Source organism: Cajanus cajan, chromosome 7 (genome assembly GCF_000230855.2).
Source record: "Cajanus cajan strain Asha chromosome 7, NIPB_CcT2T_4, whole genome shotgun sequence".
Lineage (NCBI taxonomy): Eukaryota > Viridiplantae > Streptophyta > Magnoliopsida > Fabales > Fabaceae > Cajanus > Cajanus cajan.
Window position 1 is genome coordinate 4,093,213 of NC_138523.1, and position 144,179 is coordinate 4,237,391.

General features: G+C 32.9%; 6 protein-coding genes across 7 annotated transcripts; 2 read left to right on the forward strand and 4 right to left on the reverse strand.

The window, feature by feature from the left end:
• Window positions 1-34,122: 34,122 nt before the first annotated feature.
• NSN1 (GTP-binding family protein) lies at window positions 34,123-39,862 on the reverse strand. Its single transcript, XM_020367274.3, has 9 exons — window positions 39,702-39,862; window positions 39,381-39,625; window positions 38,374-38,482; window positions 38,100-38,273; window positions 37,784-38,007; window positions 36,267-36,531; window positions 35,109-35,294; window positions 34,796-35,004; window positions 34,123-34,679 (listed from the first exon to the last, which is right to left on the reverse strand). The coding sequence occupies exons 1-9, from the start codon at window positions 39,718-39,720 to the stop codon at window positions 34,311-34,313; spliced, it is 1,800 nt and encodes a 599-aa protein (XP_020222863.1). The 5' UTR covers window positions 39,721-39,862; the 3' UTR covers window positions 34,123-34,310.
• Window positions 39,863-49,327: 9,465 nt separating this feature from the next.
• On the reverse strand, window positions 49,328-62,554 carry LOC109804838 (pentatricopeptide (PPR) repeat-containing protein). Its single transcript, XM_020366717.3, has 10 exons — window positions 61,653-62,554; window positions 60,091-60,218; window positions 59,619-59,759; window positions 57,063-57,149; window positions 56,478-56,631; window positions 55,538-55,597; window positions 52,837-53,265; window positions 50,907-51,202; window positions 50,365-50,494; window positions 49,328-50,023 (listed from the first exon to the last, which is right to left on the reverse strand). Exons 1-10 carry the CDS (start codon window positions 62,451-62,453, stop codon window positions 49,463-49,465), a joined length of 2,787 nt encoding a protein of 928 aa, XP_020222306.1. The 5' UTR covers window positions 62,454-62,554; the 3' UTR covers window positions 49,328-49,462.
• A 3,550-nt stretch (window positions 62,555-66,104) lies between these two features.
• MSH1 (MUTL protein homolog 1) lies at window positions 66,105-96,951 on the forward strand. Of its 2 annotated transcripts, XM_083060415.1 has the most exons (22): window positions 66,105-66,425; window positions 68,155-68,296; window positions 68,436-68,533; window positions 68,940-69,015; window positions 69,220-69,339; window positions 69,532-69,579; window positions 69,825-69,889; window positions 73,264-73,349; window positions 74,146-74,310; window positions 74,703-74,812; window positions 74,924-75,029; window positions 75,111-75,186; window positions 80,707-80,765; window positions 80,925-80,992; window positions 82,491-82,664; window positions 83,667-83,873; window positions 83,976-84,232; window positions 84,348-84,491; window positions 92,423-92,480; window positions 94,035-94,331; window positions 94,873-95,580; window positions 96,357-96,951. In XM_083060415.1, exons 1-22 carry the CDS (start codon window positions 66,307-66,309, stop codon window positions 96,564-96,566), a joined length of 3,393 nt encoding a protein of 1,130 aa, XP_082916541.1. In that variant the 5' UTR covers window positions 66,105-66,306; the 3' UTR covers window positions 96,567-96,951. The 2 variants fall into 2 exon arrangements, with proteins under 2 accessions (XP_082916541.1, XP_082916542.1); XM_083060416.1 differs by lacking the exons at window positions 66,105-66,425; window positions 68,155-68,296; window positions 68,436-68,533; ... (2 more) ...; window positions 69,532-69,579; window positions 69,825-69,889 and adding an exon at window positions 70,593-70,661.
• A 5,066-nt stretch (window positions 96,952-102,017) lies between these two features.
• Window positions 102,018-102,956, reverse strand: LOC145949628 (uncharacterized). The gene is made up of 2 exons (XM_083060198.1): window positions 102,821-102,956; window positions 102,018-102,532 (listed from the first exon to the last, which is right to left on the reverse strand). Exons 1-2 carry the CDS (start codon window positions 102,954-102,956, stop codon window positions 102,018-102,020), a joined length of 651 nt encoding a protein of 216 aa, XP_082916324.1.
• Window positions 102,957-102,971: 15 nt separating this feature from the next.
• Window positions 102,972-103,844, reverse strand: LOC145949629 (uncharacterized). The gene has a single exon (XM_083060202.1). The coding sequence runs from the start codon at window positions 103,842-103,844 to the stop codon at window positions 102,972-102,974; it is 873 nt and encodes a 290-aa protein (XP_082916328.1).
• A 26,488-nt stretch (window positions 103,845-130,332) lies between these two features.
• LOC109789624 (protein SMAX1-LIKE 3) lies at window positions 130,333-133,807 on the forward strand. The gene is made up of 3 exons (XM_020348631.3): window positions 130,333-131,934; window positions 132,041-132,269; window positions 132,379-133,807. The coding sequence occupies exons 1-3, from the start codon at window positions 130,730-130,732 to the stop codon at window positions 133,540-133,542; spliced, it is 2,598 nt and encodes an 865-aa protein (XP_020204220.2). The 5' UTR covers window positions 130,333-130,729; the 3' UTR covers window positions 133,543-133,807.
• The last annotated feature ends 10,372 nt before the right edge of the window (window positions 133,808-144,179 follow it).

Below are 144,179 nucleotides of genomic sequence, written 5' to 3' on the forward strand. Positions count from 1 at the left end.
CAGCGTTACGCCAAGTTACCTAAGTATGAATTTCTATTGTATGAGGTGAACTTTCTAGGTCTTGTAATTTCTAGTGGAGATATAATGTAGATCTATCTGTGGTAGAAGTTGTGTTTAAGTGGGAGATACTAAAGTTAGTTAGTGTGGATATGAATTTTCTTGAATTAATTTATTATTATAGGAGATTTATTGAGGAAATTTCTTAGATAACCTTACCTTAGACTAGATTGATCAGGAAAAGATAGTTGCCTTTAAGGAATAGTAAGTGTGAAATTATTTTCTAAACTCTTAGAAAAATTGACTAGTGTTAACATTACCGGACTCTAGTAAGTCTTATATGGTATGTAGTAATGGCTTTGAAGACAGGTTTGGGTGGATTATTGATGCAAAGGTAGTAACTTGTGTTTTTAAGTATCTAGGTAATGGAAAATTCATGAGAAAAATTATCTTACCCATGACCTAGAAGTAGAGGTTGTAATAGTTACGCTTGAGATTTTGGAGACATTACTGGTATAATTTTAAGCTTGAGATATTTAGTGATCATAAGGATCTTAAATTTATGTTTGATCCGAAGGAGTTGAATATGAGATAGAAGAGATAGTTGAAAATTGTAAGGATTAGGATTTTAATCTTAGTTGTTATCTGGGTAAATCTAAAGTAGTGGTCGATGCTTTGAGTAGGAAACATCTATATTTATCTTTCTTTATGGTTAAAGAGATGTATCTTTTGGCGCAAATTAGGAATTTAAGTTTGACTTGTGAAATTACTCCTAGTAGTAGGAAACTAGGTATGACTCGAGTAACGAGTAGATTGTTGAAGAATATTGGATAAACATAATTAGTTGATTCATTTCGTGGCAAGGTATGAGGCTATAGGACAAGCTAGTAAATAAGAGTTTGCCTGGGGTATTAATGAAGTGGTAAGACTTGAAGACCGAGTATGGGTACATAGTGAACTTACACTTAGGCTTCTAATCCTTGGAGAGGGTTATAAAAGTAAAACTAATATAGTGACAAATGCCCTGAGTAGGATGAGCATTCATCTATCATTTTGATGATATAAAGGTTGGATTCGATTGAGGATGTTAGAAACTTAAGCGTGATGTGTGAGCTCACCCTTAAGAACATTGAATTGAATATGTTTAAAGGACTAATAGATTAATGAATGAGATTAGAAGACCCAGGAGTTAGATCCTTTCTTAGTAACCCAAGTGAAAAAGATTGGTAGGGATATAAGTGGCCCTTTTACGAGTGGAAGTTGATGGTGTTTTGGGGTTCAAGGATAAAATCTATGTGCTTAGTAAACCCAAATTAAGGAAGATGATCTTAGAAAAAATACATAAGAGTACTTTTTACATTCATTTAGGAGTTACTAAAATGTATCAGAGTGGCGCAGCGAGAATGTGATGGTCTAAGGTGAAAAAAGAAGTAGAGGAGATGGTTAGAATTTCTTAAAGATTATGATTTCCAATTGAATTATCACCTCGGTAAGGCTAATGTTGTAGCTAACCCTTTAAGTAGAAAATCTTTGAGGGTGTTTTCTTTGATGATTAGGGAATTGCATATGATTGAGGAGTTTAGGGATATGAACTTAGGGTGTAAGTTGACTTCTAAGAGTATTAAGTTGGAAGCTTTGAGAGTGACTAATAACTTGATAGATGAGATTAAAGAAGGACAGAAAGTAGAACCTCTCTTATTGAGTCAAGTAAAGAAGTTGAATCAAGGTGTGGAGAGTGAGTTTAGACTTGAAGTGGATGGAGTGTTGAGATCTAAGAATAGGTTGTACATTCCTAGTGTGCCAAAGCTTAAGAGAGTAATCCTAGAAGAAGGTCATATGAGTATCCTTAGTATCCATCCAGGAGCCACTAAGATGTACCAAGACCTTAAGAAGATGTTTTGATGGCCTAAGATGAAGAAGGAAGTGGAGGAATTTGTGTATCCTTGCTTAGTATGTCAGAAAATTAAGGCAGAACAACAAAAACTTTCAGATTTATTGCAACTTTTAAACGTCCTAATTTGAAAATAAGATTCTGTATTTACGGACTTAGTTGTATTTATGTATGATATTCTTAAGAAATTTGATCTTATGGATAGGCTTACCGAGTTTGCTCACCTTGTACTTATGAACATTAGACATTTCTTGGAGAGATTGATAGAGTTGTACATCAATAAGGTAGTGAGTGCTACATGGGAATTAGAAAGCAAGATGCGAGAAACTTATCTATTTCTGTTTTCAGGTAAATTTCGGGGACGAAATTTCAAAAAGGAGGGGAGAATTGTAACACCCCGGAATTTCTACTATAGCAATATAAATTATTGTCTATTTTTATATATTTATGAAGATTATTTTTATAAGTTATTTTGGTTAATTAAAAGGGGTTTTTATAAAATATTTGTAAAGGTTTTTGATAATTTAAAATTATTTGTGAAAGTTTTATAAAATTCTTTTTTTTACGCCGGAACGGGCTGCTCCAAATGTGGAACGAGTCGTTCCAAACAATGGAAATAAACTATTTTTGAGGAAGCAGAACGGGCCGTTCCAAAAGTGGAACGGGCCGTTCCAAATGTGCAAAATGGCCTATTTGGGTTTTTCCGGAACGGGCCGTTCCTAAAGTGAAACGAGCCGTTCCAGAGTAATAAAAATGCCTAAAAATTTAAGTTGGAAACGGGTCGTTCTCATTATGGTCAATATGTGTAAAAATGAACTCTAGAACGGACCATTCTGATTTCAGAACGGGTCGTTCTGCTTTTTGAAAATGGGCCGTTCCGATTTTGGAACGGGCCGTTCCAGTTGAAAAATTTTCATATATTCGAAGGATTCGGAACGGGCCATTCCGAAATCAGTACAGGCCGTTCCGGGTGCGCCAGGATGCCTATAAATAGGGGCAAGGGGGGTGAAAATTTTATACTGAGTGAGAAGGTGAAATCTTAGAGAGAGAAAGATGAGAGAGAGAGAGAGAGAAAGAAAGAAAGAAAGAAAGGGAAGGAAAGAGGGAATCCAGAGGAGGAGGCCCTGCCCAAGTTTCAACTCCGCTTGTCTAGGTAAGGGGGGGAGTAAGAAACCTCGCTCGGGGTGTGGGGATAATTGTTGGATAGTTTATTTATCGGATTGGCCCTCAATCCCTTGTCGTTGTTCTGTCTTATTTTCTGTTTGCTCTACTTTATTTCTTGTTGGAAATAATAAATGATTATGTAATCTCAATCCCTTGCCGTTGTTCTGTCTGATTTTCTATTTGCTCTACTTTATTCCTTGTTTGAAATAATAAATGATTATGTCATTAACGTTAAAAATGAATAAGTTTTAATATGAATAAGAATGCCCTTTGTGAATTCCTATGCGAACCGTATGAGGAGTATTTATGACATGACCATGGACAAATGACATGAGACCAAAGAATGGACTATTGAGACAAGTTATGATTGTGAGAACATGAAAAATGATGACATGATATACTTAATGAAATTCTGTAATAAGTTAAATGTTGAGTTAATGAATATAATGAATGATGGAAATCTAATCCCGAAGGATCCCTTTGGAAGAGGTAAGACCAAGAAGGGTGAAGGTTGATCCAAGGAGGCTCACACTTGAAGACCATTGTGCCTTTAACTAGGTCCATGGTTAGGAGGCTAGAGGAGGCTTCTAGAGAGGAGGTGCTTCTTAGATCTATGCTCAATATGAGTATTGAGTATGATTCCTCTTTTTAGTCTCGTAGTCTCTATTATACATACATTGTATAGTTTGATTTTTTCTACCTTGTATATAGTAGATACTTGTATAGGTGTATTTTTGCCTTTGTATTTGTGAGGCACTTTATTTCCTTTTATTAGCTATTGTATATTGTTTCTATGGTAGGTTACTTGGACACTTTGGCCCCATTTAACCTAATCTAGAAATACACTCTTTTCTTAGTTTTCTAGTAGTAGGATTGGGAGTAGCATTAGCAAGCTAGAGAGTGTTACTAGCAATTGGACCTAGAGATGGGTCTAGGCAAAATTTTACATATTAGACTCATTTTACTCCTAATTTTTCATAGATTTGATTTAGCTAGGTTTCATTCACATTGGATGAACCTAACTAAACCAAATCAACATTTTTTCAAAACCGGTTGGAGTAAAATAAAGTCCATGAGCCGCCCACCTTGATTTGTGTTCACATTGCTTGTTCACACTCAAGCTTAGAAGCTTGAAGCACAAGCTTCTCCTTAGCTTGCTTACCAAGCAAGCTAAGTGAGTAGCTTGCTCTCCAAGCCTCTAGACCATGGATGGTTAGCTAGACCTTACCATGGTTCTTAGTGAACCATGGTTAAGGCTAGCTTGCTCTCCAAGCTTCCTACTCCTATATTTTCGTTTTTCCTTCATTGTAAAACACTTTTGGATGATATTTTTGAGTGAGATCAGAATTTGCATGAAAATTCTCTCTTCCAAAAGTCTTTAACCTCTTTGATATTCATCCAATTCTCTTATCCCTTCCATCGAAGAGTGTGGTGAGAATCGAAGAGACTTATCTCTTCACCAAGGAGTGGCGTCTCTTGAGAGAGTTCCCCACCAAACCGTGGTGGTTCTAAGGTCTCTTCCTCCATTGGAGACCTTAGAGAAGCTTAAGAAGAATCAAGGAGTCAAAGGTCTAGGGAGGAACTTGAAGAGGATTCACATCAATCCGGATTCTCCAAACAAGTTTTCATCAATGAATGTGTGACATGCATCATATGCATATGTTACTCCAGGTGTGTCGTTGAGGCCGCATACCAGTGATGCTAACAAGGTGTACCTTAGGGTCACCGACAGTTGTGATATGCTAACACGGTGTACCTTAGGGTCACCGACAGTTGTGATATGCTAATAAGGTGTACCTTAGGGTCACCGACAATTGTGATATGCTAATAAGGTGTACCTTAGGGTCACTGACAGTTGTAACATGCTAACAAGGTGTACCTTAGGGTCACCGATAGTTGTAACCAGGTGTGCCTTAGGGTCACCAGTGATGAATTGTGAAACTTCCTTATGGCGCCACATGCATGCATTTATGAGTCGAGTCCATGACATCATAGCATGATAAATGAATATATATGTGATATTGATTATTTATGTGTATTGTTTACATGTGACTTATATATGTTGTGTGTGTGTGTGCTATCTAACCTTTATTTCTTCACCTAAAACTGAGTGAGAAGTTTCTCACTCCCTTGTTATTTTTTTGTATATGTTTAAATTATGTTACAGGTGAACAACATCATGAAGATGTTGGTGATGAGGCTTAAGGCTTCAGTGGGACATGCTCTGATAGGATGTGACATCAGGCATAGCTAGGCTTATTTTTGGGATGTTATTGTTTTAAAAGCTTTAATTTTCTCCTCTTTTGTAATTTTGAACGTTCTTGAGAAAAGACCAAAATGTACATCTTTGTCATATTATTTTATTACATTATTTGAAAGTTATAAATTAATTCCTAACTAGGAGGCACTGCCACCTTTACTGGAATTAATATATATTTTTCTTTATATAATTTCTTGAATTTTGATACTTACATGTTGGTTTTTTTTTAAAATGATTTATGAGTTACGAATGTGAATCTTCTACCTAATGATATTTGAGACAATTGTTTTATACATGAAAGATGGTACCAAACTATGAAAGGTTTTATTTACTCAAAAGGAAAAAGAAACAATATTTTGTTTACATTTATTGTGTATTAATGTTGGGGTAGAGGGTGTCACATATATTATGTCGACTAAAATTATAATTTCTTTAATTTTTTAATTTGATGCACTATATTCTTTTCAAAATTGTCATTTTTAATTACCTAATGATAGTCAATTTACATTATATGTTTTTTAAAACATTTTTTGTTATCAGATATAGAGGAATGACTAAACAATGAATGAATCACATCTAAAATAAGGGGGGGAAATAAGATAAGAATAATAAGATAAATTGTAATCCTATGTTTCTTGAAAAAGGAAATCCTAAAAAATAGGTTTTTATATGCAAATCAATAAATGCAATAATTTGTTTTTCTTTTTTCATAAAATAATTTTGAAGTTTTATATTATATTACTTTTAATTTTTACTCTACAATTAATGTGTATTAGTTGTAAATCTGTAAAATAAGCTAAGAATTGAGGTCCGGTTAATATAGTCACAATATGATAAGATAGGATATGATAATTATTCTAACCTATTATAATCTTTTGTTTATTACACAAATAGAATATGATAGTCTCATCGTGTCTTTTGTCTTATCCTATTGGTCTAGTATATTATTTATCTTAAAATAATAGTTGAGTTAGAAAATAACATAATAAAATAAACTCTCATCTCATATTTCATCTCTCTATGCAATAATTATATATTTTATTATATTATAAATATCATTAATATTATTATTCTTATTAAAAAATATATTTAACATATACTATTAAATATTAATTTGTAAAATATATAACAATATATATTATATAGAATTTATTTATATAATACTATATATTATAATTTATATATTAATTTATATAATATATATATACATATTATAAAATTTGCATTTGAATTTTATTTTATATATAATTTTTTAGGGTTGAAAATTTCTACTAATATAATTATTTAATTATTATTTATTTTTTATATTTATTTAGTTATTTTCTTATAATTATTTTAATTAATTAAATGAGTTTTACAAAATATTTTAGAAACTCTTAGTAATTATGAGTGTTTTTTATTAATAAAGAAAATGAACTTTTAATTTAATTAGTTGAACTAATCATCTCTCAAACTTTGATTATAAGATGATAATAAACAAACATGTGACCATCTTGTTAATGCATCAATTAAAACTATAAAATATTTAAATGGTCCACATGGGGTGCATTGGTCAACAAATATCTCTCTATATTCGTTTTAAAAATAAGATAAATTCGTTTCCAATTTTTACTAGTGATGGTCTAATTATTAACTTCCCTTGGAAACAATAGGTACATGACAAAATAATATTTCATTGAAGAATATCCTAGCTCTTCAATAAATGTCAAGATGAATTTTTAATTATTTTTTACATTATGATAGATCCAAGATGACCCACCGGTCATGCCAAACCTCAAATTTTTTTTATATATAATAGTATGTATTTCTGTTGTATTAACATATTTGCAATACAAATCATGGGAGAAAACAAGTAGTTTTTCCAATACTTATTTTTTATTCAAGTAAAGTTTTCTACTATAAAGATATTATACATTTCCTCCATTATTTGTTTCAATATGGCACCCATTTAAACCAATATCCTTGAATCTTAATAAATTTTTATAAAACATAGAAGAATATAATGCATTTTAATATGCAACTTTGTTTGTTCCCCCCAATAACAATATAATAGCCTTTCCAGAGCCTTCGATTATATTTTGTAGTATCATATAACATTAATTTTTCAAATTATTTAATATTAGAAGAAAAAAATTAATACATTGTTACATTCACTTTGGGGAATGAAACATTGCTAGTTGAATTGGTCTCATGCATAAAAAAAGTCTCAATATTTTGTTTAGTCTTCCAGAGATTATAAACCAACTTAGGATATTTCTTAACCTTTTTTTTTAATATTGCTACTTCAAGAGCAAAATAGATGTATTAAAAATATAGTATATTTTTTAACATATTTTTCAAATTGAGAAATTATTGTAAAAGTAACATTTTTCTTTATGTATCTTCAAACATCAATTTAATCTCAAAATCTATAATGATTTTTATACTACAATGTGTATAATCTAAAAATAATTCTTTTATAAAAAAAATCATTTAGAAGACATATTTTGATAACTTCATAATTTTTAGGAAATGAATGACACAATAAAAATAAAAACATTAAAATTAATTACTAGCAATCATGCAACATAATCATATATTCTTTTGAAAAAAATCATCTCTTTAGTGTTTACGTATAAATAAATCAAGTTAATTTTAGAAAATAAATAATTTGGTATATAAACTCATAATAAAACAAATTAACATATAAAAAAAGTGAATCTTTCTCGTTATAATGATTATAATAAAATAATCTAAAATATTATTTAATAAAAATATATTTATATCATTGTTTAACTAACTTTAAGGAAAATAAATACTGCTATAAATTAGGAGAATTATTCTCCCTATAAATATTGTATCATAAAAATTAAGAAAATAAATTATGGTATTATCATTAAATTCTATTATTCATGTACAAATCATAATCAAATTATAATTGGATGATTATGAGTGATATGGTTAAACATATAAGAAACATATAAGAAAACACATAACACTAATTCTATTAATAGGATTTAAAATCAAAACCTTTAAGGTTTAATAGCACAACATGGAGATTTAATCACATAGCATGTCAATTATTTTAATCAATTCAATTAGGAACAATATCAAATTACAAATTATGTGACTCATAACCCTTCAAGAAATCATACAAAAACCTAAAAAGGTTTAAGAATAGTTTCACTATCCATAATTCTTATAATTATCTCAAATATCATTTAACATGATTTTCACCCTTTGAGGTGCCTCCAACGTAGCGAGGAGATTAGTCACTGCTGTCGACGATGGATACTCCAGGGACGAACCAAAAAAAAATTCATTTCTGGTGGTGTTCTTATTTATATTAAAGGATCGAACATAATATTTATACCATATTTACTACTTTATTTATCATTTTCTTCTTCACTTTTCAAACAATTTTTTTTCTCACTTCTAGTGAAAATTATTTTTTTCACTTTTTGGAAAAAAATTTCCACTTTGGGTGTGAATTAATTTACTTTTCACTTTTTGTATGCTTTCTCACTTTTAATGATAAAATTATTCTATCATTTTCATTTTTATGCCATTTTTCCACTTTTAGTAAGGAAATATATTATTCAAAAATTTCTATTTGACAATAACTTCTAGACCACTATAAAAATATTATAATTTATTTTTTAATTTTGTTTTCAAAATTATTTGTATTTAAATAAATTTTACAATTATATAAATAATACAAATATTTTATCAAATACATAATATGAGGAATATGATTAAAGATAAAATAATATGAATAATGGCTAAATATATATATATATATATATATATATATATATACATATATATATATTTCTGTCTTCAAATTACTTCGATTCATAATAATGTAAATAAAACAAATATTTGATAAACAAAGCTAACCTTGAAATAGTTATCTTATAGATTGCAACACCAAGGAAAAAGAGAACAAACAAGATAATATAAGATGAAGTAAAGAATCTTGACTAATTAACCTTTTATAAGTAGATATTGCAGTTGAACAATTACGTAAAAGAGAAATAATACATAACATAAATATAAATAGTAATAATATATATTAGATATATGAACATTCACTAATTAAACCTTGTCACTAATTATTATTTATGATAATAATTTTTAGGGAACATAATTCAGATTTAAATTTATTTTACTTCCATCAATAAAATAAGTATTGAAAAAAATTAATTAAATAATAAAATAATAATAGTTAAGGATATTATAGAAAATAAATATTTAATATTATGTTGATATTATAAATAAAAAAAAGTTAAAACAAATAAAATCTATCAAAACGTAAAATAAAATGACGTGGAGGTAATGCATTTAATGTACTCTATGATGTATTTAATTTTCAAAAATCAATGCATTGCCATAAATAAATTTCCATGCATCTCGGAAATAAATGCATTAAATCTGCTCCCAAAATTAATTTCACTAAATGCATTAAATACGTTTCAAAAAATAAGTTTATATATAGTACCTTCTTCCTCTGTTATAATCTTTTAATGTTATTTTACACAAATTATAAAATATAATAAATTTTTTTATTTTTTATAGATTAAATTTAATATTTTTATTATAAATTTTTTCACTTCTACTTCATAATAAATTTGTCATATATATAAATAAATTATATAAAAGTTAGATAAAATATAATGTATATTATAATTGATAACATGATAAATAATATGATCTTGAAATTTAAAAATGGCAAGTAAATAAGACACAAAATTTTACTCCCTTTGCATCAATATTCTTTATGTTTAAGGTTTTTGCATATCCTTAAAGAATATTCTCTCTGTCGTATAATGATTGTAATTTAAAATTTCTATGTATAAATTATAAATAATAATAAATATATTACTTTTATACAATTTTACTAGAATAACTTCATCTCCTAATAAAGACATTTATTTTTAATAGTAGCCATTGAATAATTAAAAAAGGATAAATTATAAAAATAATAATAATTAATATTACAAGAAGAGTGAGAACATCTAAAATTACAATTAATTTCGGACAAAAGGGGTATCTAGTACTAGTATATTAAATCTAAATTATCTTTATTGAATGTATTAGAATTTATAAAATAAGAATAATTATGATTAAGAAATATAATTATTAATTTTTAAATAAATATATATAAAAAAAATAAAATTATTGAAATGTGAAAAGGATAAAATAAAATTAGGAAAAAAAATTTAAAATATAAAAAATTATGGTCATACAGAAGATACTTTTTTTATTTAGAGCATCTGCAATGGGAATTGCTTATAAGCAACCCTCTGTGCCACATCACTGCCACATCAACTCTGGCCCACTTTATGGGTTGCTTAAATTTTAGCAGAATTGCTTGTAGAAGCAACTCTGCTAAAATTTAAGCAACCCATAAAGTGAGCCAGAGCTAATTTGGCAGTGATGTGCCACAGGGGTTGCTTATAAGCATTGCAGATGCTCTAACGTACAAAAAATATGTATCTCCATGAATTGCTTTTATAAATAATGTATACAGAAGATACTTTTTTTATAATCAATTTTGGTTTTTACCTTCAGTTGGATCCATATATCCTTTAATTTATGAGAAAAAATAAGAAAATCAAGAGTTTTTTCTCACAGTAAATTTTCTCAATCTTTCAAAAAAATATCTACTTCCCTATAATCTATCAATAACAACTCACTTCATTATTTATTTTTATTTTATTTTAATTTTTAAAAAATTAATATATACGAAGTATCGTTTCCCTACTAGTAAATAATAAGAAAATTATATGATAATTGATGATTATTAAAAATATGGGGGTAATTACTTATGAAGTGAGAGAAGTTTAAAAAATGAAATTTGTGAATAGGTAATAAGTGATTATAAAAAAAATGATCAAAAATTGTGTGCACGAAAAAGGTTTATCACTTTGTTTATTGTTAATATTAATATATATATAGAGAGATTAGGAAAAAGACTTGCCTCCGTGCATGGTTAAATAAAAACACCAACGTCAACGAAGATTATGGTTAGAATATGGTAATTAGCCTAAAATCTGGCCGGGACAACCTTTCCTTGTTTATGATGGATATATAATATAAGAAGAATTGATATTATGGAAGAGTTAATTATATTATGTCGACTAAACTTATAATTTATTTAATTTTTTAATTTGATGCATTATATTCTTTTCAAAATTATCATTGTTAATTACCTAATGATAGTCAATTTAGATTATATTTTTTAAAACATTTTTTGTTATCAGATATAGAGGAATGATTAAACAAACGAAAGAATCACATCTAAAATAAGGGGGCGGGGCGGAGAAATAAGATAAGAATAATAAGATAAATTGTAATCCTATGTTTCTTGAATAAGGAAATCCTAAAAAATAGGTTTTTATACGCAAATCAATAAATGCAATAATTTGTTTTTCTTTTTTCATAAAATAATTTTGAAGTTTTTTATTATATTACTTTTAATTTTTACTCTACAATTAATGTATATTAGTTGTAAATTTATAAAATAAGGTAAAAATTAAGGTTTGTTTTATAGTCACGATATGGTAAGATAGGATATAATAATTATTTTAACATATTAGAGCATCTGCAATGGGGGTTGCTTATAAACAACCACTATTGGAGATGCTCTTATAATCTTAAATTTATTACACCAATAGAATATGATAGTCTCATCGCATACTTTATCTTATTCTATTGATCTAGTGTATTATTTATCTTAAAATGATAGTTAGAGTTAGAAAACAACATTATAAAAAAAGCTCTCATCTCATATTTTATCTCTCTACGCAATAATTATATACTTTATTATATTATAAATATCGTTAATATTATTATTCTTATTAAAAAAATAAGTAACATATACTATTACTACAATAAAATTGTCATATAATGACACACACCCTATAGTGACACTATACATGTCACTAAAAATTACTTTTAATTTACCCACACAATAACTATAATATATGTTGGTATATTATTAAAAAGTGTGGGTATAGGTTATAGTGACACACAAAATATGTTGTTAAATCTCATTCAAAATCAACACTAAAATTGTGTGTAACTATATGTCAAATAGACATATACTTACATATATTGTACCTATAATGACACTTTTTGTATGTCATTATATGTAACATTTCTTGTATAACAATATATATTATATAGCATTAATTTATATAATACTGTCCACTGTAATTTATATATTAATTTATATAATATATATATACACACACATACATATTATAAAAATTTCATTTGAATTTTATTTTATATAATTGTTTAGGGTTGAAAATTTCTACTAATATAATTATTTAATTATTATTTATGTTTATATTTATTTAGTTATTTTCTTATAATTATTTTAATTAATTAAATAATTTTTACAAAATATTTTAGAAACTCTTAGTAATTATGAGTGTTTTTTATTAATAAAAAATATTAATGAAGTTATTTTGTTATAGATAGTATTTGGAGAAAATATGTTTTAATTATTTATGTAATTAAATATATTTTTAGAAACATGTGTTTTATGGTATTTTAAAATATATATATATATATATATATATATATATTTTTAATTATTATTGTATTTTGTTATAATTATTTGGTATGACTTTAATAATTGATTTAATTGTTTTATATTTTTATGGATTTATTAAAAGGTTTTATAATTAAATTATTTGTTTTTTCTTAAGTGAAGAAGGATTTTGTAATTGGAATTAAAATATTTTAACTGTTGGGTTAAGATGGGGTTAAATTTTTTAAAAAGGGAGTTATTTGATCGGTTTTTATTCTAAGCTTATTTCTTTTCCTCTATGCATGTTTGTTTCAAGGCTTGAGATAACCAAATATTGTAGGAGAACACTTCAGAGATCCACATTCATCTTCTAGCATTCATCGAAGTAAAGGGGAGTAAGTAGTCTCACTTTGGGCACGAGATGTGTCTTGGATAGTGGATTTGATCTTTAATCACTTCTCTATTGCTTGTATTGTATGAAGGAGTTTTCCCAATTGATTGCATTAGGTGTTTTTGGCCTTCCATATGATTCTTTATTATTTTATTTCATGTTGTGTAGTTGTATATGTCTTTTATTTCGTGATTGAACTAGTAATTTTGAAGAGTGAATTGCTTGTGGGTTCCTGTGGGAATCCAAAATGGTTATTGTGTGACTAGTCAATAGGGGTATATAATTAGAATGAAAAATTGGAGTTAGATTTGAGTAATTGATTATATAATAGGATAATATTAAGTTTTAATCATGATTTTTACCGATTGGATTAGAGTTTTGGAATTTGGAGTTCATAATGTGCAATTTTCACACATCCTACAAGTCTTTCACAAATTAATATCACGCCAGGCGTCAAATGGGATGTGTTGGGAGCCATTTTACATTATTCCTACAAGTTTTCACACCAAGAGTGGCTTCAATCATGCCAAGTGTAGGTGCAATAGGGAAGGTGTTTTCCTTTCTATGTTGAGCGTAATAAACGTCACATGGAGCATGATACTATTAGAATCATGTTTTATGATCTTTGTAATAGATGTTAGCTTTCAAATGTCGTTGGAATCACCTAAAAAGAAAATCTAGAACTCAAGTTATGATAAATTAGTGAGCAAATGTCAAACTATCAAATTTAGGTTGAAAAGTTGTGGTTTTGTATCTTTTAAAAATATTAGATGGCATTCTCATCACCAATTCAATTCCTTCCAAAGATAAAGTCACCAGCATAAAGATACCAAAAGCAAGACATGGAGGACAAAGGGGAATGAGAACATGTCACTCCAGCTACAAGTGTAGAAAATGGTCAGGTAGCCATACACATACAAAATATATAGAATGATATATATACAATCCACAAATATAATATATCCATAATAATGTAGCAATAAAACAATGGACACTAACTCATATCTTATCACACTTCATGTCATCACATATCAACAACGCAGTTCAATACGCAAAGGTATGTTATGCTCATACAAGAACAAGACTCTCCTAACTACATGCATGTGACACCAATAAAACACTTTATCATCTCCCGAAGAATGAGTAGTCTAGGAGTACATAATGAATCAAACCATTACAACACTCTACACTAGAAGAAAGTACACTAATGGCACATTGGAACAACTACATCGCGCAAGTTTCATCCCTTGCACACAAGCAAGCAAGACTGAGGCTCCTAAACCTAGTTGTCTCCAAGGTCATTAATCCTCAAGCTTTTACACAAGGGGAACTCCTTAACAACTTATTTCACATCATAACCATCACAAAAACATATAATGTTCATGATGTATGTCACACAGACTCTATGCATGGTCATACTAATCACATTCACCATTCACATTTATATGGTTTCACATCACATTAATCACATCCCTAATAGGTCAACTGTCCAATGTTATACACTACTAAGTTATGCTTAGGCTTTAGTCGCACAATCACTTCACACATTATCATGTTTCACATACCTCAAGGGTTCACATTAACATCACATTTTTCCTTATTACATACATAATTCAATTATCTCAATTAATCATCTCACATATTTTATCACAAGTTCCTCACATAGATCACATCTCACTTGATTCCAAAACACATATGTACTATCCTTTAATACACACAGTTTACTCATAGTCTATGGTTATAATGACAAATACAAGGTGTTCCTACCGTAAGTCCACAGTCATCATTAGGGTCACCGCATCAAAGGTATTGTCCGCTTTGGCCTTGTTGGGCCATCAAAGTTTTGTCCTTTAAAAGGCGCATCGGTGGGTTAAGGAGGGAGAGTATTTATAAACTACCCTAGCCTCGACTCCTAAGTAATGTGGGACTTTTAGACATACCGGAACAAGCCCCCTAGTTGACGCTAAAGGGCAAGAGTGGCCTAGGCCCTCCTTCTAGCACCAAATGTTCCTACCGTAAGTCAGTTGTCATCGTTAGGGTCACCGTATCTGAGGTATTATCCGCTTTGGCCTCATTGGACCGTCACGATGTTTTCCTTTAAAATGCGCCTCAGTGGGTTAAGGAGGGAGGGTGTTTATAAACTACTCTTAGCCTTGAATCGTAAGCGATGTGGGACTTTTAGGCATACCGGAACAAGCCCTTAGTTGATGCTAAGGGACAAGAGTGGCCTAGGCCCTCTTTCTAGCGTCAAATGTTCCTATCGTAAGTTCACGGTCATCGTTAGGGTCACGGCATCCAAGGTATTATCTGTTTTGGCCTCGTTGGACCGTCACGGTTTTGTCTTTTAAAAGAAGCATCGGTCGATTAAGGAGGGAGGATGTTTATAAACTACCCTTAGCCTCGACTCCTAAGTAATGTGGGACTTTTAGGCAATACCGGAACAAGCCCCCCAGTCGATGCTAAGGGGAAAGAGTGGCCTAGGCCCTCCTTCTAGCGCCAAATGTTCCTACCGTAAGTCGGCTGTCATCATTAGGGTCACCGCATCCGAGGTATTGTCCGCTTTGGCCTCGTTGGACCGTCACGGTTTTTTCCTTTAAAAGGCGCCTCGGTGGGTTAAGGAGGGAGGGTGTTTGTAAACTACTCTTAGCCTCGACTCCCACGCGATGTGGGACTTTTAGGCATACCGAAACAAGCCCCCCAGTTGATGCTAAGGGACAAGAGTGGCCTAGGCCCTCCTTCTAGTGCCAAATGTTCCTATCGTAAGTCCACGGTCATCGTTAGGGTCATCGCATTCAAGGTATTGTTTGTTTTGGCCTCGTTAGACCGTCACGGTTTTGTCCTTTAAAAGACGCTTCGGTGGGTTAAGGAGGGAGGATGTTTATAAACTACTCTTAACCTCGACTCCTAAGCTATGTGAGACTTTTAAGCATACCGGAAGACAGGGTATAAATTAAAAAAAAATAAACTAACATAGATAAATAAATTAAAAGGTAAATGTGTGCAAGAAAAGTGAAACCAAAATGTAATATTTTTTTATATATTATATATATGTATAAATGATGGAAATAAAAAAGAAATCATATAAAAAAATTAATAAATATGATAAATGATATAATAAAAAAATATAAAAATTAAATAAAATTAAATCTAATTGTATAATAATAACAACAGAATTTTATTAGCTAGCGAATGTGAGATACTGTATAAAAAGAAAAGAGAAAAGGTTGTACACAATTTTACATAATCATTCAATCACAAAATATTAAGAAGGTTGTACACAATTTTACATAATCATTCAATCACAAAATATTAAGAATGACTAGTTTGTTGACGTTTACAATAACTATCATAAAGTTATATAAATATTAATTTGTGATTTATTTATAGTGTAAAATCTTACATCAACATTGAATGGTTATTAAACTCTAAAAAGAAATGTGTCACACTCATATATTTGAATTATTTAAGTATATTTTATTTTTTTAATTGCTCGCACTTTTCTTTAGGTGACAATTTTTCTAAGATTATGGTGGCAATTAAAAAAGGTTATTCATTATTTATCCACATATGAAACTTAATAGTGTTGGACATGAAGGAGTGTATTGGAAAAAATTCAAGTTTCACATCAACTAAAGATGAGATAATTAAAGAATGTATAAGTGGGAGGGCAACTCTCATCTTACAAAATTGGCTTGTAAGATAAGGATTGTTCCTCACTTTATATAATATTATAGCCTTGTTCTTAGACGATGCAAGATCTCCAATATACACCCCTCACACCGAGGATTAAACATTTTGAGCATGAAATTTGTAGGACTAGACATATGAGAGTAGTTCGTTAATGGCCCAATAGTAGATGGTTTGATAAGTCCAACAACACTAATAAGTTTTTATATGCTTTGTACCATCTTAAAAAATTGAGTTAAGAGTCTAACTCAACTTTACAAAATTGATTTATAAAGTGAGGATTATTCTCTACTTATATACACTTTTATTGGACTTATTTCTAGTCGATGTGAGATCTCTAACACACACCCTTCATGCAAGGGCTAGACATCTCGAGCGTAAAGTTTGTAAAATTCGACATCTGCAAGTAATCTAATAACGGTTCGATAACAGATAGTTTGATAAGTCCAACAATATTCATTAAGATAGATTTTGGTATCTTCTTAAAAAAGTAGATTGAAACCCAATTTAACCTTATAAAACCGACTTATAAGATGATGATTGTTCTGTATTTATATATTTTTTAATTATCGTATCTTCGATCAATGTAAAACTTGGATTTTTTTTCAATAATCATTAATTTATTATGAATATATGGAATGTTATTAATAACGTAAATGTGTACGGTATGCCATGTTACTTAAAAAGTTCATAGATTACGGGTTATTTTTTCAACGAAAACATTCCGGCTACTTTTACGCATTGTCGGTGAATGTTGAGGAAAATTTAGGAAGAGAGAATCAAGAAGAAAGAAATTGTTATCACGTGAAATAATTTATATTTGAATGGTTTGGCTAAGTCTTATTCCAATATAAACTCAAAATAATCAGATGTTTCTAATGATATATATAAATTTAAATGTTAAATTAATTAAATATAATATTTTTATAATTATTTATTTAACTGATGAAATGAATGAATAGTAAATTATAAAATATGATTATCAATTCAAATAAAAAAAATTCTTATTAAAATTGTTTGATAGTGTTATAAGTTTTTACATTGAGAAAACTGCAATTAATTTGGTAGGAAAACTTGATAAAATATTTAATTATGTTTTATTTATTTATTCATTTTAATTTTATGTTTATCAAATACATATATTTGGTTTAATGAGTTACTACACATATAATCAATATATTTGATACTATTATTTTTTATTTCTTAATTTCATTTCTTACTTTATTTCTGTCCAAATAAGCAAGGATATAAAATTTAATTTATATAAACTAGCAACCAAAAATGTACTACGTGTTTTCATTAAAAAAACTGAGTATGTGATAAATAAATAAATAAACAATGAGTAGTTATTTTTAACAAAGTAGACAGTTTTTTTTTAAAGAAATTATTAATGTAAAATTGAAATATAGATGTCTTAAAAAAAATAGACACCAAATAAGTATATTGCTATATATAATATTATAGATAGATTATGTGTGCAAAAATCACATTAGTAATTAAAAAACATTAAAGATATAATTTTTATAATAATTATTAAAAATGAATAATCTTGTATGACATAATACGAAATCTTTACAATGCGAGACTGTTTAAATTAAATCCATCTCGGTATCCCCTCGTATACTCAAATAAAAGAAACATTCACTCATATATAATAAAGAAAAAGAAACATTTATTTATTGTGATGTAAGATTAAGTTTCATGGGAGAAACAGAAACCTACGAATGGGGAGAAGAGCACATGGGTGTTGAAGACCCACTTCGATTAAAGAGTGATAAATCCGATTATAAAATGACTATATGAGACGACGTCGTCCTTTTCAAAGAAATCTAAATCATGCTAAATAATTACGATAAGTCTGGTGAAAATGAAATGAAATTTAATTTGCTCGTCATTGTAGCCGTGAATGGAGGTTATTTGCCGTCCATGTTTATCCAACGTTTCACAAGAGTGTACGTATAGGATAGCAAATTAAGTCATATATTGGGTAATGTCTCAACTTACTAATCACATCTTATTTATTATATAGGATACGAAAATGGATAAATATACATTTATCTATCTTGATTTTGTTTCTATTTTAAATTTTTAAAAATTTAATTTATATTTTTTAAAATTTACTTGAGATTTATGTAATTCTTACACTTTTAAATTTATGTTAGATAATAAGACTTAATTAATATAATTTTGTAATTATTACTCTTTGTTCGAATTCTTGTTTTTTATATTTTAAAAAAATATTTAATTAATTTATAAGTAAGTATGAGTATACTTGAAACATGTAGACACCCAATTTCGTCCGGGGCATACAAACAAGGGAATGGACCTCTGTTACGAAGGGAAGGAGCTCCCGAAGCATGCAAACGATAAGATAGGACTTTAGAAGGCCCATTAAGCTAATTTTAAAAGACTGGAACGGGCTGTTCCGAAAATCGGAACGGGCTATTCCGAAAACCGGAACGGGCCATTCCCAATTTCGAACGGGCCGTTCCAAGTTTTTAAAAGAGTCATCAACCCTAATTTGGAACGGGCCGTTCCAAGATTGGAACGGGCCGTTCCAAGCTCTTCAAAAGAGGGCTAAACCTATAACTGGAACGGGCCGTTCCTAAACTGGAACGGGCCGTTCCAAGTTATAAAACAAGCCTAAAGAACCTTGTCCGGAACGCCCATTCCAGCACAGCCAAGTATGTGTTAATTATGTCTCTGGAACGGGCCGTTCCAGTTACAAATTTAACCCACAACGGCCATACCGTTCTGGACCCTTTCTGAAGTCTATAAATAGACAGTTGGGGCTCATTTCTCAAGGACCTCCAAAATTTCGTTCAAAGCTCCATAGAGCTCGAAATTTCTCCCTTTTTTCTCTCTCTCCCCTATTGTACTTCTTGAGTTTTGTGAGGCTTATTGTAGTGTGAAAGGTTGCCACAAAGCACCTAAAACCTCCATAGTTGAAGATCCAATAAAGCTTGTTACGAGGTATTACTCATCAATCTCTTGTTTTATCTTTCTCTTCATTTTATTTTACATATTACTATAATAAACGTAATTATGTAGATATTTTAGGGGTTTATCGTGTAATTTAATTTTCATGTAAATAATTATTAATAAAGGGGATTAAATATTTAAACTATTAATTCTTATTACGTTATCTTCATCATAGGGTACCGATTTAGGGCGTTGCAGGGGTGTCTAATACCTTCCCTACACGAAACCGACCCCCGAACCCAATTCTGGTTATCAAGGCCATTATTGGATTTTTAAAAATCTTTTCTTTTTCCAATGTTTTAAGTAAAATATTGGTGGCGACTCCATGAACTCATTTTTCAAAACCATCAATTAAGGATTGTCGCAACCCGAAAATTTCCGATCTCGCGACGTATGGTTTAAACATCCTTTTAAAAGTCTCATTAATTAAGGAATGCACGGACACCAGACTAATCCTTAATTAATGGTTTTTGAAAATAGGTTCATGGAGTCGCCACCAATATTTTACTCAAAACATTGGAAAAAGAAAAGGTTTTTTTAAAGATCCAACTATGGCCTTGATAACCAGAATTGGGTTCGGGGGTCGGTTACGTGTACGGAAGGTATTAAGCACCCCTACAGTGCCTTCAATTGGTACCCTATGATGAAGTTAACATTATAAGAATTAATAAATTAAATATTAAATCCCCTTTATTAATATTTATTTACATGCTTAAAATATAAATCATGCTTAAAATATAAATTAAGCGATTAACCCTAAAATATCTACATTATGACGTTTATTATAACAAAAAAAAGAGATAAAGATAAGAAATAAAAGGAAGAGAATAAGATTAGCTGAAATACCTCTTGAACAAGCTTTATTGAATCTTCAAATATGGAAAAGGTGCTTTTTGGCGACCTTTCACACTAAAGTATGCCTTACAAATCTCAAGAAATACAATAGGAGGGAGAGAGAATATAGAGATGCGACACAAATCTCAAAAAATATAATAGAAGGGAGAGAGATAGAGAATTTTCGTGCTCAAATGAGTCTTATTCGAAATTTCTCTGGCCGCCTAGAGAACTGTGCCCAAGGCTTCAATTTATAGGGATCAGCAGTGGGCCAGAACGGCCTGTTTCGGTTTCGGAACGGCCCGTTCTGGCCCAATTATTATGTGTAAATTCGTACTCTGGAACGGCCCGTTCTGGAAACAGAACGGCCCGTTCCAGAGTAAAAAGTAACACAAATTTCCTTTTCCAGAACGGCCCGTTCCAGATTTGCCTTGTTTGGAACGGGCCGTTCTGGTATTGGAACGGCCCGTTCCACCCAAAATGTTAAGCTGATTTCAGTTATGTTGGAACGGCCCGTTCTGAGTTTTGGAACGGCCCGTTCCGATTTTGGAACGGTCCGTTCCGGGCTACTGAAACCACCTTATTTGGCCTTTAGGCCTTCTGATGTCTTGTCTTGTTGTTTTCCTACTTCAGAAGCCCCTTCCCTTCGTAATGGAGGTCCATTTCTTTGTTTGTGTGCCCCCCGGACGAAATTGGGTGTCCACAGCTGCCCCTCTTTACTTGTCCTTTGGAGTAGCTATGTATTGTTTTTCCAAAGGCAAGTAAAGACGTAGACATTTCGTCCGGGTCTCCTCCTCGTCTCTTTGGTGTTGGCACTTCTACGTTCCTTCTCTTGGATAGGTGTATTTGCCCGTGTCCTCGCCCTTTAGAGTAGTTGAGTGTTGGTTGCATACTCTATTGGGTAACAAGGCTAACAAATTGTACACCTGATCTTCGATCTTCAAGTAGATGCTCCATTGTGTCTCTTGTGATAGTGCGTTCTTTTATTTGTAGCTTGTTGAAGAGGGAGTGTTTTCGTAGCTCAGCTTCCCTCACGGCTTTGTCGTATACCGGATTGGGAGATGACTACAGTCTCTCCAGACCTTTCCCTCACGGCTTTGTCGTATACCAAATTGGGATGCGAGTATAGTCTTTCCAGACCTTTCCCTCACGGCTTTGTCGTATACCGGATTGGGATGCGAGTACAATCTCTCCAGACCTTTCCCTCACGGCTTTGTCATATACCGCATTGGGATGCGAGTACAGTCTCTCTAGACATTTCCCTCACGGCTTTGTCGTATATCGGATTGGGATGTGAGTACAGTCTCTCCAGACCTTTCCTTCACGGCTTTGTCGTATACCGGATTGGGATGCGAGTACAGTCTCTCCAGACCTTTCCTTCACGGCTTTGTCGTATACCAGATTGGGATGTGAGTACAGTCTCTCTAGACCTTTCCCTCACGACTTTGTCGTATACTGGATTGGGATGTGTGTACAGTCTCTCCAGACCTTTCCTTCACAGCTTTGTCGTATACTGGATTAGGATGTGAGTACAGTCTCTCCAGACCTTTCCCTCACGGTTTTGTCGTATACCGGATTGGGATGCGAGTACAGTCTCTCCAGACCTTTCCCTCACGGCTTTGTTGTATACCGGATTGGGATGCGAGTACAGTCTCTCCAGACCTTTGTTGTATTTTGAGGAAACTGTCGGTGCCCTCATTGGTTTGCTTGAATTGTGGTAGATATTGTCCCAAGGATGTTGGGCAAGAGGTGTGTTGTGATGCCTCTAATTTAGGCTGCTTTTGTCTTTTGTTCAGATGCTATCAATTGGAATTTGTGCTTGGCTTTTCTTGTTGGGATGCAGAAATGTTGAATGCTTATTTATGCAAGATTTATTTATTTATTTTTGAATAATCCCCCATGGATAAAGAAAGCTTTCTAAGTGTGTGAAATGTTTTTGGATGCATGCAATGCATGTTGATTTTAGTTTTTAGAAGGTGGCTTCCCCTTTCTCCTTCTCACGAATAAATTACTTTGCTTGATGCACAACATTTAGTTGTATTGGCCGTTTGATGTGTTGAACCGTCTTGGGGCTCTCTCTTTTCTTCTTTTTGTTTAGACACCCTAACTTTTGCCTAGGATGTATCCTAGTGGGTTATTTTTGCTCTCCTTTTTTTTTTCACCCTAATTTTTGCCTAGGATGCCCTTTGCGGGTTTTCATCCCAGCGGGTCATTTTCATTTTTTTGGACATGTTCAAATTTTGACAACCATCAACAATATATGTCATTAGGATGAGATAAGACAGAAAGGAAAAACGGATGATTTAGAATGGATATGTGGTTGAGGTAAGTCAGTGTTTAAGTTTTTAAACAAACATTTCTTTGGATAATTATTATAATCATTCTTCTAATTGTCTTGGACTACATATCTGAGTCTGGGGCAGAGTCTTCAAAATGTTTTGGCCTTTTACAGGAGTATTCAAGCCGCCTTTTGGTTTTCAACTTGAAAAATCGTCACTTGCTATTTTTAATCTTTTTAGATCCCTAATTTTTGCCTAGGACATATCCTAGCGGGAACTTTTGATCTTTTTTTTTTTTTTTTTGCCTAGGACGCCCTTTGCGGTTTTTCATCCCAGTGGTATTTTGCAAGTGACTTTTTTGCTTTGACAAAACCTCCTACCGTCTGCATTTGGGAGGACTAGTGCCTTTGGTGATTAACACTGCCCCCGTCCGTACACCAAGGAGAAAGATGTTGCCCTGGCCTACAGGTGTTGAGAGTTCCTTCATGGACCGAGATTTGTGCTTCCTCTGTCAACCAAATTGAGTCGATGTTTTTGTAAGACTCTTCTTGTGCAATAAGAATCTCATGATTTTGCATTTTATCATTTTCTTATCCTTTTATGCTTCGAGGAAGTGATCTCCATAGACTCAGATGATGTGTCGTAGATGTTCAAAGCTTTGATTAATTTTATTATCCTTAGTCATGTCTGTTTTTTTTTTTTTTTTGGTATTTGGGCACTATGATTGTTTTAGATTTTAGTGATAAAAGGGAAAAGGGAATGAAACAGAGATTTGTAGGAATGACATATCTTATTGATAAATGTAAAAACTTATACAAGCCCTTATTTTGAACTCGTGACCATGGGCGAAGGTCATGAGTTTTGAGCATGAATTTAAATTTATTTATTTATTTATTATTTTTTTTGAAAAAAAGAGAGTCCCCTACTCTAGTAATTTCTCAATCTTATATTCCAAGGTCATTCCTCGTCATGCTTGTGCAGTAGGTGCTTGTCGATGTTAGGTGTGTTGGTATCAAATTTCAACCACCCAGCGTCTATAAGTCCTTGCACGCGGAATTGTAGGGCCTTGCATCGCTCCAGGGAGTACCCCGAAGAGTTAGAGTGATAGTCACACCTTTCCTCAGGTTTGTACCACGGCGGGTAAGGGGGGTCCATCTTCTTCGTTGGAGGAAGTCGGACTATCATTGAAGCCTCTAGGAGTTGGGGTAGTAGCTCTGTGTATGTGATGGGGATTTTGTCTACTACCTTGTCGTCTCTAGGCTTTGCCTGTGGTGTGACTTGACTTTTTGGAGTAAAGATGACGGCGTGGACCCCTTCTTCCCTCTTCTTTTCATAGATCTTCCTAGGGTCATAACTCGTCGGAGCCTTCCCTATCTTCCCGCTTTTTAAGCCTTGCTCAACCCTTTCACCTATAGTGACTATGTCGGAAAAAAGGGTCGACGTGTTCCCTATCATCTTGTCATAATAGGGTCCACTTAAAGAGTTGATGAACATTGTCACCATCTCCTTGTCATATAATGAAGGCTCTATTTGCGCAGCCAATTCTCTCCATCTCTGTGCATAGGTTTTGAAGGACTCATCGCCCTTCTTGCTCAAGCTTTGTAAATCAGACCTATCAGGAATTAGGTCGATGTTATACTTGTATCGACGAAGAAAAGCATCAGCTAACTGTTTCCATGTTTGGGTCCTCCCTCCATCCAGCTGCATGTACCAGTTGAGAGCGACATCTGAAAGGCTTTCCTAAAAACAATGTATCAGGAGCTTTTCATTATCCACGTAGGCTGCCATCTTCCTACAGTACATTGTTAGATGTCCTTTTGGACAACTGGCTCCAGTGTACTTTTGGAAGTCAGGGATTTTGAACTTGGCGGGGAATTGGATGTCTTGCACCAAGCACATGTCTGCAGCCTCTTGAACATCAAAACTGTGGCCTTCCACAACTCTCAGTCTTTCTTCCAAGTCGTTTAGATGATCTTTGGAAGCGTTACCAACATTGCTAGTACTATTGTCGTGTTGCAATTTGTTCATGGCCTCAAGCATTCTAGCCATTTGTTCCTTGAGCTGTCCGAGCTCCTCATTGAGGGCACGATTTCTCTCCTCTAGGTCTTCCACAGGCCGTTCCAAACTCTTCAAAAGAGGACTAAACCTATAACTGGAACGGGTCGTTCCTAAGCTGGAACGGGCAGTTCCAAGTTATAAAACAAGCCTAAAGAACCTTGTCCGGAACGCCCATTCCAGCACAGCCAAGTATGTGTTAATTATGTCTCTGGAACGGGCCGTTCCAGTTACAAATTTAACCCACAACGGCCATATCCAGAACGGGCCGTTCCGATTTTGGTATGGGCCGTTCTGGACCCTTTCTGAAGTCTATAAATAGACAGTTGGGGCTCATTTCTCAAGGACCTCCAAAATTTCGTCCAAAGCTCCATAGAGCTCGAAATTTCTCCCTTTTTTCTCTCTCTCTCTCCTATTGTACTTCTTGAGTTTTGTGAGGCTTATTGTAGTGTGAAAGGTTGCCACAAGGCACCTAAAACCTCCATAGTTGAAGATCCAATAAAGCTTGTTACAAGGTATTATTCATCAATCTCTTGTTTTATCTTTCTCTTCATTTTATTTTACATATTACTATAATAAACGCAATTATGTAGATATTTTAGGGGTTTACGTGTAATTTAATTTTCATGTAAATAATTATTAATAAAGGGGATTAAATATTTAAACTATTAATTCTTATTACGTTATCTTCATCATAGGGTACCGATTTAGGACGTTGCAGGGGTGTCTAATACCTTCCCTACACGTAACCGACCCCCGAACCCAATTCTGGTTATCAAGGCCATTATTGGATTTTTAAAAATCTTTTCTTTTTCCAATGTTTTAAGTAAAATATTGGTGGCGATTCCATGAACTCATTTTTCAAAACCATCAATTAAGGATTAGTCTGGTGTCCGGGCATTCCTTAATTGATGAGGATGTCTAAACCATTAGTCGCGAGATCGGAAATTTTCGGGTTGCGACAATACACAATAAAAAATTTTCAAAAATAGAACACAAATTTCATACCTAAGGACAATAATAAATATAAAATAAGAACTCAGCACGGATGAGGACAGGATATTAAAACTCGCACTCACTCTATTCGATTGGCATCATTACACGGGTCCTTGCATCATATTATATTGACTTACCAAATATTTGCCAATTAGTTTATTGATTTGTTAACCCAAAATCCAAAATTAAAATATATATACATAAAATATTATCGATTGTGAGTATTCTGAGGAGGAAATAAAGAATTGTTGCACTTATTACAAGTATTTTAGGAAATTCATATTAATAATATGGAGAACTGAAATTAGAGAAAACTCTTCTCAATCACAATTAACTCTTTAGTATGTACAAATCATCTAATGGAGTAATGATTAAGTAGTAGATCATAATAGGACAAGCTGTTAGAATATAAACATTAAGTGACTCAAAATCAGAAATGATATAACCGTTATAAGTTTTAAATATTTTTTCATTATTGACTTTTAATGGAGGAAGCAAATTAAAAGGGTAGTTACATTTTTTATTTTATATGAAGGGTCTCTGTCATTATTTATATAAAGCCTGTAATGCTTCATTGATTCATACATTCAGAAAAGGCAAAGACTAAAAGACTTCTTTATTCTCTCTGAATTTTCTTTCGCTAATATATGTGTGAGTTTCTTTGTGATAATAATGACTGTAAGTGGATATATGTTTTCACATTATACTATATTCTTTGTTCTTATTTTGTAACATATATCAAGGACCAATAAATATTTTATTATATTTATCGTAGAGGTCCAACAATTAGTATTAGAGTTAAACTTGCAATCATTTTATTTATATATATATATATATATATATATATATATATATATATAATTATGTTATTTTTGTTGCATATCATATATAATTGTAAGGATCATTTATTATTTATTTTACGTCTATGGATTAATCATAAAAAGAAAATATTTATTTATAAATAAATATGTGAATGTATATATGAATTAAAATTATATCAAGATCCTTACAAATAATTTCCTATGATTATTTGTTTGATTTATTTAAATCCATATTTATTTATTTGTTGATTTATTGAAATTCAATTAATATTAATGCGAGATCTTAATATCCGCATTAATATCATGATGGGGATTACGTGATTTAACATATGACTATTGTAATGTATTCTAAAATTATTAATTTAATTTTTATATTAATTAAATTTGTCATTAAGATGATCCTTTAATTTTAATTATCCCATTAATTTCTTTCATCGATAAATATTAAAACTATAGAGAATTAAAACTGGAATTATATTAATTTTACTGTGTGAAGTTGTTTTTGTTTATGGGGACTTAATGATAATGGAAAAATCTGATAAATTAGATCATAATTAAGGTTTAATTATATTAATTTTGGATCATATTTATTTAAAAAACAATAATTTTGTGTATATAGTTGTTATATTTATATTAATTTAGTTGTTATATGTTATACACTTTGGCTTATTACGTTATTAAGATTAATGTGATAAATAATTAAATTAAATATTTTAACGTATATAAGGAGAAATGATTTATGATTATATGTTTTGGAGTAGTCATCTTAACAATAAGATAAAGGAGTTATTATTTGGCCCCACAAGAGAGTAATAATTAATCAAAATTAAATATCATGATATTTCTATACTCATAGCCATGATTTATTATGATGTTTTGTATATAAAGTTTATAAATTCTATGCATGTCATGCAATTTTGTCTATAGGAAGGTTAGAATTTATTTGTTAAATTTTATTTGTAGCATTGATATATATTTTTATATATAACAGTTGTGCCTAATAATTTCCTTGAGTCTAGAATTCCATTGTTAATTGGTGATAATTATGTCGATTGGAAAGAACATATTCTTTTAACATTAGGTGTATGGAATTAGATCTAGCACTTCGTGTGGATGAATCACTTATCTCTAGCGCCGGGTGGAAATTCATCCTCACCAAACACAACTCGTTCAGAGAACACTCATAGCTCTCAGGATGACTCAGGCTCAGTGTGACCTATGTCATGCTAGATAAGATAGCAATGGGGACCCCCCTCAAACCCCATGCTCAGTGAGCCTTAACCCACATACGATGTGAGTATCATAGAGACTTGTGACCTCAATAGCACTCACTGAGGCATGTCCTATGCTGACAGAACAGGGAGTGAACATTGTTCTCAGGCACCCCAGCACCTAGCGAGACTCAAGTGGCACCTAGCGTCATATCAAAACAACCAAAACCTACAAAATTTTGAACCAACACCACAACTTGCAAAAGATGATTCAATCGGTAAAACACCTCCAATTTATTCATACAACACATCTATAAGGCATGAATCTCATACAATTACACAACTTTATTAATCACTCACACAATAACCATTCAACGCATGCCTTAAGGTTTCCAAAGGAACTCATAGGCAACTCAATTCTTACTTAAAGGGCTCAATGCATGAAATTAATTATATATAAGCACAATTTATAACAAATTCAAGAGTAATATAATCATGTGGAAGACAATCAACAAGAGTAGAAAACAATTGGGATTTCTTTTTCATACAACACAAGCAAAAAGAGGTTGGGGACCAACCTCACTACTCATTAATTATCCACGTCCTAGAGCGAGAATTCTCACTCCCCCCCCCCTCATGGGTCTCCGGGATGATCTCCTCTTATATCCTTTCTTCATGATTCTTCAAAGTGTAAAAGAAAAGTGAGGGCGTGAATAGAAAATTTGAATTTAAACCTAACTCATCATCCCTTTAACCCATCTTCAGTTACTTATCTATAATTGTGGTTACCTATTCCTTCCCCTTACTTTATAATAATAATAACAACAACAACAACAAAAATAATAAAATATTATAATAAAGTATAACCCTCATATAATTTACTCAAAACAAATATATAAAATACAATTTTAACCTTAAAAGCGCTCTAACATTAACTCTTTAAATTTTATAATAAAATATATATTATTAGACTAATTACAAAAACGTGTGGTGTTACAAGTTGTATAAATGTGTACTTACTTTAAAAAGTAAGGGGACTAAGTAAACTTGTTTATTTGACTCATACGTACATCCAATTTTGGATGTGCATTTCGGTTCTTATTGCCTTGTTCCCACTTCTCAAGATGGATTTAGACTCCAAGAATCCATATGTGTCATGATTCCCCTTATCCACACACAAATTATGGAGAAACTTACGATGTTAGAAAAAAATTTAGAAGAGAAATCTTTAAATTTAATTAAAAAAAATTAAGTGCTTACATCAGCATAAGTTGTAGAATTGAGATGTTCAACATAGTGTGTCCATTACTAATCTTTGACAAGTCACTCTAGCTTATGTACAAATGAACTCTACTAGGTGTATCGAACACTACAAGGGCCAAGGGACATGTTTGGGTCAATTGTCATTCATATTTGTAGCTATTCTCTATAAAAAATTTGTATTAGAGTTAAATTTTCAGTAGGGGAAATCACAACCATCCCCTTTACCCTCAGGTCAACAAATAATATCCTATTCAAAAAAATGGAAATTAATTTTACAATACATTTTAATTAAAAAAACAGTTGAATTCAAATATGGTTAATTAAATAAGATACATGCATAGATATAACCTTCATCGATCTAAGGAGAAACAAAAGGAAGGTATTCAAGACTTTTTGTAACACCCAAATTTTTATTATTATTATTTTAATGGCATTTTCGTAATTTTAATAAAGTTATAGGGGTATTTTGGGTTCCAGAACGGGCCGTTCCAAAAGTGAAACGGGCCGTTCCAAATGTTGAAAATGTGAGGTTTTTGTAGTCCCAGAACGGGCCTGGAACGGGCCGTTCTGGTATGGAGAACGGGCCGTTCCGGAGGGAGAACGAGCCGTTCTGCTGAGATTGAGAACGGGCCGTTCTGGTTTTAGAACGGGCCGTTCTGCTTTTTGGGAACGGCCCGTTCCGATTTTGGAACGGGCCGTTCCAGTTGAGAAATTTGCACAAATTCGAAGGATCCGGAACGGGCCGTTCCGAATTCAATACGGGCCGTTCCGGGTACACCAGTTTGCCTATAAATAGGGCCAAGGGGGGGTGAAAATTTTATACCGAGCAAGAAGTGATAATCTTAGAGAGAGAAAGAGGAGAGAGAGAGAGAGAGAGAGAGAGAGAGAGAGAGAGAGAGAAAGAAAGAGAGAAAGAGAGGGAAGAAAGAGAGAATCCAGAGGAGGCCCTGCCCAAGTTCCAGCTCCTGCTTATCCAGGTAAGGGGGGAGTGAGAACCTCGCTCAGGGGTGTGGGGATAATTGTTGGATAGTTGTTTGTCGGATTGGCCCCCAATCCCTTGCCGTTGTTCTGTCTAAATTTCTATTTACTCTACTTTGCTTTTTGTTGAAGGTGCCGTTGTTCTGTATAAATTTCTATTTACTCTACTTTGCTTTTTGTTGAAGGTGCCGTTGTTCTGTCTGATTTTCTATTTATTCTACTTTGTTTTTGTTGAAAGTGTCGTTGTTCTATCTGATTTTCTATTTACTCTACCTTTTTCTTTGTTGAAGTAATAAATGAATATGAAATTAATGTTAATAATACATGAGTTTTAATATGAATAAGAATGCTCTCTGAATCTCTGTGAATACCTATGCGGACCTTATGAGGAGTATTGATGACATGACCATGTGAAATATGGACAAATGACATGAGACCTAAGAATTGACTATTGAGACAAACTATGATTATGAGACTATGACAAATGAGGACATGATGTACTAAATGAAATTCTGTAATAAGTTAAATGTTGAGTTCATGAAATAATAAATGTATGACATGCATCATACGCATATATTATTCCAGGTGTGCCGCTGAGGCCGCATACCAGTGATGTAACTTGCTAACGAGGTGTACCTTGGGGTCACCAGTGATGTAGCTTGCTAACGAGGTGTACCTTTGGGTCACCAGCGATGTAACTTGCTAACCAGGTGTACCTTCGGGTCACCAGTGATGTAACCAGGTGTACCTTTGGGTCACCAGTGATGTAACCAGGTGTACCTTTGGGTCACCAGTGATGTAACCAGGTGTGCCTTAGGGTCACCAGTGATGATATGTGAAACTTCCTTATGGCGCCACATGCATGCATTTATAAGTCAAGATCATGACATCATTGCATGATAAATGAATATATATGTGATATTGATGATGTATGTGTATTATTTATAAGTGACTTATATTTGTTGTGTGTGTGGGTGCTATCTAGCCTTTATTTCTGCACCTGAAACTGAGTGAGATGTTTCTCACTCCCTTGTTGTTTTTGTATATGTTTTAAATTATGTTGCAGATGATCAGCATCATGAGGATGTTGGTGATGAGGCTTAAAGGCTTCAATTGGGCATGCTCTGATAGGATGTGACATCGGGGCATAGTTATTTTTAGTTTAATATGTTATTGTTTTAATAACTTTAGTTTCTCTTCTTTGTAATTTCTAACGAAGAGATAACGTAGATAAAGTTTATAATTCAAGGAAAATGTATGTTAAGAATTGTAATTTGAACGTTCTTGATAAAAGACCAGAATGAATATCTTTGTTATATTTTATTACATGATTTGGAAAATATAAATTGATTCCTAACCAGGAGGCACTGCCACCTTTACTGGAGTTAATTTATATTTCCTTTATTATTATTTGTATATATATGATTTCTTGTTTTCACTAAATTGTATTGAAAATCTTAACTTCTTTTCTTTTATAATTTTTTTTACACTGTAGTTATGATTTATGAGTTACGAATGTGAATCTTCTACCTTGTGATATCTGAAATATTTGTCAACTATGAAAAATTTTATTTACCCAATAAGAAGAAAAGAAATATTTTATTGTTACATTTGTTGTATATTAATAATGGGGTAGAGGGTGTCCCACTTTTCTCATAGTTTGAACCTCTTGTGTGGACACAAAAATTATAGCTTATGCATGTCTTACCTAAAGCACCAAAGCCCTAACCATATCATATCTTGAGGGATGATGGTGTATGTGACACCCTTCTACCCCAAATTAATAAATAATGAATTTAATTAAATAATAAAATTTAAATCCAACAAACTTATATAATAATAAACTTCTTAAACATCACTACTTAGTAAAAGAGTTCACAACTCTTTTTCAACAGATTTATTAAATAAAGTAGAACATTACAAAATAATGTATAAAATTAAAACAAGAAACAAAATACCTAATCAAACAAAACTTCAATAATTGCACAACACTTAAATAATTTTAATAAAATATTAAAATTATAATCTGTCCTTATATCACTAATGAGAAATCCCAAAAAAGTGAAGTTATAAGTCTCTCCATCATCAAATACATTTTTCTATAGCTGATTTTAATAAAACTTAACAATATATATTAAATTTTTATATTTATAGCATAAAATTTTCAAATTAATATAATATAAAATATAAAATATAAAATATCATGATATAAAAATTATAAATTAATATAAATAACTAAATTATATCTTTATCAAAAATAAATAACTAAATCACATAAACTTTTCTAATTTATATTTTTTATTAAATATATATATATATTAAAAATATTTTTTAAAAATTAAAAAAAAAATCTTTTAAAAAGACTTGTTCAACTCGATTTTTTTTATCGATTCTTGATTGATTTTTATCATTTTTGAGCCAGTTTATTCGATTTTTGACTGATTCTTTTACACATCGATTTCTATCAAACCAATGAATAGACCGACTATTTGACTAGTCAAACTAGTCATCTAGTATAGTTTTGACAACACAATTTTTTACATTTATAAACTTGAAGGCATCTACCATATGAACATAAAACAAACAACATTACAAAAAAAAATTAACAATAAAGATTAAAAAATTATAAAATTACAAATGTAACAACTTAAATATTTATCTTAAATTATAAGGACTAAAAAGATTAAAAAAGATAAATATAGAGACTAAAAAAAATTATTTTAAACTATAAAAATTAAGGTAAAGTAAGTAAAATTATAAGGACAAAAATATATTTTAACCTTAATAATAAAAAAAAAAAGAGTTAAGAATTCAAAGACGACCTTCAAAAAATAAAACTGAAAATCGTGTTTGACTTTCCATTAGAAAGTCGTGTTTCAAAAAATAAAACACAACTTACTTTGATTTGAAAAATTTTTAAAATAAAATAAAATAAATAACTCAGAAATTGCCTACCGTCTAAAAATTTCATTCCTTACCAACTTAATCTCATTCATTCTCATTACTTGTTTTTTATTTAGCTTTTGCTATGCTTCTCAACACCATTTATGTCAAGAATAAGTATCTTAAGAGTTTATCTTTAAGGTATATAACATCACCATACTATATTTAAAATTGGATACTTCTATTTGTCCACTTTTAAAACAAACTCAGATTTTAAAAAATTTATGGAAGGAAGCTAACGTGTTCTAGTGCTTCACATGGTTCACGGCGGGCAAATGAATCATAACCATTATATTCAATAATTTAATAATGAATGGTCCAGATATAAAACCGTTCACAGTAACTAAATAACAGGTTCACAATAATTAAATAACAGACTGAATAGCTATGGTAGCCTAGTGTTATGTGTTGATTCGAAAAATAATAAATAAATAAATAAACTCGATGGAAATATTAGGTCTTTCTTAAAAGGCTATTTTAGGGATTTTAATATGCATAATTGAAATCTATAGATATAATAATAGTGAAATTTATAGCTAGGTTTGCTTATAGTAAATGAGCAAATTTAACCCAAGTTCAGGCCTAAGCATCCTTGCAATTTAACTGAACGGCTAAACAGATCAGTCCATCATTATCCAAGAGAATACGCAAGAAGCAACTAAACGAAATCAAACCTAGCTAAAATCTAAACATTGTTTATAGAAACAATTCTGAATTTTTCATGTGGATACGTAAGTTGTTTTATAACTTTGCACTAATAAGCAAACGTGATTCATCTAACGAAATTTTCTGAACAATAAATTAAAGATGTCATCGCAAGAAGTTTATCGAATAATTGGAGACGGGGGTAAAAATCCGGAAACAAAAATGCATAATCCTTACACCTCAATTGGACAAAAATGTTGACCTATCCAAAATTTTGTTCGTGCCATCACAAAATAATATATACACAATGGATCAACAGCAACAATTTAAAACTTTCGAAACTAAAATTGAATTTAAAAGGCAAAACCTTATAATATGACTATTTCCTCTATCATTCATCAACTTCAACACCAGACATAGGCACCTCAGAGTTGACTTGATCATCATCTTCCTCACTCTTGCTGTTTTCATCATCCATTGTGGCTCCCTTTTGGAAGTAATCAACTTTGAAATCATAATCACCATCCATGGGATCCGATGAGCCTAAGGCTTTCTTGGCCTTTTTCCTTTTCTTCTTCTCTGCAAGCCTCTTTTTTGTATTAAGCATACCATCTGCGGCATACAATTTTTCATTTTGCCTACTAGCTGCACTGGTCCCCTTGTTCTTGGCACCATCATCATCTTCTTCCATAGATTCATCAACCTCAGCCATGTTTCCAGGACCTTCACCTTGTTCAGCTTGTTTGATTTGGGTATCATCCTATAAAATCATAGTTTGTAAGAGAAGTTTTCATTTAGTATTGTATATCATTGAGTTCAATAATAGGAAATTCCCTAGTCATTTTCTCCTACTTTAAATGTCATAAAGAAACAGACCTCTAACATCGTCTCATCAAGATTGAGGGGGCAACTTGAAGGAACTTCAACAGCATTGATGTCATCAGCAGATTTAAGGCTCCCAATATATGAAGATTCACTATTGTAGACTTCATCAATGTTAAATTCCTTTGAAAAATCAGAAACTATCTTAGCCTCAGATTCCCCTTGATCCCTGACTGGGGGCATGGTAAAATATGGAATTTTACCTGAAACACAAGTGGACATTTCTTTTAATTTGGTATCCTCATTTTTAACTTAGAAAAACCTAGTTTCAGTTTCTCTCTGTTTTATGATTTAACAGACTACATACCCTGGTTCCAATCATGAAGAACGATCCTTGCAGCAGCTTCAACGTCAACTACGCCACCCTTCTTAAGCTTGCCCCTAACTGTAGCTACTGTCCGTAGGAAGTCATCAACATCATCTCTTTTGAAACTTGGAATACTGTAAAGAATTTCCAGCCGCTGAGGCTGGCAGAGCTTGAGAATTTCCTTCACTGCATTGTCCAATTCAAAAGAAAAAGAATAAGACTTTCAATTGAATCAAGGTAACAAGAGTCGATATAGCGAGAAAATTGGGATTAAACATAAAGATTTTCCATAAATAAAAATAACTGTTTGCTGCTTTCATCACCAACATTCCTACCCTAGCAGGACAAACCAAACATCACAATATACAAAGTACAGACCCTGTGCTGCATTGACTAACCAACCTCATCCTCACCATCTTTTATTAACAGAAAATAAATGAAGTTGGAATGATTGAGCAAGTTTGAAAATACTGCAAATAATTGAATCCTAGGGATGATATAACAAAGAATGATGAAAGATAGAAGAAATTAAAAGACACAAACAGGGTGGACGAGTAAAATAACATTTTTGCATGTTTATTCTCCCTCCGAGAAGAATCATCTGCTCTAGAAAATGACTAGAATGTACCATAAGCAAAAGGAATTTGATACAGGTGCAATTTTCAAGTAAAGATAGTAGGAAATTCAAGAGGATCCTGGAAATTTGACATCAATCACTTGGGTTACATAAAAAGTAACCTTTATCAGGATTCAAGGTTCTAGAGGAACGGCATAAGTTGTTGAAACTTGAATTTATAAATGAAAAAGTAATTCTATATCATAGAATGAAGGAATATGAGAGGATAAGATATTCACTAAAACAGATATTAAATCATCTCACAACAGGACCAATGAGCAAAACAATAAAAATAGCAACATAATCATATCACATAACAAGTTTAAGGACACAGTAACATCTTTAGATATGCAGCAAAGAATAGCAAGAACTGCAAACTGCTGTAAAAATGAAGTGTTTCTTCAATATCCCAAGCTCATTTTCTTTACTTATTTTTTCACGTTATATTCTTATGAAGCTCCCACCATCAATTTTGAATTGCATTACTACAAAATAAAGACATAAATAACCAGATAATAACGGAAAGAACTGCTTTCATATACCTGGGCTAATTGGATCATCTAACTTCTCAATTCTCTTGCAATTTTTTAAAGCGACAGAAGCATCATTTTCTGTAGACTTCAGCATAACAACACCAGGGCAATCCAGCAGCTTAACGTTTTTGTCCAATTGAACCTCTTGCATTGATCTTGTTAACCCAGGAGTAGCACCAACATTGGCAACATGGCACCTCTTTAAGCTATTAATAAGACTACTCTTCCCAACATTGGGCAAGCCAATCAAACCCACAGTGATTGACTTCTTGATCTGTCAAGACAAGGAAGCAAAATAAATGAAGACTGACAATGAATGTTCTAAAATCAAATAGACAAATAGAGAAATAACAAACAAATGAAAATATATTGGATAACAAATAACTTCCAGCAGATTAAAGGAGACCAAAATCACCATGGTAAGAGAAAATCAAGAAAACATCTCTAACTTAATAATTCTCTTACACCACATAAGCTGATGATTCAGAAAAAGGCATATGCTATATAGAGCACATGAATGCCAATAACCCTCAAGTGCCAAGTAGTGGAGATATCATGTTAGCCGCATGAACCACATACATAGTTTTGGTAATAATTTAATTTACAAGTGAAAGAAATAATGTGTGATATCTACCACTTCTATTTTTCCTTTTTAGCCAGGTGCACAATACACATCCGTCTACCAACATTTCTTCAAATTAACCCAACAGGGAAGCCACAAAACAAAAATAAAAACCAATCTGCCTAGGTCCTCCACTCCTCCCTGATTTTATATACTATAATAACAAAGAACAATCTCCTAAGAAGTTGAATGCCCTTTAACTCTTATATGAGCAATAATTGGATTGTAATAATAACTATAACTGTGCAGTTTTTTTTACAAAAGCTTCTGATTTTATATTTGGTTTGAAGCATGAGTATCATGTCAAATTGTCATTTTGTTAATTTACTTTTCCAGCATACCTAAAGAAAAATGGGTAGAATAAACTAGCATGACATGAAAATGATACAAGAAAGGCTAAGAATAGTAAAACGATGGACTTTAAATATCCCAAGCTAGAATACATGTCAACACATACACAACCATACTCGTACAAACCAGAAAAACAACAAAGAATACATATCTCGGATAATGACTCCATGGAGGTAGCAATAAGAAGCATGCTACAGAACCATAATTACAACTTTATACAACATCACGTGGCAATTTTACTTCACATGAACTTAATTCAGTACAAAACTTTCGGTATGACATGGTAATTTACAAACACCTATCACCACGAACCACAAAAAGAAAATGTGGTGCAATTGAACCACATTCAAAATCATTCACATACTATCATAAGCAAACTACAAATTTAGTTGAGATAAATAATATATCAATATAGACAGAACTCATAAACATGTATACAGAAAATAGAATGAATCATGAATGGGCAACAAAGGCTTGAAGAAAAGAATCATATGATCTAGAGGGGAAAAATGGGAAATATCTATGTTGAGTATGTTCCAAACAATTCTGTTACCTCATGACTTCTTGAGTAATTCTTCAACAATTTCAGGAGAGTATCAGCCCCAAGACAATCACTTAATTGCAAAATATCACTAGGTTTGGCTGCCTTGGCTGCCTTAGAAGATCTCCACCCTAAGTTTGATCTTTGTTGCTGTGTGCTGCACTTGAAGGCAACAGTCGGTAATTCTTCTCTAAGATACTTGAGCCACTTTTCTACAGATTCTTGAGGCACAAGATCTATTTTAAGAGCCAAATGATCAGCCAGTGCACAAAAAAATATATTCCCAGAATGAAAAAGGAGGCAGAAAAAGATGTGTTTAGTAAGCTACCAATTTTATTTAAAAGCAAGACGAGACGTTTCTCAGGTCCTGCTTTCATCACCATCTTTTCTATATCAACACAGCGAGTACCCAATGGATCCCTGGCATCAAGGACCTCCAGTAAGACATCAGAGGCTTCGATGACCTTAACCAAATCCTTGTAAAAGGCCCTATCAGAGTTATCTATGGGATAAAAAGGCCAAAAAAAATAACAAATATAAGAACAGGCAAATAAGCACTTAACATAAACCAAATTTTCAGCCAATTACAAATAAATTAACACCTCTAGTCTTCCCAACAGTAGCAAATTTAACACTATCCTTGAGAGAATCCATTTCACTCGACTTGGAGTTATCTTCATCCTCTAGCAAGCCCAATTTTCTTTTCCGAGCCTGAAACAAGCTAATCATAATAAATTTCTAACTACAGGAAAAACAGAAATCATAACAACTAAAGCATAACACATAAGCATCCTGAGTTCCCCTTAAACATGCCAAAACCATAAAAAGAAATAGCATCCTTTTGTATGCGTAACCACACTATAAATCATAGTAAAATAATAAATTAATAAAATACATCTGCACCAACACAACTTGCAAAGAAACACAAAGGGTTCCTATAATATAAGAATAACGACTATCAAATTTCTACTATTACTTTTCATTTATCTTTGCTTATTTTACCTTGAAACACAACAAAACACAATCAATCATATTATATATAGATGTAGATATAGATATAAGGAATTTACTAAGTTACACCCACTTATATTTTAGAAAAAGTATGCTAGCTAGTATTAACGATGATCATCTTAAAATACATATACAAATCCTTAAAACAAGTGAATATAAATTAACAAAACCTTCCTGCATTATATAAAGAGTACTTTAGGAAGTGATAGTCACGATTTTCTCAAAATACACATAACTTAGAGCAAATCCTGATGGGTTGTTTAATAGGGATATATATTTCAAGAAGGGCGTTATATCTTGTTGTTCACCGAATATTCACACCCATCTCCACATTGGTCCATATTAGTACAATATTGTCCACTTTGAGCCTAATTCCTTGGATTTGCTTAAGATCATCAACCAAAAGCCATCATACAAATGGAAAATATGTGCTTTATAAACCCATACTTCTCCTCCTGATCAAATGAGGTGGGATTTTATTTGTATCCCAAGAAATACACCTAAGACCTAACTTATTCCTTCAAATATACACACAAAGGGTTTTCTTAAAGTAAACCCACTTGGTTTTTAGGAGTTTAATGAAGGAAATAAGAATTACCCTCTCCTTGCGTTCGGCTTTCTTTTGCTCCAATTCCTCAATAGCCTTGGCTCTACGAGCTTCGAGGGCTTTGAGTTCCTGCTCCTTGAAGGGCCAATCGTTGGGAATACCAGGGTCCTTCTCAACCTTCTTCTTTCCGCTCAAACGAAGCTTCTTCGCTTCCTTCGCCTTCTTCCTGTTGTGCTCCTTCACCTTCCTTATCACCTTGTACTTCTTCTTCAACGAAACCCTCTTACTCTTGCTCTCTGCAACGCAGCAATTTCGTCAAAAAAAGATAAATAAAGGTATTGTAGGGTGATTGAGGGGAAGGGGATTGCTTACTCTTGCTCTTCTTCACCATTGTGTGCTACTCTTGACGTCGGAGAGAGAGAGAAATTGGAGAGGCGGTGGAGAGAAGAGTGTTGTGAGCTGAGGATACAAGTTTGTGAGGCGGGTGAGTCGTCTATTGCGTATTTAGGGTTTTTGAGTAGTGTGGTTCTAACCAAGGGGTTTATTCATATTAGTTATTTAAAATTTTAAATATTAATTAATTGACATTTACGTAATTTAATTTTTTAAAAAAATCATGATTTAAAGATAAAAATATATGTCGATTAAAAAAGATAAAAATATATATATATATAGGCTTCAGGATAAAAAAGAATGAAAAAAAAAAACAATGCACATATTATTAATTTAAAGGAGTATTTTGTTTTCAGTTTAATAAATATATATTATTAATATAAAATATTGTATATTATCGGTCAGCCAAAAAATACTTATAATATGATTTTTAAGAGTTGGTGTAAGTATTAACAAATTTATTATGTATGATGATTTATGATTAAATGATTGTGTAAAATTATTTTATTATATTTTAAATATTTATTTATTTTCATTTTGTAAAAATATTTAAATGATTACAATTTTTTTTAAGAAGAATAAGAAAAGTTTAGAAGGATTTTTTATTCTTCACATATGTGGAATAAAAATACAGTAAAGAGAATTTTATTAGTAATGATAAATATTTGTTTTATTATAAAAGAGTAAATTAAACTAATGAGATTTTTATGAGAGTAACAATATTTAAAAATTAGAATTATAAAAATATAATGTGTAAATCTGAACAATATTTGTGTATATTGATATGATTTGATTTTAGTCTTTATAAAATTAGAAAGTTCTAATTATAGTCTTTGTAATTTTTTTTCTTGATTTTTTATCCATCTTAAAGTAAGAATTGTTTTTTTGTTCATGTTTATTATGTAAGTATTTTTTATTATTTAATTATTTATTAAAAGGTCAAGTTAACCAAATTAAGTGTTTTTTTTTAAGATAAGAAAGAATACAAAGATGGTCGTAACGAGGATTGAATCTAGGTCTTCATGCTTCTAACTACATCAACCCCTCCCTACTCAACTAGTAGGCTAATCCTAGTGGTTAAGTGTTATTTACAACTGTTTAATAATTTTATATTAATTGTAACATCTCTAATTTTTTTCTATAGGTTGTTAAAATAAATGTTATTTTATCTGTCTTAAAATCATTTAGAGACTAAAAATAGTAGTTTTTAGATTTTAAAAAGATGAAAATCAAAGAAAAATATTATATAAGAACCAAAACTAAAATTTACTCATTTTATAAAGACCAAAAATATTTTATACGAACAAAAAATAATGTCTACAAATTTTAATATCACCTAAGTTTATATATATGGGCTACTATGTCTTAGAAAATATCAATATTTACAATCACTGAATAGGCTTTTCTATAGGAGGTTCCATATTGGAATAAGACAAATAAAAAATAGAAAATTTTTTATAAGGACTAAAATTAAAATTCACTCATTTTATACGGATTAAAAATAATTGAAATTAAACATGTGTACGGATTAAAAATAATTGAAATTAAACATGTGTAGTTGATTTACAATTAGATGATGTGAGTGATTTTGAGTATTTATTAAGAAGGTGTGAAAAGTTTAAAAATCAAATTTACAAAAAAAATAATAACTAAATAAAAAAAAGTATGGGAACAATGAATGTTTCGAAAGGCAAGGGGCAAAATAATTAATAAAATGTGTCCACTAGAAAGGCACATGCTTTATTACTAGTATAGATAACTAAATAAAAGAGTATGGGAGGAAATGAATGTTTTGAAAGTTAAGGTACAAAATAAAAATGTGTACAACAAAAAGGCTCATCGCATTTATTAATAGTATAAATAAATTTGAATATTTATTTTGTGTAAGAATATTTTTACGGGTTCCTCTTTAACAAAAATGATTTTTGGAACTTCACTTTAAGGATAACATTTTTATGGATTCTTTTAATTTCTTTCATTTATTTCAATTTTTATTTAACATATTTATTTTTTATCAATAATTAAAAAATCTTGTTTCAAAATATAAATTATTTATCATAATTATTTTATAGACTAAAAAATATCTATTTATACAAATTTTGAATAAAATTTAACATTATTTATATATAGAATTTATTATAAATTTCAATTATGTGTAATAAATATTTAATTTGTGTAATGCATAAATTAAAATATTTATTATTACTAAATATAATACACAAGTTTATTAATTAAAAATAATAAATAATAAAATTTTGTCCAAAAAAGGTAAATATTGTGATGAAACATAACATATGTTTACATGACAAAATCCTGTTTAAAGTAAAAAATAGTTGAGGGGTCCATTTGATTTACTTAAAATTATAGTACTAGAGAGGATAAATATAATTATTTTACATTTGATTTACAAAATGGTCACGAGACAAAACAAAAAGGATGGAGAAAGGCAAGACAAAAGTTATATTTTTTGTTACTTAATAAATCATGAGATAACTTTTCTTCCAAGTACAAAAATATTCACTATCATAGTGTTGTACTAACACTATCCCGACCTTCACCACCATTATCCAACACCAGCATTATCGTTGTTTACCATCATTATTGTTGACCAATACCACCGCTACAATCCAACGTCATTGTTGCTATCACTCACCACCACCACCACCATGTTCTTGTTAAATCCCAAAAGTCATTAGGAACATGGGGTTTAATTGGTGTTAAAAAATCTTTAAGAAAATTTAACTTGCACAACAAAATGGTTTCAACCTTTATTTATGAATTCTAAAATTACTCTTGAAAACCTAGTTCTTGAAAATTTAGTTGTTTGGTCTTCAAAAAATTTACTTTACAAGCAATCACAAAGATCAAATCCGTTGATTTTAGACAAATAAGAACATACACTTTTTTATTTCAAGAATGCATAAAAAGATTCACTATGAAAATAAGATAATGAGTATAAAGAAAGATTTACACAAAAATCTATACTAGTTTACTTTTCACAAAAAAACTACATCCAATCTTGTATGATCAACCATTGATCATAGGTCATCCACTATAAGGCAAAGTATGATTACAAACGAATTTAGATGATCAACAATAAATCCTATTATAACCCCTACAAGAACCATTTTCCAAAACCCTAACTAAGGAACCCCACTCTATCATGTTAACTGTTAGTCAAGTAGCCTCGTGTAACTTAAGAGGGGGGGTGAATTAAGTTATCTAATTTTTCTTCTCTTTATTAGTTTTTCTAACTTCTTTCTTATAAAATCAATATCATAAACAATTTGTACGTAATGATGCAAAAACTTCACAACAAAATTAAAAGTATAGGGATAGAGAATTGCAAACTTGATTTTATACTGGTTCGGTCAACCTTGCCTACATCCAGTTCTCAAGTCACCCACTTGAGATTTTTCACTATGCTTGTAACCTTTACAAGACTCAAATTCTCCAACACCTAGAAATTCTCTTTCCTCGTGTTGAGAATCACAGACCACCAAGGAGAACAACACTTTCTCCTTTACAGATCAATAGATGAAACTAATGAAGTAGAACAACTCTCTTTGAAGAGTGGATTTTACACTTTGTTGACCTAGTAGAACTCTTTAGATAATATTTGCAAATGATTTTTGGCCAAGTGATTGTAAAGATAATTTTTCACAATTGAGTTCGTAACCTTTTTCTGAAAAATTATTGGCATTTATAGATGTTTGTTTCATAGGTCATGACTTTTCATGAAGAGTTGTGACTTTCTAAAATTTTTCAGAAAATAGGCTTTGGTAATCGATTACAAGACTTGGTAATAGATTACAACGGTTAAAGTTCAAAATGATTGAAACGTTATAAAATTTAAATTCAAATTTTGAAGTTTATATCTTCTGGTAATCGATTACAGGCAATGGGTAATCGATTACCAGAGAACCTTTTAATAAGAAAATTTCAAACATATGATTTTCATTGTCTGGTAATCGATTACACCAGACTCTTAAAACAATAATTTCCTCATTAAAACTTAAGATACACAAAGCTTATATTTTCAAAACCTTATTTATATATATAAAAAATTATATTTAGGTTTTCTTTGAAATTCTTTATTTTAAATGGCCAAGAATCTTATGCCAAGAATCTTATGCAATATTTCTAAAGATTTCTTTTTACATATAAAGCTAGGTTGACAAGACTTATCTAAAATACTTTGAGAAATTTGTTTCTTGAACACCTTGCTTTAACTTGACCTCTTGTTTTCTACAATTTGTTTGGCATCATCAAAATCTTTTACATGCGTTCTTCCACATTAACTCAAAAAATTCTATCTTATGACACACTTCCCTGTACATATACACAAGAAAACAATAAACAAAATTAAAAAAAAAATGAATAAACCTTTGTAGCTTAGCTATATCCCTTCATTGTCCATTGTGGAAGAAAATATGCACAAAGTTTTGATGATGCCAAAGCATTGAAGAAAATAAAGGTCAAGTTAAAGCAAGCTGATTAAGAAGCAAGATCTCAAGTAATAACTAGATAAGTATTGACTGCTTAGCTTAGTATGTAAAATGAACTTTTAGAATTTGCAAATTTGACTTGGCCATTAAAATAAGAATTTCAAGAAAACCTAAACTTAATACTTTTGAATATAAGAATAGGTTGTTTGAAAAGAAAGCAAAAAGAGTATTCAAAAGATTAAACAAAAATATTTTTAACTGGAAAATAGAAGCTCTTTATATCTTAAGTTTTCATAAGCCAAAACAAGTGACATGTTTCTGGTAATCGATTACCACTTGCTGTAATCGATTACAAGAGAAACAAAACCTTTCAAAATGTTAAAATGCTCTCTGGTAATCGATTACCACTGACTGTAATCGATTACCAGAAGAGAAATTTTCAAAATTCGAATTTGAACTATACAACGTTTCAAACATTTTGAACTTAAACCGTTGTAATCGATTACCAAGTCTTGTAATCGATTACCAGAGCCTATTTTCTGAAAAATTATAGAGAGTTACAACTCTTCGTGAAAAGACATAACTCAAGATACAATTGTCTATAAATACCTATAATTTTTCAGAGAAAGGTGACGAACTCTATTGTGAAAATAATCTTTACAAATCACTTGGCCAAAATCGTTTGCAAAATCTCTAAAGAGTTCATCAAAGATCATGAAAGTGTAATATCCACTCTTCAAGAGAGTCATTCTGTAATACTTAATAGATCATTGGATCTGTAAAGGAGAAAGGGTTTTTCTCCTTGTTGGTGTTTGAATCTCAACACAAGGAAAGGGAGTTCCGAGGTGTTGGAGGATTCATTTTCTTGTAAGGTTTACAAGAGTAGTGAAAATCTCAAGTGGGAGACTTGAGGACTGGATGTAGGCAGGATTGGCCGAACCAGTATAAAATCAAGTTTGCAATTCTTCTTTCCCTACACTTTTAATTTCTTGTTATTAATTATAATTGTGTAGTTTGCATCATCATTCATTCTTTACATACAAATTTGTCTAAGGAAATAAATTGATAAAGAAGTAATTGGAAAAGTTTTTTATAAGAGGAAAATTAGAAAACTTAATTCACCCCCCCTCTTAAGTTAATTGAGGCTAAGGGCGCAACTCTTTTTACTTAAGAGCGCAGTAGCCCAAGCGCCATGATTCGACAGTGACTTGGCCCACTTAGCCTCCGTCACGGGACAATTGATGCAACCTGCAACAATCTCCCCCTCAGCAATTGCCCTGCTGGGTATCGAACTCATGACCTTGGCTCTAATACTAATTGTTAGATCGAGCGCTTACTACTAGGCCAAAAGCTATAGCTGATAGTCAGGGCACAACTCTTTTTACTTAAGAGCGCAGTAGCCCAAGCGCCATGATTCGACAGTGACTTGGCCCACTTAGCCTCCGCCACGGGACAATTGATGCAACCCGCAACATCCATGTTTCTTGATCATAAAGAAATCTATTTTTGAAATAAGAAAGCTTTAAAGTATTTCCATTGAGAATTTAGTCTTTTTCAAAAACTTTTGCTCACATGTTTCTCTCTTTCACTTTCTTAAACAAAACATATTTTTCTATTTCATAAACTCTCACATGTATTTTTAAAATATGTTGAACTCTCTTCCAAAATGGAAGGTGTGTTGAGTTTATCTAGAAAAAGTTATACTGATGTAATTAATTACCTTGATCATGCAATCAATTATATTGATCATATTGCTAACCATAAACAAAGTTTGTGTAATTGTAATTGGTTATATTGTCATGTAATCCATTAAAACAAAATTTTTAGTTTTCTACATTACACTTTGTTCCTAATGTAATTGATTACCAAATTCTTGGAATCAGTTACATGTGCAACTTGGTCAAATGTTCGAAAGAGTGGTGCATAATTTAAAAGTCATTAACTAAACATCACATTTATAACTCAACAACATAACACCTTGCCTCTCATGTAATTGATTCCCCCGTAATGTAATTTGTTACTTTAGTGTATTTTGTTTTTTCAAAAACTCATATAATCAATTACTCTATTCGTGTAATGAGTTACATAATAACATTTTAAGTATAATGGAAAAGTCATATGTTTGTGTAATCGATTACTCTACTCTAATAATCAGTTTCTTTAGAGTGATGTGTCTTTACCATTTAAGTTTGATTCAATCTTAATCATTTGTTGATTGATTGATTTTAGTTTATGAAAACATGTTATTTTTAGTCTTTGTTTTAGTGATTTAGTGATATGGGAGATTAGCCTTAGCTACACTAAACCTAACCTATTTAACTTAACCAAGACTTGCATATAACAAATAAAAAATCTATTCTATTACAACATGACTTTTCTTGAGCTTTTGACTCCTTGCTTGATCATGTGAGAAGTCAAAACATCATTCCATCTTCCTCCAACTTCATCTTCTTTTCTTAATCACAACAATCTCTCCTTTTTTGTCTTTGAACATATAAACACCATGTTTAAAAATTTCTTAACAACACTCATTTCCATTGTAGTGATGTAGTGCAGTTGAGAGGTTACCTAAGAACTTCTAAAGCACGTAGTCATGTTAGTTCTTGACAACAACTTTTGCATACAAAAACCAAAAACTTGCACCAAAATTGATTAGTAATAAGAAATTTAATCAAACATATAAGAAAATGTTATTTAAATTTTTTTCTTTGATTCACATCAATATCATGTTTAATCATGTGAATATCCATTACCCATGCCTAACAAATTCCATGTGTTGCTTAACTTTTTCCCACACGCCCGGCCACCTTTTACTAATCTTCAACTCCAAATATCCCTAAAGCAAAACCCCCCAATGGGCAAATATTGAATAAACAACCAATACCACATTTAACTGTTTCAGCAATAAACCTTCTAACTTATTTTTTCATTCATTTCCAAACATTTATCCCACCAACCATTCACATTATAACCCGAGACAACAAATCTCAATCATCCAATATCAGAAAATATAAACCTTATTATTTTTTGCAGAACCTTGAGAACAAGGTTTTCATTTAAGTAAACCACATTGATGGGGTGGACCTAGAGAGACCCATAAGAAAGAAAATTAAGTGGTTTAAAGATTTTATAGGATGGAATTAAATTATTATTATATCTATCGTTAAATATAATTTTATTTTAATTTTCTAAAATAGGATGATGACACATGTAGGATCATCCTTAATAGTTATTAGGTTATAAATATGTATTCCCTTTAACTTATGAGACATCAATGAAAAATCTGAGTATATTATTTTATCTTCCTTATAGCTTTGTTAATGATAGATCTTAGCATAAGTGTAGTTATAGCTTTTTAGCTTCCTTCACCATTTTGCTTCCTTCAACTTGCTTAAAACCTTCATTAACAAGTTCAAGGACTTAATGTCATGTGGTTAGAGTCGGTGCATCCATCCTTCACCGAAGCGTCACCTTCAAGGCTTAGTATGGTTTGATTTTTCTTTCGTTTCTTTCCGTGGATCCTACTATTTTTGTCCTTGAATCTAAGCCTATCTTCTTACACTTTAAATCACATTTCTACTTCATGAAAAATCGATCATATCGTAATGGTCATTATTTTTTGGTCAAGAAGGAGGAGACACCAAGGGTTCATTTTCCAACCATCTCAAGTCCTTTTTTTATACATAAGAATATGCCATTGTTTTAATCTTTGTATGACTGCCTTGCATGATTAAAAATGTTATTATTTGAGTTTGATGATGTATGTGTTTAAATTAGCATGAAGAGTTTCTACTTTGTTTAAACTACCATAACTATTGTAATACTTTGAATCCAACTCACAAGTTTGTTTCGTCTGTTCTTAACATCTTTCCTTGAGATTAGAGATAACTGTTGACTCATTTAATGTAAGTGTTAATTGTACTTCACCAAATGGTACTTATTATCTGATCAAGTTACTTATCATTTTTTCATACCGAATGGAACTTGTAGAAACAATATCAACACAAAGTAACAGCATTAGTAACTTATCTACTTTTTTCTATGATTTTAAGGATCTTTGTCCTTGGTCCTAACAAAAAACATGATCTTGTTCTTTTTAACAGATATGTGAGTTCCAAGATGATTTTTTAGTTCAATATGTTAAGGAACAAGACATTCAAAATGAAGTTTGTCGTTAATCTCAATAAATAATGAACATTTACTGAATAATTAGACTATATGCTTGATCTGATTTACATCGTCTTACAGACGATCTGTATTCGTTTGATAAACATTTTTCAAAGATATTTTTAAAGACATTTTCTCTTATAAAAGCATTCCATTTGTTAACTTTAAAACTTAAAGGACCCAAAATTATTTTTTGACTTAACAAACATTAACTAAGCGCCTTGCACCCTCTCTAAGGAACAAGTAGTTGCCCACAAGTATTTGCAAGCTCGTACATAATCATGTGTGCTTTAAAACCATTTTATAACTTATAACCACATTCATCTACGAATTTCCAAGAAATTATAAGGAAATCTACTCTAAAATATTAAGTTTAATAAGCATTTAAAATTTATAAAATGTCTTGTTCATATTAAAGCTCTTGTATACATCTTTAAATTAAAATTATTGCTTATAGCAACAATAACTTATTTTGACAAAAAACAACTAAGAGCAAAAATATTTCTAAATTAAGAAAATGTTATATTAGTATTTCACAAAGTTGCTGCAGTATAACCATCGAATTACAAATTCAGTGTTAAATTTCCAATTTTATAAAACGTGTAACACTTTGATCCAAGTAACAAGAAGTTTAATCCCCTTTAAATAAGATTTTGAATTCAACTATAAAAAAAAAAAAAAAATATATATATATATATATATATATATATATATATATATATATATATATATATATATAAATAATAAAAAATAGACAGAGAAGCTTTGCTCCCGACTTGCTCAAATTTGTTGAAAGTCCGAAGTAATTTCTAGGTGCCGGGGTGAAAGGAAATTACTATTTTTGCCCATTTGCTATCAATAAATAAATAGAAAAATTAATGTCTTAAAAATTACCATCAAACATGGCATTTGCCACTTCCCTTTACAAGAACATAATTCAAGACGGATTCTAGCATGTATAACAAAACTATCACATGTATAACTATGAGATGAGATAACAGGAATTTGATTAGAACTGCACCCCGTGCACTGAAAATATAATCCAACGACGGATAATTCTAGAAAAATAAAATAGTTTTATTTTAATGAATAAAAATACATTTTTAGGGGTTAAGATATATACAATTAAAATTTTAGCTGCAGAGAATCTTGATCCTCATTATCAGAATCCTCATCATCAGTCTCATCATCATTATTGAATCCATTGGCATTATAATGTACATCATAATCATCTTCATTATCAACGTCGTCAATTTCAAGATCTGCAGTTTCAGTTTCACTATTGACATCAAGAACATTATGCGAGGTCCAATCAGGAGGAAAGGTCTTTTGTAGGGCTTCTGTTAGTTCCCCTCCGGTCCTCTCAATCTTGCGCAAACATCTTGACCAGTGGACCGCAGTTCCCATGTCAACAGTCATCTCAGACTCTATCATCTCTCTACATATGGACAAGAGGCCACTATAAACGTATGATTGAGCAAAGGTGGCTCTTGATAGCAAAGATGTCACAAGACAATGGTACACTGCTCTGTCTGGCTTCAATCCAGCTTCTTTCATCTCTTCAAAGCACTTCAAAGCTTTCTCTGGCATAGAAGCACGTGCCCAACCATTTATTAGAGTCGTGTAGGTTTTGATGTTTGGTTTTATACCAGATGCTTCCATTTCTTGGATAATCTCTGTTGCTTTCTGGCGGGAAGAAAAAAAACTGATTAGCAGGTGATATAAATAAATTACCATGATTAGACAAAAATCATTCAAAACCATGCTCTGACGTGGTTTAACTTTAACATACAGCACGACGGGTATTATGAAAATTGTAACATAAACCGTCAAGATCTTTTGTGAGAGGAAACAGATAGAATTGAAATGAGATTTCATACAATGCAAGATTTCACACAATTGATTGTAATGCTAAATGACAGTGAAGATGCACGAAAAGAGACACTTACACCCTTACTTTTAGTCCATTATAAGTAACCACAAGCTTAACAATAAATAATATTTCTCAACAACCAATACCATCATACCTGCATATCCCCAGCTTTACAACAAGCATTTATAAAAGAAGTGTAGGTATGGATGTCTGGTCGAACTCCTTCTTTTCTCATTTGTTGCATCAAGTCTGCAGCCTCCCAAACATCACCTCTCCGAGCCCAACTAAGAAAGGTAAACTAGGTTACTAACATACAACAGGTTGCGGAGCCAGTAATAATGGAGAAAAATATTAAAGAATCCATGTGTGTGCACGTGAAAAAAATGTAACAGAAAATAGACAATGCCAACATTCAAGAATATATACTAGAGATCACAAGCCCACATACTACAATATTATTAATGAAAGAAAAAGGAGAAACATCAAACAAGCATGAGGGGGCTATACCAAAATCTATGAGAAAATATCAACAGAAATGACAGGACAGCAATCCACCACGCAGAAAAAACAATAACAAATAAACCTAGGGATAGACTCCCACCAAGTTACACCTAGTTGGTGGTGGTCAATGCCATAAGCAAATGTTAGATAAAGTGAAAACTTTAATTTTAATGGTCAGATGTAATTTATTCATACCCATCAATTAGTATGTTATAGACAAAAGTGTTCCTTGGAATCTTTTTTGCACTCATTTCTTTTGTGACTGCAAGGGCACTCTGCATTCTGCCTGACTTGCAACATGCCTTCAACAATGCTTCATAGGTATAGACATCAATCTCCAGGCCCTCATTCCTCAACACCGTAAAGTACTGAAAGGCCTTTTCAGTGTCACCCAGTGAAGCATAACCCTGCATAAGAGTTGTATATGTATGTTCATTTGGTGCAACGCCTGCCAGATTCATTTCATCCAATATTGCTACAGCCTTGGCCATCTACAAGAAAAGCAACATTTACAGAAAGAGTTACATAGTGTGAGCTAACATAGACTAAAGCAATAAAACTAACAGAAACATCCCTGTATATCTAACAGTTTGTCATTCAATCATACTAAAGAAGAATACAATCAAAAGATAATTAGGGCTTTAATAGGATGGATTTTTGTTCAACTGCAATGAAAATAAATCTGGGTAGTGTAAAACATCAAAGACAAAATAGTTAATGAGAAGATGAAACAAAACTCTGGAATCACACTCATAGTGTGTTTGGATGAGGAATTTTAAATTCTTGATATTTGAAATACTTTAATTTCAATTTCTATTATTCTTAAAATATTTTGTTTGGATAAGTTAATTCAAATTTCATAAATTTTAAATTGTTAGGTTGGATATGATAATTTGATTCAACCATAGTAAAATTGATTTTAAAAATATATTTATATGTTGCAATTTTTAAATTAAATTTTATAAAAATAAATATTAGCTAAATTTTAAATATTTAATGATTTTAAAAATTAATATTAGATAATATTTAATAATTTTAAAAATATTTTTGAATATTCAATAATTAAAAATATGAAAAGATAAGAGATAAGATAAAATATATAAGTGAAATAAGAAGAAAAAAAATATAAAGAATTTCAAATTCTTTTTTTTTTTTTTGGAAAATTTGAAATTTTACTATTTCAAGGAATTACACAAAAGCTTGAATTTCAAATTCTTTATAAATTTTCCATCCAAACAAGGTATTTAACCTCAAAGAATTTGAAATTCTTCAAAGAAATGAATTACTCCATTTAAATTCTTCATTCAAACACACTATTAGGGTCCTGTTAGAGCTAATCAATCAATATCATAAGACTCTATTAGGAACCAATGTTTTAATAAAACCAATTAGTACTCCTGTTGCTAGTCCTGATTGAATAAGGAAAATCTTTTAAACATTGAGACTTTAAATGCATACTGAAACAAACTAAGACTACTAAATAAAACCAATTAGCACTCCGGTTGCTAGTCCTCATTGAATAAGTTGAACAATGATACTTTATGCTACAACTAAAATAAATGCATATCAAAACAAACTAAGACTACCAAAAAACTAGAGGATAAAACATAAGTATGGTGGTTTACCTATTCCTTCTCCAGTTTTCCAATCAATAATATGAACGTATTATTATGAAAACCCATCTTGATTTCTTAATCATTGAGAAATAATTTTAGCATTTTTCATCATCAATAGTTAGCCTTTGATTTTAATGTTCCCTGATTCTTTAAAGAGTGCCGCAATTTCGAAGGCTTATAAGAGTAAGAAGCAACGGAAGCTAGCAGTGCAGTCACCGTTGTGCCAATTTTAACTTCATAGCAATCAATTAAATTTTAAAAGTTTCCAACTCAGAACTTAAAGAAATAATTAAAAAAAATATCAAAATCAGGTGTACTTAGATTCACTTCTAGAGAGCAATTGCAATGTAACTACTATATATGTTTATTTAATTTATTGCAGTTAGCTATTTAGATATTCATGTTCACTTATTGAAAATCAAATAAATAAACATATAAAAGATAAGGAAAAGCAGGAACCAAGTCATTTAGGTATTGTAATTAACAATTGTTTATCAACAATATGTTACCTGGCGCTTCTCAACAAGTCCAAGAATTAGAGCATTATATGTATGTACAGTAGGAATGCAGCCATTCCTCCTCATCATATCAAAGATCTCCAGGGCTCTCCTCATCTCTCCAGCTTTTGCAAAACCATGTATAATGGGCAAAAATGTGCGTGTAGTAGGTCTATGTCTCTCCTTTTGCATTTGCTTCACCATACAAATGGCTCGATCCATATTACCCATCCCACAAAAAGCTGTTATAATGTTATTGTAGAGTACTACATCAGGCTTCAAACCATCTTTAGTAAAGTCTTCAAAAACGGAAAATGCATTAGCCCAATCTTTTAACTTCAAGAACCCATTGATCAACATAGAGTATGTCTTCATGTTATGTTTTATGCCAGTCATTTTCATCATTTTGTTAATCTCCAAAGCTTTAGAAACTTTTCCTATCTGAAAAAAGAAGATAAAACAGATTGGCGTCAACAAGTCAAACTTAATTTGTTTGCTTGACCAAAATTAATTTCCCCACATTTAGCACAAAGTAAGCCTTAAGCAAGCAATTACAATAAAAGGTATAAATGAAGGAGCACGTCATATCACAAGAAACAAGAGAGACCTTTTCGTTTAAATGAAAGAAAAATTACTTTGGGCTTGTTTGATTCCCTTCTCACTTTTTCTTTTGTTTAAAAAACTGTATTCTATAACAATCACATACTAGCCTGCAATCAGTTTGTCATCCAAAACTATTAGATTTTGAAATTTGTTTCCAAAAACAAGTGTTTTAAAAACCACAAACCAAACTACTGGGTGATGTTTTCTCATTCTCTTATCTTCTATTTCTTCAGTTCTCTCTGAGTACTCAGGAAACAAACTTTTAGAAAATAGAAATGAGTTTTAAGGAGACAAACTTTTAAATGTGTTCAAGGAACTAGGAAATTTTAGAAACAGAAAACTGCTTTTGTAAACAGTAAACAAACAAGGCCTTTTATTTAATTTTTCTTTTTTGGTGAATAACATGGCCTTTATCTGCCTTATATAATCTTGGACATGGACAGTTTATTAGCTGCAAATAGATTATCTGTTAAATATTGATTTCATGTGCTTCTCAAGGGATTTGGTTCTGAATTCGATATGAGCATTTGATCATGGTATTTCAAAAGTAGTATCATAGCCATAGTTGTCAATCCCGGATAGCAGAGTGAAGCAGCCAAGCCCAAAACTGGGATAGCAGGATTGCGAATAGCGGGATGACCGTTATTCTAATATTATATTTATATTAAATAATTAGATATATATATAAGTTAAAAAACAGAAAAATTACTCAAAAATTCATGTATTAATCATTTTTAATAATTAAAAGTCATGGAGACAAGGTGCTTAAAGCTTTAAATCATAAGCTAAAGCCTAAAGTAATTAAAGGACTAAGTAGCTAAAAAAGTAAATATTAAAATTCAACCTTCATTCTCCTGACCACCGATGGTGTATCAGTAACAGCAGCACCTGAGCTATATTTTTTTGTTGATCAGCAATTGGTCGGGCCAAGATTTTGCTGACCACCAAAGAACAAAACCATACAAGTAAAAAAAATGAACAGAATAAAAAAAACTGCTGCTGTCAACAATAAAAAAAAATAAAAGGAAGAGAAAAAAGAAAAGAAGGAAAAGAAAAAAAAACAAAAGGGAACAGAAAAAAAATAAGAAACCAAGGGAACAGAAAAAAAAAAAAAAAGGAAAACAAAAACTCTCATTAAGGGGAGCAATTTTTTATTTTTCATAACCCGCTCCACCCCAACCGCTACGCCTGCTCAACTCCACAGTTTTGTGGCCGCTCCAGTGAAACACCCGACTATGGGGTTACTGTAGCAGCAAGGAGCCATTCCATTCCGCTCCACTGCTATAGAGGGCACTATGGCTGTTATCGACAACATAGATCATAATAGCTGACAAAATTAAATGAAACAAAAAAGTTGAACTTCTTTAGTTTTAAAGAACTAAAAGAAGAGAATTCATGATAAAGAACTAATTCTAAGAGATTGGTAATCGTCAATTCATGAAAGACTGGACTAGAAGCAACATTCAAAGTGACTTGACTGTTGCAAATTCTTAGAATGTGGAATTAGGCCTAACTCAACTCAACCTTACAAAACCAAATTATAAAACTAGTATCATAGCTAACAAAATTAAAAAAATAAAAAATAAAAAGTTGAACTTAGAACTTTTATAGCTTTCAAGAAGAGAATTCATGACAAAGACTGGACTAGAATTATACTAAGTTCCAATATTGCCAAAATCATATTGTAAATAAATATGCTGAACAGTAACAGTAACAAAAAAAAATAAAGAGAAGCACAGTGTGTAATTGTAGTTGAGGAAGGAGGATCAAACAGCACAGGTAAGAGTTGACAAACTTACACCACCCAACAACCTTTTACAGAATATAATCTTTATCAGGACAACCATTGAATTGTAACTATCCATCATCATGATATTTCACACATGTTAAAAAAAATTGAACATCAATAAATAATTCATATTTTTGCATATTTGAAATCGATATTAATCTTAATTAATCATAATATGAAAAGTGCTTAAATAAAGTGAATTTTACCGGTATGATCAACATGATAGGAACATCAATCAATCAGGCAATTACTACTGAATGAGATAAGGAAATAGGATAGCATAAATGACCAAATTAATATAATGCATGAAATATACCTTACCTTGGTGTAAAGATTAATAAGACAGCCATAGCTGATAACTGAGGGAGAGAAACCACATTCCTTCATCAAAACAAAGAAATGTTTTTGTCATTCAATGCTGAGTGCAATAATGCATAACAATTTTAGATACCATATCCAAATAAATCAAGGTGGCTGTGTGAGTAATATAACACATGCTAAATTAACAAAAAATGGTACAAATGTCAAACAAAAATAGAGACTCCTGTCCTAAGAACCAAAATTTAAAAGAAACATGTTAGATACTTGATGCATGAACTGTAGACTATAATAAAAAATTGGAAATTGTTTACCACCTTTTTCTTACAAATATTATTAAAATACTATCAAAATCTGAATAGTGTGAAAAAATATCAAGATAAATTTGCTTGAACAACAAGATGGAAATGTGAAAAAAAATCTCTCATGAATTGGTTTGAAAACAGCCTGATTTGCCTTAAGCAACAGCTAGCAACTGGAAGAGAACTCCAGAGCCTATGAGACAACAAACATGGTAACTGAGCTACCACCACCAAAACCTCCAGATTCCTATGCTAAAATACCTTTTGGATCTGAACTTTCATCTAGCAAATTACTTTTTCAACTTCAAGTATTTTGTGTGTGCCAAGTTAGGTTCTCAAGCTACTATTGATATTCTGACTATCATTGAATACAGTGAGTTGGATCCATCTCTGGTTTCTGCAGTAATGATGATGATGATAAAATAAAACTATGAACAAGTGATACCTTAAATTCATCAAACACTATCAAAGCAAATCCTACATACAAACTGGAATTTTTATGTTAGAAACTTATGTTTATGTCCTCCTTTGGTCTGTTAATGTTCTTATGATATAACTGATGACAGCACAATGAGCACATAACATGAAAACTAGAGAGCTTATAGTAATAGGATGATGATAAAACTATGAACAAGCTATACCTTAAGTCTGTCAAACACAATCAAGCATTTATCTTCATTACCGATCATGGTATAACCATCCATCATGGTATGATATATGTCAATGGGAGCATCTATCCCTTGTTCTTCCATCTCCCTCACCAAGGCTTCAGCTCGATCCATGTTGCATGCTTGACTGTAAAATGCATCAGGATTCAAAAACAATGAGAGGAACAGAGGAAGAAAGTTGAAAAGAAATAACAATTGCGCATGAACAAAAATTGGACAATTATAGAAACAGAAATCTATGTTAATAATAGACAGAAAAGTTAACCACATTAGTGAATAATTGAGTGGTTGATGTGTTCAGTTTTCAACCTAATATCAATTTAACTAACCACTTGAGTGGTAAATTTTTTTGTCTTGGTAAACAATGCCACTTATTTTAGTTGTTTTTTTTTTCCAGCTAAAGATTACAAAATGGAAATAAGGAAATGACCCAGGTAAATTTGGAAGATAATTTTCCATTTAGTAAATGATCTACCTAGTACCTACAACATATGATAATTGAAGGTTTTGTATCATACATATAAAATTGAACCCATTAAAAGAAATATGAATGCTCACCAGTGCGCATAAATTATGCTCCCATAAATGACAGCATTTAAAGATGGGAGCCTCTCTTTGGCCTCCTTAAACCATTGATCTGCAGCACTTCCAAAACAACACCAAATAGTTATCTCCATGATACAAAACTGATGCTTTACTCTTCACTCATTTATGAACAGGCACTCAAATTATTTCCCTAAATCAAACTAGATCAAAACTTTCATGTGATCACTAGGAAGAAAAAAATAACACGAGTGGGGTTATTGAATTATTAAAAACACGTAAATGAAAAACAGGCAAATTCAAAGTTAATCCAAATATCCAATCACATAGTAAGAGAAAAATACCAACCCCAAACAGGTCTATGGCTTCCTCATAAACTGGAAATATAGGCATTCTACTTCTAGTTCAGTGGCAATCAGTTGCTACTTGCTAGAATTCCATTCTTGCATTAGTTTACTATGAGTTTTGAAAGTTTTGTTTATTGACTGGATTCAGCTTCTCTGTTACAGACAAATACAAAGTATTTTCTGATGTTTATATAACCCAGACATCTTCATTTCAAAATATATGCCACAACAGTACGCTTTCCAGAAAAATATAGTATACAAATTGATGGAAAGCCTCATTAATTCCTGTCAGCATCACCCCTAGCCCACCTTAGTTGCAGCCTCTTTGGAAGCTACCTTAATTGCAAACTAAAGGGTGGTGATTTAGTCCCACATTGACTAGAGACATCGCTCAAGTATAACTTGTAAAGTTTGGGCAGTCCTCACCAATACAAACTAGTTTTGTGGGGTTGAGTTGAGTCCTAAACCCAAATTCTTAGACAAACTATCCTTAAAAGATTCACCCCGGTGCATTGACCTAGAACCAAAATGAAAGTCTAGGACTAGCCACATGAGAGATGCACAAGAATCATTCTTGGCACCTTTCATTCTTTTTCCCTTTTGGAATGGTATCAAAGCTCTATTGCCAAAAAGTCTGAATTCAATCCTTTCTGGCAACATTCTTTATAAATTTGTAATAAAAATTAAAAACAAATCAGCACAATTGAAGTGGGAATGTGTATTAGGCATAATTGGGGTGAGCTGGAGCTGGAGGAGGAGATTTACATGGAACAACCTCTTTGGTTTGTTTCTCAAGGGGTGTTTGATTTAGTTTGCAAATTGTGAAGGTCCCTTTATGGTCTCTAACAATCTCCTTGGGCTTGGTTTGGAAAATTTGGTCATGTGGTGTAGTAGGACTTTGGGATGAAAAGAAGTGAAATAGACCACTCAGTTTTTTATTGTATTCTTCCCTTGGGAGGTGTGTTTATTTGATTGTTTATGTTGATGACATAGTGATTACAGGGAACAATGCAGCTACAATCTCTCAATTGAAAAAACATTTGTTTAGCCATTTTCAGACCAAAGATCTTGGATGTCTAAAATACTTTATTGGTATTGAAGGGTGAAGAAGCACAATCAAAGGAATGCATTGTGATTTCACAAAAGTAGTATACTCTTGATATCTGGCAAGAAATAGGCATGGCTGATTGCAGGCCAATTGATAGCCCTATGGATCATAGCCAAAAGTTGATGGCTGATTAGGGTGAACCATTCAGAGGCTCAGAGAGATTGGTTGGGAAGCTCATTTATCTTACAATCACAAGACTTGATCTTTCTTTTGCAGTAGGGATTGTTAATCAATTCATACAAGCCACTTAATGATCATTGGAATGTTGTTTTATGCATTCTTAATATATTAAAAAGGCTCCAGGACAAGGATTGTTGTATGAAGACAAAGGAAACAACCAAACTTCTGGATATTGTGATGCTGATTGGGCGGGGGTATTCCTATAGACCAACATTCTACTATTGGATATTTCATATTCCTAGGTGGAAATCTCATCTCTAGGAAGAGCAAGAAATAGAATGTTGATGCTCAATCTAGTCCAAAAGCTGAATATCAAGCTATGGCATTACTTGTGAACTTGTATGGATTAAGCAACTTCGTCGATAGTTAATATTCTGTGAAGTACATCCAATGAAATTGTATTGTGACAATTAGGCTGCACTTCACATTGCTTCCAGTCAAGTATTTCATGAGAGAACATATAGAGGTTGAATGTCATTTGACTGAATTCGTCAACTCCAATGAACAAGTTGCAGATGTTATCATTAAGTCATTGAGGGGAGCTAAAATTCAGTTTTTATGTTCCAAGCTTGGTGCATACAATCTGGTGCTCTAGCTTGGAGGGAGAGTGTTGGAATAGCTTGTTTAAAAAGCTTCTAAATATTTTAATCTTTTGATATACTTTCTGATTGTATTTTTGACTTTAATGTGATGACTTAGACTCTTAGCCTTTTAAGCCTTAATTGTATTCAAACTATATATATAAAGAGTATACAAATCAGTGGAAGTTAACACACTTTTTTTTTCCCAAAACTGTATCCCTCAATATTCAAGTCACCTTATGGCTTAATCTTTTAGGAGTGTAGGTATACGACCAAAAAGGGGGAAAAACCAAGAAGAAACAATACTTCCAATAAAAAGATACAATAATGGGAGAAATTTATCTAATTTACTTACTTGGCATTGCCCATTTTAGCAAATCCTCCAACAATTATACTATATGTCACTATAGTCATTTCAATGCCCTCTTCCTTCATCTTTTTAACACAGTGTAAAGCTTCTTCCATGTCTCTACCAACTGCATAAGCATGAATAAGACTGCAAACATTTAACGTATTAATTATCAAAGTCAGAAGAAACAATAACCATAGTGCTTTTTCTTTTTTCATGAAAGAAATTTAAACTTCATTTGAAGTGCGAATTTAAAGAGAACTTCATTTGAAGGGTAAAAATTTGAAATAGCAGAAAGGTTGAATAATTTTCTACCCAATCAATAATATTCAACTTTGGAAAGAAAAGTCAATTCATTCACATGTTCATCTCTGAAAATATAACACATGCCAATCAGAATGCAGCCTTAGCTTAAAAGCTAAAAATAATTTTAGCTGATCTTAAAATTATACCACAAGACCTTGTTTGAAAAATTTACCTACTGTACACATGTGAAGATGGTTCTATTCCTCTTGCTCGCATACTCTCAAATGTTTGGCGTGCATGATGCATGTCCCCTCGTCGCGCATAATATTTAACCATCAAGCCATATTCTTTTCTAGCAGGCTGAAAAATTAATGACCACAAAATGAATCAGAGAACAATTACTTACAATTCAAATTAAAGAAGATAAACAAATAACTCACAGATGAACAGTAAAAAACTTTATGTAACCATCTTGGTGTATGCATAACAAAAGGAAGTATTAGTATAAATCTACTATTAGTACGAAAAGAGACTGGCATGCATAACTTTAGAAAATTAAGGAACCTATTATCTATCCTGTCTAGATACAATCCAGAGGCTAGAGTCCAATCTTTTAAAACACCTCCACCCTCAACAAAAAATAAACAAAGAAAACCCTACCTCTAATCAATTGCTCTTTTGGTAAGGGAAAACATAGGCCACACAGTTCAATTTTCCAGAAACAACTGCCTTCAAGATTGCACTTCTATTTCTACACTCATTTACCAGTCTAATGACTAATCTCAGTTTTTCTCTTTAATTTTTAAACCATCATATTCTTGGCCCCTCCTTTTAATATGACTTATAGCAATGTCTCACCATCACCGGTGTTATTATTAAGGTAACACAGGAAAAAAAATTCATAAACGGCCATTATAAATTACAATTGTCGGAAGTTTGGTTTCAAAGACATTATCTACTCTTATTTTCTGTTTACACTCTATTTTCAGTTTTCAAAAGTATGTATAAAAAATGGTGTAAACAACTTTCACTATTTTCTATTTTCACTATGGTTTCACTTCTTCTTATATATACTTCAGGAAACAAGAAACAGAATACCAAAAAGGAAAACAAACGTTTCTCAAATCTAACAGCCCTACAATCATGATCATCCACTGCAAATAACTACTTCCGGTATCCACAAAATAACTTTTCACTATTTTCTACTTTCATTTATGGTTTTCACTTCTTCCTATGTAAACTTCAGGAAAAAAGTGTGCACTGCAAGTAACTACTTCCGATTTCCACAAAACAACTTTTATTTCTTCAAAATTTCACTTCTAATTCCACACTCATTTATCAGTCTAATATCGAATCTTCTCTTTAATCCCTAAATCATAATATACTTGCCCCCTCTTTTAATTTGACTTTTAGCAATGTCTTACTGGTCTTAATAGTTAGGTACGTAGGCACTAGGCATAAAAATTCATTGATGGAATCTAACTTGGTTGGTTAAGTTGGGTGTCGTGAGTGTTATAAACCTTTTGATACCAAGTTCAATTTCTATATAGATTAAAAGAACTAAACTAAAACTAGCTAATGCATTGGAGAAGCTAATATAAAAAAGCTTCTACAAATTTGCTGCTAATTTTAAGAGGAACCTATTTCATTTTTACAGGCTCTAAGTTCATAAGTTGATCTAGAATTTAAGAGAGAAGCTTAATTCAATTAAGTTTCATATCTAGTGTGAGTATTTCATAAGAAGTTTATCTAAACTATGAGAAGTGCATGCATGATAAGAATAAGATGATAAACCTTCTTAATTCTCTCAAAGGCGCTCACAACGGCCTGCCAATTCTCGGGCTGGGTTTCCAGAACCTTCTGGAAGTCCTTCCTGGACCCGTCCCTCTCCTCGTGCCACGTGGACCGGTACTCTCCCTTTTCACCCTTCCCTTCCAACCACCGCGCCCTCTCTTGCGCCTTCTCCCTCGTCCTCTTCCCGTCGTCCAGCTTCACCGTCAGCACTCTGCCGTGAAACTCCACGCCGTCGAACTCCACCGCCCGCATCGCCGCCTTGTCCGCCGCCTCCTCGTCGCCCTCGTAGAACACGAACGCGAACCCCGCGTTCCTCTCCGTCTCGCGGTGGCCCCTGATCAGAACAACGCTCCGTATCGCGCCGAACTGCCGGAAGAACTCCGCCACCTGGGGCTTCTTCACCCACGCCGGCAGGTTCCCCACGAAGATTTTCCCCGGCTGCCGGAAATCGATCTCGGAATCGGAATTCGCGCCTTCGCCGCCGCTCTCTTCGGTTTCCGGAGGCGGCGGCGGTGGCGGAGGAGGCGTAGGAGGAGGCGGAGGCGGAGGCGGAGGGGAGAGTTTGCTTGTGAGCCATAGCTTGCTGGCGAGGGGGTTTGGGGTTGGAGTGGTTTTGAGGGATTTGGAGGGGCGGCGAGGGGCGGCGGAGTTGTTGGAGTCTGACGGCGGTTTGAGAGAGAAGGACACGGTGGTGGTGGCGGCGGAGGAGGAGGAGGAGGAGGAAGAGTGGTGTTTGGGGGAAAAAATGGTGGAGCTTGTGGGTATGGATAAGTGTGAGGTGGAGAATGAGAAGGGTTCCATTGTTATTGCTATCGAAGTAGTAAGTAGCAGCAGAATCAGAACCTCGCTACTCTCTTCACTCGTATATCACTAACTAGTAACTGTGCTGTGTAAGATATGAAAAGATGTGCCTCGTGTGGGTGTAAGATTTTTTTTTTCTTCCGAGAAACTAAAAACAAATAAATATATGATAATAAATATATATTTAAAAATTATGTTAAATTAAATTACTGGATAAGTTATGAAATATTTGAATATTCTCAAATAAGTGCACGAACTAAACAAAAAAATGATCATATGTAAAACAAAATTTAGTGGTGATTTGAACTATACCGGAAAAAAATTTCTTCGCATGAATCGATCTGAAAATCAATTCACCACACTAAACTGAATTAAATTAAATTGTTTTTTAATTCACCAAAATAAATTAAATTATACTATAAAAGTTTGAAGTAAATTATAATTTAAATTGTTTTTATTATTGTTATTAAAGACACTCAGACCCTTAGTGTATTTTAAAAAGCAAAAAGTGATTGGTTAATAATAAATTAAATTGTTTTTTAATTCATCAAAATAAATTAAATTATATTATAAAAATTTGAAGTCAATTATAATTTAATTTGTTTTTATTATAATAATAATAATTATTATTATTATTAAAGACACTCAGACCCTAAGTGTATTTTAAAAAATAAAAAGTGAGTGGTTAATAATAATTTTTGAGTAGTTGTAATTATAAGGATAATTTTTTTTAAAAAAGGAAAAAAGAATAATTTGATAAGTAATTTTAAGGATAAAATTATTATAAAAAAAAAGTGTGGACACTAAATGAGATAATTTTTTCTTTCTTTTTGTTACATGAGAAAAAATGGACAAAAAATAGGAAAAAGAAAACTAGAAACACATAAGTAAAACACATATTAGTATTTATGGAGAAAATATAAATACTAGAAAAGGGTTAAATAGTATTAATCGAAACTAACATTTTTTCTAAACAACGAAATAGGATCTTAATTTTAGGAGTGCAAATGAAGAGATAATAAATAATAATACAAGGTATTTTTATATTAGTTTGTCTCAACCATCAAAATTACAACCAATTTTTATTTTTTAATCAACCTGATTAAGTTCAATTATCTTTTATAAAGATACAATCATTTTTTTATAAGTCACTTCTAACTCAACTAAGTATTATTTGATTTATCTATTCAAGCAATTACACAAGTATTATTTGAACATTAAGTCTTTTCAGACTTCAAACAACCAAGTATTCTTTAAACACAAAGCTTTTTTAGACTTCAATCAACCAAGTATTTTTTATAGTAAAGTCTTTTTAGGCTCAAAATATTAATACTAAGTTAAAATTGGGTAAAATAATTGTGTTGTTTCGTCTTATTTTCAAAACGTGATACAACAATTAATATTTTTTCAATGTGTTCTCTATATTTTTTTTTAATCTTCAAGCTTCCTTATATAGGTACTTCAGTGAAGATCGTTGCAAAACATTGATAGTCTCTCACAAGCTTGTTATGTCTACCTTCATTTTCGTTTTATGAGGGGATAATTGTATGTTGATGCATTAATTGTTTGTATTAAATGTGTTTCACCAAATTGTCATTTTTTATCTGATCAAGGAAGTTACTTAACACCTTTTAAGTACTAAATGAGTGGAGTCATATGTGAGTCAGTTCAAAATAATTTTTTTTAGGAATTTCGTGATCTAAGGGATCCATTCATCTTTTTTCTAATGCAAAACATGTCTTTTGTTCCTTACATCATTTACGAGTATCAAGGAAGTTATTTCACTTCAACTTGTTAAGGAATCATGTGAACAAAGATTGACTTAATTATCAAACATCATAAATGATATAAATTCAAAATGTTTATCTTATATATAGATGAAGTGTTTCATCTGTTAGACTTAATGTTTAGATAAGTAATCATCTTACAGATTGTCTTATACCAATTCATCTTATTGTTTGATCTAAAAAAAAACTTTTTTCTAAAAGAACGTTTATGCTTGTTATCATTAAAACTTAAAATATAAGGGGTCTAAAAACGTTTTTTAACTTAACAATCTCTATATTTTTTATGATGATAAACATGTTTTTGAAAAAAAAAAAGTTGTATATAATACAAATCCAACCAATTTTTCTAATATATGAAGGAGTTTGCTTTTAGAAAATCATTTTAAAGTAAAAAACTTTGTATGATAAGATAATATGTTTGTTTTAATAAAATTTGGTATCAAAGTCAATTATGTGTGTTTAAGGAAAATTTATCTATTAGAGCAAAATGTGCATTTGTATCGAATCAAAAACTTTTATCATATTTATCAATATCAGAACATAATCAGAACATAAGGTTTCTAATGATATGCTTAGCTTTTCCTATCAAAGCATATAAATATCGTTATATATATATATATATATATATATATATATATATATATATATATATATATATGAGAAAAGTTATAATAATATTGATGTAATTTTTACTAAGTATTACACCGTTTAATAACTTTATATTAATTGTGAATTTTATAAATCCAACCTTTAGATTGTAAGTTCATATCATTTTATACGTGTATATCAAATTTTGTTAAAATTAAACAATAACTTGAAGATAATCAAAATGTTAATATTTTAGTATATTTTGAAATGAATATATTACATCAATTTTATTTTATAAGAATGAAGTATCAAATCATCTTGGATTAATGTAAAATTTTGTATATATGATTTAAGATATATGAACTTTCAATCTAACGATTAGATTTACTAAATTCACAATTAATATAAAGTTATTGAGCGATATAATATTTAATAAAAATTACACAAATATTATTATAACCCTCCTCTATATATATTATATCATGAATATGCAATTCATTTATAAATATCAGCATCAAAACTATAATATAATATCATAATCAGAACATATATCATTTAATAAAGCATACAATCATAAATTTTTTCTTTGAGTGTATCAGAGATTTTTTAAAACATAAAAATCTACTCATGTATGTTAGAGAATTAGTCATGTTTATCATGTATGTTAGAGAATTAGTCATGTTTATCAAAGCATGTATGTTATTAGAACATAAAATGTATTAAAAAATATGGATACGAAGATATATATGTACTAAAATAATTTTTTAAGTAAACTAAAATATTTTAGCTCCCCCTAAGATGGAGCAACTTGTTCAAAGAGTGCATATATCAGGAAACTTAAAACTTTAGAAAAATAATATTTCTACTCCCTTTTTTGGCACCAAAAAAATAATGGGCCAAGTTAGCTAGAGTTCTCATCCAAGTTAATATTAATATTCGACCTTGCAAGAAGTTTATGGAGGCAACATTTAGTTCATCGTTGCAGTGCTCATATGAGAAAACCTACCAAATGTGTCAGGATGACAACTTGATTTGATTAAATATAATTACATAAAATTTATTTATTGGTATTTATTTTAATAAAATATTATATTAAATATAATTAATATTATATTAAATATAATTAATATTATATTAATATGAAAAATATATTATTGATAATTTAATGATTAAAATAAAATTTTTAAAAATTGTAAAAATTAAAAATAACAACCTTAAGTTTGAAGGAAAAAAAACGTGTGAATTCAAAACATACTTAAGAAAAAAAAATCAATGTAGTTTCAACTTTGAAGAGACAGGAGAGAAGACAAGGGGACAATCATTTCGTACAGTATTCAGTCCCTGGTGTTCTTTGTTTTGGTTTCACTTCCATTTTTCATCTCTCTCCAACCCTTCCCTCCTTGCGTGTGGCGGGAACTCACTTTCCCTTCTCCCTCTCTCTCTACCTCGTTCACTTCAACAAACCCATTCACCTCGCAATGTACAAGCTAGCCACTAGAAACGTCGCCGTTTTCTTGTCTCGTTGGCGCTCTCTTGCTCACTACTCTCCTTCTCCGTTTCCCACTTGCATTTCATTCGTTCCCTCTCGCGCCCTTCGGTAATCCTTGCTTTTTTTATTTTTATTTTTTTTTATTTCATACTGTACCTTATGATTTTTCTAGTAAATGAAGTTCTAACACATATTTCTAAACATGTATCCAAACGTGTTGTTTGTTTTGTATCATAATATATTAGGGAACATTCGGTTTATCTGTAGAAACACTGTGGGAGTATTTTTGGCTGAAAATTGATTGAATATTTTCATATATTATGCGTAATGAATATCATTCATCTTTGTTTATTACAACCAAATTCCTTTTGCCTATAGAGAAAATTGTCTTTTTGTGCTATTGCATTGGGCTTTGAAATTTGTAAGAAGGATACTCTCTGGCTTTATTGGAAGTTGTGCTAACGACTTGTTTATTTTTTTTGAAAAAGTTTTTTTTTTAATAAAGGTTAAAATACTTTTTATAGTACGAGAAATTTTACTTATCTTACCTTTTAATTCTTGGAGTTTAAAATGGATCCTTTTAGTCCCTATACTTACATTTTTGAATCTTTTTAGTCTTTTACCGATAATTTCATTGTATCATCGTTTTAGTGAGGTGGACTTATTAAATCATTTGGCGGTGATGTATTTGGTGATGTATTTGTTTTTGGACGATAATGTGTCATTTAATGATTTACCACACAATCATTAACAATTTGACCGTTCATCTATATCACATTCAGTCATAGTAAATATTGATTATCCACAAAACCATCCAGACTCTTCATTTTTTTCCCTCTCAAACTATTTAGTGACATATCACTGTTCACAAAACCAAATATATCACCTCCACATGGATTTAATAAGCTCATGTCACTCACACGGAAACGGTGTTACATAGAAATTAGTGACAGATACTAAAGATGATTAAAAAATGTAAAGTATAGAGACTAAAAAAGTTTATTTTAATTTTTTAAACTGTAGGGATTAAAAGGTAAAGTCAGTGAAACTCTAGGGACTAAAAATGTGTTTTAACCTTTAATAAAAGAAGCAGTTTCTACTCTTTTTTTGACATGCTTGTCTAAATTGCTTATTTTATAAATAAGCATGTTTTTGCTTTTTTTTTTCAAGAAGCATTTCTGTTTGCTTTTTAAAAAAATTACTATTTAAAAAGTGTTCTTTAATAATCGCTATTTTATTTTTATATATCATGAGTTAATTGATGAATCTTTTGGAAATCTATCAAACACTGGGTAAAGCATAGCCTATTGTTGTTTTGTTTGGGAAGCAACTGAGCATCGGTAGATTTGTTTGTTAGCGTCTTGGTAACATCACATTTGCCATCTACAAATTTATTTTGTTTTCTAAATTTCATTTGAATGCAAAAGACTGAGACAAATAGTCTTGGTGAATTTTTGTTTAGAGACACTGTAAGACTATTAGAATCTTGTCTGAGATTTTTGTGTTTGAACAATGACCTCTGGTGAGTTGGCAATTTGTCATGAGTTATTCATGCTAGTAGTAGTCTTTGATCTTGACTTCATTCTAGCTACATCTTGCTTACTTTGTCATATGTGTATCAAAATAGATTGAATTGAATGTGAATTGTATACTTGGATGCAGATCTATTTTTACAGTGTTAGATGTCAAGCGAAACACATTGTGAAGTTTTCCTTTTGAATGAAAAAAAGCTCTAATTTGTTTGATGTAATATTTTCTTGAAATGGTGAAATCCTAATGATGTGAATATCTATTCTTGTGGTATGACATCTAAATTGTGAAACTTGTTTATGAACAGAATAAATAGACATATAGAGAATGTATCGAGTTATACAGATAAGAAGGTTTCAAGGGGGAGTAGTAGGGCCACCAAAAAGCCCAAAGTACCAAATAATATTTTAGATGATAAAGACCTTCCTCACATATTATGGTGGAAGGAGGTAGGTCCATCTACTTCTTTGCAACTAGTTAAATTGAAAATTTAGCTATTCTTTAATTCTGTTTTTTTGATTATAAACCGTGAGATCTTTAGAGAAATTTTTTCATTCTCCCTCTTGATTCCTTTCCAAATTATGGCAGAGGTTGCAAATGTGTAGAAAGTTTTCAACTGTCCAGCTAATCGAAAGGCTTGAATATTCTAATTTGCTTGGCCTGGATTCCAACTTGAAAAATGGAAGGTGAGTTCCTATAAATCGAGGTTATTACTTCATGTGTTTTCTTTTAATTTTTTTTGAAGAGCAAAGCAGAATTATTATTGGACTTTATTATGTTCAAACTGTTGGCATGTTTGATTCTGCACTTTTATTCTATTCTTAATAAAAAGGATTTATTTCCCCCCTCCATAAGTTGCAATACAGATAAGTTCTTCACTGTGCTCTGATACAAGCTCACAACTAATAGACCAATGCGAACAAGAATACAATTTAAGATTGTATATAATTGATAATCCTTTATTCTTAGCCGTCAACATTGGCTATTGTTCCATAAACTTGCACATACATGCTTGAAGTTCTTTATTCTCTATTTCGAGGGATGATACTATTGTGAGAAAGTTGATGGAGGAATCAATTTTTATTTGTTTAGTCTGAAGGAAGGAACACTCAACTGGGAAATGCTGCAATTCAAGTCAAAATTTCCACGTCAAGTATTGCTCTGCAGAGTAAGTAATAGTTATTCCATTGATTGAGTTTTGTTAGACATTGGGGCTCTTTTAAATTTTTTTTGAAGGGGGCGTGGGTACCGAATAATTCTCAATAAAATTTCTGTTTGCTCTCTTTTGCTGCTTTGCTACCATTCTATTTCAATCCTTAATGAAGTGAATTTTCTCTTGGTATCATGCTTTTATTTTTAAAATTTTGTTCAGGTTGGGGATTTCTATGAAGCTTGGGGAATAGATGCTTGTATTCTTGTTGAATATGCTGGTTTAAATCCCTTTGGTGGTCTGCGATCAGATAGCATTCCAAGAGCTGGTTGTCCTGTTATGGTATTGACATTGTACTATTGCGCTTGTTACATTCTGGTATTCTACTCCTGTTATGGTATCTTTTGGTGACAAACTTTATATTGATGTTGCGATTTTTTATGCCTTTTCTCATTAAATTTAATGTTCTATTGACAATTTTGAATGGATTTCTAATATATTTAACAATGTCTTTCTTCTTTTCTTTGGTCATAGAATCTTCGACAGACTTTAGATGATCTGACACAAAATGGTTATTCAGTGGTGAGTGCAACAATTTAATAGCGTTTTAACATTTTTTTTACACTATTTAAATTTTTATCACTCTATGGCTGAACTTTTCCTATCTTTTGTTCGTTGACTATCTGTTTGTAGCATTCTTCAAAATGAAGCCCAAAGTGACTAACCCCTATTTAGTCTCATATGTTGTTTGTAAATTGTTATGATGCTTGCCATCGTTCTTACCTGTTTGTGAATACATGCTGTTATAAATTTTGATCTCTCTACAGTGCATTGTGGAGGAAGTTCAGGGCCCAACACAAGCTCGATCCCGGAAACGCCGCTTTATATCTGGGTAAGTACAACATTCTCCATAGGTCAGTGGTCTTTCTGTAGGGGTGTGGTCAAGTGATAGAGCTTGCTGTGGACTGTGGTTACCAGTGAGGAAAAGAAACTTGTCTTTTTGGCTAATGTTTGTTATATTTGTGGGTTGAAAGTTGATGATTTGTGGATTTAATAGATAGAAAGAAGGAAGGGGTATATGAACAGAGGTTAAGGCATCACCTTGAGAAGAAAGAAATCCAAGTCAAAATTGAAAATATGCAACAGGGTTATTGGAGTAATTGTCAAATTACAACTACCATAACCGTGAACTACAGTGTTTTGTTAATATAGCTTTTCTACAGTTATTCCCACTTCCAGTTACTTCAGGTCTGTCTACGGTTATTGCTTAGCTGTAATTGTGTCAGCTTATCTACCTCGCTATATATAGTTGGGTTTTGTATGGATGACATCAGTATTATGAAATAACTAAAATCAAATTTTAGATCTATATTTTAGTTTTCTCAGAATCCTTTCACTTGCTCTGATTTTTCTTGCACTTTCAATTTGCTTGTTATAATTATGTTAATAATATATTGTCTGACTCAAAGGCACACTTAATAATGGTCTGCTGTTTCGAACAGCAAATTCAGTTCAGCCCCTTGTTCTTCAAGTCTACTCTGATGTTTTTTGGGCATTTGACCCTGATGTTGGAGTTGGAATCTTCACATGTGGCTTGCATATTTTTTGGTCCTAGTCTCTTGTGGTCTAACAAGCAAACTTTGGTGACCCAAATGAGCACAGAGGTAAAGCATTTGAGTTTGACACATACAAAAAGAGTATTATGGCTGCAGTCTCTTTTAACAGAACTTGGGGTTGAATTCACCACTACTATCCTATGAGACAATATCAGTACTGTGCCACTGGCCCATAATCCATTTCTTCGTGATAGAACAAAGCATGTGGAACTTGACCTATTATTTGTAAGGGAGGTGCACAACCTAAGCCTTCATGTCTATTAAGTTCCTGCTCTAGAGAAATGTACTGACATTGTAGTCAGAACTGTAACATCTGCGTTTTGTAGAACTTCAACACAAACTCAGGGTTTTTATCAGTTCTCTTTGATCAGTCACTCTTGAGTTTGAGGGGGAGTATTTGAGTGATGTCAAATTACTACTGTTGCAACTGTAAACTATAGTGTTTAGTTTTTGTAGCTTCTCCACTGTTTTGGTCATAAGGGGCAATTACTTTAGATCTGTCTACAGTTATTGCAAATATGTAATTGAGCTTATATATGTAACTATATATATTTAGGTTTTGTATGGATGAGATCAATTTTCTGAAATTACAAAATTACATTTTCAGATCTATAGTTTCAGTTCTCTCTCTGAATTCTTCTTTTACTCTGATTTTCCTCAATCTTTCTACAACTTTCTCTCTGCTATTTTGAATTCTGTTAATGATTTGCTATACATGGTATAAGTTGTCAATTATATTAACTAAGATATATAATAAAGTATCAGATAATGAACCTCATATGATTAGTGAGGTGAAGCAGTATATGGTTAAGTTATTGTGCTCAAACAATGGGAAGTCCTAGGTCTGGAAAGTCTGTACACGTAGAAGCTTAGGTTCTGATGGTGCCATTGCAAGAGCTTGGGCTCTCATTGACCATTATCTTAATATTACACTACTCTATCTCTGCCGTTGGTGTTCATCAATATATTTCAGTAATAAAATATGTATGCATTTGCCACATTTACAGTATTGTTAATTGAAAATGAGTTCCTATTATTTAACTTCATGTCTTTTGGGAATCATCTTTGTGATGTGATTGCTCTACTTGTTTTTTTACAATCATTTAGATACACTATGCACATAGATAGCAACATGTTTTAGCTTTATCAAAAATGAAACCAAAATACCTTAAAACCCCTAAATACCTCATGTTTTAATTTTGATGTTACATGTACTTGTATATCTATAAATTAAGTTGGGCTTCCTTGATGCATATATAACAAATCTTGTCATTCATTCATAAATGAACTCAGGTTATTTTTGGAAAAACAAATCAGACACGATGTTTATATTTATACAAAGATTTTCATCTATTCATGCATATTATTATTATTGCTAGAATAGAGGAAATATCTTATTTTAGATTATCCTCTAGATTAGTTTATTTTTTTTCTTGTTATCTTTTAGGGTCTCCTTATTTCCTTATCATCATTTGTTTACCTAACTAGTTAGGATCATAAATAGTCTAAATAAAACTGCAATAGCTTTTATTGTCACTCAAATTGTGTCAAACCTGTATTATATTCCAACCTTTTCACTCCCTTCTGCCATATTCCTTTCAGTGACTTCAGCCTTCTTCTGGCCATGTTCTTCACTCCATCTGTCTCCTTTGTCAAAGCCTCCACCAGTCTACTGTACATTTCACTGGTGTGTTTCAAATAAGCTAGAACCCGTGCTTTCCATTTTGATTTCCCCTTCCATGCATGCATGCATTTTACTAGCATGTTTGAGTCCATTGCCACTGTCATCAATCTCCCACTGCCAGATCATCATTCCACCAGATCTGCCTTCTTTGAATTGAATTGTGTATTGTGAGAGTTATTAGCTTGGCTCCACGGAATTCTCAGGGATATGAGCCTTGCCACACAGACTTCCCAAAGAAATCATTGTCATTGTGGTTCTATTTGAAGTATTAGCTAGCCTATGGTTCCTCCAGAGACATCAGCTTGAGTTTGCAACTTTCCCAGAGACGAATCTAGCCCCATGGCTTTCCCAAAGAAATTAGCCCAGCTTTGTGGCTCTACTTGAACTATGAGCTGGCCACATGGTAGTCCAAGAGAGCATCCTAGTCCTTCCATTCAAGAATCTCAAACTTCTATTGTTTGATTTCTTTTATGTAAGGGGTATTTGTAACAAGCTTAAAGCTTACTAAGCTCTAACTTGAGGGGGAGTGTTAGAATATAGGAAAATATCTTCTACTCTTCTCTCTCTCAATTCCTAATAGTCCCAAATTCAAGAAAATGGAAATGTGCGGATGATGATTTTTTTCATAGACCTTTTTTCATGTTTTGATATACCTTGCATAGTTTTCTTGTTTCTCCTGTTTTTTCAACTACTGAAGATTCTTTTTTCTTGAAATTACAACTTGTAAATTTTAATGACCTTAGACTTGTATCTTGGTCTATTTCCTGTATTTTGATCCTTACCAACTGAAGCAACTCTCGCTGGCATACTTGTGCATACTATTGTGACTTTGTGAGTGTATTTCATGATAACTACAGTTGACAGAGTTCATGGAAATGAAAATTTTCTTTCCATATAATTATTTCATAAATTAATTTTGTATTCCAAGTTGTCACGTGACTGATTTAATGCTTTAATAACTTTCAGGCATGCACATCCTGGAAATCCTTATGTATATGGACTTGCTGCAGTTGATCACGATCTTAACTTTCCAGAACCGATGCCTGTAGTAGGTATTTATGTTTTTATTTTATTTTTTATTTTTTATTTTATTTCTTACCTATTTATAGTTATAATAAGAATCTTGTTATTCTAATAGTAACCTTTATGGTGAGAGTTATCATTTCTTTATTTCTGTGTACAACTTCATTTCTCAGGGAACCTGTATTTAACTATTTATTTCTCTGAAATAAATAGATAAAAGGTACAAAGCAAAGACTTCAAATGTAGTTCTGTTGAAAACAATGGAGACTCCTCTTCTGGAATACTCCCGGAAAAAAAACTAAAATCCCCAATCCTTTTTCCTTAGTTGCCAGCCCCTTCATATATAGTGGTTCCCTTCCCCTCTTTTCCTCGAGATAAAGATAAAAAAATAACTAAAGATATAAAAAAGATAACTAAGTTATTCCTCTCTGTGCAGATAAAGATATATAAAAAGGATAACTAAATTATTCCCATCTGTGTAGAAAAAGCTAAAAAGATAGCTACACTTATTTATATTTTTTCCTAGATAAGGGTAATTATCTTATCCCTATTTCTAGGCTTTTCTTCTGCAAGAGTAAACTTGAGTTATAGGGGGAGGTCTCCACATTGCAAAGTTGGTGGGAACCGATAGTAACTATCATGATCATGAGCAGTCATGTATTATTCAGTATAAGTGCAATAATGACTGTCATGTTGGCAGTTATGGGTATTGCGGTAATGGTTAATTTTCGCAATGCTCATTTCTGGTTATTTGCAATCTCCATCAACACTACATCTTTTGATTGCATTGGAATTGTAAGTTTGAATGATGCCTTTTTAATGTAGGAATATCTCATTCTGCGAGGGGCTATTGCATTAATATGGTACTAGAGACCATGAAGACTTATTCTTCTGAAGATTGCTTAACAGAAGAAGCAGTTGTTACAAAGCTTCGTACTTGCCAATATCATCACTTGTTAATGCATACATCTTTGAAGCAGAATTCTAGTGGTTTGTACTTTCTCAGTCTTCTCTATTGCCTTTTATGAAATAAATTGGGCAAAAATTTGGGCCTAACTTTGGTATACAAGGGGATTTTATATGGAGGACTTGAAAAAAATATACTATTAGATTTTTGTATTCCTTGTTGTAACATTTTTTTCCCTCTGTTTTGGTGGATCCTATCCTTTACTTAGTCGTGTTTCCTACTTGTCTGTAATAATACTTATTTTGTATATATATAAATCAGAAAAGATTTTGATTATGAATTATTATATTTTGTGCTGTTTAAGTAATTGTTTGAAAAGAAAAATGATGTGTGAAAGAATATCCAGAGAGATCTTTGTTAGATATAAATATCTGTTTCTTTATCTTTGCTATGCATCTGACTAGCTTTTTTCTAGGCACCTGCAATTGGGGAGAATTTGGTGCAGGAGGACTCTTATGGGGAGAATGTAGTTCCAGACATTTTGAGTGGTTTGATGGTAACCCTGTCTCTGATCTTTTGGTCAAGGTATGATTTAAAAAAGTTACATATCTCTTTTGCATTTTTATTTTGAATGTATTATATATAAACATACGAGTCATTTAAATTGTTACATAGTTATTTCACTTTTGAGCATAGGTTAAGGAGCTTTATGGTCTTGATCATGAGGTTACATTTCGGAACACAACTGTATCTTCAGGAAATAGGGCTCGATCTTTAACTCTTGGAACATCTACTCAAATTGGTTGGTACATCAATATTGAAGAATGCCCAACTGTGCACTAACTATGTTTTTTTTCCTAAACCCGTTTCTCTCGCATTTTAGGTGCCATTCCAACAGAAGGAATACCTTCTTTGTTGAAGGTCTTACTTCCACCAACTTGCAATGGATTACCAGTACAGTGAGTAAAGGATTTTTCTTTTTGGTTATGTGGTATATTTAGAAATTATCCCATGATAATCATTTGACCAAGTCACCCTTTAAATTTTTCGCATTTATATATTTACCCTTTTGATTGTATATCATCCTGCACATTTTAGTTAAACACTGGCCCTATGCTTTTTAATTCTTAATGCTTTCCTTATTATGAAGGTAATTTTGGACAAGATGAGACTTAAAACAAATGTGATTATTGAACGACTTAGTGACTGCAAAACCAACATACTTTGTTATTATACAATTGACTTAAATAATTTATAGTGTTTTTAATTTAAAACTATATATTAATCTATGCAATTCAATCGGTCTATGATTTGATTGTTCTATGAGTATTATGTTGACTTTAATTTTTTGGCAGCTTCTTTAAGGCATGGTATAAATTTTTATTGAAATTTATAAGTATGAAATACTTGAATATTGAAACAGATTGGCCAAAAAGGATCAGTTATACTGATCTGTATATTTCCCTTATATAAAGAGTGATTAGGGTTACAAGAAGAAAAAGGCTACAGAGTCTAGAAGCCTAAGTAATTACATCAAGAGAAAAGACCAATTAGAAAAATACAATAAATATTTAAATAAGAAGCAGCTTTCTAAACAAGCTATTCTAACACTCCCCCTCAAGCTGGTGCATACAGATTATATGAACCGAGCTTGGAACATAAAAATTGAATTCGAGGCCCCCTTAATGACTTAGTCATAACATCTTCAAGTTGTTCACTGGAATTGACAAATTCAGTAATGATTTCCTTGGACAACAACTTCTCTCTCACAAAATGACAATCAACCTCTATGTGCTTGGTTCTCTCGTGAAATACTGGATTGGAAGCAATGTGAGAGCGACTTGATTATCACAATACAATTTCATTGGATAATCCTCACAAAATCTTAACTCTTGAATGAGTTGCTTAATCCATATAAATTCACAAGTAATCAAGGCCATAGCTCGATATTCAGCTTCAGCACTAGATCGAGCAACAACATTTTGTTTCTTACTCTTCCAAGAAATGAGATTTCCACCAAGGAGTACACAATATCCAGTAGTAGAACGCCTATCTATAGGACATCCTGCCCAATCAGCATCACAGTATCCAAAAATTCGATTATCTCCTTTGTCCTCATATAGTAATCCTTGTCCTAGAGCCTTTTTGATATATCTAAGAATACGCAGAACAGCATTCCAATGATCAATATGAGGAGCCTGCATGGACTAACTAACAACCCCTACTACAAAAGAGAGATCAGGTCTCGTGATTGTAAGATAAATGAGTTTCCCGACCAATCTCCTATACCTTTCTGGATCTGTGAACGGTTCTCCTTGATCGGTCATTAACTTTTCTTTAGGATCCATAGGACTATCAATGGGTCTACAATCAGTCATGCCTGTTTCCTCCAAAATGTCCAAAGCATACTTCCTTTGAGAGATCACAATGCCTTCCTTTGATTGGGCAACTTCCATACCAAGAAAATATTTTATATGTCCCAGATCTTTGGTCTGAAAATGGCTAAACAAATGTTTCTTCAATTGAGAAATTGTAGCTACATCGTTTCCTATAATCACTATGTCATCCACATAAACAATCAAATAAACACATCTCCCAGGAGAAGTATGACAATAGAAAACTGAGTGGTCTGCTTCGCTTCTTTTAAGCCCAAAGTCTTGTACAACATGACTAAATTTTCCAAACCAAGTTCGAGGAGATTGTTTGAGGCCATAAAGAGATCTTCTCAATTTACAAACTAAACCAGACTCCCCCTGAGCAACAAATCCAGGAGGTTGCTCCATGTAAATCTCCTCCTCCAACTCACCATGAAGAAAGGCATTTTTAATGTCTAATTGGTAGAGAGGCCAATGACGAATGGCTGCCATAGCAAGAAAGAGACGAACAGTAGGAAGCTTGGCCACAGGAGAGAAAGTGTCACTATAGTCGAGCCCATAAATTTGAGTATACCCCTTGGCCACCAATCTGGCTTTGAGCCGATCAACTGTACCATCAGGGCCAACTTTAATAGCATAGACCCATCTGCATCCAACTGGTCGTTTCCCAGGAGGGAGGGGAACTAGCTCCCATGTACCACTATGCTCCAGATCTTGCATTTCAGCAATCATGGCTTGTTTCCATCCAGGATGACCAAGAGCCTCATGAACATTTTTAAGAATAGTAAGAGGAGATATAGAAGAGACAAAGGAGAAATACATGGGAGATAATTGATGATAACTCAGAGAATTATAAATAGGATGAGGATTTCGAGTAGACCGAATACCTTTTCGAAGAGCAATGGGCCATTCAGAGCTATCCTCACTAGGATCCACACTAGGGGCATCTGATGGTGAAGGACAAGAGTCTGGTGACTCTGAAGGTAATGTCGGGCCAATTTGTCGTGGTCGACGGTGATATGTAACAAAAGGAGGGGGGGTAGCTAGAATAGGAGTAGTGGTAGGAATAACAGACTGAGTAACCTCTTGGTTATGAATTGAAAGTTGAGGTGGAAAGGAATCATGAGAACAATCTGGTAGCACTTGTTGTATTGAGAGAGAATCATGAGTGGTGCAGGAGAAAAAACCAGTTTGTTCAAAGGTGACATCTGCAGACATGTAGAATTTTCTGGTCTCTGGGGAATAACATTTGTACCCTTTCTGAAGACGAGAATAGCCTAAGAAAACACATTTAATTGCTCGAGCAGATAATTTATCCAAACCAGGAGAGACATTATGGACAAAATATGTACACTCAAAGACTCGAGGTGAGACATGAAACAAGGGTTCCTTTGGATAAACAATGGAGTAAGGAATTTTATTTTCAAGAGAAGAACAGGGCATCCTGTTTATTAAAAAACAAGAAGTGAGAATTGCATCACCCCAATAATGTACATGAACATTTGCATTGAGCATTAGGGTGCGTGCAGTCTCTACAAGGTGCCTATTTTTCCTTTCTGCTATTCCATTTTGTTGGGGTGTATGTGGACATGTAGACTGATGCAAGACACCCTGTGAGGATAGGAAAGAGGATAATTTAGAAGAGAAATAATAGACAAAAGCTCAGAACGATCTTTCATTAAATAAATCCAAGTACATCGAGAAAATTCATTAATAAAGGTTACAAAATATCTGAAACCAAAGGATGTTACACGACTTGGACCCAAAATATCAGAATGAATGGTGGTGAAAATCGAGTTACATCTTTTACCAGTTTGCTTGGGAAAAGATATTAAGTTGTTACCCATACCACGTTCCTGAATAACAAAAGATTCAACATTAAAGGTTACTGAACAATTTAAGGATTTGGTTAACTGGGTTAAAGAGATTAAGTTGAAAGGACAATTAGGGATAAACAAAACAGAGTTTAAATTTAATGAAGAAGACAGAGAGACTTGACCGATTCCTTTAGGAGCAATTCTGGATCCATTTGCTAAGGTAATAAGGTGAGGTGATTTAAGTGGGGACATGGAAGAAAACATAGAATTATTACCAGTTATGTGATCAGAGGCTCCTGAATCAATGATCCATGGACTTTGATTTGCAGTTGAATGAGAAATACAAGCTGTAGAAACTGTAGTGGTAGAGGAAGATTGAGCTTGATTCATAGATTTCCGTTGAAGATATTCCTGATAGTCATCTTCAGGAACCTTCATCTCAGATTTTCCTAATTTCTCAGACTTGGACATATTTGCTATCTTCTTTGGTAAACCATGAAGAGAATAAGAATTCTCTTGGATATGACCCATCCTCTTGTAGTATGAGCATTGAAGACGACCACTTCTACCTCCTCTTCCTCCTCAATTTCCACGACCACCTCTACCCTGACTTGAAACCATTGCAGAAGCTTCAACAATTCCACCAGAGTTTTCATTCTTCACTTCAATAGGGACACGAAGAAGTCTAGTTATTAGGCTGTCCATTGAAGGAATCTCGTGGCCGGTCAGAATCTGGTCACGAACATGATTGAAGTCTGGGTGCAATGTTCTCAGGATCAGCACCATATATAGCCTATCAAGTTTTTTATTTAGTCCCTCTAATGAATCATCTGTCAGGAACATTTTTAGTTCTTCTACAACAGCTTGGGCTTCAACAATGTGAGACGTCATTTCATGATTAATTTGTTTCAAGGATGCTATTTTTTGAGCATCATCATATAACCGTTGAATATCGGTTGCATAAATATTTTGAGCCTTTTTCCAAAAAAGAACAGCAAGTTTTGAAGGCTCTAAGGGTCCCCAAAATATTGGGCTCAACCGACTGCCACAACACAGCACATAGTTGAAAATCAAGCTTCTTCCATTTAGCCCGACTTTCATCTGAACCCTCAGCGTTTTCCATTTCTAAGTGATCGTGGTACCCTTGACAAAGGAACCATAGTTCTACAGAGGCAGCCCATGATAAATAATTTTTTCCATTGAGTTTCTCCGTGGTTATGGTCGGAGTGCCAGAAATAGACAAAATAGGGCCTGGAGATGCCATAAGAAGATGGGTCGTGCAACAAGTATTAAGAGAGAAGAATAGAAGAACAGAAACGCAGGCCCACACCTTAAATAGTGATCAAATCACAAAACTGAGTCCAGAAATAGACTCAGGAGGCTCCGATGAACAAGACGGTGGTGGAGTGAGGAGGTTCCGACGAACAGACAGTGGCGCGTGAATAGTACGTGCTTGACAGAACCGGAGAGAGAAACGGTGCGTGAGAGCGCGTGGGGACTCTGACGACGCCGGAGTTGACGGGGTTAGGTCGCGCTTGACAAGGCGCACCAAACCCTAGGTTCGCCGGAGTAACAGGACGGTGGCGGACGGCAGAGCGGGATCGGCCCGCTCTGATACCAACTTGAATATTGAAACAAATTGGTCAAAAAGGATCAGTTATACTGATTTGTATATTTTCCTCATATAAAGAGTGATTAGGGTTACAAGAAGAAAAAGGCTATAGAGTAGGCTACAAAGTCTAGAAGCCTAAGTAATTACATCAGGAGAAAAGACCAATTAGAAAAATACAATAAATATTTAAATAAGAAGAAACTTTCTAAACAAGCTATTCTAACAGAAATATATATGACACAAATATTTTTTTTAAAAAAAATTTAATAGAGATTGGGTCATGCAGTTCAATTAGAGATCTACTAATTCGACCCTTGACCCACTGATTGAGTACCTTGACTACATCTGTTCTCCTTAACTCTTGAATAAGCACCAAAAAAGGGAAAAAATGTTTAAAGGGATTTAAGGCAGCACAAAGTTAGCCATGTTGGATATGGGTATATTGTCTTGCTGTATTGAGTTTTAACTTTTAAACGTGTTTATATTTTTGTACTTTTGTACCATTTAATTGTATAATTCATTGTCTCAACTATAAAATTTCCAATTTAAATTGTTTATTTCTTCGATTCATTATTTTTGTTCTTTTATTTTAATTTAAATAATTAAATGTAGCTCAAAGTATAGTATTGTAGCAATTAATTTTAGATCTGATACCTAATTTATTGTGGTTCTCAGGTATATAAAGGATCTTCTTTTGAATCCTCCTTCATATGAGATTGCATCCAAAATCCAAGGTGGTTTCAATAGTTATAATTTTGACTGTCTCAATTTTTTTTGCTGCAATGCAAATTTTAACTCAATTGTGTACTTTACATTAGTATGATATTTACCATCATTATGATGACATTTTATACTTAATTTTGGACTCATTTTTTTCTTCTTTTGTTTGGCAGCAACATGCAAACTTATGAGCAGCGTAACATGCTCAATTCCAGAATTTACATGTGTTTCTTCAGCTAAGGTTGTTATTAAGATACTTCTGTTGATTGTAATTGAGCTTCAAATAGAACTTGATGTATGTTATCCTATTTCCTAAGTAGGTTTTTTGTCAAACAAAGGGAATGAAAAATTAGTTGTACTAGAAGTGGATTTTCTATTTGTTACTGACATTGCATAGTCAACATCAATGTATATCACTATGGACAATGAACCTTCACTTCTTAATAACAGTCCCTTCCCTAGACTTGCCTTCAAATAATGTAGGATCCTCTCAATTTCCTGAAGATGTCTCTCATAAGGTTCATGTATAAATTGGCCTACCAACTAAAGACAGGCAATATCAGGTCTAGTGTCTGATAGAATGACCACCAATCTTTGCTATTGGGACTTCTCTACAAGTGGGCTTTCTTCACTTTCATTCGTGTGGTTTTGTTCAATGGGTACCCTTGTGGTCTTGCATCCCAGTTTTCTTGATTCCTTCTAAAGATCAAGTATAAGAGATAAAAATGCCTTTTTTGTAATAGGCAACCTCTAGTCCAAGGATATATTTAAGCTTTCCCAACTCCATTTCAAAATAAGGGGCCATCTTTTTGTTTAAAATTAGTTTTTGTCTCATCATCACTTGCAATGATCATATCATCTACATGCACTAGGAGAAGGGTGAGTTTGCCATTAGGGGAATATGATATGAATAAACTATGATCACCATGAATCTGTTTGTATTACATGGACATCATGACTTGAGTAAATCTTCTAAACCACGCTCGAGGAGATTGTTTGGGGTCATACAAAACCTTTTTCAACCTACACACTTGGTTCTTTCCACCATGAAATCAGTAAAGTGAAAAAAGAGACACAAGGGAGTTTAGGATGGGGTCACCCAAATTGTTGATAATCAATTTGGAAATTGTCATGGAAACAGTTTCCAGCAAAAAAGTTCCATGTCATGACTGTTGTTTCATATTATGGTTGATACTGATTTTGCTTTCAACACAGCAGTGGGACTAGGACTGACTTTATTTTTATTCTAATTACTTGATTACTTGATGTAAAAAATAAAAAATTCTCTTTGCCATTCTGGTTTCTGATACTATATGTTTATGATTGAGTCTTAATTTTAGGAGTTTCATTCAGAGTTTCTGTCCTTAATTTTTGATATTTATTGTATTTCAGCATTTAAAAGAATAGTTCTATTAATTCTAATATGTACAGCCTGGAGAATTTTTTCAATATTTTAGATCTCGTGTATATTTCTTCCTTTTTTCATTCCTCTGTCAATGAAGAGGAGAATATCTGCTGAGTTTTAGGCTTAGATTAGTGTACACCTACTGACCTAATCCTTATTTCTATCTCTTACATATAAAATATAATGAATCATTCGTTGTTGAATAAAGAGTTTGCTGCACTATATTTTCAATATCTTTTATATATACCATTTTACATTTTTTTAATATTAACTATTTTGTTGTTTTCTTATGCACTTGTATTTTCCTGTCTGATTATTCACTGTATTTCTGCAGCTTGTAAAGCTACTTGAATGGAGGGAGGTCAATCATATGGAATTTTGTAGAATAAAAAATGTACTTGATGAAGTTTTGCAGATGTACAGAACGTGTGAGCTCAATGAAATATTGGAATATTTAATTGATCCCACATGGGTGGCGACTGGATTAGAAATTGACTTTGAAACCTTGGTGAGTGCCAAAAGTTGGATTTATTTTCACTCTTCAGATAAAATGGAGGGTTAGTTTCACATCCTTTTAGATGTGTATCGAGGACAAACTGAGAAGTAATTGTTAAACTAGACATTATCTTTCTAAAGTTACCCTCAGTTTCTTCCAATCTCCAAACTATCCCGCCCCTTCCTAAATATATATTTTTATTGTATTTTTCTATAACTTTTCCTAATGCTTCAATGTTAATAAACTGAACTTCCATTGGAATATTGAGTACATTTTGCATTTAAAGGGGGCGTGAGGAAATGAAAGGAACATCTTGATATAAACTGAGATGTTATGGTAACATGTTGCATAACTTTCTATATACGAAGACTTCCACTTATGTTTCACAGTTCCATATTGAACTTCTGGTTTTCTGTTCTTCATTTCTTTTATGCTACCTTTCTTTGCAAATGTTTCACATTAGAGTTCTTAAAAACTCTGCTGCTTAATTGTGTCAAACTTCATTCATTGTCTTGGTTATGGTAAACTGCATATAGTTTGGAATTTCCTTCTGCATGCACACTTAAAACTTGATGCATTCTGGGGACTGTTAAATCATGAAGGAGTATTTAAATGAAATAGAATGTCTAGGCTTGTGCACTGATCTCTTAATAGTCATTCACTTTCTAATTTACATCTATCATATAGATATAGTTGGCTAACTTTACAATTTACATATCGTCATGTCCTAATTGTGCTAAATTTCTAACACAAATGTGAATATATAACGTGATGTTTTCTAACTTCATCTGTACAAATTGTAGTTTTTATTCTCCTTGGATTTTTTAATTACATTAACATTTAGTTTTAAGTCTACTGATTTAATGTATTTTGATATATAGCATCTTTCTGGAGTTATCTAGGAATTTTAGGCATTATTGAAATAATATTTCTGTAATCATTTCTCTTTTGGTTGATTTTAGTGCTTCAAATTTCATTGGATTGTAGACTTCCCTAATGTTACTTTGTTTACAGGTTACAGGATGTGAAGTTGCATCTAGCAAGATTGGTGAAATAATCTCTCTGGATGATGGGAATGATCAGAAAATCAACTCTTTCTCTCTTATTCCTCGTGAATTTTTTGAGGATATGGAGTCTAAATGGAAAGGTCGAATAAAAAGAATCCACATAGATGATGTATTTACTGCAGTGGAGAAAGCAGCTGAGGCCTTGCATATAGCAGTAGGTCTTTGTAACTCGACCTTGCCTATAGTTGTTTGCTTGTAAAACATGTTTTGAGAGACTTGTTTATGTTTCATTAATGTTGTCCCATCATTATTGCAGGTCACTGAAGATTTTGTTCCTGTTGTTTCTAGAATAAAGGCTACTGTAGCCCCACTCGGAGGTCCTAAGGGAGAAATATCCTATGCTCGGGAGCATGAGGCAGTTTGGTTCAAAGGCAAACGCTTTACACCAAATTTGTGGGCTGGTACCCCTGGAGAGGAACAAATTAAACAGCTCAGGCATGCTTTAGATTCTAAAGGTAGAAAGGCTGGGGAGGAATGGTTTACCACACCAAAGGTGGAGGCTGCATTAACAAGGTGTGCTATTTTTAAAACCGTGCAATCCTATGTTGTTGTTATTTTTATTATTATTTTAAACACTTTTCTTTCTCTTTTGCTTATTTATATGTGTTGGTAAATTTATTTGTTTCAGGTACCATGAAGCAAATGCCAAGGCTAAAGAAAGAGTTTTGGAAATTTTAAGGGGACTCGCTGCTGAATTGCAATACCATATAAACATCCTTGTCTTTTCATCTACGTTGCTTGTTATTGCCAAAGCTTTATTTGCTCATGCAAGGTTTGTAAACATCTGTAGTTGCTTATTTTTGTGGATAAAATGCAATATTTATCTTTTGCATTGATTTTTTTGACTACCTTGTATGGATTTGTTTAAGCTACAAGTTATTGTCTCTGATATCAATTTGTGCATTGCATTTTAATTTGATTAGATGATTTTTAATGGGCATTTGTTTTCTAGTGCACTTTGGTTGCAACATGGGTTTATGATTGATTTGAAGTTGTTAAGATAATTCTATAAGATATAGTTTAGATATACTAGTTTATCTTCTCTTTAGTTAGTTTTATCTAAATCCCTAAACTTTAGGGATTGATTATGTTTTCTGCCTATTTATTTTATTGTACCTATTCAGATTCAATAATAAGAAATTATTCATATTCAAGTTGGTATCAGAGCCGATGGTTCGACCAAGTGACTGGTGATCGGCTCAGACGAGTATTGGTTGGATCTAAGAGTGGGATCCTGAATGGAATTGGCAGGAGATCCAAGAGTAGGATCATCCCTTGTACTGAAAGTCTCCCTAGAGGTGTGAAGGACGTGTGTCGTTGAAGTGCAACGATAGTGCAAGTAAGGCCACCATTAAATACTCGTGGACGAAAGAAAAAAAGCTTCTGCTTGAGGAGGAGTGTGACCATGTGGAAGGGATTCACACTTGAGGGGGAGTGTTGGAGTTCAAGTGTGAAGTGAAGTCCCACATTGGTTAGAGTTGGACATGTTGAGTAATATATAAGTGAGAAAGACCCACCTACCTAATGCCTTAAGGTTTTAGGTTATGTTGTGGTGTCAAGCTCACTTGTGTGACTTACTCACTACTCACTATGTGGAATGCTCCCCAGTGTTCTAAACTCCCCAACATAACCTAAAACCTTAAGGCATTAGGTAGGTGGGTCTTTCTCACTTATATATTACTCAACATGCCCAACTCTAACCAATGTGGGACTTCACTTCACACTTGAACTCCAACACTCCCCCTCAAGTGTGAATCCCTAATCCAGGAACCCTAATCCAGCCGCCAACATTTAGGGTTTCTAGGGTTTTCGAATTTTGTCTGCGGCTGCTGGAGTTGACACCGCCTGCACACTCAGAGGTCGCCGATCGGCCTCTCCGTCGCGATCCACCGTCATCCGCCGCCTCACGCGCTCCCACGCACAGTTCTCGTTGAGGAAGCTCGCCGCGCGCGTGGGCTTCACGCGCCGCCCTACCAGCCTCCGTTTGCGACGCGGTTTCTTCCGTTGGACTCGTCGGCCCTTCCTCTTCTCGTTTTGACCCTTTTCAGGTAGTGGGTCACACTCTAGGTGGTCTGTTGGAGGTCGTTTGGTTGCGGCCTCGGAGTTTCGTGGTCGTTTGGTTGCTGTCTTGAAGTTCTGTGGCTGTTTGGTTTCTGTTCGTGGTTGATTGTTTGGTGTTTTTCTTCTTTTTCTCCTCATGGCAGAGATTCCCAAGGAGAACCCAAAAATTGAATCTTCCAAAAGGGGGCTGGTCTCCTTTGCCTTTTCTGGATCACCTACTATTACATCTGAAAAGCTTAATGGTAAAAATTATTTGGATTGGTCCACTGCGGTTGAAATGTGGTTTTTAGGTCAGGGTATTTATGATCATCTTACTAAAAGGGCGTCTGAAGTTGATAAAGAGGTGAGAGATGAATGGCAACGGACAGATTATCAACTTGTATCTCTATTGTGGCAGTCCATTGAGCCTAAATTAATGGTGCATTTTCGTCTGTACAAGACATGCTATGATATTTGGAAGAAGGCTCGAAATGTCTATGCCAATGATATCCAAAGAATATACGAGTCTGTTCATGGTCTGGCAACTCTTCGTATGGTTGATAATGATTTGCCAACGTATTTGAATCGTGCTCAATCCACTATTGATGAGCTCAAGCTAATGTTGGTTAGTGATGATCCTTAACAAATAATAAACAAACTTGATAATATGTTCATGGTGTTTATCCTTCAAGGACTCCACAAAGATTACGGATCTGTTCGAGATCAAATCTTGACAAATCCTGTCATTCCTACAGTAGAAGAACTCATAGATCGATTGATTCGGGTCCCTTCACCAGAGGCAGATCCTCACACAGAATCTGAGTCCTCTGCTTTTATCTCTAGCACAGCTGACCGTGGAAGTCGAGGGCGTGGTCGAGGTCGTGGTCGCGGTAAAGGGGGTAGAGGAAACCTCCATTGTACCTACTGTCAGAGAGATGGACATACACGAGATAGGTGTTATTCCTTGCATGGCTTTCCAAGCAAGACAGCTAATGTGGCTCAATCTCCAACTTCAGCTCCAGAGCTCAAGATTGAACCGAAGGGCAATCATCCAATCACATTATCTACCGATGATTACCAAGAGTATCTTCAATTCAAGGCAACTAAACAGGCCTCTTCTTCCATCACTGTTGCTCATACTGGTAATTCTACAGTCTGTCTCTCTCATTCTACGTCTATTGGACCTTGGGTTTTGGACTCCGGTGCTTCTGATCACCTAACTGGTAGTGTCTCCCTTTTCCCTAACCTATCATCACCTAGAACTCCACACCATATCACTCTTGCAGATGGGTCAAAAGTCCAAGCCACTGGTATTGGTCAAATATCACCTCTCCCATCACTACCATTAAAATCTGTTTTATTAGTTCCTGGATGTCCCTTTAATTTGATTTCTATAAGTAAGTTGACTCGGTCACTAAACTGTGTCATAACCTTCACTTCTGATTCTTTCTTGATACAGGACCGGAGTACGGGACAGACGATTGGAGCCGGATCTGAATCACATGGTCTCTACTACCTTCAGCCTTCTACCTCTACCATATGTGCATCTATTGAGTCTCCTGGTTTAATTCATCGTCGCCTGGGTCATCCAAGCTTGAATAAATTAAAGAAAATGGTACCTCATCTCTCACGGTTGGAGTCCTTAGAGTGTGAGTCGTGTCAATTAGGGAAGCATGTTAGAGCTTCTTTTCCTAATAGTATTAATAGTCGAGCTATGTCTCCTTTTGATGTTATTCATTCTGATGTTTGGGGTCCTAGTCGCGTTCCTTCTCTTTTAGGACATAGGTATTACGTCACCTTTATTGATGATTTTTCTAGATGTACTTGGATATTTTTAATGAAAAATCGTTCTGAGTTATTCAATATTTTCCTAAGTTTCTATTCGGAGATCAAAACTCAATTTGGCAAAGTAATTCGGATTTTACGAAGTGATAATGCTAAAGAATATTTTTCAGATTGCTTCAAATCATTTATGGCTTCCCATGGCATTCTACATCAATCTAGTTGCCCTCATACACTTCAACAAAATGGTGTAGCTGAGCGAAAACATAGACATATTGTGGACACTGCTCGTACTCTTTTATTGAATGCCAATGCACCCCCAAAGTTGTGGGCCGATGCTGTCCTCACTGCAGGGTATTTAATAAATCGAATGCCATCGTCTGTCTTGAATGATCAAGTACCTCATTCCCTATTGTACCCATTGGATCCCCTTTATTCTGTTCATCCTCGTGTCTTTGGTTGTACCTGTTTTGTCCATGATCTTTTCTCAGGACGTGCTAAGTTGTCTGCTCGGGCCATCAAATGTGTTTTCTTAGGATACTCCCATGTTCAAAAGGGGTATCGTTGTTACTCTCCTGCTACGCATCGATTTTACACCAGTGCAGATGTCACTTTCTTTGAAGATACACCATATTTTATTGCCACAGATGTTTCTTCGGTTGACTCAGATCTCCTCTCTCAGGTATTGCCTATTCCTCATTTTGATCATAGTGTGCCTCCTACCACACCTGCTACTTTAGAGGCACCAGATCCTCCCGCACTACCAGGGTCTGACCATCCTCTACACCGATTTGTGATAACTTATGAGCGTCGATCACATACTGTTGTTCCTCCCAATGATTCTTCAATTGAGCCATGTGATTCTACTCCTGCTTCAGTCTCCTCACCTACTCCGGTCCCACCTACCTCAGTTGACTTGCCCATTGCTCTTCATAAAGGTAGTCGTTCTACTTGTAATCCTCATCCTATGTATAACTTTCTTTCATATCATTGTTTGTCTCCTACCTATTATGCTTTTGTCTCTGCTATTTCCTCTATTACCATTCCCAAGACTGTACAGGAGGCCTTAACCCATCCAGGATGGTGTCAAGCAATGATTGATGAGATGACAGCTTTAGACTCCAATCACACTTGGGTACTTGTCCCACCTCCGCCTGGAAAATCTGTTGTTGGTTGTCGGTGGGTATTTAATGTTAAAGTGGGCCCTGATGGACAGGTGGATAGATTGAAAGCTCGTCTTGTGGCTAAGGGATACACGCAAGTGTATGGTTTGGATTACAGCGACACCTTCTCTCCAGTTGCGAAGATGGCCTTAGTTCGTCTCTTCTTAGCTATGGCTGCTATGAGGCATTGGCCTTTGTTTCAATTAGACATCAAAAATGCCTTCTTACATGGTGATTTGGAGGAGGAGATTTATATGGATCAACCTCCTGGGTTTGTTGCTCAAGGGGGGTCTGGTCTTGTATGTAAATTACAAAAGTCCTTGTATGGCCTCAAACAATCACCTCGTGCTTGGTTTGGTCGGTTTAGCAAAGTTATACAGGAATTTGGAATGATCCGCTGCGAGACAGACCACTCTGTTTTCTTTAGACGCTCATCGACACATAGATTTATCTATCTTGTTGTTTATGTAGATGATATTGTGATTACAGGTGATGATCAGGAGGGCATCAAGGCACTGAAGCAACACTTATTTAAACACTTTCAAATTAAGGATTTAGGTCCCCTACGTTATTTCCTCGGGATTGATGTCGCTCAGTCAAAGTACGGTATTGCTATTTCTCAGAGAAAATATGCCCTTGATATTCTAGAAGAGACCAGACTTACAAATTGTAAGCCAGTTGACACTCCCATGGATCCTAATGTGAAGCTTATGCCTAATCAGGGGGAGCCTTATCCTGACCCAGGGAGATATCGGAGATTAGTGGGCAAATTGAATTATCTCACCATGACCAGACCTGATATATCCTTTCCTGTCAGCGTTGTAAGTCAGTTTCTTAACTCTCCCTGTGAGAGTCATTGGCTTTCAGTTGTTCGAATCCTTAGATACATCAAAAGATCACCAGGAAAAGGACTTGTTTACAATGATAGAGGACATACAAACATTGTTGGATATTCAGATGCAGATTGGGCAGGTGATGCAAGTGATAGGCGGTCAACATCAGGCTATTGTGTCTTCATGGGTGGTAATCTTGTCTCATGGAAGAGTAAAAAGCAAAGTGTTGTTGCACGATCAAGTACAGAAGCAGAATATCGTGCTATGGCTCACACCACATGTGAGCTCTTGTGGCTAAAATTCTTAATTCAAGAGTTGCAGTTTTGCAAGGTTGGTCATATGGAACTAGTTTGTGATAACCAGTCAGCTTTATACCTCTCCTCTAATCCAGTTTTTCATGAGAGAACAAAGCATATAGAGGTTGACTGCCATTTCATCAGAGAAAAGATCCTCTCTGGTATCATCAAGACCTCCTCAGTTTGCTCCAAGGATCAACTTGCAGATATCTTTACTAAATCTTTACGTGGTCCTAGGATAACATATATATGTAACAAGCTAGATGCATATGATATATATGCTCCAGCTTGAGGGGGAGTGTTAAGATAATTCTATAAGATATAGTTTAGATATACTAGTTTATCTTCTCTTTAGTTAGTTTTATCTAAATCCCTAAACTTTAGGGTTTGATTATGTTTTCTGCTTATTTATTTTATTGTACCTATTCATATTCAATAATAAGAAATTATTCATATTCAAGTGAAGTCATTGGAAAATTTGAATTAGAATAGTGAGGATTATGTATTGGATTACATGATTTATAGAACATTTATACACATGGACCACAGAACCAATCTCTAAGGTCTGGGATTTGGATAAGCTATCTATGGGAACTAATGAACGGATGGGTGAAACTCAAAATATTCACCATTTTCATGCCCAATTTTTGAGACAGATACAAGGTTCTTGGTGACTGAGAGTACTAACCGTAAATTATTGAAAGTGAAGACAATGTGAGTCAAGAGGTAAAGACAATTGTGAAAAATCAACAGATGAGACTGCTGAAGTGACTGAGAGTCACTTGGACTACAGAATCAGTCCCTAAAGTTTGAGATTCCGATAAGCTATATATGGGAAGTTGGGAACTAATGAACGAATGGGTGAAACTCAATACACTTCATCATCGTGCCCAATTTTTGAGACAAATACAAGGTACCTGGTGACAGAGAGTACTAACAGTAAATTATTGAAAGTGAACACAGTGAGTCAAAATGTGAAGACAATAGTGAAAAACCAACAGATGAGATTGCTAGACCTTGGTGGTTGTCCATACTCCATGAACATTCAATCAGAACCATTCATAAGTGAACTTTAAACTAAATTGTGAGGATCAGCGGTGATATTGTGTGAAGCATGGTTGTGGGTGTCACTGGACCATGGTGCTACAATATATTGTTCTCTAGATCCAGATGGATATGGAGTTTCCAAGAAAACCAAAGAAGGCACATTATTAACTGGTGTAGCTGCATGATATGTTGAAGCACCATAAGATGGTAATGGTGGTTTAGTAAAGTGCCAAGGCAGAGTAACTAGAAGTAGAGGAATGAGACTGTGTTTGTGTCTTGCGATTTATACAAGTGATTAGGCAACAAATGTTGACCAAAGCAATGAAAGCAATTGTAAACTTTATGTCCATACTTGTTACACAATTGACACGTAGGATGGAAGCCCCACATTTAGAGGTAGTAACCAGTCCCCTCTAATTAGAATGAACCAGATCAAAAGGTTCAAGACTTTGTAAATTATTATTACTAGGAAGAAATGTTGCATGATCTTGCTTTGCAAATTGACAACTATCATAATAAAATGACTCAACTGATTCTCTTGTAAACAAGTGAGGAAATAAAAACCTGATCTTTCTGAAGGTGGATGTTTAATACACTTATGTCGAAGCCAAATTTGGGAAGCTGCCCAAGTTTATGAGTTTTCCTGATGATGACAGAAAGGCAACTCCTTTTGCTAGTGCCATCATCAGTCTCCATATGTTGCAAGAAATATAAGTATATAACCCACCCTGCCCCCATTGTCCTCCTTGTGACAAAGTCTTGAAAAACGCAATGAAAGTGGAAGAAAGTTATTGTATATTCCAAATCTTTTGCAAGTTCATGTATAGAAACAAAATTGTTAGCCAGTTTAGGAACTTGACGGATTGCTTAAGGATAGGGATGGTTGGAGTTGAATGTTGCTTGATCCAACAAATGTACGGAAAGATTTTATTCTATTTACAATACTTTTGTTGGTTGCTGAACAATGAACTAGGGTTTCAGTGCCTACAGCTGCTGAACTAAAAACAAACATGGTGTTGAATCAGAAATCTCTAGTACCACTTGAATCAAATTAATGAGAACTGTATATTGCATTACTTGACTTGTACAATATTTATACACATGGACAACAAAATCAGTCTGTAAAGTTCAGGGATTAGGATAAGCTATCTAAGGACAGTAGCAAATAATCAAAGAATACAAAATCAAAACTGAATAATATCTCAACAAAAACTAAAATATCAAATTGTCAAATGATAAAGCTTCTCTACTATACCAGTTAGTTAAACCAAATTATTTGGGAATGGGAAGGCAGCATGAAAGCTGTACTATCAATCTAATAGCAGCATATGTTTGCTAGTCTTAGGGTTTTTTTTATGGAGAATGTCACATTAGTGGTTAGATTTAATGGAAACTATTGTCTTTTTTATGTGAATGGATGAAATTTGGGGTTGTAAAATGTCACATGTCAATGTCATATCTTTTTTAAATGACAATCATTTGTATTCTCCTGCAGTCTTGGAAAGTTGTATTATACTAATTTTGTTCATTGATGTCTTGCAGTGAAGGGAGAAGAAGGAGATGGGTCTTTCCCACACTTGTAGAATCCCATGGGTTTGAGGTAGTATATAACAACTTTGACAGTAGTGCTGTTTCATATTTTTGATTCCTGAATAACATTGGTTATTGTTTATTTCATTATTTTCGTTTTTATTATGTACTGGTCTGTTATTTTATTTTAATTAGGACAGACTTTTTTGCATGCATATAGCTTTATACTGGGCAGGTAGTTATTGTTGAAAGGAAGAGAAAAGAAGACATAATTGAATCAGTGTTAATTACACAATGGAGCATATTATTATATACTATGGGTAATAAATAAAGAAAAAATTATAGATATCCTAGAATAGGCCCATGAAAAAAATGTCCATGCTACAGTATCTATGAATATCTAACAATATAATTGTTGGAAGGTCTCACATCACTTGCTTCATTTCTCCGGATGCAGCCTATATATCTACTGGGCGACTTCACTTAATGTTAGTTGGTTTTGAAATAAAATTTAACATGGTATCAGAGCCTGTAGTCCATGTTTGTGGTTCACCTATTCTGGTAGGCTTCGCCAGACATCTGTGGAGGGGGAGAGGTGTTGGAAGGTCCCACATTACTTGCCTCAATTCTTAGGGTACAACTTATATATTTGTTGGCAACTTCACTTAATTGCAGTTGAGGTTCTAAGATGAAATCTAACAACAATATCTAACACTTCCCTTCAAGATGGAACATATAAGTCATATGCATCAAGCTTATTACATTCCCAATTAAGTCTAGGACACCTCGAAGACTTGGTGAAGACATCTACCAATTGATTATTGGAATTGATAGAATTGGTTGCAATGTCACTCGATAAAATCCCCTTGATGAAGTGACAATCAATCTCAACATGCTTAGTTTTCTCATGGAACGAGTGACATTCAGATAATTCAGTTTTCCAACCAATTTTTTTGAACCTTTTTGGATCCTTTTTACCTTTATTGATATGTGAAAATCAGTCTACCTTACACATTGCATCCAATTCAGTTCATGAAAGGACCAAGCGCATTGAGCTAGACTGCCACTTCATCAGATAAAAGATCAAGTCTGGAGAAATAATCACTAAATCCATCAACTCTAGTGATCAACTAGAAGATGCCTTCACTAAATCACCAAGGGGTCCAAGAATTGACTATATTTGTAACAAGCTAGGTGCATATGATCTATATGATCCAATTTGACGGGGAGTTTTGAAAATAAGATATTTAAAGAATATATTATAGTTTAAGGAAAAGTAAATATTCCCTCATGATGCACAGTTAATGTATTTCACTATTTCTGCTGTATAAATAAATCTTTGAGGTATAGTTAAAACACAGATTCAGTCACGTGTCTATTTTTCTTTCCTCTCAACATAAACAATATACATTCCTTCGGTGTGTTTTTGTACTAAAGGGCACTACGTGTCGAAACATATGTGAATATTATGAGGAGGTTGTTTTAAGTTCGGCTTTTATGGCAACATTTGTTTTTATCTTAGATGTGTTATGTGTTTTAGTCTATAACCCAATAGCTAGTTATTCATTGTTAATATCTTGTTTAGATTAGTAATGTGATGACTACTTGTTAAATTGTTGTGCAGGATGTGAAGTCATTGGACAAAATCCATGGGATGAAGATAGTTGGTTTATTACCTTATTGGTTCCACGTAGCAGAAGGTGTTGTGCGTAATGATGTTGATATGCAATCATTATATCTGTTGACAGGACCAAATGGTGGTGGGAAATCAAGTTTACTGCGGTCAATTTGTGCTGCTGCCCTACTTGGGATATGTGGACTCATGGTTCCTGCCAAATCAGCCCTGATACCTTATTTTGATTCCATCACGCTGCATATGAAGTCATATGATAGTCCAGCTGATAAAAAGAGTTCCTTTCAGGTTTCTATTGGTTCATGCTTTTCTATTATGTTCATCCATTGAGATATTTTTACTGTGGAGTATTAACCCATGTTAGTTAATGAATTACACCATGTATTTTGAGAAACTCACATAATTTCTGATTTACTTATTCTCTTTCATTGTCGAAGTGCAACCATTTTATTGATATGCCAAACTGAATTTGAATCAAAAGATGAGTTCCGGAAAAGTTGGCCCCCTCAGTTTTATCCTTCGTTTGAAATATCACATGAGAGCAATCATCAATGAAAGAAACAAACCGTTTTACTTGGAGATATTAGAAATAGAGGCAGGTCCTCACACATCAGAAAGGAAGAATAATTCTTTACTTTTCTCTCCGTTTCATACCACATTTTTTTTGTTGGTACCTATTGGACAAATTAGTTGCCTGGGGCTTTATGGAATTAGGAACAGGGGATTCAACATTATTATCCATAAAATTAAATAGTTGAATGTTGCTTTATGGAATTACAATTTTCACAAGTGCCTTGAACATTTCATCCATCTTTAATATCTATCTCAGGTGGAAATGTCAGAACTTCGATCCATCATTAATGGAACCACCGAAAGGAGCCTTGTACTTGTTGATGAAATTTGCCGAGGAACAGAAACTGCAAAAGGAACTTGTATTGCTGGTAGTATCATTGAAACTCTTGATAGAATTGGGTGTCTGGGTATTGTATCTACTCATTTGCACGGAATATTTACTTTGCCCCTAAACATAAAAAACACTGTGCACAAAGCAATGGGAACAACGTCCATTGATGGAGAAACAATGCCTACGTGGAAGCTGACAGATGGAGTCTGTAAAGAAAGTCTTGCTTTTGAAACTGCCTCAAGGGAAGGAATCCCTGAGCCTATTATCAGAAGAGCTGAATATCTTTATCAGTCAGTTTACGCTAAGGAAATGCTTTCTGAAGAAAATTTCCTAAATAAAGAAAAGTTTTCTACTTCCATCAATGTTAATAATTTGAATGGAACACATCTTCATTTAGAAAAGTTCTTACCAGGAGCTAATCAAATGGAAGTTTTACGTGAGGAAGTTGAGAGTGCTGTCACTATGATATGCCAGGATCATATAATGGAACAGAAAAGCAAAAAAATTGCATTGGAGCTTACCGAGATAAAATGTCTCCTAGTTGGTACAAGGGAGCAGCCACCTCCATCGGTTGTAGGTTCTTCAAGCGTCTATGTGATGTTCAGACCAGATAAGAAACTCTATGTAGGAGAGGTAAGTCTCAACTTCTAGTATGCTTTCCTTATTTGTTTATTGTCTTCCTTTACCTTTGAGTGATACTATAAAGCGAGAAAAAAAATTGCTCAATGTAGACAAAATTTACCTATGTTTAAAGTTAGTTGTTGAATAATCCAAATGGGTAGAGGTCCCTAATTCATCCAGGAACCAATAATTGCACCAACTCATTTTGATTCCAATTCTATCAAATTAATTCTGACTATCTACCATTTTCCTTTCCTTTTGTTTCCGGTGAAGTAGGAGTTGCTATAATAATGTTCAGAATACTTTGCCAATTGATCTGGTAAATAACAGAATTGGTTCAATACCAGGTCGGGACACGTAATGGCTAATGGTATATCTGCTTTTAGCCAAAAGCAGTATTTAATAGATAGCTCATAGCTAAACTTATAACAATTGTTGTATAATCGGCCTCATATTTGTAGTGGTTAAGATGGGATCTCTCCTACGAGTATCTCACCTGAAAGATCATTTAAAAACACAGATGAACAAATAGAAATGGGCCCCGCAGTTTTCTGGGGAGTAGTACTTGTGTCTATCCTCTTCATGCTATCCCTATATCTTGCTTTTTCCTTTACATTTTATTTGTCATGGCTTTTAGCACAATAACAGAAACATGCAGTTTAGTAGAAATGTATGAGTGTTGCAAATTACTGGTTTAATTTACATGGTATCATGATTTTATACTGTCCCTATTTATGAATGTTTGTCAATTAGTTGATCTCTATTTTGTTGGGATGAATTGATGATAGACTGATGATCTCGAGGGACGAGTTCGAACACATCGACTGAAGGAAGGAATGCATGATTCATCATTCCTTTATTTCCTAGTTCCAGGAAAGAGCTTGGCATGTGAATTAGAATCTATGCTCATTAATCAACTACCCAGTCGAGGCTTCCAACTGAGCAATACAGCTGATGGTAAACATAGGAATTTTGGCACTTCCAACCTGTATGCATAACTAGTTGATAGGCATCGACTCTTTCTATGTCTGTTTTGTATTTATGCCAGTGTTATACAGCTGACTTTAATCATCTTTGCGTGTACATTGGCATATTGATGATGATTAAGTTTAGGAAGAAATGTCTGCAGCATTTTTGTTAGAATTAGTTGCTGCAGATGCTTTTATGTTCATATTTGCAAATGTGGAAATTGTTGTTCATTAGCTTGCCAGTAGTTCTATTCCTTTGAAAATGTCTTTGATGGACTCCTCTCCCCATCCAACATTCTTAAAATTCCTCAATACAGCTTGGTAGCACCGAGCATTCATGGTAAAAATGTGAGTTCATGTGGTTTCTTTTAAATGTTAAAACATATTTTGACTAGCCTCCCCTCTATTTGGACAATTGGACTGAACTGCGACTTCTGTTGAAATAATATACCAGTACAAATGAACAAATATACTACTAGTTATGTACTAGAGAAATTTTCCGTTATTGAGTTGCTAATTTTCAGGGAGTTTTTTTTTTTGGTTCGTTCTGGAGTATCCACCGCCGACAGCAGTGACTAATCTCCCATTTTTTTTTCAGGGAGTTTGATACTCTACAATGATTGTAATTTAAGGTTTATACATATAGATTAAGTGTTTGTTTAGATAAATTTGTTCTGAAGTACTTCATAATTTTCATCATAATTTAAAACTAGTTATTTTGTAGAAGTTTTTTATTTATTAGTTTTTAAAAAATATTATTTTTAACTCATGTAAAAGTTAATTTTAGTTTATGGAAAAAATTATTGATTTTATTTTTTGTTTTTTATTTTTTTTTTCTCTTAGAGGTGTTTCTGAAGAAGTTTATTCAAATAGATTCCAAGAACAATGAATATATCACTTTTTTTTTAATTTATTAAAATAACTCCATTTAATAATGGTGTAAAAAAAACTCTATTCAATAAATTTATTACATTTAATTGTACTGGTCAAATCATTTATTAAAGGATAAATTAAGGAAAATAAATAAATTAGTATTATATTAAAACGTAAAAATATTAATCATTTTAGATTAATTTTCAGATGCTAGAGTTGGACTCAACTTTGGATCAATGTTTTAAAAATTAGATTGATTATTAAATTGATTAAGATAGCGTTAGAGGTCGAATTGATGGATTATTAATAACATAATTTGATTTTTATTAACTTTTCAAAAAACATATTTATATCATATATTTTATACCTACAAATTTAATAAAATTTATGCCATGTTTTGGGGAAGTCCAAAAAATTTGTAGTCAATATAGTACTCATGAAACAACTAAATTCTAAATTAATTGAGTTGCATAAATTAATATATAATTTAAAATTAAAGGTATATTATATAAATTATAAAGTCAAATGTATAACAATAAAATATGTTAATTTAGTGGTTATTAAGATGATTAAATAATTTGTCATAAATATATATTAATATTTTGAAAACAATGATTAAATAGTCACATTCACATGTGTTCCAAGTTTTATCTCATTCATAATTAATTTTATTTTTCTTTTGTATGAAAAAATAAATTAGAATTGAACTGCATGAATCAATATATAATTTTAAATAAAAAATACTATAAAGTTATTTATTGAAAATAAAATTATATATATATATATATATATATATATATATATATATATATATATATATATATATATATATATATATATATATGGTGTACTTGTCTGAAGGTACACTCGTAATCTTCCGGTAGGTAGAGGACCGAACGAGAGCTTCAAGTGGATGCTTCAGAGGGGGGGAGGTACCTACAAAAGGCACTCCGACGCTCAAGTCAGGACAAACACGATTCTCTAGGATAATAAATGAACAGTGACATACCTCGTTTCGTGTGACTTATTTATAGTACCTATCATGGGCCTGAGCATGGTGGGCCTTCTCTGACACTTACCAAATTAGGTAATACGATGCTGATCAGCTGATTATGCCTTAATTACGTGTTGTCCCATGTTAACCATGATTATCGTCGTAACTATTCTCTGTTGGTCCTTGGCCGAGCCGATAAGGAGCGGCTGAGACAACCTCTCGGCCTATGGCCGAGCCGATAGGAGAACAGGTATTTTCCGAGTCCTCGGCCCCTTACCGAGCCGAAGTGGTGTCCGAGCTGCGTCAATGTCTGATAGGACATGACGTGTCGGTCCACGTGGCCGATAGGACCCTTCCGGTACACAAGCCCCCGAGCCTTAAGGAGTGAAACGACGCAAAGGGTAGATGTGACTTTTCAGTTGTGGCGGTTGAGTTGACGTGTGGAGTTATAATCGTTGGGTTCGTAACCGTTGGGTATTAATTGTGGGAATTTGAAGTGATGTAACCGTTGGGCTGGAAACCGTTGGGCACTAATGACGGGGATGCGAAGGGTTGTCATTTTTGGACCGTTGGATCAATTTGATCCAACGGTTTATAGGGGTGTGATGGTTGATATGCGTTTCCTGAAAGTAGTATAAATAGGCGTGGTGGGGACCAACCGTTACGTGTTTACTTAATTGTAGCTTGCATTTGCATTTGCTCCGAGCCGACGTAGTGACCAAGCTTGAGCGCTAGTCACCAACCGAGACCGGCTTCATTTAAAGGTACGTTTCAATGGCTAATTTTGATAGGGATGTAGATGATAGGGTCTCCCAAATCGGCTCCGCTGGGGATGCCGGGACTGGTTCTACCGATACGGGCTCGCGTGGGCCTTCGGATCAACAGGGTGTTTCAGCCTCGGCATCGAATAGGTCGGCCAGTATGGAAATTGTGGAGGGGTCTGAGCATTGACAGAGTGTGGAAGAGGCTTCTTCTCTCGAAATGAGTGAAGGCCGACCGAGTACTCGTAAAGTCAGCTCGGCCTCTCGCCGTTTCGGCCCTATCGAAGTCCCCGACTATAGATGGGTGCATGGGGAGGTAGGCAGCGTGTTTTCACGTTACATCGATAAGAGTTCGATTGCGTTGCTGTTCGACACCGAGAATTTCGTTACCCTTCCGGAGGATGAGGTGCCGTCTGGCTTCTTTTTCGAACCATGTCGAAATGACGAATCATGGGATTCAGATTTTGTCTTTCTTGGCCGAGAGAAGTGTAAATACAACTTTTTTTTTTTGTATATGACTATCTATTTAGAGACTTGGGGGTGCTTTCCCCTTTGACAAGTTTTTTATAGGGGTACTTCGGCTACTGAACGTGGCGCCGACGCAACTCCATCCGAATAGCTGGGCCGCGATGCAAGGATTTCGACAATTGTGTATAGCACTTCGCATCGAGTCGACACCCCACTTATTCCTATATTTCTATGCCTCTAGGCCGACGAGGAAGGCAAAATGGCTCTCTTTGTTTCGGGCGGAGCATTGTTTGCTTCAGCCGTTCACTACCTCTTACAAAGGGTTTAAAGTAGGATTTTTCAAGGTGATGATTCAGCCCAGCACAGACAACAAATACTTTTTTGACGACGAGGGAAAGGCATTATTCCCACTGTACTGGATTCGGGCGCCGAGAAAGTACGACGTGGTGTCCAAGTCCAAGATGTCTCCTGCGGAGCGCGCCAATTTGGCGGTGTTGGAAAAACTGCCTCGGCCATTACCGTGCCGAGAACTTGTTCGGCTTATGAAATCATCACAGCCGCTTGACGCTTTAATTGGTATAGCATCTGTCTTGTGTTTAAATTCATGCGTCGCCATTGATTTTGACTAATATTTGTGCAGGTATCATGGCGAGTTGTGGGAGTGATGACCTGGACATCCGCAATTTAATTCGGGGCCGAGCTCCTACGCCGACGCCGACTGGGCAGGGGGGAAATCAGACTCCGGCGCGCGAGACGGCCTGGCCCCAATCTCAGTCGAGAGAGAAGAATGCCCCAGATGCCCACAAGGCGAGGGTTGTTAAGAGAAAGGCCGACGAGGCGAGGGCCGAGGCCGAGGCACGGAAGCAGAAGTAATAGAGGTTGCCGGTGCTCGTGGCTCCTCAGGGACTGGTGAGTCCAAGTTTTTTGGCTTCCAACGTTAGTGCTCAGGATCATCCGAGCAAAGACCTGACATCGGAATCGGGTCAGGCGATGCTGGGGTAAATGAGCTCGGCCCACAAGTGGACCTTTTTCTACGAGTTTCAAGCTCCCTCCTTGGCTTTGGCTCAAAGCATTATGATGCAGCCGAGTGCCAGGGCCAAGAGTCTGCGCCGACAGCTTGTTGAGTCAAAAAGGTCCGTGCAAGAAGCCTTGGTGGTTCTGTCCGAGGCGCAGGCGAACAAGAAGAAGTTTGAAGCTGAGATGGTCTGCCATGGCCGTCAGAATGATGACCTGATGCTCCAAGTGCAGCGGCTGGAGAATGCGTTGAAGGCTGAGGCCGAGAAATCAACTACGCTGGCCGGCGAGTTGGAAGCCGAGAAGAAGTCTTATGGGGCGTATCGAGAGAGGGCTAGACGCAAGGTTCTCTCTCAGCATGAAGCTGGCTTCACGCAAGCGACACGGCAGGCCCGACATTTCGAAAGCCTTCCTTCGGACTTCTAGTTTGATATGTCCATGGATTTCTATCGGAGGAAATATGTCAATCTGACCCAAATCCCCCCGAATGAACAGCCGGACGCTGAAGCTCCTGTTCGCCACCAGGTCGGACCGAATGGTGAAGAACAGGCGAATAAGGAAGTTGTCGAGCAGGAGGTGCCGGCCCAAGGGGAGCCCGAGGCCGAGACTTAAAGGTTATTTTCTTTCTTTTTAATTCCTGTAAGCTAAGGCCGATAGAGCCTCTTGGATGAAATTTCTGTACTTCCGGGTCGATAGAGCCCTTTTTAATGCAAGTTACTGTTCTTGTCAAATACGCTTACTCCGATATAGCACCAATGTAATGAATTAAGCTGTGCCGAGAAGAATTTTTAGAAATTAATTGAAAATCTATCGCGTTCTGGGCCGAGTTGAGTTTCGATAGGGAGGGCGTGAATTTTTAACAGTCGTGTTTTTGGCCGAGAGGGTTCTCGGGAGGGAAGACTTAATAATTGAATTAAAGCCACGTCCTTGGCTGAGAGGGTTCTCGGGAGGGAAGACTTAATAATTTAGAAGCCACGTCCTTGGCTGAGAGGATTCTTGGGAGGGAAGACTTAATAATTTAAAAGCCACGTCCTTGGCCGAGAGGGTTCTCGGGAGGGAAGACTTGTAGAAACTTTGCAAAAATGTAAAATGAGTCATGGATAGTTGAATTGTATTATCATTAATGATTGGATGTCTCGTTAAAAACCTTGCCGGCCAAAGCCTCTTTTCAAAATTTTTTAAGACAAAAAAAGACCGGTTCAAGGAAAAGAGTGCATCCTAAGACATTTATACATGTACATGAATTAAATTCTAACTATAATAAGTCTTTAGATGGGTAGAATTCCATGTCCGAGGGATGACCTTGCCAGACAATTCTTCCAATTTGTACGCGTCGTTATTCAGAGCGTGTCGGACTCGGAATGGGCCATCTCAGTTTGTCGCCAACTTCCTTTCAGTCGGGTTGCGCCATGCCGAACCGGTTGCCGTCCAAACAAGATCACCTTCTTGGAAGTTCCTCGGTTTCAACGTGGAATTAAATCGCCGAGTCATTCTCTGTTTACACGCTTCGGCTACGATTTGTGCTTTCTCCCGGGTTTCGTCTACGACGTCAAGTTCGGCTCGGATTATGCCATCATTAGACTCTTCGTGAAAGTGCTTCCGTCGGAATGAAGGTTCGCCCACTTCAACCGGTATCATAGCATCCGTTCCGTAAGCCAATTGGAACGGAGTCTCTCTTGTGCTTGATTGGGGCGTGCATCTGTATGCCCAGAGAACTTCGGGGAGTTCTTCGGCCCAGACTCCTTTAGCCGTGCCGAGCCGTTTCTTCAACTCAGTCAGGACAACTTTGTTAGCTGCTTCGGCCTGACCATTGGACTGTGGATGTTCGACAAACGTGAATCGGTGCCGGATGCCGAGGTTTTCAAGGAAGTTATTGAATTTTTTATCTGTAAATTGAAGCCCATTGTCAGAGATGATGGCGTGTGGGATGCCGAACCGGGTGATGATATTTTTCCATACGAATTTCTGGACATTAGAGGCCGTTATTGTTGCAAGCAGTTCGGCTTCAATCCACTTGGTAAAATAGTCCACAGCCACTACTAGGAATTTGCATTGGCCTTTGGCGAGTGGGAACGGGCCGATGATGTCGATACCCCATAGAGAAAACAGCCAAGGGGCACTGATAGCGTGCAGCTGCTCGGTCGAAGCATGTATTAGGTTGCCGTGTTATTGACATTGCTTGCATTTCTTCACATACTCGGCACAGTCGGTTTTCAGGGTCGGCCAGTAATAGCCGGCCCTCCACACCTTAGCAACTAATGTCCTTCCACCCGAGTGGGATCCGTAGATTCCTTCGTGAATTTCTCGCATGACGTAGTCGGCTTGCTACTGGTCGATGCATTTCAACAAGGGTGTGGAGAGCCCTCGTCGGTATAACTCTCGGGCCACCACGGAGTAGCGTGCTGCTTGGGTTCGGATCTTCCTAGCTTTGACCGGATCGGCCGGTTCCGAGCCGTTAATAATTAAATTCCAGACATCGGTCATCCATGTTTGTGAGGCTTCATCTACCGGCATGCATTCTTGTGTGACACTCGGGGTGGGAAACTCTAAGTGTATTGTTGACCGCAGCTGTCCCGGCTTGCGACTACTTGCTAGCCGTGCTAATTGGTCGGCCCTCTCATTATTCCCGCGCAGCGTGTGCCGGACTCGTATCTCTTCGAACTGGTTGCTCATTCCCCGGAAAAAGTGGTAGTACTTGAGTAGATTAGGATCTTTCACTTGAAAGTTGTCGTTTACTTGTTCGGTGACAACCTTTGAATTGGTCCAGCATGTGATTTTTCTAGCCCCCATCTCGGCTGCCAATCTCATCCCGACCAACAAAGCTTTGTACTCGGCTTGGTTGTTGGACGCCCGGAAGCCGAAATGCAGTGATTGTTCCAAGGTAATGCCGGATGGGCTTTCTAAGATGATGTCGACGCTGCTGCCTTGGTCGTTGGAGGAGCCGTCTGCGCGCATTGTCCAAGTGCTGTCCTCGAAGTGGCCGAGTGGTGATAGTTCATTGACAAAGTCGGCTAAGCTTTGTGATTTGATGGCCCCCCGGGGTTCAAAACGGATATCGAACTCGGATAGTGCGATTGACCATGCCATCATTCGGCCGACCAATTCTGGTTTTCGCAACACTTTAGCAATTGGGCAATCGGTTCGGACCACCACTGTGTGACTCTGGAAGTACTGCCGAAGGCGCCTAGCAGCATACATGAGTCCAAACGCTACCTTTTCCAAGAGTTGGTATCGGCGCTCGGCATCTTGAAGTACCCATCTTATGAAGTATACGGGTTGCTGTTGGCCGTCTTGTTCTTATATCATGTCGGCGCTTATGGCCTCGCTAGAAACCGCCATGTATAGAACTACTCTCGGCCGGGGGTCGGTTTGGTCAGCACAGGTGGGGTGCCGAGCCGTTTCTTGAAGAGTTGGAAAGATGCTTCGAACTCATTTGTCCATTGAAACCGATTTGCCTTTTTCAAGAGACCAATGATCGGCTTGGAGGTCTCGGCCATACATGGTAGGAAACGAGACAATGCTGTCAGTCGGCCAGCTAACTTTTGGACCTCTTTCAAGTTTGATGGGCTTCTCATGTCGATAATAGCTTGACATTTGTACGGGTTAGCCTCGATGCCCCGACTTGATAACATGAAACCCAAGAGCTTGCCGCCCGAGACGCCGAACACACTTGTCAGGATTAAGTCTCATCTGGTGCCTCCGAAGTGCATGGAAAACTTCGGCCAGGTCGGCTACATGGGAAAGTGTGTCGGCCGATTTGACCACCATATCATGTACATAAACCTCCATGTTCTTCCCAATCTGGTCGCCAAAGATCTTGTCCATCAACTGTTGATATGTGGCCCCGACGATCTTCAGGTCGAAAGGCATTACTTGGTAACAGTAGTTGGTAGATTCCGTGACGAATGCCGTCTTTTCCTCGTCTCGGGGATGCATACGGATTTGATTATAACCCAAGTATGCATCGAGAAATGTCAAGAACTTATGGCCGGCCGCGCCATCAACCAATCGGTCTATGTTCGGCAACGGATAGGCATCCTTGGGATAGGCTTTGTTCAAGTATGTGTAGTCGGTGCACATTCACCACTTTCTGTTCGACTTTTTGACCATGACAACGTTGGCCAACCATGTTGTGTACTGGATTTCTCGAATGAAACCCGCTTCCAAGAGCTTGGATACCTCTGCTTCAACTGCCTTTTTCCTTTCTTCCCCCATTTTTTTTTTCGTTGGGCAACCGGTTTTGCCTCTCGGCACACTGAGAGTTTGTGGCACAAGAAATTGGGGTCGATACCTGGCATATCGGTCGGCCGCCAAGCGAAGAGATCTTTGTTTTTCCTAATGACATGTTCGATTTCGTGCTTTTCTGTCTCGGACAGGTTAGAGCCTAGGTAGGTCACGTGTAGGTCGGTTGGCCTGATAACAATTGGGTGTCGGTCTTCAATCGGCTCGACCCTCTCGTCCTGCTCCATTCGAGGGTCGAAGTCTACAATAGTGTCAAGCACTTGCGCTACTGTGTGTACGCGCTTTACTCCGCGCGGCTCGGCCCTTTCGAGACGAGGTAGTCGAAGACTGGCGAAATAGCACTCTCTGGCCACTTTCTGATCGACATGGACCGTGATGATTCGGCCTGATTCCGATGGGAATTTCATGGCTAAGTGTGGAGTGGACACGATCGCACCTAACTTATTGAGGGAAGACCTTCCGAGAAAAATGTTGTACGATGTGTTAGCGTGTACAACCACGTATTTAACTGGGATGTCTCGGGCTTCGGCTCCGTCGAAGTAGAAACGGGTGGATAACTTGATGTACCCTTTTGTTTGGACACGCTCGCCAGAAAATCTAACCAACGGTTCATTGTACGAGATCAATTTGGCCTCCGGGATGCCGAGCTGTTTAAATGTGTTCCAGTATAGTATGTCGGCCGAACTCCCCTAGTCGACCAACGTTTTCTAAACGATGCAATTATGGATTTCCACGCTGATGACCATTGGATCGTCTTGATCCGGATCAATGCCTTTAAAGTCAGCTTCAGTGAATGTGATGGCCGACAACCTTCTCTGAGGGCGTTCAACCGCATGTACAGCTCGGACGGCTTGCAAGTGTCTTTTTTGGGCTGAAGAGGTGGAACCGCCACCTGCGAATCCACCGGCAATGGCGTTGATGACTCTTCGGGGCTGGGATGTCGGCTCGTCTTCCTTTCGGCCCCGCGATCGGCTCCATTCCCTGTAGGAGCGCCTGTCGGGCCTATCTTGGTCAAGCTGATCCCGACGATGTCGGCGGTCATGATATCCGGGGGAACGAGGTCGGTCAACAAAGCGTTGGAGCTACCCCTGTTTGATTAGGTCTTCAATTTTATCTCTCAAAGCCGCGCACTCCTCGGTCGAGTGGCCGCGGTTTCGATGATACTTGCAGGATTTGGTGGTGTCGGCGCGTGGAGGGGTCGAGGCTCGCTTTGGCACTGCTAGGACCTCCGACGCAAGTGCCTGATCCAAGACTGCTGATCGGCTAGTGTTTAATGGAGTGTAATGAGAGTATCTCAGCCTGCGAGCAGGTTTTTCTCGGGGAAAGAGATCCTTGGGGCGACTACGGAAGGAGCTTTCGACCGACTTCTCTACTTTAGTCGCTACCTCGGCCTTGGCCTGATTGCGAAACTCCGCAAGTTCCTCCATCTGCATGTACTTATCGGCGCGCCGACGCAAGTCATCCATGTCGATTGGTGGTTTCTTGCAAATGCTGTTGGCAAAAGGTCCCGGTTTCAGGGTGGTGGTGAGGTGGTGGAGAGCCACAGCGGGATTCAGGTCTCGGATTTCGAGTGCCGCCTTGTTGAATCGACTCATGAACGTTCGAAGGGACTCTTTCTTCTCTTGCCGAATACTTACCAAGGCCATGGAAGTCAGCTGGTGTGGTCGGCTTGTAACGAATTGGATAGTGAATTGGGATGCCAAGGTGTTGAAGGAGACGACTGAGTTGGTTGGGAGCCTTGTGAACCAACTCAATGCTCGACCTTTCAACGATGTTGAAAAAATTCGGCATAAGGCGGCGTCGTCGGTAGTGCTGAGGGTGACTTGGGTCAAAAAGACGTCGACATGCTCGTCGGGGTCAGTAGTTCCATCATACTTGTCTAACGGGAGAGACTTCCAATGGTCGAGGAGGGAGGATTGCATGATGTTTGGGGTGAAAGGGTGTCGGTGTGTTTCGGTCGGCGGAGCGTACACGGGTCGGCCGATTACTTGGGCAGCCGAGGTGTGGTTTTCCGGGGCGACAGCAGAAGTGTGAGGGAGAGAGGTATGATGTCCGAGCGAGTGGAACGACCCCTGAGTGTGAGTCGGCTCGGAGGGTTTCCACGTGGGATCCTGGTTTTGGTTTTTTAGGGCGGCGTTCTCTTCCCTCAAGGCGGCCATCTCACGAGCATCTTTCTCTCGTTGCTGCTTCATGGCTGTCATTTCCTCTTTCATTTGCCGTACCATCTCGGCCATGTTAGTCTCGTCAACTGTCTCGACATTGTCTGCTTCGGACCGGTGCTCCTCCTCGGATCGGTGGTCTTCAGTGTGTGTTCTCCTTGTCTTTGTCATGATTATCGTCGTAACTGTTCTCTGTTGGTCCTTGGCCGAGCCGATAAGAAGTGGCCGAGACAACCTCTCGGCCTATGGCCGAGCCGATAGGAGAACAGGTATTTTCCGAGTCCTCGGCCCCTTATCGAGCCAAAGTGGTGTCCGAGCTGCGTCAATGTCTGATAGGACATAACGTGTCGGTCCACGTGGTCGATCCACGTGGCCGATAGGACCCTTTGGTTATCTATATTATACATGAAAACTTAAGTAGTGTGATGATGTTGTTGGTCTATTAAACAGTGAAACTTTGGTATGAATTATTAAAAAGACTATTAACATGATTCCAACCAAAGTTTTACTATTTAATGGACCACTAACATCATCACCACACCACTCAAGTTCTCATGTATAATTACTTTAACTTGAACTAGAATCGTACAGACTAGGACGATGCAGATTGAAGCACCCGACGCAGGTACACAAGAAACAAAGCCAACACTTAACTCGACACAAACCAAAATTCAAATAAATAAAGGTCCAACCAGGTCCAGTAAGTCACGTTTCAACCTAAGTTTTACCGGTTTGATGACATTATCACCTCATTAATTACCTGCAACGTTTTTTATCTAATTCTCAGCTCAAATCGTCTATATGACTGGGTCTTGGTTGGATTGACGAGTCTGACCCAAGTTTTAAAACACTTCTTGGAATAGAGAGAACAATGTTTTGCACTTTAGAATACACGATATTGTTGGTTAGTTGGAATGGACATTCCTGCTATATGTGTAATACGAAATCCTCAAAATATCGCCAACATATTGTCCAGTGTGATTGTAAATCTTAAAGGCAATTTTTAATCAAACTAGTTATCATAATTGTTTTGTTTAATAAAATCAGTCTTTATAACAATATATAAAAAGAGATATGTTGAGAATAAGGTTGTATAACTCGTATCGATTCTTGATCAATCTATTATATTTTTGAAATTTTGTGCCACCATCAAACAAGAAAGAAATGGATGCTCTATAGAATTATATTCAATTTCATATATCATGAAAATATCCTTTTTCTCCCATTTGTTGCATTTAAAAGAAGATGACTACAAGTGTTTGAAGAAGCTAAAAGAATAAGTGTTTTGCCTTTTTGCAATCAATACTAAACATTAAGTCAAACAATATACCAATTTAGGATGTTATGCTTTGATGAGTCTATAGAGTCATGTGAAGCAAGTCCAAAAAGATCTAAATGGTTTTTAAACAAGCAACTAAAATAAAATAACTAAAAAAAGAATATTGAGTTTTCATAAGTAAAAAAAAAATTAAGCTGTAAAAGAAAGAATAAAGAATAAAAAACGCTTATAGAGTTTTCATGAGAAGGAAAAACTCTTTTGTTGTAATCGATCAAATTGAAATCAATCTATTACATTGTGTTAGTATTGCCGAGAAAGAACAAAACATTCTATTGTAACCAATTAAATGAAATTTAATCGAGTACATCTTGATTTTGAGAGCAACAAGAAAGAAAATATTCATTGTTGTAATCAATTACATCATGAGTAATCAATTACATTAGAGAAAATTTGTTTCTACACAAAATATCTATTTAAAAGTATTTGCTTACTTGGCTTTCAATTGATTAAGATTTTATCCCAAAACCATGTTGAACAATGTAACAATTAACATAAGAAATGTAATCAATTACATTAGTGTAAGAGTTAAAGTCATAAGTGAAAACCTTCTCTTGTAATCGATTATAATGTATGATAATCGATTACATTTTCACATTACATATTTATGGAAAACCTAAATTGCTAAGATGAGTAATGTAATTGTGTAATAATCCAATGTCACTACACTTGATACAACTCAGTTATAATGAAGTGAAAAACATAAATATCATCTAACATTGAATTATCATGCAAGTAATATATGAACATTCATGCAACATGAATATGTTGTATATGGTACATAAGACATAAAAACAATTCCTACCAAGTTGACTAAAAACGTGAACACCCTTTAAAGGGTTATAGTAACCCCTATACATATACATATATAAGCATGATATCAATATTGAAAACATAAATCTTAAGCGCCAGTCAAACATCTATTTATGAATCATGTAGTAAAATGTTGAAATGAAGTATATTGAGTTGAGTTGGATAATATTTCAAGAGTTATGTGTTGTATGTTCGATGAGTACATAGATGATTATGTTGAGTTGAATTGTGTTGAGAAGATGCATGATGCATGTTGTTGAGCTGTGTAATTGAAGTTAAGAATAGACAAGATTGTGTTGTTTTAAAAAGTTAGAATTTCTCATAGTGTAGATATGAGTTATGATGTTCTAAGAGTCCAAAGTTGAAAACCTTTCTTTAGTAAGTTGTCTCTTGAAGTGGAGTGTTGTGTGTCCTATAGTCCTTAGTTGAAATAGTATGGAGGTTTTGTTGATCCATATTTTAGTTGAAGTGACCCATTTAAGTAAGGTATGAAATTGGGAGGTAGAATTCTTCATTGATTACTAGAAGGGTACATGGTACCAAGATGATAGTTAGCGAGCCACTTCCACATGTGACATGGTGAATGCATGCCAATGTCATGGTGGAACAATACCCAAGTTATACTATACCAGATAGTGGTACTAAACTTTCTTAGTTTAAGTGACAGTATTCTAGTAACCATTTCTACGTTGATATTGGATTGATATCCCAAATTGTGTTGTACGACCTAAATATTATAGATCTTTCTATGTTGTTGGTTCATTAAGTTAAGTTACTTAAATTGTCTACCTGTGTTATAAAAGGTTTCTTAGTTGAAATGCGTGATAACACATAAAGACGTTGTGTTGTAGAGATGTGTTATAAAGATGTTGTGTTGTAAATTTGCGATGATGTTAAGTTGTTGGGTTGTTACTTGCTGAGTTGTACAGTGATTGAATTTTATAAATGCTATGAAGTTAATTTGATGTGTTGATTGTGTTGTTTGAGTTGAGTATACAATTGTTGTTGATGAGTAGTTAATGTTAAAGTTGTTTATATAGTTAGATTATTGCTTCTATATTATATGTTGATTCTTTTTACACAAACTAACCCTTACTTTTCTATGTGTTGCATTGTGATGATCATACTTGGTATGAGAGCAAGTTAGTATTAGGCTAGAGGGTTAGCATGATGCTGGGCCATGTATGAGATGGTGTTTTTTTTAGTGAAGGTTGTTTTGATACAACTAGTTAGATGCTTGATTGACAATTTAGGGTTTATTATACTTTTTAGTGCTAGAATTTGTATATATATGCACAATATTTTGATGTAATCGATCCTAATGAGGGACTTTATATTTTTATGAGTAAGAAATATTTATGCTTTGTACTCTTATACTTGTATTATTACATCAATAACCAGGTACTGTTTGCGTGAGAATTAATTCTAGGATAAAAAATGTTTGTTTTTTCATTGGTTAGTTGTTGTGTTTGCTGTAGTAAGTATAATGACTTATCGGATAGTTACAACTTATGTTGTAAGTTATATTTGTGCTTGTAATCAACGTGCATGATGTGGGTTAAGTACTAAGTAATGACTTACCAATGTGAAATCCAAGTTATACTTGGTCATTTGAGAAGTCTAAATAGAGGTCTAATAGTGTGAAAGTCTAGACCGAGGTCTAGAAGGGTTAAGCCTAGATAGAGGTCTAACAGTGTGATGTGCATTTATATGTTGTCATGATGTGATTGAGTCCATGCATTCATGCATAGTTTGTTTGGCCATGGTTGTGAATCTTTGTAAGAGGGTCTTTATGGTCTTCCACCTTGGCCTTGGGGTGTTATGGTGGGGAACCTTTAACGTTGAATGGGAGGTGACCATCCATAACTATGATACCTTGACTAGCTCTTGATAGATCTTCTTAGTTGAGTTTGAATTGAGAGGGTCATTTAGTATTTGGTGATCCAATCCATGTGCTTCTAAGCTACCTCATATTGCGAGAGCTTTATGTGAAAGAAATAGTACCATGCATATAGAGATAAAAACATAAGAGTCTATGAGCCAAGTTTCTTGAGCGGTGTGTGTGTTGGTGTTTGACATGTGACTTGTGACGTCTTGTACTACCTAGTGTTCTTATATGTGTCTTAACATGTGTGAGATGTATTTTAAATCCTCTTTTCTTGTTTTACTTTCTATTGTTGTTTGGGTTTACTATACCATACGCATGAGCACGACTTTGTTGAGTAGGAAGAGCATGCAGGTGATGAAGCATAAACTTCAAAGTTTCTTTTGTGGGTTTGCTTTGATAGGTTGTGACATCAAGGTTGAGTTTTTATTTACGTTGAGTTTTCTCGTAAACATATTTTGATCACTGATTTTATGTTGGTTTACATTGTAAAGATTGTTTATTGCTTAAAGTGATACCTTTTTTTCAAAGCTTATATTTCTTTTATAAAAGTTTTATTTAGTAAAGTTATAAAGAGTGAATCCTTTTACATGAGAAAAAACATAATCATATTTATTTATTATATATTTATTATTATTTAAGTAAGACTAAATTATACTTTTGGCCTTTCTATAATATCAAATTCTTAATTCTAGTCCCCTAATTTTTAAATTCGTAATTTTGGTCCATTGATTTTATAAAATCTACAATGTTACTCTATCCATTAAATGTTTATTCGTTGATCATTTAAATTGTAACGTTAGACGATATCCAAAATTAAATAGATGACACAACAATTAGTATTTAATAATAATCAAACTAAATTTTACTTTTAGTTCTCATTTTTATCACATAAAAGTGATAAAATGAGATAAAAAAAAATGGGTGAAAATGAGAATTAAAAGTCTAATTTAATCTAAATATAATTAAATATTAATTATCGTGTCATTCATATAATGGTTGCTAATGTTATAATTTTGATGATTAATGAATGAACATACAGTGAGATAGTCAAAATTGTAAATTTAATAAAATTATAAATTTTATAAAATTATAAATTTAAAAATTTGAAGACCAAAATTACAAATTTGATATTATAGGGAGACCAAAAATATAATTTTTCCTATATGTAAAATAGATTTGGGATAGAAGGGTATGACACGTATAGTTGAAACTCTTCTACTAAATTTATATACTTAAAAAAAAATTAATGAGAATATGGTTACTTTATTTTACTAAATTATGTTTTCATTTTATCATTTTTGCATGTCTAATATTAACAATTCTATTTTTTTTAATTTAAAAAAAATCAATTAATACAATAAATATTTTATATTGATTCATACAAAAATGACTAAGCAATATTTTTTTTGATTTGGGTCGTATCATATAGTTTAAAATTTTAATTAGTGAATGCACTTATTTTTTTAAAATAAAACTTTATTTTCCTTGTTCTCTATTATAAGAGAAAAAAATTGATTTCACACGTATTAAAAAAATAGATATATGCATTAAATTTTATTAATCTGATATTCATAATATTCTTCATAAATTATTCTTGTTATAAATGAAAAAAAAAAGTAATACAACTAAAAAAAATACATTAAAAAGAGATGTTTTAAGAAGAATACCATTAAAAGAGAAAAAAGTAGTTAAAATTAAAATGTGCATTTTTTTATTTTGCTAAAAAAGGAAGTATTACTTTTTTTTATTTTTTATTCTTTAGTATTCCTATTTCTAATATAATAATATATATGTACTTTGATTTTTTTTTTTATGAGAATCTTATTACTTTATGTTATTAGATTGCATTATTTATTATTTTTCTACTTCTAATATAATAGGTATGAAGCTTTCCAACATTCTTAAATTAATGCAATTCGAGATTCTTAACTTAATAGATTAAATATTTGTTTTTTTTTTCCTAAATTTATTTATATATTTATCTTTTGTTTGCGTCTTAATACTGCCCTAATGTGCAATACTATTGAAGAGTTGAGATTTGAGATGTATTACTTTATGCTTATAAATTCACATTTCTTTTACATTAAAAATTACAATCAAGATTAACATCTATACACAACATTGAGATAAATTGTACAGCCTTTGTAGAAGAATAATGATCATGAATAAGATTCAAATTATTGGAATGATGATTATGATCATGAATATGTTAGTCTTATCACAAGCCAATGTCAATCCTTCATCTTCACAAATCGAGGGAAACAAATCCAACTGTATTTCCAAATGTCGGATAAGATGTGCTCCACAGTTGAAACTTAAAATTTTTTATCCAATATGTGTTGCTGTGTGTTCTGCAAAATGTCGTGAAATGTCCTTAGATGTTGTCCATGACTGTATTACTAATTGTGACTTGACCAACTTCATTGGCATCAACAACGGTACTCATGTTTTCACTTTCTTTGTCCTTTGTTTAAGTTTTTGTTCTTATTATTTATAATTGAATTAACTATTTTTTTTTTATTTTTTTTTATATTTTCTAATAATTGACTTTATTTTTCAGATGACGATGGTCTTGTGACAGCTTATGTGGTGGATTCTTGCTTGCAATCATGCAAGAATAAATAATATGTTACAAGAATGATTAAGAAAAATGTTTTTAGGAAAAACGATGTTTATACAATTGAAATAAATGAATTAAAGAGTAATGTCTTTCCTTTATTTTCCGCAATTATTTTGTCTAATTATTTTTCGTTTTTTTTTTCATGCTCCTTTCTTGTGATAGTAAAGACGTCGCTTAATTAGATATACTTGCATATCATATTAATGATGGAAAAATTAGTTAAAAGAGATAAATGAACAATGTATGCAAAAAAAATATTATGGAGCAATACATCAAAAGCTTCATAAAGTTTTGTATATGAGATTGGTCAGAACATCCCGTTTTTAATTAAACGAATGTTTATTTGTTTTATATTGTATTTATTTACGGAAAAACAGATGGAAACCCTCAAAATTTTGTGGGATACAATTTGATTTAAAATAATGAAAGTTATCCAGTTATGAGTTTAAATTGTTAGTCTGAACCAAAACTTAGGAAATGACAATGATCGTTTCATTCCTGGATTTAAACACAAATAATTATAATGGAAAATTACTTAAAATAATTACAAATAATGTTTGGTTAAAATAACGATTAAAATGTTTTTGTAATATTAAAATATGATTTTATATTTTTTTCTGGGAATATATAAAAATTTCAGCTTAGAATGTTCAAAATGTGTTTGTTTGATTGTAAAATTCAACTAAAGACATTTTAACTCCAAATAAATTTTATACAAAATATATGATAATTTTAAATATAAAATTTATTAAAACTTGCACTTTAGAAAACTGTAAATTTACTAACTATTGTGAATTAAAATTGATTTAATACATATTTTAAGTAAAAATATTAAATAAATGTTTATATAGTTAATAAATATTAATAATTTTTTCTATAAGAATGATGTGCTTGATGCGAATAATCATCCGAGGCCCATATTTGATTATTAAAAATCTATTTTCAAAATTTTATGCTTTTTGACTAAAAATTGACCAAAAATAAATTAAAATTTTATTATAACAATTTTTTTTATTATAAATAGTAATTAGTGTTATTCTATGGAGGATTTGGTGTTTTGGAGTTGTTAATGATGTTTTTGAATGCTAGTGTTTGTCTTGGGCAATTGGATAGTCCTAGGGATGACAAAAATACCCGTACTCGCGGGTATCTATGGGTAAAATCCGCTACGGATAATAAATGAATAAACTAATTGGGTACTCGCAGATAATGGGGACGGATAATTTTTTACCCGTTTATAAATGGGGCCGGGGCGGGTATGATGATATCCATACCCGTATCCGTTTAATAATATTTCTTAAATATCCTAATTATCCTTGTACCATATAACCCTAAAATTACACTCTCTCTTCTTATTTTCTTACAAAAGTGAGGTTGATGAAGTTACCAACATGTGTTAAGCATGTTATATAATTATGTTGGATGTAATTTGATTAATTTTCTAGCTTTGATTGAACCAATAAATTTTGATGTATTTTAAGTTGTTTACTTTCGTTTGAAATTATGAGATTGAATTATTGTAACTTTGTGATGAGACTTTAACTTACTTGTGAGATTGATGTATTTTAAATTATTGATTATCTTGTAGTTTATTATTATTTCAACAAAATTAACGTTAAATACAAGTTCAAAATTAACATTAATTTTTTATTTTTTAATATTTCAATGGCATTAAATATAAACTTAAAATTATTTATAATATAATTTTTTTAATTTCTTACAAAATTTATAAATATCCATGGATATCCACGGATATCCGTGGGTATTCAAGAAATTCATGGATACCTGCTTAATGGATACCCGCGTGGATATGAGGTGAGTACGGGACCAATTTTCATCTAGCGGGGCGGGGGCGGGTTTACTATTACCCGCCCCCATGGAGCCCCATTGCCATCCCTAGATAGTCCTATGTGTTGGATGTTTTAGGTTTTCTTGCTTAGCAAGCTTTCATAAGTTGAAGGACTTAACATGTAAAATGATGGGTTTTCACTTAGTAAAATAGGTCTCACTCAATGAAAATGATGAATGAGAGGAATCTTGGTTGAACGAACCACTGCTCACTAAGCCAAGATCTCGTGTGGTTGGGACCATGTTGATTTCACTCAACATGAACTTGTTGGCTAAGCGAGTTTTAGCCTTCATGGTTGGCTTAAGAAATTCTAGTAGTGACTGTTCAACGAATTTTAGCCTTTACATTAATAGGCCTATTTTTCTCAACAAGTTTTGGCATCTATGATATTTCCATTTTAATTCGCTCAATGAGAAAGGTCTCGCTTAGAAAAATGGTGCTCTTGTGGTTGGTAAGTTATAGGGGTTTGCTTAGCCAAATATCTTTGTTCAATGATCCTTGGAGCCTAATTTTTAGGATGTTGAGGATCACTCATAGAGAGGTGTTTGTTGAGAAAGTTTTCCTCTTTGTGGTGGAATTTGCTTAATGAAAATGACTTGCTTAGAATCTTCTATTTTGGCTAGATGATGTTCTAGTGTGAGTTGTTGCGAGTTCTCGATAGTTTTAAATGCTAAAAATGTAATAACTTCAATTTTCTAAAATTATTAAAATGATGTTTTAATTAATTAAATTGTTGTGTAAAATATTTCAACAGCTCTTAATAATTACAATTATTTTTAATTAAAAAATAAATATTTGTAAATTTTTTTGTATAATATTTATTGAAAAAATATATTTTTTTATGATATTTTGATGTATATATATATATATATATTTATTTATATTTATATTGCCAGAGAAGTTTGAGTTAAGTTATAAGGCTTTATGCATTATTATAATTTCATTTATATTTGTTTTAATGAGAAAAGAAAAGAGATAAGTTTTAATTTAAAAGAGGGGTTTTAAGAGGACAAAGTCAGTTTAATTTTATGCTTCTTAGTTTCTTTTTACGTTTCCATGCTCTAAAGCACTAGGAAAACTAGATATTACTGAAGTTCACCCTAGATATTCTGCACCCATTGTCTAGTGCTCATCAAGGTAAGGGGAGTGACAATTTCCTCTTTTAGGAGCCACTTAACCTATTGGGTTAGAGTTACGTTCCCTTTATAACTGTGTATGTAATTCTTAAGAAAATTCATAGTTTGACTTGAGAAGTGAAATTATGGTTCTGTACTCTTCTTATGAGCATGAGATGTTATGATTAAATTGTATGTATGATTGATTTAATTTTCATTGAAAACTGTGGTCATGAATCTATAAGTGTCTGAAGTTCCTATAGAAATCCTTTGATTTATAGAGTAAAGTAAAAATTGATGTTAATCACATGAATATGTGAAATCTATGTTAGATTTAAGTAATTGGAGGTATAATAGAGTGATATTAAACTCTAATCATGATTTTTATTGATTTGTTAGGGTTTTGGGGTTTTGGGTTCATAATGTGAGATTTTTGCGCGTCTTGCAAGTTTCCCATGAACTAGTATAGCACTAGGTGTCAAATAGGCCACGTCGGATGTCATTTGATGTCGTCCCTGTGAGGTTTCATGTCGAGCGTGACATCCTAACCCTGAATTACTTATATTTTATTAATAGATTAATTTTTAGAGATACTATATTAAAACTCAAGTAAGAGGATTAAAAAATAAATTCAAATTTGGTATTCTTTTAGAATAATGCTTGCCATCCATTTTTTATTCAATTGCTACAAGATCTACAATTCTGTGAGCTTGGGCTTCTACTATTGACACAAAAACATCCGTTTTCATGTCTTCGAATGTAACCTAAGATTTGCTTGTTCTGTGTACATAAACCCATGTGAAAGTTTCACACATTTTCAATAGTTCTTTTCCTTCTATAATAAATTCTCCTGCTTGCGCCTCATAAAAAGGAATTAGATGTTGGCAAATGCACATATATAAAGTGACACTCTTAATAGCCCAAGATTATTCTCCCTTCTATATGCAACCTAGCAAAGTGTAGAGACTATTTATACACTTGTGGTTGGCATGTTCTAGGGGTTTGTTTAGCCAAATGTTTTGACTCAATGAACCTTGACCCCTGATTTTTGGGCTATTAAGGACCACTCAGCAAGAGGTGTTTGCTAAGAAAATTTTCCTCTCTATGATGGAATTTGCTCAACGAGAAGGGCTTGCTCCAAGAATTCCTATTTTGGCAAGACGATGTTCTAGTGTCAGTTGTTGTTAGCTCTTATAGTTATACATGCTAAGAATGTGTGGGTTGGAATATTTGTGTCCTAACATGGACATGGACACGTGTGTGGTTAATAATTGTTCTATGTGGGTGATTGTCTTGTATGAAGACTTGGGCCAATTGTCGTCGTGTATGAATTTTAATCATGCATAGTGTTTGTTTTGATTTTGGGAGTTATGCCTCTTATTTTATTATGTCTTTGAAAGTAATTTCAAGATGGTTTAAAGGACAATGGTGTTGGCTTGTAGGAAGCATTATGATGAAGTTGTTCAACAAATAATCGACAATTGGTTCAATATTATGAGCATTTTTTCTTTAAAAGAAATTATTCTCCTTTAAATGTATTCTTAAGAAAATGGTGTGAAGTAAACTACTTCATATTTGTCATAAACGGTTGTGTCTTGGTTTGTGGATGTAGTCATGAATTGGCATGGAAGTTGCAGGTTTCCTGTTGGGAACGCAACCCAGTGCTAGAAAGGTGCATAAAATTTGGAGAATAAGGGTAGACTAATCTTATATTAGGCATGGTAATTGCATATTGATGTGTTAGTAAATTCATAGTCAAATACTATTATTCTTGATAGTAGTTGAGTAAATTGTTCGAGTAAGAGATACCCGAGTTGCATATACGTTACGACATATGATACATTAAGCACTGATCGTGTGTATGCATTTACTTAGTATGATATTTATAGATGTTTTGTAATCTCTTTTATGTAAAGATTGGTTATTGGTGTGGAAACAAAGCAGTAACCCCATGTTTATGAATGTTTTTATTCATTTAATATACATGATTGGATATGTTGTTTACTTTTGATATCAATCTTAACTTTTTGATGTATGTTTGATTGTGATTATCGTGTCTTTGCTTGGAAGCAATCTAGGATTACCTTGATGGATTTTGGTAAACACATATATTCAATTTAAAAATAAATTTATATAAAAGATTAAAAATGTAATATTTTATAAAAACAACAAATAAACAAAAAATTCTAGGTGCTTTTGCATATATATATATATATATATATATATATATATATATATATATATATATATATATATATATATATATATATATATACTTTCTCCCATCCTTATTATAAAACACTTATAAATAAATTGCACATATCAATATAAGTTGTTATTTTAGTTGATTTTATTAGTTTTATAAAACAAAATTATAAGGTACCAATTTTATCTTTCTTACTCATAATTAAATTATATTAGAAGAGGTGAAGGTATTACTCTATGCCAAAGCTTAACATCAATACTAATAAAATTGATAAATGTCTGTTGATGAATTCAAAGAGGTAAGAGAGTGAAATTTTATTCTCAAATTCGCTTCTCATTAATCAACATCAAGAAATACAAATTCTCACAATATTTAACAGGGACAAAACATGAACTTTGTAGAAATTGTAAAGTATGTCTTATAAAAAAGATCACCATTTCCTTTTAAATTGTCTTATAATAAAAACTAGAGGAATATTATCTACTACCTCTACCTTTGCTCCTTTTTTAGTTGTTAAAGTTATTCACAAATCAATAGAAAGCATAATAAAATTTTTGGTCTCCTATAAAATGATTTTGTTCTTTTCTATTATACTCTATTACTCCTTTCATTTTTGCTTTGTCATAAATGTATATTAATTGTCAATATATAAATTAATTAAAAGTTGGGTGAACCTGGAAAAAAGATAGACACTAGAATGAGAGGTTAAATAGTGTTAATCAAAAACTCACACTTTTGTAAACAACAAAGTAGTATGTTAACTTTAGGAGTGCAAACAAAGAGATAAGAGAGAATAACACCAGGTGTTTTTATATTGGTTTGTCTTAAATACCGTGACTATGTATAGTTTTTAATCAACCATATCAAGTTCCACTATCATTTACAAAAATACAAGTATTCTTTTACAAGTCACTTCTAAATTAACTTAAGTATTCTTTGATTTGTCTCTTCAAGCAATTATCAAAGTATTCTTTGAATGCAAAACCTCTTCAAACTTCAAACAACCAAGTATACTTTTAATAAAAAGTCTCTTCAGGCCTCAATCAATCAAGTATTCTTTTATAGTCAAGTCTCTACAAGCTTAAAGCAATAACACTAAGTTAAAGCTGTGTAAGATAATTGTTATACAATAAAAGTGCAAAATAGCGACTAAAATTAGCGATCAAAATATGCTTAAAGCAATAACACTAAATTAAAGATGGGTAAGATAATTGTTATACAAGAAAAGTGCAAAATAGAGACTAAAACTAGCGATTGAAATATATCCATTGCTAACATTTGATCAATTTAGCGTCTGGTTAGCAATAAACCATTAGTCACTCAACGACTAATTTAGCAACCACCATAGGTTGGTAGCTAGAGGATTGGTTGCTATATCCGTCACTATTTGCTTGTGTTTCATGAAACACAATTTGCAACGTAACTAGCAACCAATCTACTATTGAATTATAAAAAAGTTGCAACCGATTATATTTTGGTGGCTAGTAAACACAAATCAATCCACACATAACAACTGAATTGTATTTGATCACAAAATATTAGTTAAACTTAACGATCAAATACAATTCGGCTGCTAAATATAAATTAATTTTAAAAAAAATATAAATTAGTTAAAAATAATGATAATATTGTTGGTGAGTATCAATCCCATTTTCTTTTTTAGTAAGAATAAGACGTAAATCATTAACCAATGATTTTATTAATTTATAATAAAAAATATTTATTCTCACTCCTATATATTAATATCAATAGCTATCCTACACAAATTTTTTTTGGAAGTTTCTTTTTAATGATTGCAATTTTAGACATTTTTAAAATTAGAGTATATGGATTTTTTTAACTTTCTTATTTATTTCAATTTGTGTTTATAATATATATTTCTAAATTAAATTTAATAATTTTAAAATAAGTTATCAAAAATGAATAATTTTGTGTCACAATATAATTGGATTTTACTAAATATTGATTTAATTTATATATTGTAATGTATGGCAATTATTTATATGTATACTTTATTATAATTTAATTTTAACGATAGTTAATGGTGTACATATTATATTTAAAAAATTGAACCATTAATTAAAGGCTCTTAATGTGTTTATATATATATATATATATATATATATAAAAGAAGAGATTCACTTACATGAAGAGTAAGTCTACTTATACTTACTCTACTCAATAACATGTTTCATATAAAATTTTAACGATTCAGATGTTCAATTAAGAATTATTAATGTATAGGTCAAGCTTGTAAATTTTAAAGAAATTTGAAAACTATTTGATACTTCATTTCATGAATTTAAATCAATGTATAAATGCTTTTATGATTAGTCCTTAATTCGAATTAATGAAATGGAACGTCACATAGTTTTACATTTTTTTAAAAAAATTACAGACTTGAGCTATACATTAAGAACTTTTAATTATGATTGAATCGTTAAAATTTGATGAGCTTCCTACAAAGGTAGAAAAGAAAAAAGCGTTGGAAGAACATGCACAACAACATGATGAGATGATATATAGTATATACTATGACACCTCCACATTGACCCTTTAAGGCCAACCCTTCCTCCACCGAGTACTACCCTAAATGATCTCGAGCATGGTATTGATGAGGTTCTTGATGAGATAGCAAAAGACCCTTAATTAGGCTCTTTTATTTTACTTGTTTTAGGATTTCTAGTTCTATTTCACTTCTATTTTTGTTCAGTTTGTTGAGGAAGACTCTTGATTAGACTCCTTTATTTTTTACTTATTTTAGGATTTTTGGTTGTATTTCACTTTTACTTTGTTGAAGTTTTGACTTTTTATGTTATCATTGTATTTTTAGTATATCATATTAACCTAGTTATATTTTATTTGGTTTTCACTATACACTATAAGTATATATTGATGAGATAACATGGAAGTCTTTTGGTATGTTCTAGTTCATTATTATAAATTGTTTAATCAATATTTTCTTAATTTTATATTTATTAATAGGTTTAAAACTATAATTTTAAAAAAATCCAAAAATAATGGTTAAAATTAGTGATCGAAATAGTGAACATTTTAAATATTTTGTGACCAATTCAGCGACCGAAAAACAAGACAAAGAAAAAAATTAATTAAAATACATGTTTTATTTAGCAACAGAAAGATCGACTACTTAACTTAGTGCCTATTTTGCGACCAAATTAAGGATTGAATTTAAATGTTTTTTTTTAAATTGTTGGCTACTAAAATTGCAACCACAAAATTTCGATCCCAAAATTGTTTTCTTGAAGTTAGGTGTCCAATATTAAAATGGTTGTTTTTGTAGTTCCAGTGACATTTGTATTCAGTCGCTAAGTTGTGATAAAAACAATTTTAGTCGTTATTAACAACAATGAACAGGCTTTTATTGATGGATTATATTGCTAATCTCTAATGTGGTCGCAAAGTTAATCGAAATAGAGAAAATAGCGATGAATTTAATTGGTCGCTAAAATAATTTTTTTATAATTTGTTTCATCTTACTTCCAAGATGTGATACAAGAATTTTAAGTACATAACTTATTGACAAAAAGACTGAATATATTTTTACAATGCGTTCACTCTTACATCTTTATAATGAAGATGATAGTTGTAAATTCTTGAGCGTCTCTTACAGACTTGCTTCGTCTATCTTCATTTTCGTTCCTAGTGAGAAGAATTGTTTATTGGTGCATTAATTGCTTGCATTAAATGCATTTCATCAAATTGTTACTTCTTATTTGATGAAGAAAGTTACTTAGTTATCACCTTTTAGGTACCAAATGAGTAGAGTCATGCGTTTGTCAGTTCAAAATAACTTTTTTTTATAGGAATTTTGTGATTAAAGGGATTTGCTCATTTTTTTTTCTTATGTAAAACATGTCTTTATTTCCTTTTGTTATTTATGAGTATCGAGGAAATTATTTCACTTTATTTTTAAGTCACATGAACAAAATTTAAACATTCCTCACTTATCCTTTATTATTTTTCTATCTCTTTTAAGTATTGCAACACTATGTATTAATTTAACACTCTTTTTAAAATTCTAAATGGTAAAGAAAAGTTAACACACTTTTTTTTTAATATAATTTTCACCTTGAAATATTCTCAAATGTCTATACAATTATTTGTTTAATAATTCACTTCACCCTTTCATTTATCTAATTATTTTTCTTTATGAATTTTATTTAATTCACTTCACTTTTGACTATGGAAATACTCTAATGTGTGTGAATTTTTTTTTTTAATTAATTACAGGTTTATTTACTTATTTTTATCTTTTTATACACAAGGTTAGTATAAATTGTGAAGTAGAAATTCATCCCCACCTAATAGTGAATTGGAGAGGAAGGAGAAACAGTTTGTTGGGGCTAAATATCGATGGATCTTAGGTTGAAAACCCAAATGAAGTCAAGGATGAGGTCAAAAGATTTTTTCAGTATAGATTTAAAGATGATGAATGGGATAGACCTAAGTTGGATGGGTCCAATTTAAGCAAATTTTTCCAACATAAAATGCAAGATTAATTTCCTATTTTGAGGAAGAAGAGATTAAGGAGGCAGTTTCGTGGGAAGATATTCATAGTGGAACCTTGGAACAAAGGGTTTCTATTATGAATCTACAAAAAGGGGAACATGACATGTTGTGGCTTGCAGGAGGTTCTGGAAAAATTTACAATTAATTAAGCATATAAAGCATTATATAATGATCTGTATGGGACACAAGTGGATAATAATTTTTAACATATCTGGAGCCTCAAGGTCCCTCCTAAGTCAATGGTATTTTTGTGGAGGGTATTTCATAATGGATTGCCAAAAATACAAAACCTAAGAAATAGAAATATGGGGTTGTAAATTGCTGAATCAGTTTGTCCTTTATGCCAATCCCAAGCAGAATTAATACCTCAGACAGCGTTCACATGTCACGTTGTTGAAGGAGTGTTGAAACAGTGGTTTGATTGGGTTCACACTCAAACAGACTTACGGAAAACCTTGTAACTCACTTTGAACAGGTTTATGGTGATCTAATTTTGAAATCATTATTTGCTAATTGGAAGATGATTTGGTGCTTTATATCGTGGTGTATTTGGAAACATAAACATTTGTGTCTTGGTGGCAACTACAGATGTAAATTGATGGAACAAATTTTATACACATTATGGAGTTGGGCAAAATTGAAAGACCACTTCTTTCAGCATTCCTTTACTCAATGGTCCATAAAATCTGGGATATTGTTTGCTCAATTGTCATATTATGTTTATCTAAACAGAGCTAGGTGGAGGTGCAAGACCCTGTTAAAGATCTTTATCCTTCTGTGTTTTTGGTGTAAGTACATATTATATTGGATAGGCCATTCGGCCACTAGAGATTGGCAAACTCGAGACCCTCTCGGTACTCTCAATAAACTAAGGAACCTTCGTGAACACACGATTACCTCCTTCGACACCATCGATAACGAAAGGGATCACATAAATAAAATCTTAACTACTCCTTTCGACATCACTGGTAAGGCATTGCTTAAAGCAAGTTCAATCCTTCGGTACCCTTGATAGTCGAAGGATTCATACCAACAAGTTTTACCCCCCAGCACCCTCGACAGTTGAAGGGTCCACACAAGCAAGTTCAAACCCTCTCAGCATCCTCGATGGCCGAAAGGTCAACACAGATAAATCATGCCCTTGTCGATGATCAATAAGACTAAATGGGACGTGGAGACTCGTACCTTGAATTATGAAGACTAAGGCGATTAAGACTTAATTACTGGTACAAAATCAATTATTGATGTATTATTTAAGGAAGTTGCTATGGTACCTATGAAAATTGAAGGGTTTTGGTACATTAAATTATGTGACTAAATAAATTTTAAAAAATAAATTTAAAATAACATAAAATTTAGATTAAAAATTTGTATAAGATGAATCAATCAAAAAAACTAATTCAAAAAAAATAATCAAAAGGTCAATTTTCATAACAAATTTTGTTTATATGTGACAAAATTAAAAAATTAAAAAAAAAATTATAATAATATTATAAAAATATTAAAATAAAAAAAACAAATAATACAACTAAAAAACTAATTTATACTATAAATTCAAAAAATTTATCATGAAAGAACAATTGCAAAGCCATGCAGATTTGATTCGTGCTTCACAGGAAGAGTCTCGGTTGGTTCGTGAGCAGCTGAAGCAATTTATGGAGATTTTTTCTCAATCTTCTCGTCCTCCCCAACCTCCTCCTACACATGATGCTGACACTGTACAATCTAATGATAATTAATGAGTTAGATGATGATCATGATATAGATGTTTAGGGATGCATTATCTTATACTATTATGTTTACTATGCTTTAAACTTATAATTTGTTATGTTTAAGTTTTACTATAGTACTTATCATACATTAGGGATCAACTAAAGTCATAAACTTTGTTATATTTGGTGTTATTTGTATCTATGGTATGCTTGACTTTCTTATATTCGTGTTTAGTTACATGCTTTTATAGAATTGAGAAATTTTTCTTAATTATTTATTTTGTTAATTTTTTAAACAATTAGATAATAAATTCAACTTTTTTGATTAATTAATAAATTATTTGTTAATCACAATTACAGGAGAAAAATATATTCTTTACAAATTTACGAAAAAATAATTTACAATTTGTGACGGATTTTATTTATCACCGATGGATTTCATTCAGCACAACAGTTTGCGACAGATTTCGCAGTTATTCATCGCAAATTTAGTCATCACATACGCCCAATTTGTGAGGGATTCATCCCAGTTTGTGACAGATTTTGGTCATCACAGTTAGTGACGGATTTTATCCATCGCAAATTGTGACGGATTCTAGTCAATTCTAGTCATCACAGCTTGTGACGGATACCAGTCATCACAGTTTGTTACGGAATTCTGGCGTCGCAAATTGTGACGGATTCTAGTCAATTCTAGGCATCACAGTTTGTGACAGATACTAGTCATCACAGTTTGTGACGGATTTCTTTCATCGCAAATTGTGACGGATTCTAGTCAATTATAGTCATCACAGTTTGTGACGGATACTAGTCATCACAGTTTGTGACGGACTCTATTCATCACAATTTGTGAGGGATTTACAGTCATCACAATTTGTGACGGACTCACATACCTCTCAATCCCTCTCAAATTGCGAGGGATATAGTCCCTCACAAATTGCGAGGGATTTAGTCCCTCACAAATTGCGACGGAGTTAGAGGCGTCATAAATTGCGACGGATTTTTATTAATTTCTAAACATTTATTGTTACAAATTAGTGACGGAAATTATATTGTTTGTGATGCCTTAATTCCGTCACTAATTGTGACGGAGAAAATTATCCGTCACTAAATATTTTGTGGCCAATTTTTGTGACGGAATCAGTTCCATCACAAATTCCGTCACTAATTTATTTGTGACGGATTTTATAAAGATTAGTGACGGATTTGTTCATTCTCTAATTTTAATTTTTCTAGTAGTATAATAAATGCTACATTAAGATATAAATTAAAAAATATAAAAATAATATAAAGATATAAAAAAAATTATACAGATAAATTATTAAAAATATTAAATTAAAATAAAAATAAAACAAGTAAGTACAATAAAAAAATAAAATAAAATGATTGTTTCGGTACCCCACAATTATAGTTGATACCGTAGAATTTCTCATTATTTAATTGGTAATCCTAACTTGTGGCCCATTAAGATTTGGATCCATTATAGTTAGAATAAATAGTTTGTATCTCGGAGTAAAAGTTATTATTCATTATTCGCATTTAATACATAGTGGGTAATTTACTTAAACGTCAAAATAGCTTTTGTAGGTGCACTCACCTCGACATAGATAAACAACTAGATCGAAAAATGAAAAAAAGTAAAGACATCAGCAAGAGGTTGAGAGAAGTACATATGTTTAGTTTGTTGGTTAGAGTTATTAATATAAAACATCATAGTTGCACCATATTTATGTTGGTTGAAGGATTGTATTGAGATATTTGGAGGTACATTTGGGGGAGTTTTTAGGTGGGATTTTAAGATACATAGGTGAGGTCAAGGGGCAATATGGCTACATATGACTCAAGCCAATTAATGTTGGAGGCTCCACATTCGTGTGATCATTTTGAACTCCTTTGGACGTTATGCTTTGGTATACGGTGCAATGGTAACAAGGAAGTGACTAGTTAGTTATATAGTTGCTATTTAGTTTCTTAACATAATAAATAGAAAATAACCAATTGAATCTAGTGTTCTTATTATTTAATTCTGTACTTACTGTGTATCATGATCTGGATTCGGGATTTTGGTACCCTTGTACCAAGTTAATTTATCATTTTCTTTGATCCTAAAAAAAAGTATAAATTGTGAAGAAATAAGGTCATCTCAACGGGAGTTCTTATTTGGTCTTATGCCGATTAGAAAATGATCTTATTAAGTATTAGGGGAAAGATGTACTTCATGCTTCTAAATATTTTTAAAAATTGTACGGGTAGGGATGTTTAGCCACCTTCTTATCGGTCGCCGAAAGGCCGAATCAGGTGGCCGATTGCCAATCGGTTACCTGGTTCGACTCATCTCTATTAGTTATCGTTAATAAACCATCAAAGGTTAATTAGCTGATTAAGAAGTATTACCTAGCACGGTAAGTCTTTACAGGGCCCATAAGGTCCAGGGCCCACGAATGTCAGTATAAATAGCTCAGGTCAAAAGGTAACGTCACTGTTCATGAATTACCCTAGATTTCTGTGCCCGTGCTGACTTGAGCGTTGGAGTGCCTTTTGCAGGTACAAACCCTTTCACTCATATTGGATTGGAGCGTTCGTTCGGCCTTCAGAACACAGGAAGACTATTGGTGTATCCTTATACAGGTACAAAAATAAAATAAAAAAATATAATAACGATTATTTAAAATTGGTTAATAACAGTTATTAAAAATATTTTTTTAAAAAAAATTAAGAATATAATCGTCCATAATCATGAAGACAAAAAAACAATTACAGAAAAAGTATTTTCTTTATTTATTGGTTTAGATTATTGCAATTTTATTAAGTATTATTGTTGAATCATGTGCTTATTTAGTACCGATACTTAATTAGTAATCAGGAAAGGAGGTGCTTAAATAAGCATTGGATCGTTTTTTTTTATATTTATAAATATAATATAATAATATTTAAAATAACTAACTAATTAATAGGATAAAATGTAAGAATGTAATTATGTAAGGCTTTTCGTATTTCATATAATAGTTTTAAAATCATTTGATATCTACTTCCATTAATCACAGTACATGCCTATTTTTTTAATGCCTATTTTCTAAACCCAATATTTTTAACATTATTTTTTCTATGCCTAAAGTAAAAACGATACTCCTTCATGTCTTTATTACATCCAAATTAGTTTAGTTATTTTTATAAGACTTAATTCATTATGTCTTTCACTTTACAAAATATATTTATTTAATGCATTTTGAATTTAATAAATAAGTAGAATTCATTTAGTATATGTTTCTTAAAATACAAAAGTCTCCTATTTTTGTTCTTGAAAAGTAAAAGCTTTGAAATTATATATATAAAGTGTCTCATTAATTTAGGAATAATTTTGGAAAGAGTAGAAATTTAAGACATATTTATTGATCTTAAAAAAAAACTTTTCTTAATCTTGATAAATTGGTTATTTGGGTCATATAATAAGAGCATGAGAAAGTATGTACTTAAGTACTCCCTTTGGAAATATATAAGCAAAAAATACCAATTTTACACATATTGAGAATGTTAATTAAATGTATTTAATTTTTATGATTTCACATAATATATATACCACATTACTTAAAATATCCTTAATCACATGATAGTGCTCATGTATATTATTTTAGAAATTTATTTTTGAATTAAGAACATTAAATAAATGACTTAAATGATTGTTTTTAGTCTAAAAAAGGGAAGCATTTTTTTCTTATGTATAAATTTAGAGAAAGTACTAACAACAATGAAAAGTATTATAAAAAAATACCTTGAAACTCTTAATTAGTTAAAAGAATAGAATTATTGTGTGTAATAATAATAATTATTGTTATTATTAGTTAATGGTATGAGTTTTATTTATTATTTTATGCTTTAATGAAATATAAACAAATGACTAATTAGTACATTTTCTTTTACATGAATTAGTACATGTTTAAAACCAGTGCACTTTATATAATTTTTTTGACACTTGTTTATGGGTCAGTTTTATTAAAATTAAAAAATGTTTGTAAAAAAGTGTTTTTATTTTTAAAAAAAATAATATTTAAGAAGTAGAGTTAAGAGTTATTTCTTAAAAAAAGTAAACAATTAATCTTTTAAGTAAAAAAATTTAGACAGACATATCAAAAAATTGAGAAAAAAAAATATTTTATTAAAAAATATGTTAAAGAATGTTAAAAAAAAAAGGCCCTATATGTCTAGGTTTAAAAATTTCCGTTTATTATTTTATACAACAAAAAAATAGGATAAATACATAAGAGAGAAAAATGTTAGATAAAATGCTTTATGTAATGAAAAAAGATTAAAAATATATTATATAAAAATATTGCATAAATGATCCAGCTTTAAATTATATCAGTGTTAAGCAAAATTGGTTGTGTTTTTTCTTTATTTTTTTTAACATGTTGGAAGAATATATATTTTCATTACCTTTAGTTTGCATAAAATTGGCGCACCTAGCATATAAAAAATTTAACAAAATCCACGTCATTTTTAGCCATCTTCAGTTGTATTTCTAAACGCCGACAAATTCTATGTACTTGCATATATTCTCATTCTTCTATTTTGTCATCTTATTTCTCACAAGGTATCAGGCAACAGCTAGAAAACCACGATATTTGAGACAAGTAAACATTTATCAGCAAATTATTTCCACGCACTATATATCATTCTTCTATTTTGTCAGCTTATATTAAGACTATGTATTTATATAGAGGCAACAGAAAACAATGATTTGGACATATTAAATGTTGAAGAAAGCCAACTTTTGGAATGAATTAGAGGAGAGACATATTTGAAGAACATCCACATGGTGTCATATAATAAACCGTTATTAATTTATTTGATTTTGTGAACCATTATTATTCCATCAATCATTCAAGGATTATTATTCCTCTTCGATCTCCTCGAGATCAGAGACAAAAGAAAAGCCAATCAAACAACCACTGTTCACTGTCCATTCAAACAGACAGACCGTCCTAGCTCTCCTCTTTTTCCACACTGCCTCGTTATTGGCAGAACACTCTTCCCTTTTATGCACTTCTCTTTTCTTTTTTTCACCCTCTTTTCCCTTTGTCTTTCCATCATCAAGTTTTGAGCTTATTCATGACAAAAGCAATTATTCCATTCACTGTGACTAAAGCTTGTTGCTTTGCAACATATTTTATAGTACCACAAGATTGAATAGAAGCAGCTTTTGATAATCCACATAACTTTACATACATATCAGAGAGAGAGAGAGAGAGAAAGTTGCATTGCATCACATGCAATCCACTTTCACATGCAAAGCCAAAATTTCCCTCAACAACAAGAAAGGCACAAAACCCTCATCATATCAATGGTGCAGACACTACTCTCAGTGTCCTCAATTGCACTAGTATAAACTAGCACACCCACATATATATCTGCATCTTCCTCATATTGCCAGTACCTGAGCAATAAAATCTTATTATTGCTATCAAGTTTCAACCCAACTTGGTGATGAACCTCATTGAACCAACCTCCATTTAAGTTAATTTTTTCAAACCCGGGTATCTGAGATATCCATTGAATTTGATTTAACTGCAAAACACCAAATTCTATTGTGGTGGAGGCAACAACCTTGGAAAGATGAGAGCAGGAATTTGCAACATACAGCTACAGGCTTTGACACCAGAGGCTGCAGCCCTAGTTAAACAAGCTGTTACTCTTGCCACAAGAAGAGGACATGCTCAAGTGACCCCTCTTCATATTGCTACTGTCATGCTTGCAACTTCCACAGGCCTTCTCCGCAAAGCTTGCCTTCAGTGCCACTCTCACCCTCTCCAATACAAAGCATTAGAACTTTGCTTCAATGTTTCCCTCAACCGTTTGCCAGCATCCACACCGAGCCCTCTTTTGAGTCCTCCATATTCCACCACTCCCTCACTTTCCAATGCCTTGGTTGCAGCCTTCAAGCGTGCACAGGCTCACCAACGCCGTGGATCCCTTGAGAACCAGCAGCAACCCATCTTGGCCTTGAAAATTGAGGTGGAACAACTCATATTATCTATCCTTGATGACCCTAGCATTAGCAGGGTGATGAGAGAAGCTGGTTTCTCTAGTGCCCTTGTTAAAACTAGGGTTGAGCAAGCTGTTTCAACGGAAGTTTGTTCACAACAAGCTTCCAAGGAAAACAGTAACACCATGCTTCAAGTTCTTGGTGGTAGCAATATTTCCCCATCCAGATCTTTTGGTCAATTTGGGGGCTCACTCATCAAGTCTATGGACCATGCTAATGACGATGTTGGTGGTGTAGATGATGTAAGTAGTGTTTTAAGTGAACTTGTGAGCAAGAGGAGAAACACTGTCATTGTTGGTGACAGTCTAGCTAGTGCTGAGGGAGTAGCCAGGGGAGTGATGGAAAGGTTAGAGAGAGGGAAGGTTCAAGGAGAGTTGAGGTTTGTGCAATTTGTGAGTCTTCCTCTTGTCTCCTTCAGGAACATTAGCAAGGAGGAGGTTGAAAGGAAGCTAGTGGAGATAAGAAGCCTAGTAAAAAGTCATGTGGGAAGAGGGTTTATTCTATACTTGGGTGATCTGAAATGGTTGTTTGAGTTCTGGTCAAGTTATTGTGAGCAAAGAACAAACTATTACTGTTCTGTGGAGCATATGGTTATGGAGCTTAAAAGATTGATTAGTGGAAGTGGGGAGAATGGTAGGTTGTGGCTTATGGGGATTGCAACTTTTAGAACATACATGAAGGGTAAAACATGTAATCCCTCCCTTGAAACTATTTGGGATCTTCATTCCTTTACAGTTCCAGTTGCTAGCCTGAGCCTTGGTTTAAATTTTGATAGGTAATTAATTCATTCTTCTATATATTTCTCTCTTTGAATATTATTTTTTTGTTATTTTATTAGTATTATTGAATGCATTTAAGTGATTTTTTTTTCTTTGTTTCAGTGATTTCCATGTTCAAGAGAGAAGCAAAGTAACATTCAAGGACGAATCTTTTGAAGAACGAGCCAAAGTGCGCAAACATCTAACTTGCTGCAGAGATTGCTCATTGAATTTTGAAAAAGAAGCTAAAAGCATCACTAGTAGTATAACTAGCAAGAGAGACTGCACTACTAGCTTGCCAACATGGCTCAAAAAATGCAAGCAAGAGAGAAGTCACATGATGGAGGATCAGGTTATTAATCAACACAATAAACCACACTCATTTTAAATAATAATATATAAGACATGAATTTATGGACAAAAGTCTTGATATTGATGTATGTGTCCTTGTTTTGAACCAGGGAAATGCTAAGCTTTGGGGTATCTGTAAGAAATGGAACTCATTTTGCAGTTCAGCACATGGATATCCCTCCAATGTTGTTGAGAAACAATTTTTGTTTGTTTCATCCTCTCCTTCATCCCCTACTTCAGTCACTTCACATGAAAGAAAGTCTAGTTTGAATCTGAGCCACCTAAATTGGCCACTCATTTCTGAACCAAAAGATGTACCTAAAGAATGTGAGTTATACACTGAGACAACTGTTAGTGATGATTGCTATGATGGAAACTTAATAATGTTCATGCCAGAGAGAAGCATCCCTAAACCAGACCTTTTGTCAAATCCCAATTCTAGCCCCAATTCTGCTTCTTCAAGTGAGGCAGTGGAAGGTTTGGATAGCACTCAAATGTTCAGGGAGCATAATGATGAGAATCTGAAGATTCTCAGTGATGCATTGGAGAAAAAGGCTCCACAACAGAAAGAAATACTTAAGGAGATTGCTAGCACTGTGCTTCTTTGCAGGTCAGGAATGAGGAAAGGAGTGAATCATTTGGTGAAGAGAGATGATAGACAAGAAACTTGGTTTTTCTATTTAGGTGTGGATTCTCGAGCAAAAGAAATGGTCTCAAAAGAGCTTGCTAAAGTTGTTTTTGGTTCTTATAGTAACTTTGTATCCATTGGTATAAGCAGTTTCTCTACCTCAAGAGGTGATGATTCCATTCATAAGGAGTCCAAAAACAAAAGACCAAGAGATGAGTTTGGTGGCAGTTATCTTCAGAGGTTTGGCGAAGCATTGAATGAGAATCCTCACAGGGTGTTCTTCATGGAAGATTTGGAGCAAGTTGATCACTTTTCAAAAAAGGGTGTTAAGCAAGCAATTGAAAGTGGAACTATAACCCTTCCTGGTGGTGAATCTGTGCCTCTCAAGGATGCAATTGTCATTTTCAGTTGTGAAAGCTTTACTTCAGTGTCAAGAGCTTCTTCGCCTGGAAAAACTACTCCATCTGCTGATGAAAACATGGGGAAGGAGAATACGAATAAGTCAGAGGAGAAAATTGCATGCCTCTCTTTGGATCTGAACATAGGCATTGAAGTTGATTCGCAAAATGTGCATCTAAATGGTGACACTGCTGAGATCCTAGAGCTGGTTGATAAGCAAATTAATTTTGAAGTACAAGAACTATGAAATATGAAATATTGGAAGAGAAATAACTGTTTCTATTTTTTTTTTTTTTTGTTGGGGTGATACTTTTGTTATATATATATTTTCCACTTATTTAGTGTTGCTTAGTTAGACACTTGGTGAGGGAAAGTAACGTACACAAAACTGATCGAGGTACGGCTTTATTTGTAATTTTCAAGCTTGGATGGGATCATGGGAATGGTAAACTTAGGGGATGCATCTGTATATATATGTTAAGTAATTAATCTGATCTTTTTTCTTCATGTCATAGTGTGCCTATTGGTTTATGTTGTTATAATTAATATTATTTCACTCATATATCATGTGAATATAAAAATTATTGCCATCAACACATTTAATTTCCAACTAATTTAACGCATTATTATATGTTTTTCAAGCAAATTAATTTATAAGATCATATATATATATATATATATATATATATTACATAACTAGCTATATGATGTTTAAGCATGACACAGGAAACTAAACAATCAGTTCAAATTGAAATTATTTTCTCTTTCTAGATATTCAGAGTGGGTGTCAGGTGATGGCATGTGGAGACTAATTTTAATCATTTAATCTTATAAATATGGTTAAGATAAATTAAAACAAATATTAATTATTCTTCTGTTTGTATAAAAAAATTATTACACAAAAAAATTGTTAGGTAATAATACACATTATATAGTAATTTAATATTTATTAAAAATTACTTTTATTTATATCACAGGTACAATATATATTATATGTTATTAAAAAGTATAGGTATAAATTATAATAACACTTAAATCTCATTAAAAATTAATATTATAATTATTTGTAATTATATATCAAATAAATTTATATATATATATATATATATATATATATTATATTTTATATAGTGATATTTTTTTTTGAATGTGAATGTATATACAGTCAATAAGCTCTTACTAAGCAATGTGTGTTAATAAAAATATACTTAACAACATGCGACACAGATATAAATCAATATCGCGTACCTAGATTCATATTAAGATTGGCGATTGTTTAGTGAAGAGAAAGATGAGAAAGGAATTTTGTTGGAAAAAAATTACCCTTTATCTGAATTTGACGAGTGTTTGTGCCTTTTAATGGGAAGACAATTTATTTACTCACCAAGTTAGAATAATTAAGCACATTTCAGCATACTTTTATAATTGAATGGCCTATCATCATGATGCCACTCATAAAACAAATTAACTCAATACAATATTTATTAATTATAATTATAGTTTGATGTCTTAATTATAATAACTAATCACCATAATTGATATTATATTTATAATTAAAAATAATTTTTAATAATTAATTAATACTGCATCAAATCCTAATTATAAGTAATATAAGACAAATCATTAAAACTAAAAAAAATATATTTAATATAGTTATTAAGGTCGGCCCAACATATATTGTTAGACCTAAAACAAATTTTGAAGTGAGGTTTTTTTAAAATTAGTAATATCTTTTAATAAGAAATAAAAATATTTTAAAATTAGTCTTAAAAAAAATAATTATATTTGTATATTTTAAAGATACACATTTTAGAGAGTTTTTAAAATACAAAAAAGTGACTTTTGAGTTGTGTCTTAAAAAATTATATAAATATTAATATAAAATATATTTACTTTAAAGAAGGCCTAAAACAAGGTCCTATTAACGTCATGTTTGGGTTGGTTTTAATTGTGACACTTTCTACCCCACATATCATATTATGCATAAACTAAATAAAATGAAATTCATAACTATTGAAATAGTGTAAGTTCAACAAGAGAATATTACATAATGTACTATCTGAAACAAGGTACCAACATATAAGTAACTAATAAAACAACAATGGAAACTAACAGTTGTCCTAAACCTGAATAAATAACAAAATTTAAATTCTAATTATGTTCCTATGTCACATCCTATCAAAACATGAATCCAAAACAAAGTCTAAGTCTCATCTCCAATATCATCAACATCATGATGAGTCTCACTTATAATATAACATATATAAAACAAACATAAGAAACAGAGATCTCACTCTAGCTTATAGTGTAAAATATAAACAGATAGTCAAACATACAATAACAATAATATAGTAATAACAAGAAGATTCTTGTAATAATAAGGAATAATATATTGACAAGTGATAACGCAATAAGGAGACACAACACAGTGACAATTCATTACATAATTTTACTTCACACACATATAATGCAATGGACACAAACTTTACGGTACATGCATGTGATGCTAGTAAAATCACATCATGGTGCAAAGAGTAACACAAGAGATCATGTCAAATCACACCCTTATCACACTTTACACTAGGAGGAAATACACCGAGACACGTCGAGATAGTAGTGTCGTGCAAGCTACACCCCATGCACAAGCGAAATTCCCAAACCTAACTATCCACAAGGTCATGAATCCCGAAACTTTTACACAAGGGAAACTTTTCCTAGCAATGTATTCCATATTGTATACATCAAAAATAGATATGCATATAATGCATGTCACATAGGACCCGATACAATATCATTCCCAATTGTACACCCATTCATAATTATCACATACTCACATTGCGACTAAGTCTCGAATTAGATTTTATGTCACATGACCTTGATAGGATCCATACACATCAATGCATCAAAATCAAAATCAATTCAACATCCTTTAATTCACTCATAACATGGATTCATAACAGTAACCTATTCAAATACCATATTCAATTATCAACATTAACTAGTTCAATATTTATACATATTAATCACAAGGTAGTAGTAAGAAACAAAGAAGCATGGGGTATAAGACTACGCCCAACATGAGGCATCTAGAGAGCATACGTTGCTCTCGGGACGAGTAGTGCTCAACATGACTAAGCTCATGCCCAACAAAAATACCATGAGAAGAGTCCCTTGGGACTCCCACACTCGGCATGGACCATCCCACATCCGATGTGAGTGGCATAAAGAGAAAATTATGCTATTGATCACGATGATGCTTGACAACCCCAAGGTGGTGCCTAGCGTCGCATTAGAAACGTTCTACTCTACAAAAAATGAAAAAACACACTAACACATACACATAATTCAATTTCATGATTCCAATTGAAAAAAACCTCCTTAAATCCAACAAAATGCATCTACAAGCCAACCTTTGCACTTGCGAACATAAACATCTTAATTGCTACACTCATACTCAAAATCATTTGTTCTCTAGGATTTCCACAGGAATCCATGAGCAATCTAAGATTCAAAATATTAGTTAATTACATGAAATTAAACATATATACATGTTAATAACATCAAGTAAAATACTGAAGAATCATATGAAAAGCAGAAATACAAGTCATAATTTAGGATTTCTCCCTCATACAATGCATACAACAACAAAGAAATTGAGAGTTAATCTTACTACTCAACATACATCACATACGCCCAGAATGAGATTACTCACTACTCCTTTATCTCAATAAACACTAGACAAAGGACATTGATTCGGGATGATCTCCAATAAACTTTAGTTCTCTTAGTTCTTTAAAACACGAATGTAAAAAGAAAAAATGAGAAGCCTAAGAAAGAAAGTGACGTAAGCCAATTAACCCATGACTACACATACATTTGCTCAACATTAAAATAAAACATATATTTAAAGAAAACCATCTATTAATAATTAAAAACACTTACTAAAATCAACCCAGTTAATAATTATAAAAATATTATTATTATTAAAATATTTGGGGTGTTACACGGATGATCACTTTTAGTTAATTATACCTTAAGTTCAAATTTCATTCCAAATATACCATTTTAAGCGATTGTAATATTTTACAATAATATTAATTATAAGTGAATGCGTAAGAAATATGGTTGATAATAAATTAAAGGTTTAAAAGAAATTTAATCCTAAGTAATTTTAAAAATTAATAATTATTATTTATAATTAAAAAAACAATTTATTATTTACAATTAGCGCTAGAGGTAATAATAATTAGGATATTATTTAATTAAATAATTATCGTATCATTTTGTTGATAAAGATAGTGAGTAATTAAGAAAGGCTACTACAAGAACTTTAACAATCGTCTTCATCACACTAGGAACATGTCCGATTCTTCATGCACATATCTAAAATGTCTTGGTACGAAACTATGATTTCTTGGTAATTACCCGACGTAAGTTTTTTTCTTTTCTTTTTCTTTTTTATCCATTTTAATTATCCAACGTAAGTGGCAACATGAGTTATGCATCCCGATGCTCTTCCAAGCCACTTTATATCATGGACAGTTCAAACAAGTCTTTTAAGGAAATAAGACTTGACAAAAGGTTAAAGGTCTTCGAAGGGTATATGAAAGAATGATTCATAGCGTAAGCATTCAGCAAAGGAAAAGGCTTGCTAACATCTCAAAGTACATAAAAAAGTACTTTCCATAAATCAATAAGTCAAAAGCTGCTCATTTTCAAATCGTTTTAAGATATCATGCATGAGGATCTAATATGGATCAAATTGCAGAATTATGTAGGTGTGTCATTAAGAAGAATATATCATATGCTAGATGTGGAACGAAACACTTTGGTGTGTATGTCATATTTCGGAATGCACTGTATCCACATATGATTTCCTAACAACTTCTTGTATTTTAATTCATATGAATGAACATATATATTTTGATTCCTTTAACTCCACGGCAGTCTCGTGTTACTTTAAATTTAAATAAAATGATTTATTTATTATATTTCCAATCATATAAAACGAAATTATTACGAATAAATAGTCATTTTTTAGTGTTTTTCTTCAAGTAGTAAGCATAATCAGATTAGACTTAGAACTACGAAAATGTTAAATAAATTCTTAAAATATCAAATAATTGTCTAAATTTAATAATTTATTATATTTTGATCTTTGAATATATATTAATGTTACCATTTTAATCACACATTTTTTAAATTTTATTTTAATATAATTATCAATTTATACTTTTAAAGACTTATTTAACCTTTTCTAAGATTAAAAACTAATATGTCAGTATATGCTAAATTCAATGACAAATGGTTATTTATTGAATTGTTCCGCTTACTTTTATGAACGAGTCAAATAATTTAAAGGAAGTTGAATGCCAAATTTTTTTTATACGTAGATATTGGTTAATTTGGCTAGTTTGGGGGGAAAATTTCAATTAAGTCATTTATTGCAATTCCTTCTATATATTTAACACCCGATGGGCACAATCAATGCTCGTTGAGCCAAAGCAGCCATTGAGGAACTTTGTGTGCATATATAGCTACCATTCAACCATATGAGTCAATATAGAACATGTTTTGAAGTGTTTGATACAAATTAAACGTGTTTTTAAGATATTTTCTATTTTTTTTATTATTCATAGTACAGAAATTATGAAAAATAATTTAAAGTTTATAGTCAAACACACCCATATTTCTTAACCACACCTCATCCTTTTAATTACTTCGTGATATATACTTATATAACCTTGGAAGATTGTTTTCCGTACTCAAATTTCTCGTGTATAGTGGTGTAATTTATCATAATTAATTACCAAAAGAACTCTGGTAGCATTACTTAAGAAAAAAAACGTAAAAAGTTTAAACATAGTTACAATGAGAACACAAAATAATAATAATAATAATAAAACATGAAATCCTCTTTTATTATATATGCATTTAGAATTACTAGAGCCATCCTAATGATGAGAAGATTGAAGTAATATTCACAATATTTTATGACATCCTTTACTTATAATACATAAATAATAAAAACTAAATAACATAATTCTTTATAAATAAAATCAAGTGTGTTGCAATCACTACATTCTTAACTTAAACAAAAATAACATAATCAATAAAAATTATATTATAAGGAAATAAAATTAATGTCTCCGCTAGCAACACATAGAGTAGTCTAGACGTATATGCTGAATCACACCTTCAACGCATTCTCACAAAGAGGACATACTACTAGGATCTACTCGAGATAGTTGAGTCGCATAAGATACATCTCATGCACACAATGAACGATATTGAGACTTTCAAACCAAGTTATCCCCAAGACTAATGCTTAAGCTTTTACAAAAAGAGACATTCTCTAACGGTGTATTACATATCTTACCCTTAAAAATATTTATGCATATGATCCATGGATCCCAAGAGAGAAGATCGAAGTGTAAGATTCATGTCACACTAGTAGAATTCATTGAAAAAAGAATAGAAGGAACACAATTGGACCCACATTAGGTGCTTAGTGTAGGACTTCCAAAGAGTAACCCTTACTCTCTGGCTGAGCCACGCTCAATATGAAACTCATGTTCAGTGTAGGAGTCACAAATATTCTAGCTCTTTGCCACCACAACGCTTAGTGTCATTTTTTGCGATTAGAAACTCTACGACTTGTGATTCTCGTATTTTCATCTCCAAATCATCAATCTATTTACACAATTGGTGAAACACTTCAAAATTATCATATTACACTTTAAAAAGCAACAATTGCACATACTTACATGCTTCTATTAATTAGTCACACAATGAACATTACATCCCTTAGGATTCTCATGAAAACCCACAAGCAAATCACAAATTCATAGGATTAGTTCTTTATACACAATTATGCATACCTATACATTAATAACATCAATTAAAGAATTGAAGATTCATATAGAAGATAGAAATCAAGGAACAAATACAAATTGGGTTTCTCTTTATACAACACATAAAATAAAGAAAAAGAATTAAAGGTCAATCTCACTATCTAACATATAACCTCTCATACTTAGAGTGAGGTTTCTCACAAGACGATGAATACAAATCTCCAAGGTGATTTTCCTCAAACTCTAGTTTTCCCAAGTCTTTAGAGTATAAATGCACAATAAAAGAAACAATGAGAAGCATGAATATGGAAACTGACCTTAACCTCTTTCTAAACTCAATTCCCTTCTAACCCACGAGTTAAAACAATTAACTATATGATTACAAAAAGTATTTCTCTCAATTAATAATAAATAATTAATAAAACACTTAATTACAAAACTTTATAATATATATATATATATATATATATATATATATCCATATAAAATAATCATTAAAATTAACGTAATTAATTATGAAAAGTATAATAATTAACAATAAAACAAATACTTTTAATAGGAAAAACAAATTGTTACATTCTAGATTCAAACCTTATGACATTATTATAATTTTGATGAATTAGAAAACAAAGAATTTGTTGCATTAAATGTTTTGCCTCCAAGAAAGTGTGTGAAAAATAAAACCTTAATGTATAATTTATAATAGCGGAAACCTATCTCTTGTAGTCATTGCTATTAAACTACTCAATATATATGTAATAATATTTAGATATTTAGAGAAATAGAGAGATCTCTTCTAGTCTTTTTTTCTTCCCTAAGTCCATTAGAAAATGGAACACCACGAGTCTTTTATAAGTAAGATTAGAGACCCTTTGTTTTATTGTCTTCCTTCATTAGTTCCTATATTAAAAATCAATAAAACACGTAAATTATGACTCTTAATAACTTATTATTATTCAGTAACAGCTCCTTATAATTAAGCTATTAATTTGATTAGTAGGGTAATTAAACCAAACATAAATCATATGAATTACATAGTTTTTTTCCCAATAGAATATTTTTTTTAATGAGTAAGAATTACAAAAAAGTAAGCAAGAAACAAAAATTACAATCCCAAGTGTAACATTCTCGTAGCATTAGATAACAACAAAGAAATTAGCTGAGATAAATAATAGTTCCAATATAAAAAAAAGAAACATTATGACTAATACTATATTTTGCAAGACAATCAGTCCAAAAATTAACTTTATAAAGTATATATTGTAAGGTAACACTACAAGATAATTGTAAAAAAAAAATAATCGCAATGGTCAAAGAAAAATGAAAATGAAAATGATCCCAATGAACTAACTTCAAGACTATAGTAAAATTTGTAACACACAAAATACCACGATCACCTTCCTTCAAAGCTTATTTTGATAACCTTTGTGATGCGTGTACTACTTCATGATCAATCATGTTCATCCCTACTTCATGTTTAATATAATAATAATTAGTAATTATTTAATTATAAAATGTTTAAAGAGATCAAAGAGGAATTTAGTAGATTTTCTCTTTCTACTACAGTCCCATTATCCATATCTTAAAGTTTTTAATATTGAACAGATCAATAAATCTGTTAAAATATTTATTTAAGATATGGTCTAATTATGATTAAATTAATAATATATATTTAACGTTATTTTTTTTATATGATATATGTTAAGAAAGTAATATATTAAACAAAATAATATAATATTTATAATTTCACAATATTAAAAATTAAATTTTACTTATAAATGTCATAAATCAACATATAATATTCAAAATTAAATATAAAATCATATTAAATATGTTATAATATATTTTTCATTAAAAATTCCAGCAAATTGGTATATAAATCGACATACAGACTAGTTATATCAATTTTAAAACTGTTTTATATTAGACTTTTACAAATCCGATTTTCAAGACTAGTGTTTAGTTCATAGTGGAATTGGTCTGACTGATTGGACCATTATAATCCGATTCTTACAACACTATATATATCTATAAATTCAGTGCGGTCTATATATAAAGAAATAGAATATGAATTTTATTAACAACTAGCAATAAAAAAGACATTCGTACTTCTTGAAATAAATCAATATTTTTTTTAAAAAATAATTATTATTTTTACATTTTTCTTCTATTTTATTCTTAGATATTTTGTAAAAAAAATTAAAATACAAATGTGAGGATATAATTGTCTTTAAAAAATGGACATAAAAAAATTTCCTTGTTATAGATTATTTTATTAATTGACATTTGTTAATAAATTAAAAAATATATATATACTTTTTTAATAAGCAATATCTTTTTTTAAATTTTTTAGTGCACCACATATTTTAATTCATTATTTATTTATTTCTTTGTATATCAACACTTTCATTTAAAACCCTAAAGTATTTGATATAATATAAATGTTGGTATAGAATTAGAGCCTCACATCTTTAGAACAAGAGGATATATAAAAATTTATATCATAATTTTAAAAATTGGCTCGGATGGAATTGATTTTTTGAACGAAATTGATAACCTATTGAGTTTATTGTTAAACCAGTGGTACACTCAAAATTTCAAAAGTCTAAGTAAAATATATCCACAAAAGTGTTAAAGATGAGATTCAAACACAAATCATTTTTATCATTTTTATGTATGTATAAGTGTCTTACCATTAAATCAAATGATTTCTTTCTATCATATGTAACAAATAATATATATATATATATATATATATATATATTAAATTATGCTTTATTTAAAGATAAGAATTATATATAAATGAATGTAATTATTTAATACATCAGTGACCACTAAACTAACATATTTTATTATTATATAATTGACTTAAATAATTTATATATATTATTTCTAATTTAAAATTGGATATTTAATTATACATTAATTAATGTGGTTCAAGGAACCTATAATTTAGTTGTTCTATTATTATTATTTATTATTATTGTTGTTGTTATTATTATTATTATATTTTTTTTAGAGACTTTTATAAGTTATGATATTAATTCTATTAAAATTTATAGATATAAAATATATGACATGAATATTTTTTTGAAAAAATTAATAGAGACTAGGTCATCCAGTTTAATTAATGACTTATCGATTCGACTTCTAATTTATTGACTCAGTACCCTAATCAATTTAATAATTGGTTTGATTTTCAAAACATTAATTTATATACACGCAAATGTCTTCAATATTTATAAAAGACTTTTTGGATTATGACCAAAAACAAAACCATGAAGCCTTACATCTAAAATAAGCAATATCTTACTAATTAATATGAACACATGCATATAAAAACTCCCGGTGCAAATCAATATTATATAATAACTTGCTTAAAGTTTAATAGACATCAAATAAATGAACATCGTCTCACAATTAGAACTTTCTATATTCACAAGAGATAGAACTTGATTTCTAACCACTTAGTTAAGTGACACAAATCTCTCGCCACAAGTGCTAAACCAAGTTAATTTTTTTTAGCTTATTTAAATCTTATTAAGTCGTTGTTTATTTTAATTATAACTTGTAAAATATAAAAACGAATCAAGAATCTCCCCCCACCCCCCCCCCCCCCCACCCCCAACAAAAGAAAAGGTAGTCCAAAGACTAAAGCTTAAAACACTGAATGAAATGGACCAATTCTTAATTACTACAAAGGTAGAATTACGTGATCCTTTATGTTCGAGAGATAAAAAGGAAAAAGAAACAAAATAAATTAAAACGATCTTTAAGCTTTTCAATTTTCACTAAGTTAATCCAAAGATATGTATGTATGTGCCTTACCCACCTTGCAAGAAACCTGGACCTTCCTTTCCCGAAGATTGTGGAACTTCTCATTTCAATGTTCCATGGTTTATTAAACTTTTTGCCGACAATATAGAGAAAATTTAAACGTTAATATATATATATATATATATATATATATGAAGAAGAAGAAGAAATTAGTACTTAGGCACAAATTTATGATTTATTTGACACGTTTAAT

What these genes read in the sequence shown, in the direction of transcription:
- MSH1 (XM_083060415.1), top strand. Translation starts at nt 66,307, where the DNA reads ATGTACAAGCTAGCCACTAGAAACGTCGCCGTTTTCTTGTCTCGTTGG. An exon ending in AAATTGACTTTGAAACCTTG is followed by an intron (nt 82,665 to 83,666) that starts GTGAGTGCCAAA and finishes CTTTGTTTACAG; the next exon opens with GTTACAGGATGTGAAGTTGC. An exon ending in CTGAGGCCTTGCATATAGCA is followed by an intron (nt 83,874 to 83,975) that starts GTAGGTCTTTGT and finishes TCATTATTGCAG; the next exon opens with GTCACTGAAGATTTTGTTCC.
- NSN1 (XM_020367274.3), bottom strand. An exon ending in TACTGTTGGGAAGACTAGAG is followed by an intron (nt 38,274 to 38,373) that starts GTGTTAATTTAT and finishes TTTATCCCATAG; the next exon opens with ATAACTCTGATAGGGCCTTT. An exon ending in TTGATGAGACGATGTTAGAG is followed by an intron (nt 34,680 to 34,795) that starts GTCTGTTTCTTT and finishes ATGATTTTATAG; the next exon opens with GATGATACCCAAATCAAACA.
- LOC109789624 (XM_020348631.3), top strand. Translation starts at nt 130,730, where the DNA reads ATGAGAGCAGGAATTTGCAACATACAGCTACAGGCTTTGACACCAGAG. An exon ending in CTTGGTTTAAATTTTGATAG is followed by an intron (nt 131,935 to 132,040) that starts GTAATTAATTCA and finishes TCTTTGTTTCAG; the next exon opens with TGATTTCCATGTTCAAGAGA. An exon ending in GTCACATGATGGAGGATCAG is followed by an intron (nt 132,270 to 132,378) that starts GTTATTAATCAA and finishes GTTTTGAACCAG; the next exon opens with GGAAATGCTAAGCTTTGGGG.
- LOC145949628 (XM_083060198.1), bottom strand. Translation starts at nt 102,956, where the DNA reads ATGCGAGAAATTCACGAAGGAATCTACGGATCCCACTCGGGTGGAAGG. An exon ending in TGTGAAGAAATGCAAGCAAT is followed by an intron (nt 102,533 to 102,820) that starts GTCAATAACACG and finishes TTCAATTTACAG; the next exon opens with ATAAAAAATTCAATAACTTC.
- LOC145949629 (XM_083060202.1), bottom strand. Translation starts at nt 103,844, where the DNA reads ATGTATGCTGCTAGGCGCCTTCGGCAGTACTTCCAGAGTCACACAGTG.
- LOC109804838 (XM_020366717.3), bottom strand. Translation starts at nt 62,453, where the DNA reads ATGGAACCCTTCTCATTCTCCACCTCACACTTATCCATACCCACAAGC. An exon ending in TCTTCACATGTGTACAGTAG is followed by an intron (nt 59,760 to 60,090) that starts GTAAATTTTTCA and finishes AAATGTTTGCAG; the next exon opens with TCTTATTCATGCTTATGCAG. An exon ending in GCTAAAATGGGCAATGCCAA is followed by an intron (nt 57,150 to 59,618) that starts GTAAGTAAATTA and finishes TTGTTTTGGAAG; the next exon opens with TGCTGCAGATCAATGGTTTA.